This window comes from Cnephaeus nilssonii (assembly GCF_951640355.1).
Source record: "Cnephaeus nilssonii genome assembly, chromosome: 1".
In the NCBI taxonomy this organism is placed as follows: domain Eukaryota; kingdom Metazoa; phylum Chordata; class Mammalia; order Chiroptera; family Vespertilionidae; genus Cnephaeus; species Cnephaeus nilssonii.
The window spans coordinates 51593581-51737759 of record NC_137072.1 but is presented as its reverse complement, the minus strand read 5'-3'; the positions used below and the strand labels follow the sequence as shown (position 1 = coordinate 51737759).

The 144179-nt window shown below is 41.1% G+C and overlaps 1 protein-coding gene and 1 pseudogene across 2 annotated transcripts; both read right to left on the bottom strand.

Moving 5' to 3' along the window:
* Positions 1-23093: 23093 nt before the first annotated feature.
* Positions 23094-23940, bottom strand: LOC307100405 (protein YIPF5-like; annotated as a pseudogene). Its single transcript has 2 exons — positions 23448-23940; positions 23094-23209 (listed from the first exon to the last, which is right to left on the bottom strand). The product of its transcript is annotated as a protein YIPF5-like (transcript).
* Positions 23941-60151: 36211 nt separating this feature from the next.
* EIF4E (eukaryotic translation initiation factor 4E) lies at positions 60152-110369 on the bottom strand. The gene is made up of 7 exons (XM_079778576.1): positions 110320-110369; positions 80497-80603; positions 74898-74993; positions 71069-71132; positions 70119-70232; positions 67230-67369; positions 60152-64978 (listed from the first exon to the last, which is right to left on the bottom strand). Exons 1-7 carry the CDS (start codon positions 110335-110337, stop codon positions 64864-64866), a joined length of 654 nt encoding a protein of 217 aa, XP_079634702.1. The 5' UTR covers positions 110338-110369; the 3' UTR covers positions 60152-64863.
* Between the last annotated feature and the right edge of the window lie 33810 nt (positions 110370-144179).

The window sequence follows — 144179 nt, the reverse complement described above, 5'->3', positions numbered from 1 at the left end:
AAGGGCATTATCCCTCAGCAATTTCAACAAAAGCACCAGGTAGAAAATGGCTTATCTTGAAGAGATGTAATGGTGTAGCTTTTGTCTAATGGAATGAATCCCACTTACAATCCTTTTGTGACCTACAAAGTTGTGTGGTGGTTGTTTTGTTGTGGTTGTTTAATTACCACTATCGGCAGGCTAGACTGAGAGGACTGAAATCATACAAAATGAAAAAGAGACCTTTAGACTCCCAAACTTTGATATGCAGGAAGCAGGCTGAGGCTGTCTCTTAGCTGCCCAACACGGGTTACCCTTAATGGAACAGGAAGGAAGAATGAAAGGTCGGAAACGAGAACTCTGAGAGCAGAGCCCAGAGCCATGGAAAATCATTCCCAGGAAAGAGTAGGCCTGAATCCTAATTGAAGAGCTTGCAACATTTGCCTGGCCGGATTTTAGAATTGCTACGAAGCAATGACCTCTGTGAGCCTCCTGTTCTTCCTGTCTTGAATAGGAATATCTACAGTTTTCCTATGCCTGTCCCAGAAGTATATGTCAGATAGCCGGCCTTCTGATTGAGAGGAACTACACTTGAACTCTATTTGGAACTAAATACTAAATGAACTATATAGCCAGGGAGCTTCCTCGGCCCCAGGACCTGATTGAGATAGTGAGATTTTGAACTTGGAACTGATGTTGGAACAAGTTGAGACGTTGAGGGGACTTGTGAAAGAGTGAGTGTGTTTTGTATATGTGCGGCGCATACATCATTGGGGGCCAGAGCACACTGTAGTAACTAGCCTCTCTGATGACTGCCAGTAATTCTTGCCACTGGTACTCACATCCCTATTTAGCCCCTGACTACATACAATGACCAGGTCTGAACCGTGCCACGCACCGGATGTTGTGAAAATAACAGTGTGACTTCATAAAAGACATTGCAGTTTCCGCTTTGCTTTCTCTTGGATCACTCACTACGGGAGAAGCCAGCTGCCATGTCATGAGAGGACACGCCAGTCTCATGGGGAGGTCCAGGTGGTAAGGAATCCAGACCTCCTGCCAACAAGCAGCACTATCTTCCCAAGCATATGCCTGAGCTACCTTGGAAGCAGAACCTCCAGACCCAGTCAAGCCTTCAGGTGACTACGCCCCAGGCAACATCTTGACCTGAACCTCATGATGTATCCTGAGGCAGAACCATCCAGTTACGCTGCTCCTGAGTTCCTGACCACATAAACTGTGTGAGATAATAATAAGTTTAGGGGTAATTTGTTATATATTACTAGATAAATAATACAGCCTTATTTTATCATATGGATATTCAAAAATGGATTTAACCATTCTTAAGTGTTGAACACTTGAATTGCTGCTAATTTGTTTTATTTTTTTAATCCTCACCCGAGGATATATTTCCATTGATTTTTTTTTTTAGAGCAGGAGGAAGGGAGAGTGGGGGAGAAAGAGAGAAATAACAGTATGAGAGAGAAACATCCATCCTCAGTTGCCTCCTGAATGAGCCATGCCTGGGGATCTAACTCTCAATCTGGGTATGTGCCCTGATGGGGAATTGAACCCGCAACCTTCTTTGGTGTACAAAATGACTCTCCAGCCAACTGAGCCACCCAGCCAGGCGGATTCTAATTTTTTATTATTACAAATATCACTGTTATGAAGAAACTGATAAATAATAAATTATCATTTATTAATCTATTATTTATTAATCTATGTCCCTAGACTAAATTCTTAGAAGTTAAATTACTAGATATTAACAATGTATGTTGCTAGCTGCATTATAATACAAGAATACGCATTTTACTGCAGGCTCAGCCATGCTTTTTAAAATCACAAAACAGGAATACCAACTATCGCTATTCTTAACACTATACTGGAATAAACACTGGGAAATGAAATTGAAAGTATAAAAGTGTGGACAAAAAGGGGCCACACGCTCACCTGACTAGCTCAGGGAAGGCCTGGGTGGCAGACTTGCAAACTCGGAGGCCTAAAGTAACCACAAAAATGGTCTGAGATTAAAACTTTTTAAACTAAAAAGCAGTTTATGATAGGTGGTCATGTCCTATGCTGGTATCTTCCCTGACAAAGGTCAATCTTTACCTTACCTGGGCCTGTCTATTGTCATTGTTGCTGAGTTCGTTGTTGACTGTTAGCTGTCCTGCACCCACCTAAGTAAAAGAAGCATGTGTCTATCAGTATACTTGTTCCCCACTTTGCTTTCTCCCACCTCCCTAATCTATCACCAATGACTTTCATCTAACTCATTTATGCCTCCCTTTTTTATTTTATTCTTTTTATTTTTTAAATATATTTTTATTGATTTCAGAGAGGAAGGGAGAGGGAGAAAGAGATAGAAACATCAATGATAAGAGGGAATCACTGATTGGCTGCCTCCTGCATGCCCTCTACTGAGGATCTAGCCTGTAACCAGGCATGTGCCCTTGACTGGAATCGAACCCTGGACCCTTCAGTCCGCAGGCTGATGCTCTGTCCACTGACAAGGAAGGGAGGAGGATTTGGGGCTGAAGTGGAGTTTGTTTGTTTTTCAGGAGACAGTTGGGCAGATGTCCTAGGGAGGTGTCTTATCAGTATTTTTCCCAAGCCTGTAAAACATGCTTAGAGCAAAAGTTATGAAGAGTTCAAAAGAGGCTTGTTTGAAGGGGAGGTGGGTAGGGAACTTTCTTACTAGAGACTCCTTGGTTCGAATTATCCCTGAGTTCTAAAAACAGCAGGGAAGAGGGGTATGCAAGAATGTAGCCTTGAGAGTAGCTTATCTTGTCTTGCAGTTTGAACAGAGGGGCCATTTGAATCAGGAGCTAAACAATCTTGGGGTTTAGTTACTAGGTGCTTCTCATAAAGTGTGGAAGGCCACAGCAAAGAAAAAGAAAGCCTTTTTCTTGTCCTTACAATTTATAGTGGGATCTAATGAACAAAATAAACTGACAAACAAAATAGATCCAGGGACATGGACGCATGCAACATACTGACGATTCTTGGAGGGGGTGGGGGTGGGGGGGACGGGCATAATCCATGGTCACAGATAATAGTGCGGTGAAGGCCTGGAGAGGGGTGGGAGTGGGAGGGAGTGGGGAAGAGAGGGTTAATGGGGCGGGGGGGGGGGGGGGAGGTACATCTGTAATACTTTCAACAATGAAGATAAGCTAAAAACTTCAAAAAAGGTAGTAGTGACCATGGCTTTTAGAGGCTAAATAAAACCTATTTTAACTCCTGAAAAATAAATTTATTATAAATGATAAGAGAATTCAGTCAGGTGACAAGAAACCAAAGAACTATATCTCCCAAGATGCATTCAAGAAGCTTTGACTAAGAGGGAAGGTAGGGGAGGGTGGGGGTAAGGGGGAGAGATCAACCAAAGGACTTGTATGCATGCATATAAGCCTAACCAATGGACACAGACAACAGGGGGGTGAGGGCCTGAGTTGGAGGGTTGGGGGGCAATGGGGAGAGGACACATATGTAATACCTTTACCAATAAAATAAAAATAAATAAATAAATAAGTTTAAAAAAGAAGAAGAAGCAGCTTTGAGTGGAGGTCCTACCAAGTGCGTTTACAGGCAGTGGTAGGAGGAAAATAGGACTGCTTCCTGATCATATCCTCCTGAATCCATCTCATTCAACAAACAAGCTACACAAACACAGTTTAGTTGTGTAACACTTGAATAGTACATGTACCACACTCAAATGTGTGCATAGGCATTTATAATCCCTAACTATTGTGAAAGGAGTTATTGCTGATTTTGAAACTACAACTAGCAGGAGGGACGTAAAGGAGTACATGATGATTGAAGCAGTTTGCCAACCTGAACTACCTCATTTCTTCCCTCAGTCCCTGCAGCTTCTCACACTCCTTCAGATAATCTTCTCTGACACTAATAAGCCAGGTCTTCACTGTTTAGCATTTTGCTTCCTGAGCCACTGCTGAGTCATTCTCCCATCCTGGCAAGCTCTCACATGTGAGAGTTTCTGCTAAGTTAGCTGGTTCCTATCCTGAAGGATATGTTCAAGCCCAGAAGCCTAACTAGGATTCTTCTTCCTCTTTTTAAATTTATTTTTATTAATTTATCTTTAATTTATTTTATTTATTTATTATCCATCACCATTTATCCCCCTATATTCTCTTCTACTTCCATACCCCTTTCAGATGTTTTATTTTTTATTCTCACCCGAGGATATGTCTATGGATTTGAGAGAGAGAGAGAGAGAGAGAGAGAGAGAGAGAGAGAGAGAAACATCTATGGGTTGCCTCTTGTATACATCCCAACTGGGGATCAAACCCCATAACCTTGTGGGGTATGGGATGATGCTCCAACCAACTGAGCCACCAAGCCAGGGTAGGTTTCTTCTTGAAGCTTGAATCTACAGGATTGTGTGTTGGGAACTCTCAACTACCCATGGTTACAGATCTCGGGAATAGGAGCTTGATGCTGAACCACAAATGGATGCTGCCTCTGAGATTACCCTCCTTCACCAGGTCAACTAGCAAGTGAAGAACTTAACCAAGATGTGTTGCCTTTGCTCACTCTACTGCACACGCCCTAAAGAAGACATCATTGTAAAATGGATAACAATGAGGAAGGGAATAAGGAGCAGGAAAGGGCTCAATAAATGATGCCCAGTCTCTAGAGCAGTGATGGGCAACCTTTTGAGCTTGGTGTGTCAAACTTCGCCAAAAAACTGAGCATAACTCGGTAGTGTGTCACTTTGAGGAAAAAACATTATTTCGCAAATGTTTCATCCTAAGAAGCAGCAAATGTTTCATCCTCGGCATGTGGCCGCCTCAGCGGCCGCGTGTCATCAGAAATGGCTACGCGTGTCAGTGCTGACACGCGTGTCATAGGTTCGCCATCACTGATCTAGAGCAATGAGGACTGTGTAATCTCACCTGGTACTGTAGGGTCCACCTCTAGGCTCAGCGTCCTTGCAGTGATATTTTATACAGAGTTGACCCTCCCGCCATGACTGACAAATATTCCTAAGGTTAAAGTGTGCTAAACGCAGGAAAATACCGGGGTGTTCATCCCTGCAGCCTTCCCAGACCTCAGGGAGCTGAGTGTATTGGCCACTAAGAAGAACCTCCAGACCCCTCCTCCTCCCCACAGGCTGGGGGGAGGGAGGGACTTCAAATGGCTTTTCCAGCACACAGAGGAAAAGGAGGTAATTCTCCACAGACAAAGGTGACCAGGTGCCAGGAGCCAAATGCAGACTGTTGCAGAAATCTGTGTGTTTTCTCTGAAGTGAACTGCAGAGATCAGCCTCCAGTTTCAGCAAAGGCTGGGCTTGTGAGAATCTCTCATTCTGGCTTGGAGAACTCCATGCTGAAATATACACCATGTTGATGCTGAACATGGTGTATATTAGTCACACACAAAAACTGTAACCACAGCCTATAGAGAACAGAGCAACTGAGTTTTAAATGGATAGAAAGAGAGAAAATACAAGAAAGTCATCCTCAGCATGCACCCACCTATGAAGCTATTAAGTTATCACATCCTGGACTCTCCAGAGTGTGAAATTTTCATCATGGTTTCACAGCACCTTAAGATCTCTCTATTTAGTCCAAGGGGTATTAAGGAATTCACAAAACAGATTTACAATTAATTTTATTTCAAATGAATATATAGCGTATCACAGTTGGTGAGTCAGAGAGAGGACATTTGAAATAAAATAAAAAGGAAACTGAAAATAAAGTGGGAAGTCATGGCCCTGTGGATAGCTCTGACATATGAAATGGATGGAGGGCAGAAGCGTGCATCAATCGACGTCCTTTTGAAAGTCAGGGATGTTTTCATTCTTTGGGTTTTAACCTTGATTCATAGTAAGTTTCAGTCCCAGTTCAGTTAGGTTCAGCCTCTCCCAGTGCTTGGCACTGAGTTGGGTACTAGTGATACAGAGAGAAAAACACACATCTGCTCCAAGAAGAGTCTAGAACATGACATTTTTGCTCTTTTGCAAAAAGAAACAGTGCACTAAGTCAGTTCCGCAAACATTATGGAGAGCTGACTGGAGGGTCCTAGGCAAGGCCCTGATGGCCTCCAAATAGTGCTCAGCAGCAAATGGCTTTGTAAAGCCATACTATGCATTGACTTTGTAATACATAATGTGTATCTGGGCACAGCAGATTTACTTATCTAATTATGTTTCGCTTGTACTAATATTAAAATTAGCATTCCCTGATCACCCTCAGAGGAAGAAGTGGCTTTAGAAGCATACTGGGCAACAAGATATGTTTGTTTTTTTTTAAATTCACAATATCCAAGGCAAGAAAACATGTCTCCTCTGTCCCACCCTCTATTCCTTCCTCTATAAGTCTTTTTTTTATTTTTTTTTTAGAAATTATGTTTGACTCCTTAGGAATACAGAAAATGTTTGTTGTAATCTTTATAAAATCCTGGGAGGAAAAAGAAAACATATATATATTTTGATTTTTTACAGAGAGAAAGGGAGAGGGATAGAGTTAGAAACATCGATGAGAGAGAAACATCAATCAGCTACCTCCTGCACACCTCCTACTGGGGATGTGCCTGCAACCAAGGTACATACCCTTGACTGGAATCGAACCTGGGACCCTTGAGTCCACAGGCCAATGCTCTATCCACTGAGCCAAACCGGTTAGGGCAAGAAAACACTTTTTAATTTATTAAACCCCTACTAAGGCCCAAATATTGTACTAAGTGTGTTATATGTGATCCCTTTTGATCCTTCCTAGAACCCTATAACGTTGGCATTGTTATCAATTTAGAGATGAGGAAACTGAAGCACATCCTATCTAATCTAATAATCTAATGAAAGAGTAATATGCAAATTGACCGTCACTCCAACACACAAGATGGCTGCCCCCATGTGGTCCAAGATGGCTGCCCCCATGTGGACACAATATGGTCACCACAAGATGGCCGGCAGGGGAGGGCAGTTGTGGGCGATTAGGCCAGCAAAGGAGGACAGTTGGGGGGGACCCAGGCCTGCAGGGGAGGGCAGTTGGGGGGACCTGGCTGGCAGAGGAGGGCAGTTGGGGGCGAACAGGCCTGCAGGGGAGGACAGTTGGGGGGGACCCAGGCCTACAGGGCAGGGCAGTTGGGGGGGATGAGGTCTGCAGGGGAGGGCAGTTGGGGGGACCAGGCCTGCAGGGGAGGGCAGTTGGGGGGACCAGGCCTGCAGGGGAAGGCAGTTGGGGGGGACCAGGTCTGCAGGGGAGGGCAGTTGGGGGGACCAGGCCTGCAGGGGAGGGCAGTTGGGGGGACCTGGCTGGCAGAGGAGGGCAGTTGGGGGCGAACAGGCCTGCAGGGGAGGACAGTTGGGGGGGACCCAGGCCTTCAGGGGAGGGCAGTTGGGGGGGATGAGGTCTGCAGGGGAGGGCAGTTGGGGGGACCAGGCCTGCAGGGGAAAGCAGTTAGGGGTGACCAGGCCGGCAGGGAAGGGCAGTTAGGGGTGACCGGGCCTGCAGGGGAGGGCAGTTGGGACGGGGGGGACCGGGCCTGCAGGGAAGCACAGTTAGGGGCAACCACACTGGCAGTGGAGGGCAGTTAGGGGTGACCAGGCCGGCAGGGGAGGGCAGTTGGGGGCAATCGGGCTGGCATGGAAGCAGTTAGGCATCAATCAGGCTGGCAGGGGAGTGGTTAGGGGGTGATCAGGCTGGCAGGCAGAAGTGGTTAGGGGCAATTATGTAGGCAGGCAGGCGAGCGGTTGGGCGCCAGCAGTCTTGGATTGTGAGAGGGGTCCCAGATTGGAGAGGGTGCAGGCTGGGCTGAGGGACACACACCCCCGGCCCGGGGCCCCCTCCCCCCCCCCCCCCCCCCCCGTGAATGAATTTCATGCACTGGGCCTCTAGTAATCAATAAAGGATTAAGCCAGAATTTGAATAGCAGTCCACCAATTTTAGACCAAGTTATTTTCACTATCCAATATACCCTAACCTTTAACATCCCAATTTACCAACAGCCCAATAGAGACATGGACAAAGGAGATGAACCAATAATTCACAGAAAAGGCTCTAGAACATACTTTTAGGTGTATAATTATACTCACAATAAGAGTAATGCAAATGAAACTTCACCTATACAAACAGAATAGCGTAGAACATTTGGTGTCACATGCTGTTGGTGAGGGTGTGGACAATTTCCACCAAAATCACTCTTCCATGAGTTCATCCTTCAGGCATGCTCGCATTTGTGAGAAATGACATATGCACAAGGCATTGTCTGTAATAGCAAAGGAATGAAACAACCTGACTTTCATTAATTGGAAACTTTATCAATTATGGTCACCTATACAAAAAAATTATATACAACCATAAAAACGAGGATCATTATTGATATAATTTGCTAAGTGAAAACAGGAAGATGCAGAACCGCAAGTGCTATGTGTTTGAACTTGTGTGAAGGGGAAAATATATACAACTCTTTCTATTTAACTAGACTAGTAAGAAATTAGTAACACTGGCTGTCTCCAAGCTGGGATCTGGGTTCAGGGGGAGGATGGCAGGCTTATCCCTGTACACCCTGGGTGCCATTTGAATTTTGAAACATGTAAATGCAGAACCTGTTTTTTAAAAGTAAAAATTAAAAGGATACCAATTAATTGCGTTTAAAAACACCATATTTAACTACTAAATAATAGAAGGAGAGCAACGATACTTTACTGACAACATTTTACTAAAGATTGTGCAAAGCGATACAAAATCACCACCAGCCAGCTTTCCCCGGCCATCCATGTCTGTGGAACTACTTAACTTGTTGTGAAGGCTATGAGTTGAGCACTTTACTTTTGTTCCTTCTCCATAAAATTATAATATTATAATAATGATAAGAACATTTATGGAAAGGCTGCTCTTTGCAAAACTCTGAGCTTACAGCTGCGTTTATATTGTCTTCACGATAACCTTGTGCATTGAGAATATCAGCTCCACATCAAGGTGAGAAAATAGAGGTTTTAACAACTTGGGATTCTCTATTTGCATTGATTTCCAGATAGTATGAGGCAACTGTTTTCTAATGTGTACAGCTTTGAGGGGAAAGAGTTTTTTAAAAAGGGAGGGGTTTTAAAAGTCCACCATGCCACTCAAAAAAAAAAAACAAAGATGCTGACACAAAATTTGTTCCACAGCGATGATTCTAAAGGACTCTTATGACATTCCAGTTCCACACAGTAAAAATAGTCTGTGGTTTACAGAAGAGATGCTAATGTTTTAAAGGAAGAAAAATCCCGTAAAACTACAGCTGCCAGAGACTCCTCCAACGCCCCCCCCCCCCGCCCGCCTCCATTCCTGTTACAATGTGCAAAAAGCAAGTGCTGTTGTTTTAGCACAAAGAGAATCAAATTCTTTTCTCACCATGATAAAAAAAAAAAAAATGACTTAAAAAATCACATAGTACAGGTTTCCGCTGCTATCTGAAAACAGAACATTCCTATGAAAACTTTGTAAGCTGAAATGATGCAAAGAGGAAAAGCAATTACCATTCATTTATATGGAAAAATGTTTCAGGGTTCCCAGACCCAAAATTCAGCACATGCAGTGTCTTTATTTCATTCATTATGGTGGAAACAATTATGTCCAGTTTTTCACTAAGCATAGCACCCTTATGAGCAGTTTTAGGCTTTTCTGATACCTTAGGACACATCCTGCTGATGGATGCACAACATAAATGGAGATAAAGCACAGATGCTCACCGATGCCGTTCCCAGCTCTGGGGCTTGATGCTCAGATGCTGACTGTGGTTTGGGGGCAGTGGTCGGCAAACTCATTAGTCAACAGAGCCAAATATCAACAGTACAACGACTGAAATTTCTTTTGAGAGCCAATTTTTTTAAACTTAACCTTCTTCTAACGCCACTTCTTCAAAATAGACTCGCCCAGGCCGTGGTATTTTGTGGAAGAGCCACACTCAAGGGGCCAAAGAGCCACATGTGGCTTGCGAGCCGCAGTTTGCTGACCACAGTTTGGGGGGAAAGAGCCTGGTGGGGCCACTCTCGCTGCCCGGGGTGCATGCTGCCTCTATCAGGGTCCTGCAAAACAACGCGCTGAGCGTAATTTTCGGGTTTTGTTTTTTCCCATACAAGCAAAAGTCTATTGGGGGTTTCTTTCTGTTAGCAAAAACAGGTAGCCATGTAGGTCCTTTGGAAAGGCAACGTGCCATATGTAATGTGAACTTCCGAAAGCTGGGGATACCTAGATGTCCTCTTCGCCATTCCTTGCGGTAGCCCCAAGCATTTTCTTACAAGTTACAGAGTCCAGGATACAAGCCTGGCATGCTAAAAGGCATATCGGAAACTTTCACTAAAAATATACTTGGCATTTTGTTGTTGAAGTAAAGACAACGGGATCAACCACTCCACCTTAGGCTCTCCCCCTCACTGTGGAGGAGGCTTGAATCGAAGTGAAGGTGCTTACAAGAAATGCTTCAAAACCTGGCCTTCGATTCCCGTTGCCTCCCTCTCTCTCCGTCATCAAGAAGTGCGTCCACCTCACTGAGGAGCTCCAAAAAGAAGGGCGGCCGAGCTCACCTTACGCAGACAAAGAAGATTGAATACACTTTTCCCACAAAGCGGCCATTTGGGCTCTTTGTGGGGCTTAGTGCGGTGTGGATTGTGCCCCAAGTCAGCCTTCTTGATGATAAAAACTCCTCGTTGATTCTGGAGAACTGAAATGAATGAACTGCCACGCCAAGGGCAGAGACGGCACAGGGAGCACACGGACATCATAAAGCTCTGTTTATTTCTGCTTTGGGTTTTGGTAGATATGGATTTTGTTTATTGCTTCCACATAATTCAATCCAGTGGGACATATTATAATCATCACCTGTTTGTGACAAGGTGTGGTCCTAGGCCCTGAGGATGCAGACAAATACAAAACCAAGTCCTTGCCCTCACGGACCTTAATATTCTTCCAGATGACACAGAAATATACAAGGTCAGGTAAATGATATGCGACATGAAAAAAAAAAAAAACTGCCGAAACCGGTTTGGCTCAGTGGGTAGAGCGTCGGCCTGCGGACTGAAAGGTCCCAGGTTCAATTCCGGTCAAGGGCATGTACCTTGGTTGCGGGCACATCCCCAGTGGGGGGTGTGCAGGAGGCAGCTGGTCGGTTTCTCTCTCATCGATATTTCTAACTTTCTATCCCTCTCCCTTCCTCTCTGTAAAAAATCAATAAAATATATATATATTAAAAAAAAAACTAAACCAAATAAGGAATAGAAACTAACAAGGGTTACATTTTAGTTAGGGTGGCCAGGGAAGGTGTGTCTGAAGAGGGGCCACTTCCAAAGAGATATGAATGAAGCCCATCGTTATCCCAGAAAGAGTCCAGTGCAGAGGGAACTACAAGTTCAAGGCCCCAAGATGGGAGTGGGTTTGGCAGGAATAGAGGGGGCCTGTACAGGAAGCAAAGGGCAGAGTGGGAGGAAAGAAAAGGGGTCAGAAAAATAGCGGAGCTCCGTGAAGGGCCTTGTAGGTGATGATGAGGGCTTCGGCCCGTGGGAAGCCGTTGAAAGGTTTTGAACAGGTTTGTAACATGATCTGATTTATATTTTAAAATGACATCTTTGGGCCCTGGCCGGGTAGCTCCGTTGGTTAGAGCGTCATCCCAATATGCCAAGGTTGAGGGTTTGATCTCCAGTCAGGGCACATACAAGAAGCAACCAACATATGCATAAATAACTAGAACAAGAAATAGATGTCTCTTTCTCTCTCTCTCTCTCTCTCTTTCTCTCTCTCTCTCTCTCTTTTCAGTCCTCTTTCTCTAAAATCAATAAATTAAAATCACATATTTGGAATCTACAATGATCTCAAATTTAAAAGCTTTAACCTTTTGCACTAGGATGTCGAGTGTGACTCGACAAGGTTAGCATCGAGATTAAAATTACTCTTTGAATGTATCAATAATTTGAAATATAAAAAAATCCAAATAAATAAGTTTGTATGAAAAGAAACTCCAGTTTTTTATTCTACTGCCGTGCTTTGTAAAATCTGGGGTATTTAAGAAATTAAATCCCGAGTAGAATAAAGGAATCGAGAAAAAAGCAAGCGAGTGCAAAGGGTTAAAAAATTGTATCTCTGGGTGCTGAGCAGGGATGTGGTAGGCAGACTCTGAGATGGCTCCACTGACCCCCACCTTTTGCCACCCTTCTCTAATGCCCCCTCTTGAGTACAAGTTGCACCTACTGACTCACTTATAATAAAGAGAATATGACAGAAGCAATGGGATGTCACTTCTGAGATTAGGCTATACAAAGACTGTGGTTTCCTCCTGTATATTCTGTCTGGCACTCCTTCTCTCTCTCCCTTTCTCCCTCTTCCTCTCCCTCCCTCTCTCTGTCTCTCCCCGTCTCTTATTTCCTCCCCCTCTCTCAGGCCTCTCACTCTGGGGAAAGCCAGCTGCCACATTGTGAGCCACCTTATGGAGAGACCCGCAGGATGTGACAAAGAACTGAGACCCACAGTCCAAAGCCTCGAGGAGCTGCAGCCTGTGGCAGTCACGTGAGTGATCCTGGACGGAGACCTTTCTGCCCCCTTCGGATCTTGAGATAACCGAAGCCCCGACCAACAGATGAACCAAAATGTCCCTAGAGACTTTGAGCCAGAGGCACCCAAATAAGCTGCTTACAGCTTCCTGACCCACAGACACTGTGCGATAATACTATATGTTTGCCGTTATTAAGTCATTATGCTTTGGGATAAGTTGTTACATCGCAATAGGTGACTAATACAGGGAAATAAGAGTGGAAGCAGAAAGGCCACTGCAGGGGTGCAGAGACAATGACTTAGAACAGGGCAGCGATGGTGGATGTGGTGAGACGTGGGCCTAGGCAGGACAGACAAAGGAGATAAGGAAAGCAACATGCAAGCTGTGACCTGGAGAAGGAAAGCAAACACGAGGGCCCTGATGTGCACTCAGTGAAGCATAACCAGCAGTTCCCACCGTGACACGGACAGCGTGTGGGCACTGATGATAGAACAGCTCTAGAAGAATCTGGTCAGTGGCTCCTGTGGAAAGGGCTAAGCCCAGGCAGTCTGAGTGGACGGCCTGAGCCTTGTCCACATCTGCGTGGCAGAGATAAAGAGCTGACTCGGGAGCTGAGGAAGTGAAAGCCACAGGACCTGTCATCTGCCTGAATTTACGGAGCCAAGACAATGGTGACAAGAACACCTTTGTTTGATTAAAATAATCCGAGAAACTCGCCTGAAGAAATATGTCAGTTCAAGTGGCTAGGATTAAAAATTATTAAAAAGCCATACTCTCACATGCTCCTTCATCCAGTCAGGTAACTGCAAATACAGCCACTCACCTGTGCTGCATGCAGCCAGTACACAGAGTGAGGACGTTGCTGCACATGCAAACATTGGCCCTGGAGGCAGTTTAGCCTAGTGGTTAAGACATGGGTTTTGCAGCCATTGTGGAGAACAGTATGGAGTTTCCTCAAAAAATTAAAAATGGAAATCCCATTTGACCCAGTGACCCAACTCCTAGGACTATATCCTAAGAAACCCGAAACACTGATCAGAAAGAATATATGCACCCCTACATTCATAGCAGTGCAATTTATAATAGCTAAGATTTGGAAACAGCCTAAATGCCCATCAGCAGATGAGTGGACAAAAAAAATTATGGTACATCTACACAATGGAATACTACATGGCAATAAAAAAGAAAGAATTCTTACATTTGCAACAGCATGGATAAATCTGGAGAATATTATGCTGAGGAAATAAACCAGTCAGAGAAAGATAAGTACAACACAATCTTACTCGTATGTGGAATCTAATGAACCAAATAAACTGATGATAAAAATAGACCCGAAGACAGAGAAGCATGAACAGACTGCTGAGCCCCAGAGGGAAGGGTGGGTGGGAAGAGATCAACCAATGAACTTGTATGCATATAAGCATAACCCATGGACACAGACAATGGAGTGGAGAGGGCCTGGGGCATGGGGGATGGGAGCGGGCTGAAAGAGGTTAAGGGGGAAAAAGGAAGACCTAGGTAATAGTTTCAACAATAACGATTTTTTAAAAAAGAGAGACATGGTTTTGATGGGTTGGGCCCCAACTATGTGACCTCAGCAAACTTATTTAAATTTCTCCAGTTTCAGTTTCCTTGACTGCAAAATCCTATCTAATAATAGACAAATATGCAAATTGACCATACCTCCGACACACCCACAAGCCACGCCCACCATCCAATCAGAGCGAGTATGCAAATTAACCCAAACCAAGATGGCTACAGCCACAGAGAGCAAGGTTTCCTAGGTAACAGAGGAAGCCAAGCTTTCCGCCTGCCCTTGCCAGGCCTAAGCCTCCACCCAAGCTACAAAGTTTCAATTATAGAAGGTAAACAAATTCAAACAAATGGCGGCAGAATGGAGCTTGAGAGAGCAGGCCAGGGTTGCTGCTGGCAACAGGGGAAACAAAGCTTTCCGCACACCCTGGCCGGGCCCACCCGCTTAAGGCAACAAAGTTTCAATTATAACCCCAACACAAATGGCTGCCGGCCTTGGAGGGAGCCCCAGGCTTGGCTCCGCTCCAGGCTACAAAGTTTCAATTGTAGAAGGAAAATAAATCCCAGATACCAGGGCCTCGCTTGGGTTGCCAGGGGGCGTGGCCGGCCTGCAAACCACCACAGGCCCCTCGCTCAGGCCGCCCCACACCCCAAAGGAACCCCCACCTGATCCGGGACGCCCTTCAGGGCAAACCAGCTGGCCCCCACCACTGTACCAGGCCTCTATCCTATCTAATAAAAGAGTAATATGCAGATTGATCATCACTGCAACACACAATATAGCTGCCCCCATGTGGTCAAAGATCCTGCCCCCATGTGGACACAAGATGGCCACCACAAGATGGCCAGCAGGAGAGGGCAGTTGGGAGGCACCTGGCCTGCAAGGGAGGGCAGTTGAGAAGGACCAAGCCTGCAAGGGAGGGCAGTTGGAGGTGATCAACCCTGCAGGAGAGGGCAGTTAGGGGTGACCAGGCCGGCAGAGGAGGGAAGTTGGGGGCAAACAGGCTGGCAGCAGAGTGGTTAGGGGGTGATCAGGCTGGCAGGCAGAAGCGGTTAGGGGCAACCAGGAAGGCAGGCAGGCAAGCAGTTGGGAGCCAGCAGTCCTGGATTGTGAGAGGGATGTCCCATATTGGAGAGGGTACAGGCTGGGCTGAGGGACAACCCCCCTCCGTGCACGAATTTCGTGCACCGGGCCTCTAGTAAGAATAATAAAAGTATTTACTCTTAGTACCTTCAGTACATCATTGGGCAGCTGGAAGGACTTGATAAAACAGCACATGTTTTCCTTAGCACAATGCCTGGCCTATAGTGAGTTCTCAGTAAATGGGCCCGGAGCTACCATGATGTGAGCTGTCACCTGCTGCTGCTGTTCTGACGTCCTGGAGGGACACAAGCGGATGGAAGGAGGAGGCAGCGCCCTGCATCTCAAAGCAAAGCTGCGCTGCTGTGTCAGAGATTAAAGCCAGAGGTGCACACACACCTGTGCCGCTGTTCTTCCAGGAAAAGCTGTGATCAAACGCCCATCGGTGAGCACAGCTGCTGGGCTCCTCTGCCCTTCTCACCCCCGATAAGGGAGCTTTGAAAATGCCTACTAGCCCTGCCGCTGAGTTCAATGGGGGGCAGGGCGGAGTCCCTGGAGAAACAACATGCAGTGTCACTTCCTCCAGGCCACCCCACCGCCTGCTGTGTCGCCATGTCTCTTTGCCTGGCATTCGCTGCTGCTTTGTGACCACTGACAGGAGACTCCCAAAGAATAAGCAGGTCAAGATGTTCGTGAGTCGCTGAAGGACAATGTCACTGAAGGACACGGCGCCCACAGGCACAGGCTAAGTTCAGGGTCTGTGTACCTGCCACGGCTAGGAGAGACCCTGCTGCTCAGATGGCGCACCCCCACACCTTGTCAGTAAAACCTAATGCCCGACACCGAAGGGCAAGACAGACTCAGCGGCTGGTAGGTTCAGACACAAAAATCATCACAACGTAAAGCCACCAACATGACTCTGCTGGGAACAGTGGTCACCTTCATGATGATAACACACGAGCCGAGACCACTGTGAGTACAAAGAACAATGTTACCAACAAACCAAACATATGCAACTATATAGGGTCACTCATACATTATAATCAGAAACTGAATACTGGTGTTTGCAACAAGAAAGAACAAAATGTTTGTTTTGTATAGACGTCTAATCGCAAAGTCCGCTATTTAGTTAAAGATATCCACCTGAATCCGAGAAGGCGTCATCGGCGTGGCTTCCTGGTCTAAAAGGAAAGGTTTTAGAAACCTAAGTGTGCTTATAAATCTAAATGCTTTTCCGTTTGGCTCATCATTAAGCCATGACCTCCTGCTAACACCCACAAACACTTTAAATTTGGAAACAGAAGTATCAAAATTTGCATACTTTATAAATTTTCTTAATACTTTTCTCCACTGTGGGTCTTTGCCAGCATTCTGTCATTTCTAATCTATAATGTCAGTTTGACAGTTAAACCAAACAAGAGCTAATGTTTGTGGCAGGGGAAAATCATCAGCACATCATTAGCATCCTGCTCACACATTCATTGTCAATTATAAACATTTGCTTGGGCTAAATTCTGCCACCATCGTTGGAGCCATTACTGCCTGTAACGAAGTGATATATTTGAAGAGTCAAGCTTCTGGCATTTTGCAGCTGGGACTCCAGAATAATCAAATGTTCATAAACTAACACTTGGGTCCCAGCAGAGTGTCTGGCTCAAGATAACAAATGATTATCCTAGACAATGGGACTACAAGTCAGAATCTGATTCATGAGTTTCACAATTATGTGTCTGGACTACATCCATTAGTTTCTGTCGAAAGCCTTTTCACTTGCTATTAGGGGACCTTTTTAGGGGACATTTAAGCACACGGTTGGCCTCATTCATTGACAGATCCTGCAGATTCTCAGGGGAACTCCGGATTCTACTAAAGGTAACCAATGAAAGGTGGTGGTGCCTGCTCAGATTCCCTTCGGGCCGGTGCACCTGACACTCGGCTGCGGGGAGCAAAGGACGCTAATGCCTCTCAGCTGCCCCCTTCCCCAGAGAACTGCCTCCAGCCAAATAGAAGCCATCTTGACCTGGAAGCTATGTCCCCCATTGATCCCCAGACCTCAGCCAATGACTTACAGATACGAAGGGCAAGTTGCTTCTCTCAGCAGAGAGACTACGGCCCGCTCTGTGGTGCGGTTCCTGCTCAGAGCTTCCCCTGGGGCCAGGCTGAAGCTGGTCTCCGCGGAGATCACACACCTGCTTGGTTTCCCTCCTTTGGCCTGTCCTGGTTCTCTCACCCATCTCCTTCTAAGCCAGTGGTTCTCAACCTTCCTAATGCCGCGACCCTTTAATACAGTTCCTCATGTTGTAGTGACCCCCAACCATAAAATTATTTCCGTTGCTACTTCATAACTGTAATTTTGCTACTGTTATGAATCGTAATGTAAATATCTGTGTTTTCCGATGGTCTTAGGCGACCCCTGACAGTGGTTCTCAACCTGTGGGTCAACCATCGGAAAACACAGGTATTTACATTACGATTCATAACAGTAGCAAAATTACAGTTATGAAGTAACAACAAAAATAATGTTTTTGTCAGTCAAAGTTTTTGTTGCTTATGTGATCAATTTTCTCAATTTTTTCCTTTTTAATTTCTTCCAAGTAAAATTTAAAATATTTTTAGATTTCTTTGAGAATTCTTTAACTTGTGGGTTATTTAGAAATGTGTTGTGTAATTTCCAAATATTTGGGGGATTATCTAGCTACCTTTCTGCTGTTAGCCTCTAGTTTAATCTCATTGTTCTCTGGGGACATTCTTTGTGTTATTTCTATACTTTTAAACTTTTAAGGTGTGTTTTATGGCCTAGAATGTGGTCTATCTTGTTAAATGTTCCATGTAAGCTTGAGAAGAATATGAGTTCTGCTGTTATTGGATGGACTATTCTACAGGTGTCAATTAGACCCAGGTAATTGATAGTGCTGTTTAAATCATTAACTGATTATTGTTGTCTGCTTGGTCTCTTAGTTTCTAGCAGAGGCTATTGAAGTCTCTAAGTGTAATGATGGATTTATCTATAGCTCCTTTCAGTTCTATCAGGTTTTGACTCACCTATTTTGATGCATATTTAGGTGCATACATGGTATTGATTGTTATGTCTTTGTGGAGAATTAAACCCTTTATCATTATGTAATACCTCATTTTATTCCTAATAATTTTTCTTTTTCAGAAGCCAGTTTTGTCTGAAATTAACATATATATATTCCAGTTTTCTTTGATTAATGTTAGCATGGTATATCTTCCTCCATTTCTTTACTTATAATCTGTGTCTTTGCATTTAAAATGGGTTTCTTATAGTTAAGTCTTGATGTGTTTTTTTAATCCACAATGACACTCTGTCCTTAGTTGGTTTATTTAGTACACTCACATTTAGATCTTCACCATGAACACCTGCTGGGTTCCTGGAGGTAAAGACTACAAAAATATAGGGACTTACCCCAAAACTGTGGTCCCCAGGAGTTTCTCACTCATACTAGTCCACAGTCAGCCTCTGAAAATTCATTCAAAATTAGAATTGAGGAACTGCCTTTAGACCAACAATCCCACTTCTGGGAATACATCCGAAGAAACCTTAAATGCCTATTTGAAAGACTATATCCACCCCTATGCTCATTGCAGTGTTGTTACAGTAGCCAAGACCTGGAAGTAGCCCAAGTGCCCATCAGTAGATGAGTGGACAGACCGTTGTCAGAGAGGAGGGGAGTTGGGGGTCTAGATGAAAGAAGGTAAAAAAATTAAGCAAAAAACATATATACATAACACCCCAGTGTGGTGATAGCCAGAGGGAAGGGTGTTGGGAGCAGGTGGAGGTGAGCAAAGGGTGGGTTGGGAGGTGGGGACAGAAGGAGACTGCGTGGGCAGTGGATGCACCAGGCAGTGTGCAGATGCTGTGTTGAGTTGTACACTTGAAACCTGTAGGGTTTTGTGAACCAATGTCACCCCAATAAGTTCAATTTAAAAACATAAAATAAAAGTGAACACTTTTTAAAATGTTTAATCAGATTTTTTTAGGAAGAATTTATTTTGGACCCACCAATAAAACTCCCGTTGTGTTCTTGTGAGATCTTTATTTTATTCAATAATTCATGAACTTTTGTAAAATGCCTGGCTACTGATACTGAAATAAAGCTCTAGAATTCCAGCGCTGGCTGGTATGGCTCAGTTGGTGGCAGTACAGAGCTATCAGTGTGATTCCTGGTCAGGGCACATACCCAGGTTGTAGGGTCAATCCCTGGTCAGGGTATAAGAGGCAACTAATGTTCTTGTCTCTCTCCAAGCCTCTTCCTTCCTCTCTCTCTAAAACAAAGGGGAAAAAATTTTAAATCATAGAATTCCAGTTTTATAAGGGGGGAAAATGCCATTTAAGTGTACAATTTTAATTGGCCTATGTCAATAGAAATTTAGGCCAAGCAGATAATGATTCAACATATCTAAAGGATCATTTGTTTTCAGACACATAACCAAGGCATAAGCAGGAATTCTGTCTAAAAAGTGTCTGTGAGGCCTCCTTTTAAAGTGGATTCATTTCTATGGACTCCCAGAGCATGCTAGCACTTTAGACTTCACGGAAGACCTCACAGAGGCTAGTCCTGGTAGCGGAGAGCCAAGCAGAAGTGACACGGAGGGCAGAGTGGCTTTCTTACAGCCCCTTGGGCTATGCTTCTGGGGAGAGCATCTCTAAGAGCTTCCCAGAAACAGCGAACTAAGCATGCATTGTATTCCTTATTCCCAAAGCGCCCTCCCTTTTCCTTGTTGGTGGCTTTGTCTATGTTCATTTAGAGCTGCTCAGTTTAGAGGGCTGGCCAATGTCACACCCTGTCATTATGCCCCAACGGAATTTTACAGTCCCTTCTATACCTCCCACCTTCTACTGTGGCAAGTGAATAAAGATTCCAGTCCAATATGGGCCACAATAAAAATGTAGACACCCTGGGTAAGGTCACCTGGACAGCCTCTTGGCAGCTCACCAATAGGACTATTACATGTATTGTGTTTATGATATTACTAAAATATGTAAGCCACAACAAAAATGTAATCAAAACAGAAAGGTAGTGGATTGAAGACAGACATGTAGATCAGTGGAATAGGATTGAGAATCCAGAAATCATCCCTTACATTTTCGACAAAGATATCAAGACAATTCTGTGAGGAAAGAATAATCTTTCCAAAAAATGGTGCTGAGACAACTGGGTGGCCATATGCAAAAGAATAAAGTTGGACCATTACCTCACAAAATACAAAATGCAAAAATTATCACAAAATGGATCAAAGACCTAAATGTAAAAGCTAAAGCTATGACGCTCTTAGAAGAAAACAGGCATAAATCTTCATCACCTTGGATGAGGCAATTGTTTCTTAGATATGACACAAAAAGCACAAGTGACAAAAGAAAAAAAATAGGTAATCACACTTCATCAAAAAATACAACTTTTGTGCTTCAAAGGATCTTACCAAGAGAGTGAAAAGGCTATCCCAGGAGTAGTAGAAAATATTTATAAATCATATATATGATCAGAGAATTGTATATTGAATATATAAAGAAGTCTTACAATTCAGCAATAAAGTCAAAATAGCCCAAGAGCCCAGATCTTGCTTTCTAATGCCATTTCTCAGTGATATTAATAAAATGAACAGGGCTCCTGAGAAATGGTTGATTCTAAGAATGATGCAAGAAAAATACAAGATGAGCCTGAAGTATCTTATAGTGCCAGAAAGTAAGGAAGTGTTCAAACACACACACACACACACACACACAATGATAGGGATATATCAAAGGGACTCAGAAGCTAACTGAAAGAGCCCAAGTTGGAACAATTTAAGCAGCAAGACAAATAAATTAGTATTTGATTATAAATCAAAATATAAATTAAATAGCCATGAGTCCATAAGGATATCTATATATATAAAAGTCTAAGTGACCATTACAACCAAATGACCACCGGAACGACCGGTCGACCAGTCACTATGGCACAGCCGGCCAACCTCCCACACCCCTCCCCCGGGCCGGCCGGCCCCCCCATAGGCCTTGATTGCCAGCCAGGCCAAGGACCCCACCCATGCACAAATTCGTGCCCGGGCCTCTAGTGAGTAAATAAATAAGGAAGAAGAGACAAATATTGCATGCAGAGGAATTCCAAATAATCTTAATAATAATGAGCTAATATGCTAATTAGACCAAACAGCCGAATGACCTTCCAGACATCCTTCTGGAGGACCTTCCGGATGAAGCCAGGGCTGCGGGGGGCCAGCAAGGGCAGCGAGGGCCAAGCCCCTTGCATGAATTTCGTGCATCAGGCCTCTAATATATATATATATTTTTTTCTGCCTTCAAGAGGTGGTAATAACTCCTTCTCCTTAGCAGTAGCCCAGCTGGCATGGCTCAGTGATTGAGGTCAACCTATGAACCAGGAGGTCGCATATGCCCAGGTTGGGACTCGATCCCCAATGGGCAGCCGATCGATGATTCTCTCTCACCATTGATGTTTCCATCTTTCTCTCCCTCTCCTTTCCTCTCTGAAATCAATTTTAAAAAAAAATTTTTTTTAAAGAAGAAGTAGGCTGTACAAAGTGGCTTCCTTGCAGAGTACAGCATGGAAAGGGAGATGGAAGAAACTGCACAAATACTGCCTCATCCAAGTGATCAAGGTCAACATCAACAATGATAAGCCATGTCAATAGTCTGTAATGAAAATGGCACTTTACCTTTGTGGCTTTCCTCCCCAACACACATAACCCCAGTCTAATGAGAAAAAAACATCAGAAAATCCCAATAGAAAGACATTCTGCAAAATATTTGACTAGAATTCCTCAAAACTGGCAAGTCATTGAAAAAAGGAATGTCTGAGGAACTGTCAAAAGCAAGAGGAGCCTAAGGAGACATGACCAGACATGACCACTGCACAACGCTGTATCACTAATTGTAACAAATGTACCACGCTTATGCAAGGTTTTTTAATTAATTGAGACATTTTAATAAATAAGCCTCAAATATACTTTATATTGATAAAATGCAATATTGAAACTGTGACATTTTAAAACCTTTTTCAGAAAAGGTTAGTGGTTTTCTTTTTTCTGGGAAACATGGAGATCCAACTCTGAGCATTAATGTGGCTAGTCTAGGTCACTACGGTCTAGTTAATACTAATATCTAAACAGCTGTTCACATTTCACATGTACTATAAGGCAGACTGTGCATTTCTGTATCATTGAATTTTAGCAAAAATTTCATGAGATAATGTAAAGGAATGTCAAATTTTGGAAGTGCAAACTCATAAACCTCATTGGGATCACTTTTTTGCTTGGAGTGCATCTGACTTGAGAATACAGGTGATTTTCTTTTCTAATTCCTTGGAAAAATATTGCTGCAATAAGTCTTATGTCTTCTTTACTATGACTGGGTTGTTAAGAAAGATTATCAGCTCTGTAGTTAGTTTCTCATAGTTGATAAAAATCTGTCAAAAACATCATAATATAATTTGCAAGGGATAAAGTTGTTTTTCAGCCCTAGCCAGTTTGGCTCAGTGGATAGAGCATTGGCCCGCAGACTGAAGGATCTTGGGTTCAATTCCAGTCAAGGGCATGTACGATTGCAGGTTCGATCCTGGGCCCTTATCAGGGTGCATGCAGGAGGCAACCAATTGATGTGTCTCTCTCACATCGGTGTTTCTCTGACTCTCCCTCTCCCTTCCACTCTCTCTAAAAATCAATTGAAAAAAATCCTTGGGTGAGGATTAAGGAAACAAAACCAAAAAAAAAGTTGTTTTGCAAAGGCTACAGGAACAGGAAAGAAATAGCATTTCTTATTTGTATAAGCACAAACACTTAAACTAATAATACTGCAACTAAATCCAATATATTATTCAAAAGTTCTATAAAAAATTTATTTCCACTGCTCCAGTACACAAATGTTAGATCTGCATAAGAGTTGCACTGCAGCAATTTGCTGGTCCAATTTAAGAGTTGGAAGTTCTTTTAGTGTATTTGGCCCAATGATAGCCACATCCCAGATAATTTCAGTTCAAAAAATAGAAACTAAGGCAAAGACTCCATATAACAAAGCACAAGAATATGTTACTAGAAGTTGTCCTTCCATGGCTAATGCAGAAATAAAAATTTTGGAAGCAGCCCTGGCCGCTGCGGCTCAGTTGATTGGGTGCCTTCCCATGCACCAAAAGTTTGCTGGTTTGATTCCCAATCAGGGCACATGCACGGGTTTCAGGCTTGATCCCTCCCTGGTAGGAGGCACGCAGGAGGCAGCCGACCAATGCCTCCCTTTCGCACATTGATGTTTCTCTCTCTCCCTCTCCTTTCCTCTGACTCTCTAAAAATTAATAAAATTATCTTAAAAACATTTTGGAAGCAGAAAAACTACACCACCCCATAGTTCCAGCAGTGAGAATGATTCCTACCATGCCTTGCAAAGAAAATACTATTGCAAAGCTGGAAAGTAGGATCATGGGAAGAAGACAGTATCCAAGGACACTTGCCACACAACCAAATGTAACACCTGTCATAGTCATTACGTTTAACAGACAAAACATTCCTAGACATCCAATTGCATTGATCCCGCACACATAGCCAAACTGACTTTTGCCAGCCATTAATGGGGTGGCTCCAAAGACAAGGCCAGACACCACAGGCCCTGCCAGATCAGCCTCATGCAGAATGCTGCCATCTGCTACTTTTAATAGAGCTAACACAGTTAGTGGGGTTTTTTTTGCCAGATGTGGTCAAAATTGATACCTAATTCTTCTAACAAAGGTGGCTCACCCTCAAGGTTGTTTCCACAGAATAGCTGAGGTGTAGTGGAGTAAATGTCTGAGTTGGTGGAAAATCTGCCCGGTGTATGGCTGCTGTGGCTGCATTATGCCTGGAGGGACAAATCGGCCTAACTGTGAGTGGTCATAACCAGCACACTGTTTGCTCTAGGGTCCTCCTCTTCCTCCCTCATCATAGGACGGCTGTGGGTGCTCATCGACGCTGTAACTTGTCTGGCAGAAATCTGTGTTTAAGTTATCAAAGCCTGACAGTGCAAATGTCCAAACACTGGGGCGGCACCGTAGCTCCAGCAGCCCGAAGGAAACCCCAGAACTCAGCGTAAGACCCTGATCTGGCCCCTGTTGCTGTGTCACAGGCCAAAGTAATTCAGATGTTAATAATAGAGGAAGTTAGGTGCAGGGTATATAGGAACTCTGAACTATCTTGACAACTTTTTGGGAAATATAAAACTGTCCTAAAAAATTAAGTTTATTTAAAAAACACACACACAAATAACTCAATTTAAAACTGGGTAAAAGTTTGACTAGACATTTAGCCAAAGGAGATATATAAATGGCCAGTAAGCATATGAAAAGATGTTCAACATTCTTAACCTGTAGGGAAATGCAAATCAAAATCACAATGAGATGCCACTTCACACCCACTAGGATGACCATAATCAAAAGATAGACAATCACAGGTGTTGGCAAGGATTTGAAGAAAGGGGAGCCCTCATACACAGCTGGTAGAAATGAAAATTGTGCAGCACATTTGGGAAATAGTTTGGCAGTTCCTCAAAAAGTTAAACCTAGAGCTACCAAATGACCCAAGAATTCCCTCCTAGGTATATACCCAAGAGAATTAACAAATGTGTGTATACATAGAAATTTGTACACCAATGTTCATTAAAAGCATTATTCATAATAGCTCAACAATAGAAACAACCCAAATATCCATCAACTGATGAATAAACAAAACGTAGAATACTGTAGTGTGGGGCGCGGCTACAGTGTTTTGGACAGGTTCAAACCTCGGATTAATTAGGGCACAGTCCTCTCGTGGCCACGTGCAAGTCCCAGCTTGGAGGGCAGAGCCCTCCCAGCACAATTATAGCCAACAGCTATAGTTGTAAGCTTGAACCTGTGGTCCGAACACGTGGCCCCACGTGCCTGAGTGATAGAGTTCAGGTGCATGTACTGAAGGATTGAAACCCACGAGAATGTTGTAAACATCTTGACCATGCCCTTACTTTGCCTCGTGGGAATCTGGCTACAAAATAAAGACACGGCTGGTGGGCGCTGGCGCTGTCTTTCCCTGAGGAAGCAGCGTCCCACCGAGGCCCAGCTTTCATTCTCTTGTCTGTCTTTTCTAAGCCTTTCAGCCGCCCCCACTCAGGGTCACCCTTGGCCGTGCCGGCGCAGCACACTGTAGCTATACAATGCAATATTATTCAGCTATAAAAAGGAATGAAGTATTAATACTAGTAAATGCTAATACATGGGTGAACATTGAAAACATTATGCTAACTGAAAGAAACCTGACACAAAAGGTTACATATTGTGTGATTCCATTTCTATGAAATGTCCAGAATAGACAAAGCCATAGAGACAGAAAATAAATTGGGAATTTCCAGAAGCTAGGGTGAGTGGGAAATGGGTAATGGCTGCTAGTGGGTACAGAGTTTCTTTTTGGGGTGATGAAAATTTTCTGGAATTTAATAGTACCACAACTTTGTGAATATACTAAAATCTACTGACTTGTACACTTACAATTAATAAGAAAAATAAGATTCAAGACATACTATAAACTGTCCTCAACGTTTTCCTCCAAAATAAAGAAGGAAGATGTTTTAGGTTACACGCATGCTATTTATAGAGAAACTAAGGCATCCAGTGGATGGCCAAGCTGCCGTCATGTTGATCAGCAGCCACTGGGCACCTGCTTTAGGCAGGGCCAGTACAAACCATGTCCCTAGAGAAGGGAATGCAGGAAAAGGCAAAGATTCCCTCCCTTCATTGAGGGGGAGTTCCAGGGTAAACACAGGTGATACCTATCAAAATAAAACAATTAATGAAAGCTGTGTTGACTTTGACCACACATTTAGGAAACAAGCTTATTATGATTGCGTGTATCTGACTGGCTGTTAGTACAGCTGAAAACATGCCATCTACCCTCAGTGCTCACCCTTTCTGTGGCTACTTAAAATAGCCCATTTCCATGGGCTAAGGCAGTGGTCGGCAAACTCATTAGTCAAGAGAGCCAAATATCAACAGTACAACGATTGAAATTTCTTTTGAGAGCCAAATTTTTTAAACTAAAACTTCTTCTAACGCTACTTCTTCAAAATAGACTCGCCCAGGCCGTGGTATTTTGTGGAAGAGCCACACTCAAGGGGCCAAAGAGCCGCATGTGGCTCGCGAGCCGCCGTTTGCCGACCATGGGACTAATGGAACAGAATACATACCAGATGCCGGTTTGAGCAACAAAGACCTACAACAAGTGAGGCTTTCTATGTTTTTTTCTGTCAAGTTCAAGGAACTAATGCTTCAGAGTCAGGTGTTTTGTTTTTTGGTGGTGGTGGTGGTGGTGGTGGTGTTGTGTGGTTTTTTGGGGGGGTGGGGGAAGGTCACCTTATTTTCCAACCATGAGGAAAACAATACGTTTGGAAAAGAGCAGAACAGAAAAGCTATGTAGGAGAGTAAAGAAGAGGATGCACGTGGTGTCCACATGAAGACCCTCTCACAGACAGTAAGAGATGGCAATATGTTTGACCAGCATTCGCAGGTGCTGGAGGGGAGCGAGCCCCACCTGAGGCAACCTCACTCTTTGGGAGGAGGGCCTGGAATGAGGCCCAAGCCAGGGAAAGCTCTCAGGGGAAGTAAGACGGTGAAGTCTGACCAGCATTCAATTGAGGCGGAAACTCTCTGATGATGTAGCTGTAATAACAGCCCTAATGTGTATCAGAATCCTCCCTGACCTGGGAAATGAAGTAACTGCTGGGTAGAAGGCCCAGGGGGTCGCAGCCATGGAAACCATCATACTCTTGCTTTCTCAAAACAGGGATGGGAAGAGACCGGCCCAGCTGTCTGTGGGGGCTACCTCGAAAGCCCATGCTGGGTTCGTCTTCTCTTCCACTCTGGTACAATAACCCCTGGATTCCTGCTCACCTGTCCTCTGTGAAGACAGAGTGGGAAAGAGAGACTCGGGAAAAGGCCTTGCATTCCTGGTTTCATTGGCAAAATACCAGGCATTAACCAGAATGTTGTTATGCCAAGAACTCAGAACGAAACTCTTCCCACATTCCAAACAGTGAAGAGAAGCTGACAGAGTAGAAATATCGATAGCTACATGTGTAACAAGGAGGATGTGGTGAACACCTGAGGTTTAGGCCTGCTCCATAGCCATTCCTCCTTTGGTAAGAACATCCTGATTTTCCTCTGAGATATACCACTTCCTCGTTCTTGATCCATGTGGTTCAGGGGGAGCCACCTCCAGCCCACAAAATACAAGAATGGGCATATGCTCCGGTGTAGCCAATGAACGCATAGTAATTAGTCCACAATGCCCAAGCTATACCAATGGGTCCCAGGACTTTGGCTCAGCTGAAGCAGTGAGCTTGGAGCTGTCAGAAGACATGTTCCCTAACAAACAAACAGAAAGCCCATCTGCAATGGGAAAAATGAGGCCAACAACAAAGGACAGCAGATCTGAAAGAGAAAGCCCTGGCAATATCACTTGATCTTTGATCAAGCTGTATCTGAAGATGAAGTTACCTGTAGATGTCCCAGATACATGAGCCTATTGATTATCGGGTAATCGGGCATTACCTAATAGCTGCACTAGATTACTTTTATATTTCAATGATACAAACCATGAATGCTATAAGATCTCAGTGGAAACAAAAATTGCCATAGGCTGGATTGACCAGAAAACTTCAAAGAGATGAATTTTATGCAGGACCCCAAAGGAAAAGGAAGGTAGAGAGGAAGCAGATTTCAGAAAGGAGGGAATGGTACCAAGGGGCGGAAAACAGAGCAACCTAGTCATGCTGAAATAGCAGACTTGCTGGGGTAACATGGTGATGAGCGGGAATCAATAACGTAAGCCTTTAGAGTCTAGTCAGGCGTCCTCAAACTACGGCCCGCGGGCCACATGTGGGTGTTTTTGCCGTTTTGTTTTTTTACTTCAAAATAAGATATGTGCAGTGTGCATAGGAATTTGTTCATAGTGTGTTTTTTTTAAACTATAGTCTGGCCCTCCAACGGTCTGAGGGACAGTGAACTGGACCCCTGTTTAAAAAGTTTGAGGACCCCTGGTCTAGGTTAAGGAATTTAAACTTAACCTTGTATTGAAGAAGCATGAAACTGAGCTCAAGGGACCAAATCAAGGTAAATATATTAATGAGGCATCATCTTGAAGATAATTTCCACTGTAGGGAGCTGTTCAGAATTAAACCTCTTAAATATTAAGGATTAGAGTAATTAGAGAAATATGCATAACGATTAACCACAGAAGCAGCATTTCAGAACCAAGAAAACCTACACTGAAGCTAGGAGACACCCCAAACAAAGGAACAGCCCAGGGCAAGCTCTCAGTGACTCAAAACCAAATCAAGTGCTTGTCCAATTTGCTTTCCCTGTTTCTTTTTTTTCTTCTTTCCATCTCTACATTTCCTCCTCCTTTCCTAAGACTATCCCTTCCACCATGCTTTCTCCATACCCTCTTTCTTTTACTCTCTCGTTCACAATCACGCTTTCATGCTCAAAAATGTTGAGACCTCACCGTCTCTTCCCCTCTGTTCCATTTCAACCCCCTTCTTTAGGCTCTTCTTATCTCTCAAAACGTTGATGTTTTATATCCTCCATGTTGTATTTTTTTTGTGGGGTTTTTTTTGTTTGTTTGTTTGTTTGTTTGTTGTTTATATGTGTGTGTAGAAAGAAAAATAGAAGTGTTAGTCTATGTGATTCTCTGGTTGTCTGGGGACAACAGAAGATACAAATGTCCCTTAAATATTTATCAGTCCCTCCCCCTAACTAAAATCGAGCAGAGGTGCTTTGAGTGAATGAGGAGAGAAGCATTTAAGGAGTTACTGAAGCCTTTAGTATCAGAAAAAGAAAATTTCCTTTGTCTATATTATTAATTCAAGACAGAGTTACTGTCTGTGTTACTCTCTGGGGTTGTTATTCTGTATTTCCTATTCCTAACTTTATTTATTTATTTATTAAACACATTTTTATTGATTTCAGAGAAGGGAGTGGGAGAGATAGAAACATCAATAATGAAAGAGTCATTGATTGTCTGCCTCCTGCACGCCCTTCCCCCCCCCCCTCCCCAATTTGGGATCCAGCCCGCAACCTGGGCATGTGCCCTGATCAGGAATCCAACCATGGCCTCCTGGTTCATAGGTTGATGCTCAACCACTGAGCCACACCAGCCAGGCTGAAATTTCTTCTTATAACCTCAATAACTCCAGAAACAAAATGCATATAAAGTCCATTTAGTAGATTATAAATAAATTTAACAGAAAGCTAAATTCTTTAATGAATTTGGTAAGTCTTTCTGGAGAGCCCGCTGTGTCCCGGGCACTGTGCTCAGTGCTCACCCTCTTCCGCAATCTTCACAAGATCCCCAGAGGCAGGAAGCATTATTGCCACTTTATAAATGAAAAGGCTGAGATTCAAAAGAACTAAATGATTTGTCCAAGATTACCCTAGTACGTAGCTGAGATTCAAACTGATGCTAGACCCCTTATAACCACTTTTTCTGCTCTATTTCACTAAATAGGGGTTCAAAAAGCAGAATCCATCTGAACAAGGCCATGTTTGTAATCAACAGTGGGAAGAGTCCTGGACTGAGCTCCAGTTCCAGCATTGGTTCTGCCCCAGCTCAGCCCAAGGAGGACACATCCCTGCTCTTCACTCTGAATTGTCAAGGTTGGAACAATAAAATTATTTTTCAAAAAAATCCATAAAAATCAATGCAGGGGATGCCACCTCAAACCATTATTTCAGTCCATGTGCTTTTTCCCTGACTGAACTTGATGAAGTTCCTTGTACCACTCGGGATCTTGGCAATGGAGTGCTTCTGCCCAAGTGCCCATCACACGGCTGGAAACTTCACACCCCCCTCGTGCCTGTAGTGCCATCTCTTCAGAGGCTTCTCCTCATCACTCTTTCTAAAGTTGGTGCCTTCAGACACTCTGTTGTAGCTTCCTTCTTATTGATGTCCTATATCTAAACCTAACTAACAATCACTTTATATGTTTACTTGTATATTGCCTGTGTTCTCCACCAGAATATAAGGACTATGTCTGTCCTGTTCACCACCATATCCTGCCTGGGCCAGGCATAGCACATAAGCAGGTGCTTAATCAGTATTTATTGAATGTAACAATGCTGCTCACTCAATGTCCATTGAAGATCTTAGCTCCCTTGGAGGTATTTTTCTAATGGAAAAAACAAAGCACCAAATGCCCAACAGGCACAAAAATAAACCTATTAGCATGAAAAGATTAAATAAAAAAAACAATTTACAGCCCTGGCCGGGTGGCTCAGTGGTTCATCTGTGGATAGGGTTTACGCACTCATAATAAAAGTAAATCCTAAATATTGACCAAGCCAAAATTATGGAGTTATGGGTCGTCTATTTACTTCCCTCCATGGAAGATGAGAATTTAGCTTTCATTTCTCCCGCTCATCTCCTCTGATAAAAATAAAAATGTAAGAAAGCAATCGTCTCCACTTTGTCATTCTTTTCTCACTGGCATGTCTCTGTCACTGAAATTGCAAGACAAGAGGACCAATGGCCTCTATATAAGTATACATACATATATAAACAAATTAGGAGATATAATAGAGGAAACAATGGATTAATGATTGAAATTAATATCATCAAAATGAGAAACAAATGAACATAAATGAGTCTGTGACTATGACACCCTGAGAACACATTAGTGTTTATGTTGTTTTCCAATTGAAAGTTCATATCCTAAATCTACCATGATTATAAAACCCAAACTGTAAAACAACTGACAGGTTCCGTTCAAAAATATTATTGTCATGAAAGACAAAGAAAGACTGAGGGACTATTCACAAGAGGGAAGTGAGTCATGACAACCAATACAATACGTGATCCTGGACTGGAACCTATAGCAGGATGGAAAACAGTTACTACAAAGGACATTATCGGGACAAACGACAAGTTGAACTATGAACTTCAGATTAAATAAGAGTATCGTATCAATTCTAAATGTCTTGAGTTCAATTATTATATTGTTTTTATATAAGAAGATATTTTTGTAGAAAATACACATTGAAGTATTAAAGGCGCATGAAAATGCAACATACTCCCAAATGTTCAGGGGGAAAATTATATATTATATCAAGAGAATAATAAAGTAAATGTGGCAAAATGTTGAAAACTGGTGCATCTGGGTAAGGGGAATACTAGAGGTCTTCGTGCTATATTTGCAACTTTTCTTTAAGTTTGAATTTTTTCTCAATAATTTTTTCCCCAATTCCAAACCCCAGAAGTCAAGCAGTCCCATCCACCTAAGTGGGGCCCTCACAAGTCTCCCTGTACATTTCCAACGTGGAAGTGCAGAGCAAAAAGTCTTTGTTGGAGTCTTGCCTCTCAAAGTAAAGGAGAGAAGGGAAAGGACGGAGCTCCACATCCCAATTTTTCTCCCAACTTATCATGTAACTCGCTCCATTCTGAAGAGAGAAGAAAAGATAGGGTCAAAGGCCAGGAGAGTTAGAGAAATCCCTCTTCGTGTAAACCTTGTGGATGAGAAAAAAGCATCCTTCCCCACTCTCTGCCCCAGCACAAGAAACAGATAACTCAGACGGCCTCTAGGAACAGGTACTAGATGACTGGATTGAAGGAGACCATGAACTCAGTTCCCTTTTGTATTTTCAAAATTTAAACCATGAGATTATATTCCCCATTCAAATATAAATAAGAATAAAATATACACGCATCTCCAAGTGATTCTGAGCAGATAATTTAGAACTGCAAAAATGACATAAGAAACAAGACTGAATTCATGTATCATTTGCTTCACAACGGGTGAAAGACATGAAATTTTACCTAATTTGATAATTAGAAAATTAAAGTTAAAAATTTTTTCCCCAAAAGCACCTACCCAGAAAGTATGACCTCTCGAGCCATGATGTTGGTCCTTCTGTATGACATGTGTTATTTGCCCATCCAAAGAACGTAGACAGGATTCAAGAGGGCAGCTGCCTATTGGCTTGTGAAGAAGCATGGCTCTAGAAAGGGATGCAATATGCCCAGTACACACCTTCCCAGCACCTGGGCTCATACAGAGTGGGCGAAGAGCCTCATGGGTGCTCTGTGTGAAGAGCTAGTGCGGCCCAACATTTATAATGTTTAAAAGAGGTCTTTTCGGGTGAGGCCACGCACCCCTGGGTCCGGGTGAGGCCACGTGCCCCTGGATCCGGGTGAAGCTGGATCCCGGGTCTGGGTGAAGCCGTGTGTCCCTGGATCCGGGTGAGGCTGGGTCCGGGTCTGGGAGAGGCCACGCGCACCTGGGTCCGGGTGAGGCCACGCGCCCCTGGGTCTGGGAGAGGCCACGCACCCCTGGGTCCGGGTGAGGCCTCGCGCCCCTGGGTCCGGGGGAAGCTGGATCCCGGGTCCGGGTGAAGCCGTGTGCCCCTGGATCCGGGTGAGGCTGGATCCCGGGTCCGGGTGAAGCCGTGTGCCCCTGGATCCAGGTGAGGCTGGGTCCCGGGCACGGGTGAGGCCACGCGCCCCTGGGTCTAGGAGAGGCCACGCGCCCCTGGGTCCGGGTGAAGCTGGATCCCGGGTCCAGGTGAGGCCGTGCGCCCCTGGATCCAGGTGAGGCTGGGTCCCGGGTCCGGGTGAGGCCGCGCGCACCTGGGTCCGGGTGAGGCCACGCGCCCCTGGGTCTGGGAGAGGCCACGCGCCCCTGGGTCCGGGTGAGGCCACGCGCCCCTGGGTCCGGGTGAGGCCACGCGCCCCTGGGTCTGGGAGAGGCCACACGCCCCTGGGTCCGGGTGAAGCTGGATCCCAGGTCCGGGTGAGGCCGTGTGCCCCTGGATCCGGGTGAGGCTGGGTCCCGGGTCCGGGTGAGGCTGCACGCACCTGGGTCCAGGTGAGGCCACGCGCCCCCTGGGTCCGGGTGAGGCCACGTGCCCCTGAGTCCGGGTGAGGCCGTGCCCCTGGGTCCGGCCGAGACCAGGCCGGAGGGAGTCAGACCTGCATTACCACCATTTGTCCACCATCCAGAGCTGAGGGGTCAGTGCCGACATGTACACATAAGGAACTGGTGGACATTAATATTGGGTCTCAAAAGAACTGTTGGTCCAGAAAGAAACTCACTACAGACTGATTCATTTGCCTGTCAGCATAACTATTATTGCTCATCTCACATTCAGTTCATATAAGTATATCTCTAGTGACACATGATCTCGCTCATTTAGGGGAAATGATGAACAACATAGACTGATGAACAAGAACAGAACCAGAAACAAGGAGGCATCGATCGGACTATCGGGCCTCAGAGGGAGGATAGGAGAGGGTGGGGGAGGGGGGAGAGATCAACCAAAGGACTTGTGTGCATGCATATGAGCCTAACCAATGGTTAAGTTCAACAGGGGGTTGGGGCATCCGTGGGGAGGGGTGTGGGATGGGAATGGGGGGATGAGGACAAATATGTGACACCTTAATCAATAAAGAAATTTAAAAAAAATAAAAAAATAAAAAATAAAAATAAAAGAGGTCTTTTTTCCATGCTCTAAGGGGTACTTTGCCTTGCCTTACAAACTGGGGTTGGTCACATAGAAGGGTGCCTGCAGGTGCAAACACAAATGGACTTGTGCTGGTTCCCACGTTGCCCTCTTCAGATTGGCCTCTCCTTTGCCCCTTGGGCACTGAACAAATGGAGAAACAGTTTGGTGGCTATCACTTTGACTCTGCTAGTTAAGACCAGAGAGGCCTAGATTTTAAGACTACTCCTACATGCTAAATATATACATTAGGTTTATTTATTTTTGTTAGTTTTCATACTCTTTTCTACTCATGTTTTGTATTTCCGATAGACTCCGAAGTGTCAGAGCAGGCGTATTTCTTAAATGGGTACTATAAATAGGTCATGAGAGGCAGCCAAGGAAAATGTCACCAACTCACAGAGGCACTGAACATAATGTTTCAAAAAATAATTGACTCAAAGTGCTTCCTTGCTGGGCATGCAAAGGCTCAGGCGATGATGAAAATTTTTAATGCACCAAATTCAAAAAGGACATTTAGGACACCCTGCCCTCCCTCTCCTCCTCGGATTTCCTCCCATGGAGGAACCAGCCTCTCCCTGAATGTCTTTGCTATATTTGAAGGAGTATTGTGTATATTTGGTTCTGAGGTTCCCAGTTAGGATAGAGAAAGCAGAAGAATAAATGGTGTGTCAATAAAGGGGTAAAAAAAAAGAAAAGGAAAGGGGTAAGAGAGTCAGAAGGTATAAAAGAAATAACAAGGGGTATTAAAAAACAAAACAAGCCCTAATCGGTTTGGCTCAGTGGATAGAGCGTCCGCCTGCAGACTCAAGGGTCCCAGGTTCGATTCCGGTCAAGGGCATGCACTTTGGTTGTGGGCACATCCCCAGTAGGGGGTGTGCAAGAGGCGGCTGATTGATGTTTCTCTCTCATCGATGTTTCTAACTCTCTATCTCTCTCCCTTCCTCTCTGTAAAAAATCAATAAAATATATTTTTTTAAAAAACAAGCACAGCCCACCTCTTCTCAAAAACACTGTAGCACAGAAGTGGCTTTGGGTGGCAAAGCACTGTCTTGGGTGGATCCTGTACCTACCAGGACCTCACTCTCCCTGGTAAGGAAGCCCCTCACACTCCATTGTAAACAGTGGCAGGTCCCTGGACCAAAGGAGTTTTGAAATAAAGTTTTCCATTGTCCTTGTGAAACGGAAGAAAAAAGAAGCAACGCAGTTAACTTTTTATGAAGCTGAAATTGAAATCTCCTTTATTTGGATGTTTTGACAATGAGAAGGAATATACCTGTCAAAAAGGACTCCTTACGTGTGACTGGGCCCAAATTCATAATCAGAGTCTAGCAGTGGCTGTTTACAGGTCTCTCACCCAGGCTGCATTTCAGGGAAAAACTACAGACTGGACTGCCACGCCTCCTACACTGTGTTCTTGCTGTCTGAGCAGACCCTTATAAAGAAGTTCCTGGAGAATTTGCAGCCAGGAAAGGCAGAGGATGCCTGTAGAATGGTAGGATTGGAGATCTGGGATGGAGAGAGAGATGTGTGGCCACCAGGACTAGAAGGTCAGAAGGAACCTGCACTGCACCAAGTCCGAGTCCCTTGTGGGCAGGCGTAACATCCGACTGTGGAAGGGAGGTCCACAGGGCTGCTTGCAGCTGGGGAATATAGATCTAAGTTCACGGCCGCAAGAGGCTGAGCCCAGAAGGGCGGCCTGAAGAGTTGCCCAAGCTGTGCTATGCCTGGAGGAGAGAAACTCACTTGTTTTGCCTGTTTTTTATTTGCTAAACCCAGTTCATAAGAGCTTTCAAATACAAACATTCACCCATGGCTGCAGTGCAGTGGAGGTGAGGATTTGTGGAGTCTAGGGAGAGGCTGTGGAGGAGAGCAGGTCAAGGAGAGGTGATCAGGAATCTGGCACTGAGACATTTCTGACACTCTGGAACTAAGCAGTCATTTTTCTCCTGAGGAGCCAGCCCCTCCCAGCAGCCTCAAGACAGCTGGTGCAGCCACACCCAGACTACACCCTGAGCTGTACAAAGGAAACATACTCTAAAGAGCCCTAAAGAGCCCTCAGGGACTGGATTGAAAAGGGGCATTCAGTCCCAGAAAGTGATACAGCATCTAAGGCCCTGTCAGAAACAATCCCTTGAGAGACTAAGATTGACAGCAGGCAGACAGCCCAAATGGGCACATTGGTCCAGCCTGCTTGCAGGCAAGGCTGTGGAGACAGACACAGCAGAGTGGTGGATCGCTACTTCAACAGGTGCTGACTACCTAACAGGAAACTCAGAAGTGGCAGACAGAAGAGTGTGGTCTTAAACCAGCCCCCATGCAAACGACACTTCACTTTTTTATCTTTCATTTAAAAAAATGTTTTTGTGGGGGGGTTTTTTTGTGTTTTTTTCTTCATTCTATTTTTTTATTGCTACTTTATTTTTCCCCACCCTTTTCTTCCCCACTTCTCCCTTTCATCCTGTTTTCCCCTCTCCTGTCCCAGCTTTAGTTTTTTCTTTCTTTTTACCCCTTGTTAAAAATTGATCTTATGTTTTATTGATGTGTTATTATTATCATAGTCCCTGTTGACTTACTCGTATACCTAATTTCCTCTCCTCTGCTCCAAGTCCACAAACCCTTCTCCTTTCTCTTTCTTCACTAGTCAATTTTTTTATGCTTGTTTTTCCTCTCCTTTCTTGTTCTTCTTCTAGTTGTTTCGTTTCACTAAAAAACTTAAAGGTTAAATCCAATGTCAATAAAATGAGTTCAAAACATATCATTATGATTAAAATGTACTTCAAATGAATATCAAAAATAACTTCACAACAAAATGGGAGCAGCTTAACAGGTTTTAAAATAATCCTTTTAAATTGCAAATGATGTGCAAGCATACACTCAAAAATTAGACAGAAAGTGTTAATGAAAAGTCTATTTGTTATTAAAAGCCTACTTGTTATTAAAGACTGATGGTTTCATAAATGTTTTTCTTGCTTTAATAATTTTAAGTTATTCTTTAAAAAAACAAAGTAGCAATTTGCTTTTATTTCAACTATTTCAGTAAAGTCAGGGTAAAATACTCATGCAAAGTCTAAAACTTTTCATTCCTGTGGTCAGAAAAATTATATTTTATCTACAAATGGTAATTATATTACCATTATATAGTAATGGCATAAATCTCTATACTTCCCTTCTGATTTATTTTTTTTAAAATTTTTAATTGAGGTATTATATGTGCCTTCTGATATATTTTAGATTTCAAGTCTACATTAGTAAAAATTTGTGATTTTACTTACCTGCATCTCTTGCTCCCTAGATAAAATTCAAAACCAGTAGACCTAAAGTCTAAAACCAAGATATGAGTGTGATTCCTAAAGGATTAGAAAAATGACCTGTATGTAAATAGAGAATTATGGTATTTAAAGAAAATTCTGAAATTTCTTGGCTCAGCAATTCTCAACAGTGTTTCTATTAAGTGCCTTTTAATAAAAGAGCTGTAAAGTCTGGCAAATTTAGAAGATCCTGAATAATGTTTTTCCCCTTGGAAATTCACAATCCACATCGGCGCATTGAAAGTTCTGAGAAGTCCTACATCAAGGAAACCTCTTTAACTCGGTTCAAAGTTTCTCAAACTTCTTTTAGCATTTAACATTCATGAATGAAATGCACGCTTGGAAACAATTATCTAATAGAACCTATTTTATTGCTTAAAAAATTAGGATGAGCCGAAACCGGTTTGGCTCAGTGGATAGAGCGTCGGTCTGCGGACTGAGGGGTCCCAGGTTCGATTCCGGTCAGGGGCATGTGCCTTGGTTGCGGGCACATCCCCGGTGGGGGGTGTGCAGGAGGCAGCTGGTCGATGTTTCTCTCTCATCGATGTTTCTAGCTCTCTGTCCCTCTCCCTTCCTCTCTGTAAAAAAATCAATAAAATATATTTAATAAAATAAATAAATAAATAAATAAATTAGGATGAGAGAAACGTTAAGAGACAAGTAAATAGTAGCAGTCCAGTCCAGACCCCAGAACCCCATGAGTCCCAATACAGGGCACTTTCTATTATGACATGCTGCCTTTCTTTTACCTCTTAAAAACTGTGGAAATTATTATGGAAAGCCTGTTATGACAATGAAACAGAGAAAACCCAAGTGGATATAAAATATGTTATCAATTTCCATGCCTTCCCAGTTAATGTTATCAGAGCGTTAAAAAAAACTGCCTGATTATACAACTCTTTTAAAAGTACTTAATAAAAACTACATAAATAAGGAGGCATGTACACAAATAAGGAAGAAAGGCTTGTAGTTGGTGGAATGGGGAAGTTGGTGTGGGGAAGCTATTTCCTTGGACTGTTGTTATTTGGATTACATGTTGTATGTATGAAAACACGAGGCAGACGTTAGCTTCTGCGCCACACGCTGAAGCCCTCTGTATCTAAGGATCAAGTTATAATGACTAGTGTGAACTTGTCAGAGATTATTTGGGGCATGTGTCTGACAACTTATTCTTAGGATGCAAAATAATACACTATACCATGTAAACTCTCCACAAAGCATGTTCCTGCTTATTTAGTACTCTTAATACCCTAAGATGGCAGTTTCATTTAGAAATTTATTAACTTGAATTTAATAAACATCAATTTAAAAAAATACTCTTTAAAAATGTTTTTTTTAAGTAAGTGTCATGTAGTATTGTGTCTATATCAGAACAGAGTTACACGCTTCCTATTAATTTGAAATATTGCAAGATGGTTCGTTATAGTGTGCCTGCTTTCCATCGGTCCCTTGAAAAGGCTCTTTGTAGTGATGGGTTAAGAAAAAGAAAAACAAACATACTTCCAATTAGATTATTCTTTTTATTTTGTAGAAACTACAGATAGTTAAGACAGTTTTGTAAAAGCATTTAAGAAATACATCTTCAAATTATCACACATGAAAGTCTTGTAATGGTGAGAGATTTTAAGAATAGTCTTCATATTATTAATTAATGATAGAAGTGGTTAGTGACACATTGTTCAAAAACTGTGCAATTTACTATTTGTAACTTCCAGCACTCCCTTTTTGGTCTTATAACTCTTTTTTCTTTGTGAGAATACTTTTTTTTTCACTCAGACTATTTTTAAATTATAGAGAAAGAATCACATGTTCAAATTTCTTCATAGACTCATGGTATCTCCTCTGTTTACTTGTATACAGACATAATCTTGTCCTTGTTCCTTGAAACTTCTGTTGCATACAGAATTCTAATGGCCTCCATGGTCTCTGTGCCCTAATGTTTCTCCCATGATTATATTAATTACATGGCAAAATGATTTTTCAGACATAATTAAGGGTGCTAATCAGTGACCTTAAGACAGAGCTGATCTAGGTCGGCCTAACATAATCATGCAAACCATACAAAAGCATCCAGTTTTCTCCAGCTGGTAGAAGTGAGAGATTCCAAATGTGAGAAGCATTTGACATGCCATTCCTGTCTTTAAAAATGGAGCAGACCCTGTGGTGAGGAATATGAACAGACTCCAGGACCTGAGCTGACAGCAACGAAATGGGAGCCACGGTCCTGCTACCACAAGGACTGCATGCTGCCAAAAACCTGAAGGAGCTTCTTACCACAATTCTCAAAAGTAATATATGGATCTCTTATAAAGCAGTCGCTTCACCCTCATTTTGAAAACTGCTACCTTTCTACAGATGATTGGACTGGGGAAAATGAAGGGATGAGAATAGGTAAACTATGGAAATTTAAAATTCTATTGGTGAGATTTTTATCATCTGTGGCTTGTTAAAATATTTGCTTCAAGCATCATATAGAGAATTTTTTCTAACAACTGGTTGCTGGTAACCTAAAATTGGTCTTATTTACATTGGGTCCATAAATATGTACTACTTTGACTTAGGAGTATTACAAAAACACACACCCAGAATCAGAAGAGTTCAATTAAGCTTGAGTTCAAAACCTAGTGCAAATTTACAGTAGTTAAAACTGTGTGGATTGGCAGAAGGATATACAAATAGACCAGTGGAACAGAATAGTTAGAAAAAGTCAATGGCAGATATCAATACAAGTCTATAAGGGAATAAATCTTTTTCAATAATTGGTATTGGAACATACAGCTTTATGGAACAAAATAAAACTTGGTCCCTACAAATATGATTTACAAAATTAAATTCAACTCCAAGGTACATACCCATGAGTGCATGCGTCCACCAAAATGTTATAAGAATGTTCACATCAGTATTATTCATAATGGTAAAAAACTGGAAGCACAAATGTCCATCAAGAGAAGAATGAAATTAATTACAGACTAGTCTCACAATGAAATACTACACAGTAATTTAAAAAACACCTAATGATACTTGCAGCAAAATAGATAAATACTACAGACATTATATTAAGTGATGCATTTATATAAAATTTAAGATCAGGCATAATGATAGAAGACAGAATAGTAATTACTTTTAGATGGTGTCACTGACTAGAAGGGACATGAGGAAACCTGGAAAAAAAGATAACCCTATCTAGTAAAAGAGTAATATGCAAATTGACCGTCACTCCAACACACAAGATGGCTGCCCCTATGTGGTCAAAGATGGCTGCCCCCATGTGGACAAAAGATGGCCGCTACACGATGGCCAGCAGGGAAGGGCAGTTGGGGGGGGGACCAGGCCTGCAAGGGAGGGCAGTTGGGGGCAATCAAGCCTGCAGGGGAGGGCAGTTAGGGGTGACCAGGTCGGCAGAGGAGGGAAGTTGGGAGTGACCGGGCCTGCAGGGAAGGGCAGTGGAGGTAGGGGGACCCAGGCCTGCAGGGGAGGGCAGTTGGGGGTGACCAGGCCTGCAGGGGAGGGCAGTTAGGGGCAATCAGGCTGGCAGGGGAGCAGTTAGGCATTAATCAGGCTGGCAGGGAGTGGTTAGGGGGTGATCAGGCTGGCAGGAAGAAGCGGTTAGGGGCAATCAGGAAGGCAGGCAGGCGAGCAGTTGGGAGCTAGCAGTCCTGGATTGTGAGAGGGCTGTCCGACTGCCCATTTAGGCCCGATCCTACTGGGATCGGGCCTAAACAGGCAGTTGGACAGCCCTCGAGGGGTCCCAGATTGGAGAAGGTGCAGGCTGGGCTGAGGGACAACCCCCCGCCCCCATGCACAAGTTTCTTGGACCGGGCCTCTAGTGTTCTATAAATGTATATGGATGTTTTCATGGGCCCTATAGAGAACTCTTCTGAGTTTTGCTGCAAAGCAGAGAATCAGGGCAGTAGGGGGCAGAGAAAGTGGGAGTGGAAGTTTCCTAGACGATGGGGAAATAACATTTATATGCTAATAGGAATAGTTAAGTAGCAAGGGAGAACTGATGATGGAGAGAATGGAGTAATGTCCCTGATCAGGGTGGGAGGAGATGAGATGTTCTGCCTACATGGAGGAAAGGGAAGCCCTGTAGTATCAGATAAGAAGCCAGAATATATGTAACTGTATAGAATTAGGAATAAAATGGTCAGTCAGGATAGAGAAAGTAACATAGAAACGTAAAGAGAGGTGAAATAATCAAGAAAGTAGTCTAGTGAATGGACCAAGGATCTCACAACAGGAAGGTACGGTAGCAATTGTGGACCGCTCAAATTAGGGGGGTGAATTGTAGTTAGTGTGGTTGTCTTTTTCTCCAGTGCCGTCCAGCCACACAGGTGCAAGCACCAATTTAACCAGCTTTGCAGCATTGCCACAGAGTAAGTGTAAATTTTATGAGATCACATTTTTTTTTTTTTTTACCAGTTGGAATATAATTAACACTAGACTCTTTCTTTTTTTTTCCAATATATTTTTACTAGTAGCCCGTTTGCACGAAGATTCGTGCAATAGACCTTCATTCACCTGGCTGCCTGCACCAGTTTTCTGCCGGCACCAGGGACCCAGGCCTTGGCTGTGGCCACCGCCTTCTGCCTTTTTCAGGGTCGGGGCTTGGCCCCGGGCGGTGGCCTTGGGCTCAGCGGCACCCAACATCCTTGCTAAGGATCGCAGGAGCCGACCCCCAGTGGTTTCCTGCGATCCGTGCAGGCTGCCCACTGGTGCCCAAGGCTGGGAAAGCCTCCGCCCCAGGCTTTCCTGGCCTTGGGCTCGCCGCACCCAGCGTCCCTGCTACCGATCACAGGAGCCGACCCCCAGTGGTTTCCTGCCATCGGTGCAGGCTCCCCGCTGGTGCCCAAGGCCCGGAAAGCCTCGGCCCCTGGGACCCCCGGGAGGGGGGGAGGGGCCGGGCCACGCCCTCCCAGGTGGACGATCAACCCCGGGACCCCCGGGAGGGGCGGGAGGGGGCCAGACACGCCCCCCGGGTGGCCGATCGCCCCAGGCCCCCCCCCGGGAGTGGCGGCATGGCCCGGCCACTTGGCACCGCCATCTTGAACTTCTCAACGGCGGATATGCCACCCCGAGTCCCGCCCCCAGCCTCCTGCCGGCCCAGTCGTGGGCATAGCGGAGGTGCGGTCAATTTGCATGTTTCTCTATTATAAGGTAGAGAGGGAGGGAGGGACAGAAACATCAATGATGAGAATCATTGATTAGCTGCCTCCTGCACACCCACTACTGGGGATCGAGCCTGCAACCCAGGCATGTGCCCTTGACAGAAATCGAACCTGGAATCCCTTCAGTCCGCAGGTGAACGCTCTATCCACTGGGCCAAACCGGCTAGGTCAGTGGTTGGCAAACTCATTAGTCAACAGAGCCAAATATCAACAGTACGACGACTGAAATTTCTTTTGAGAGCCAAATTTTTTAAACTTAAACTTCTTCTAATGCCACTTCTTCAAAATAGACTCACCCAGGCTATGTTATTTTGTGGAAGAGCCACACTCAAGGGGCCAAAGAGCCGCATGTGGCTTGCGAGCCGCAGTTTGCCGACCACGGGGCTAGGTCAACACTAGCCTCTTTCCATAGTCAAAACTAGGAAATATTCTTAAATATTTTTAATGAGTTCATATTTTTATAATTTATATTTACTATTACAGGGATTTTTCTGAACTTTTGGTATTATATTTGTATCTATTTTTTCTGGCAGTGAAAATCTTGGATCCTGATGAATTCTAATACTAGTATTGCTATCAGCAATAAAATTACCTAGTGAAGCTTTAAGATTTCTTTGTAGTAATTTTTGTTCTTTACAATAGATCCTATTAAAGGTATACAGATGGATTATATTCAACATTCACATGTAATAATTATTTTCTCTGTATGGATACTACCAATATGAAATTAAAAATGGGCTTTTTAATTGGAGTTAACCCTTTGCACTCGCTTGCTTTTTTCTCGATTCCTTTATTCTACTCGGGATTTTAATTTTTTAAATACCCCAGATTTTACAAAGCACAGCAGTAGAATAAAAAACTGGAGTTTCTTTTCATACAAACTTATTTATTTAATGTAAGAAAAGCCCAAATAAAGGAGGAGGGATGGAGGGAGGGAAGGGATGGGCTACCAATGCTAACCGTGTCGAGTCACACTCGACATCCATGTGCAAAAGGTTAAATTTGAATGTTTACATTTTACATGCCTCCTAATTTTTTTTAATATACAAAACACATTGGTAAAAGAAACTCAAAACTATATAAGGGGTTATACTCAGAGAAGCTTGCTTCCATGCTTCCTCTCCCCACGCCCTCTTCATCCCTTCGAGGTAACCATTTCTTACTCTGTAAAGGCAAGAATTAAATATTTAACCTTACCTTTGGGGAAGAACTATAATTTATTTCCTGTTGATGAGGGAAAATGCTTCTATACAAAAGAAAAATGTTGGCTAATAAATGTAATTATTTAATTTGATATTATTTAAAAGAAATTTACTTAGAAAAATCTTTCTGCAAATCTTAGTTAAATAATTCAGACAAGGATATTAAAACCACTAGGCAAGAAGTTGTTGAAGAAGATGATATTGGCATAAAACCAAAGTATCATCCCACAGATTGCTTATTGCAAAAGGAAAACATTTTACAACTGAGAGATCTGGAAAGTGGTCAAACTTGACATTATGTGTTCACTGATGGGATGGCAATATGAAATACACAGCATTAACCATGAAGCACTCTTGCTAAAAAAGTTGATTCTAGCCAAACCTTAGTTAATGGGAATATTGGAGATAAAAGAACAAATTAAACCATCAGACAAATCCAGAGTGTAAGCCATCAGACAAGACAACTGATCTAGTTTCTTCTAATTGGCAATGTCAAGGGGGGAAAGTGGCAGAGCTCTTCTAGGTAAAAAGAAACTAAATGAGACTAGATTTTAAAAAGACATATTGACTCGTCTGGTTGAGCATCAACTTAAGAACCAGGAGGTCACCATTCGATTCCAGTCAGGGCACATGGTTGCTTTGTGAACTTGGTCTCCAGTGGGGAGTGTGCAGGAGGCAGCCAATCAATGATTCTCTCTCATCATAGATGTTTCTATCTCTCTCTTCCTCCCCCTCCCTCTCTGAAGTCAATAAAAAAAATTTTTTTTGCCGAAACCGGTTTGGCTCAGTGGATAGAGCATCAGCCTGCGGACTCAAGGGTCCCAGGTTCGATTCCAGTCAAGGGCATGTACCTTGGTTGCGGGCACATCCCCAATAGGGGGTGTGCAAGAGGCAGCTGATAGATGTTTCTCTCTCATCAATGTTTCTAACTCTCTATCCCTCTCTCTTCCTCTCTGTAAAAAATCAATAAAATATATTTAAAAAAAATTTTTTTCCCCCCAAAAGATAAAAAGACATAATGGCTCACAAATAGTAAGATATTCACACCAGGCACAAAAAGTGCAACACCTTGCGATATTAAGCAACTCATTATTATTCATACATCTGTGTATAAAAAGTAGAAATGACATATATGAAATATGTTACTAATTTTTTTTTATTTAATCCTTACCCATGGAATTGTTTTACTGATTGTAGAGAGAGAGGAAGGAAGAGCGTGAGAGAGAGTGAGAGAAACATCAATTGGTTGCCTCCCATATGTGCCCCAACCAGGCATTGAACCCACAACCTAAGTATGTGCCCTAACTGGGAATCGAACCTGCTACTTTTTGGTGTATGGGATGACGCTCCAACCACATTGGCTGGGATAACAAGTTCTTTACATTGGCAACAAGGTGAACATTGAACACTAGAACTGTAAAGAGTTTTACTTATATAAATCATTTAATAACATTGAATTAAAGTTTCAAAAAAATTAAACAATTTTTATTTAAAATTAGCATTAATTATATTTGTATTTTGCCTTTGTTTTAATAATTTTGATTATTTAAGATAACTATTTTGAAAACAAAAATAAGTTAAATTTTTAATTTTCATTTTTATTAAATATATTTAAACTAGAGGCCCAGTGCATGATTGAATCATGCACGTGTAGGGTCGCCTACACGCTTTCGCATTTCGCAGTGGAGCTGGGTGCCTGTCCGCTGGTGCACCAGGCCTTCCAGAAGCCTCCGGCTCGGCGGAGGCTTCTGAAAGGCCTGGTGCCGGAGCAGACAGGCACCCAGCTCCGCCACTTTTGATGGTCTGCGGCTGCTGAGGGGGGCTACCCTGCTGTTGAGAGGCGCAGGGGGCGGGAGTCCCGCCCCCTGCACCTCTCAACGGCCACTTAGGGGGGCGGCCGCAGACATCTGGCTACCCTGCCGTTGAGAGGCGCAGCTGGGTGTCCGCGGCAGGCCCCCTCAGCGGCCACGGATCTGGCTGTTGAGAGGCGCAGGGGGCGGGAGTCCCGCCCCCTGCGCCTCTCAACAGCAGGATAGCCCCCCTCAGTGGCAGCGGATCCGTGCCTCTCAATGGCCGGATAGGCCACCCCGAGTCCCGCCCCCCAGCCTCCCGCCGCCCAATTGTGGGCGTATCGGAGTGATGGTAATTTACATGTTACTCTATTATTAGATAGGATATACATCTGGAATATATTTTTATAATTCATATTACTGCCAGCAGAAATTATGAGAAAATTCTTATTTTAAGAATATAATGATTTTGCTAGAATGAAGGCAAGACAAATGAGAAAGTTTCCTCAAATAAGAATTTGAAAAGGCAAGAAAAGATAAACACAAAGGAAGAGCAGCTAAATATATAAAGAATATAATAAAAACAAGCAGTGTTCCTGATGGAGAGACCTGAACAAAAGAGAAGCATTAATAACAGACACAGATGTCTTTATCACTCACCCAAACTCTGCTGTTCAACACCCAGATATCCTATATAATAAAAGCCTAATATGCTAAGTGTCCAGTCATCTGTTCAACCAATCAAAGCGTAATCTATAATAATAAAAGGGTAATATGCTAATTAGACCAGACCTCCTTCCGGACAAAGCCAGGGCCAGAGGGAAGCCAGCCCGGGTCCCCAGTGCCTGCGGACAGCAGGAGGGAAACCAGCTTGGTTCCCCGGTGCCTACAGGCAGCCGGAGAAAAGCCAGCCTGGGTCCCAGTTGCCTGCAGGCGGCTGGAGGGAAGCCAGCCCAGGTCCCGGTGCCTGTGGGCAGCCGGAGGGAAGCCTGGGTCCCAGGTGCCAGAGGGAAGTCTGTGCCGGCAGCTGGGGGAAGGAAGGCCTACTCTTGCATGAATTTCGTGCACCGGGCCTCTAGTATACTAATGATATGCTAAGGCCGCTCAACTGCTCGCTATGACATGTACTGACCACCAGAGGACAGTCGACCGCCAACCAGTTGCTATGACATGCAGTGACCATCAGGGGTACACACTCTGACTGGTAGGTTAGCTTGCTGCTGGGGTCCAGCCAATTGGGACTGAGCGAGACAGGCCAGACATGCCCTGGAGCCCTCTTGCGGTCCGTCCCCGGCTGGCCAACTTCCCGTGTCCCTCCCCAGCCCTGATTATGCATCGGTGGGGGCCCTCGGCCTGGCCTGCACCCTCTCACAATCCGAGACCCCTCAGGGGATGTCAGAGAGCCGGTTTCGGCCTGATCCCACCCAATGCAGGAGCTGCCCCCTGGTGGTCAGTGTGCTCCCACAGGGGGAGTGCCACTTGGTCAGAAGCCAGGCTCACGGATGGCGAGCGCAGTGGCGGAGGCGGGAGCCTCTCCTGCCTCTGAGGCAGTGCTAAGGATGTCCGACTGCTGTGGGGAGCGGGACTAAGTCATCAGTTGGACATCCCCGAAGGGCTCCCAAACTGGGAGAGGGCGCAGGCCAGGCTGAGGGACCTTCGCCCCCCTACCCAAAGTGCACAAATTTTGTGCACCGGGCCTCTAGTCTTCAATAATTAAATCCAGTTATCTCTAATATTTTGCATTTTCATATTAAAATCATAATGGTACCCATTTTTTTTCTACTTCATTGTAAAGAAAATTTGCCAAGACCATGGAGTATATTTTAAGTTTGTTAGCTTTATTCAAACATTTCAAATATTTAGACATATTGTATGTGGGTCTCCATTTGAACTCTTGCCTTGGGCCCTATAAACATTAGGGGTGGGCCTGACTACTATTTTAAATCTCAAAAATAATTAAATACTATCTATAAAGTTTTCAAAGAGAAAACCCTATAACACTAGAATGTTAAACAATTCATATCTATTCAAGTGTCCTTTACATGTAAAAAGAAACAAAAAGAGCATTTTAGCTATGCAAAAGGTTGAGACAATTAGCCATCCAATAATCCTTCTTGTAAAAGTTACATAAAGATGTCTACCAACTGACCCACAATAAAGAGCTCAAGATTGGGAGGTTTCTGGGAAGATGGCAGTATGAATGCATTCCTATGGCTCAGCTCTCTCAATTCCACTCTAAGCACTACCGACCTCCCCCAAGTATGCAGGCAGAGTGCATGAGCTAAACTGCTGGAGACAAAGACCAACAGTAGTTAGCATAATAAATGCAAGAAGTCCGTCAAAAGGCTGATGGACTTTGATATTCAAGAGGGCTGAAAATCTGCATATTACCTGTTGCTGGCTGAACAGCTGAAGGCAATTCCCCTAACCTGATAATTAATCCTTTATTGTTTACCAAACCTTACCATTGATGTGTGTTTGCTTTGCTAAAGGGCAAAATGTGTAAACAAAAAGCCGTGGGTCTGGACATTCAGGGAAACACTCCACTAGAGAGTAGTTATTTGTCTGGCTCCCCAATGCCTTCTAAATTTATATTTCTTGTCTAGTGTATCCATTTATGTCGAAGCCCCTTCTCCAGATTCCTGAACCCCTTCTGGGAAAAGACTGCGCACTAAACCTCAATAATGCTTAGATCTCTTCAGAGAGTGTGAACTCAGGACTTGCCCTTCAAGGCCATCTGAAACCTTGGGGTCCTACGGAAAGAGCAAGTGCCCTGGGCTGAGGACTGGAGTCACTGAGATATGACTGTGCCAGATGCTAGGACTATTCCTTTTCACATCCCTGGCTCTGGGGGATGAGTGGGAACTGACAGTATGGCTCATTCCTTCCTGCCCCAGAACCTGAGGAGTCAGGGAGCAGGTTCTCAGCAGGCTCCAAGACAGAAAAAGCCAGTGCCTCAGAAATAGGGAGTTACACTGCAGGTGCAGCAGCAGGACTTGAGCCTCGCACAAGGGTGGATCCCAGTGGAGGCAAAGCAAGGAAAACAAGGCCCCTCAACTAGCAGCCAATGAGGAAGGACAAACAACAGCCAGAACGGAGATGACCTTCTGGAACTAATCAGGGACAAAGAAGCCACCTTAAACATATAAGGCAAAAGTGCTTAAGGATATCTGATTACAAATCACAACCCAAGGATTTAAATTATTTTAAATTTAAGTAGATAAATCCAAGCAAAGAACAGCCACTATGTTGACCTCCATTAATTAAAAGTCAACTCAGAGGCCTATTTCAAAACATTGGGCAAGCATGCAAAAAAATGGAACTCAAGGGAACAAATGACAACTTACCTGGGCAGATCCACAGCATCTCATAAAAAAATCACAGGACCATCTCACACCTGTCAGAATGGCTATCATCAACAAATCAACAAATGACAAGTGCTAGCAAGGATGCAGAGAAAAAGGAACCCTCCTGCACTGCTGGCGGGAATGCAGACTGGTGCAGCCACTGTGGAGAACAGTATGGAGTTTCCTCAAAAAACTAAAAATGGAACTCCCATTTGACCCAGTGATCCCACTTCTAGGAATATATCCCAAAAAACTAGAAACACCACTCAGAAAGGATATATGCACCCCTATGTTCATAGCAGCACAATTTACAATAGCTAAGATTTGGAAACAGTCTAAGTGCCCATAGCAGATGAGTGGATTAGAAAACTGTGGTACATCTACACAATGGAATACTATGCTGCTATAAAGAACGGAATTCTTACCATTTGCAACAGCATGAATGGAACCGGAGAGCATTATGCTAAGCAAAATAAGCCAGTCAGAGAAATATAAATATCACATGAGCTCATTCATTTGTGGAACATAATGAACAATATAAACTGATGAACAAAAACAGATCCAGAGACAGAGAAGCATCGATCAGACCATCAAACCTCAGAGGGGAGGTAAGGGAGGGCGGGGGTAAGGGGGAGAGATCAATCAAAGGACTTGTATGCATGCATATAAGCCTAACCAATGGACACAGACAACAGAGGGGTGAGGGCATGAGTGGAGGGCATGAGCAGGCAATGGGGGCATAAGGACACATATGCAATACCTTAATCAATAAAGAAAAACATTTTTAAAAAATCACAGGAGTGCCATGAAATATAGATGAAGGAAAAATGATAATTAAACAAATAAAATTTAGTTCTGTAGATTGAAGAGGTTGCCCCATCGGATTGAGAAAATAGCACACTTAAATTAGCTTCACAAAACTCTGTCAACAATAAAATCATATAAGCTTCTAGAATGAAAGGAAAAAAGAGGAAGAAAGAGACTAGGAATCATCGCCCCACCCCACTCTCCCAAAAGATCAGTATTGAATGTTTTGAAATTCTCTAACAATACATAATCAGTAGCTTCTTTTTTAATTACATTTGTGGCCTTTGTTGCTAAGATGGTATTCCTTTTCACATCTCAATAGTCCCCGAATATTTCCCTATCTGGGAATATATTTTTTCACTGAGCAAGTAAAGGACATCTTGGCTGGGAAATGTACACTTGTAAAGTATGTAGTGTGGCAGGCACTATTCTAGGTATTTTGGAAGTATTAACTCTTTTATTCATCTTAACAGCCCTATGAGGTAGATGCTGTTCATAATCCCTATTTTACAGGTGAGAAATGGACATACAGAGGTTTAAAAACTTGCCCAAAGTCATAAGCTGGTTAGTGGCAAAACCTTTTCTTTCTCTAATATCAGCCAATGTGCAATATAACTTTAAAAGCCATAAGCAGAAGAGACATTATATAAAAAACAATTCATGAAGATATGCCATAAAGCTGTAAGCACTAACAATATATATACATAGATTTGATTTCAAAAAAATTTGTGGATCAGAAAAAAATACCATAATTCAAATCATTAAACGATATACTCATAAAAGTATTTATAATGTAAAACAAATAGTTACTAGCTCATAGAAAACAAGAGTAAAAGGCAACTTGACAGAAAAATGGATTAGGACTATAAACATGCAGAAGAGTAAATATTAATAAGCAGCAGAGTAAATACAAATATGAAAATATTTTAAAACAATTCTATATAGAGAAATATTAAGTAACAAATGACATATCACTTTATATCCATCAGATTGTCAAGAATTAAGAGCTTCAGTTAACACCTTATCAAACTTTACCAAAGTCCTTACTATGGACTACCCCTTTTGACCTCATTTCTTCCTTTGTTTTTTCTGAATATCTTTATTTTATTGACTTTTTGAAAGAGCGAGGAGGGAGGGAGGGAGGGAAGGAGGGAGGGAAGGAGGGAGGGAGGGAGGGAGGGAGGGAGGGAGGGATAGAGAGAGAGAGAGAGAGAGAGAGAGAGAGAGAAAGAGAGAGAGAGAGAGGGAGAGAGAGAGATCCGTTACCTCCCAAATACACCCCAACCTGAAATTGAACCCGCAACCTTTTGGTGTACAGGACGACACTCCAACCAAATGAGCCACACCAGCCAGGGCCTGACCTTATTTCTTTCCCCTCATCCCTATCACTCCACTCAAGTCACACTGTCCAGCTAGTTATTTTCAAACACAAAAACAGTCCTCTGTGCCTGAAACATTCTCTCCTTGGATATTACCATGGCTGCTCTTTCACTCAAATCAGGTCTTTGCCCAAAAGTCAACTGCTCAGAAATTTGCCCTGATCACCCAGTCTATTATGGAATCCCCTCCAATCTGCTTAAACTACTCTGTTTTCCTTTACACCACCATCAGTTACCTAGTGTAATGGACTGTTTTATGTATTTGTACAATGTTTACTTTATTACATTGTATTAGTTTTATTACATCGTATTTGTTCATTGCCTGTCTCCCTTGGTAGATTCTAAACTCCAAGAGGGCAGAAACTTTTTCATTCTAGTACATGAAATAAGACACATGGCAGAGACACTCAATAAATATTTATTGACTGATTGTACAATGAGCAAAACCTACCACTAGTAACGGTACTAATAAAACAGAGATCTTCTACCCTTGTGAGATATGTAAATTTATAATAGCAGGTTTAAATTATGTATAATTATGCATGCGTATGACAACATCCTCTTTAACACAGCAATGAGTCACCAGCCCCATAGTCTACTAAATAAAGTTCCAAAAATATAAGGGCATGTTATTAAGAAGGATGTCTATCATGGCAATACTAGAAGAGGGGAAAAACTAGAAACAAGAATGAATGCTCATCAATAAGGACATATTTGAATAAAATGTGGTGCATACACATCACAAACTGTGCAGGCTTTAAAGTAACTGAAATTAGATCCGTGCCTGTTGACTTAGGAGGATGTGTACTATGTAGAAAGCAAGAAAGGCAAAATTCAGATAAATGTAAATAATGTGAGCCCATTTCCGAAAACAATACTAAACCTCCACTCTGTACATGCATGCATATATAAGCCGAGTGAATGGTGAATAACCAATTTTAATACTGTAATGGTTATGTGGGGTGTGGGTATGGTTAGGAAAAAATTCTTTTCAAAACGTCCACATCAAAACACACAGAAGATATGTCCCACTCATGTACCATTATACGTGTGACAAAGACTGTAGGTTGTCTAACAGACATTCCTTGTCAGTCTTTCTTGCTATCAAAGTCTACCTCTCAACAGACGCCACAACTGCCAGAAACACTCTTTCCCAGCTTCCCCTGCAGTTGAGACCTGACCATGTAACCTGACCAATGTAAACATTTGCTAGGGCCTCCTAGGAAAGATCTCTTTTCTCCATGAAGAGAGACACAAGGAGTACCAGCTTTTTCCTGGCTCCTGCTTTTGAACATAGTTATCTGAGGACGTTACAGCTGGAGCTATGAGAGCCATCTTATAACTCTTAATAGGAAGGTCAAGGAAACCACGAGAAACCCGACCAAAGCCCCGACTTTGCTAAGATGCTATAAACCCTGTAACTGGCAGCACCCATCCTTGTTACATGTTATATACTTAACTAATAAACCTCTACTATTGACATTACTTTTAGTCAAGCATTTGGGTCCACTGCAGCCCAACATATTGACTAGCCTATGTTTATGTGGATATTCAGAATATATGAAAAGCTGACCATCAAAGTATTAACAGTAGTCCCCATATTTTTATACATTGTTTGAAGTTTTAATAACCAAGTATCACTTTTATAGTCAGATAAAAATAATATAGCTGATATCATTATATTTAAAAATAACTTCAGGGTCAGGCAGTAAATAGACAAAAGAGATAAATTTAAATGCTCTAAATGTGATTATAAAACAGTGCAAACTGAAGATCTGGAAACAATCCAAGTGCCCATCAGTAGAAAAAAATTGTGGTAGATTTAATAGTATACCATGGAATACTATGCAGCAGTAAAAAAAGAAGAATCTCTTACCCTTTGAGACAGCATGGAGGGACCTGGAAAGTATCATGCAAAGTGAAATAAGTCAGTCAGAGACAGACAAGTATCACATGATCTCACTCATACGTGGAATCTAACAAAATAAACTGATGAACGGAGTGGATCCAGAGACATGGAAGTATGAAACAGTGCAAAATCATAGAGGGAAGGTGGGGGAGGGTAGGTGGGTGGGAGATACTCAACCAAAGACATTGTATGCATATAACAGGTATGCATGGCCCATTGACATAGACAATAGGGTGGTGAAGGCCTGGGATGGGGGGCGGGATGGGCAGGAGAAGATCAATGGAGGAAAAAGGGGGACATGTAATATGTAATACTTTCAACAATAAAGAATTATTAAAAATAAAAAAGTTTAAAAAAAACACAAATGGGGGTATTTATTTGCTCACAGAAAGCAAAAATCATTAATGAAAAGTAGGAAGGAAAATGTATGGGCTTAAGGAAACCAAAAAATTCCAGGTTTCACATTCTCGACTTTGGGGCGCGCGCGTGCACACACACACACACACACACACACACACACACACACCTACACCTTGGGAAGGGGCTATAAATGTGCCCCCCCCCCCCCACACACACACACATACATCTTGGGAAGGGGCTATAAATGTGGCAAAAGTGGAGGTTTGATATAAACAGAGCAATTTTCAATCCCTGCTGCACATTTGATTACTTGGTGACTGAGGAACTGTCAAAAATACCAGAATGAAACTTTACAATAAATGGGTATAAAAGACTTAATTTTTAAACACATGTGCATGTGCGCGCACCCGGACACATCTAGTTCTCAAAATACATTCAAAACAACACAAAATAAATTTAAAAACCACTAAAACTATATTATAAAAGAGCATTTTTCCTCTCCCATTGACAAAGTATTAACATAATCTGTTGAGGCCATAGGGAAGCAGGCACTCATACATTGTATGTGATAATGCAATTGATGCAAAACTATGTACACTTACCTTTTAACTAAAGGATCCCATTTCTAGTTGTTTAACCTGAAGATACATGAAAATTTAACTGTGAGATTATTCATGGCAGCAGTTTTGTAACTGCATATGTTGCAATGCATATGGTCATACATAGGAGAGGGGTTGAACACATCATGGGACACACAATGGAGTATACTATAGCTGTAAGATCTTAAGATCTCTCTGAATTGATATGGAACAATTTCCAGGGTACATTGTCAGGTGAAATAAAGTGCCACAGATATCTGTAGTATGTTACCCTTTGTATAAGAGGAAATAAAATATACATGTATCTACTCCTTTGAGCAAAAAGAAATAAAGGATAAACCATAAGATGCATGAGTTTGGTTACAGGAAGTGGGTAGGAATGGGGTAGAAAGGACAGAAGGAATTAGGTGGAGGGGAGAATGTTATTTTTCTTGATATAACTTTATAAACCATACTGACTTTTGGAACCATGTTAATGTTTTACAAATGCAAGGAAGAAGAAAGGGAAGTGGGAGCAGGAAAGAGAAGGAAAAGGGGGGGAAGGGGGGAGAGAAGGAAGGAAAAGAGAAGAGCCTGGGGAGGGGAGACAAGATGGGAAAGGAAAAGAGGAAAAAAGAACAAGGGGAAAGGGAGGAAACAGGAAATTATGGGGCAGGGGACCTAACTATATATATAAAAGCCTAAGTGACTGAATGACTGGTCACTATAACACACTGACCACCAGGGGGCAGATACTCAACGCAGGAGCTGCCCCCAGATGGTCAGTGCGCTTCCACAGCCAAACTCCTGCAGCCAGACAAACTCCCGTGGTCACTCCCCCTGGCCCAGCCAGCCCTGATAGATGGCCAGGCTGAGGGACTCCACCCGTGCATGAATTTGTGCACCGGGCCTCTAGTTGGAATATAAAAAGAAACGAATGAAATGGTATTTCAAGTGATAACAGCTACACTGAAGGAAGGGATGAGTGGAATGGAGAACTTAAGTTTTGAATAGAGTATCTGAATTAAATGCCCTAAATCTAAAGATAAAATGAACCCTATAAACATATCTTGAATTCTTAGGCTTCTAATTTACAAAGGCACAGGCTAGCAATTATCCAACTATTTTTGTTTATTCTAGGATTGAACAAGCAAGTAAATATGTTGGGGATATCCTGCTTTCATACTGTACACACACAAAAATTACACGTGGAAAGAGAACATAAAGACCCTTCTGATATTTGGTTGGTATTAGAGATATCAGTGTTAACTCATGGATTTAAGATGTATATGTATAAAGAATTATAGAAAAAAATAACCTATAAACCTTTAAAAATTATGAGAGGGGTAGGGGTAGGTAGGTAGGTGTGTGTGTATGTGTGTGTGTGTGTGTGTGTGTGTGTGTGTGTGTGTGTGTGTTATACATGTGCATCTGTTTCCTAGCTGTCTACTGTGAGAACGTAAAAGCATTGACACCTTGGTAGCAAGGAGTATACCAACTGTCCCGATAGTGGTTACTAAATTCCATTCTCCACTAAAGAAATCAGTGCTCCATGGAGAAATCACAAATTTCGGGGCTGAAGTAGAGCAAGATCAAGACGTCAAGACATGCCTGGGACTTTTGTGCCCAAAAGTAAATCACATCAAAGAATGTGGACCTGTTCTTGATTAAACAAAAGGACTGAGGACCTGTTCCAGATTAAGGAGACCAACGGGATATGGCAACTGAATATGACACATAAACTGGTTTCCATCTGTTATCATGGGAATTATTGGAACAGTTGATAAAATCTGAGTAAGATCTATAAATTATACTACCGTACTCAAGCTAACTTCTGGATTTTGATCATTGTATTAGTTATGTATGAGAATATCCTTGCTTTTAAGAAACATATATTTTAGGAAATACACACTGAAATATTTAAGGCAAAGGATACTTATTCTCAAAAGGTCCAGAAAAATAATTTTGACAGAATAACTATGGTACAATATTGGGTGAAGAGTATATAGAAAGTCTTTGTATTATTCTTACAACTTTTCTATAACTTTGAAATTGAGTCAAAGCAAAAAGTTAAAAAATCACTTATCCAGAGTTCACACAAAGGTAACTATTTACTGGTCTGAAGTGAAACCTACCTGTTTAAGATTCTAACCTACAATAAAGCCATATGTACTTCAGGGAAAGGAAAGCAATATTCCTGGAGGGAAGGGATTCAGGGCAGATAATATCAGTGATGTCTACTGCAAAGAAAAATGTAAGCAATTTATCTGTAGGATAAAGCATGCAACTAACTATAAAAATCGTCACCTTTTAAGCATAACTATGTGCAATCATTTAAGGCAAAAACTGTTAGAAATACAAGGGATAAGATGGATATATCCACACTGTATTAGAACAAAAGTTTCATTAGGTGAGATTTTTGTCATTAGTGTTAACCAGCCTGGCATATAGTAATCATTTAATAAACATATTTTCACATTTACATGATGTAAACTTACAGATTATAATTCTTCATGACAGTGGAACTATGTCTATATTTTCTCCAGTCTATTCAACACTTAGCAATGACTAGCACATAATAGGTGCTCAATAAATATTAGTTGGAAGACTAATTATGAATATGCTCTTTAATACTTGTGGGAGATTATTAAGAAATATTTAATACAGCAGAATTCCAGTGGGATAAAAATTTTAATATACATAATCCCTCTATCTTTTTAACTTGTAACTTAGTAAGATAACACCACACTGGGATAAGATGATTATGGGCTCATTTACTATAAAGATAAGCATTCATGTTATTACAGAGGATATACGTTTACTGTTTTGAATTGTGTGGCCTTAAATAAGCAATTAGTCTTGCAACGTAATTATTGCCCCTCCCCACAAAACATATTTCAGAGCACCTATCTAAAGCCAGCATTACTACTTTTAGCAATGTCTTAAATATTTAACTGGTTAAGAGTTAACAGTGCCATGTGGCAAGATAACTCACTCTGTTATCTAGGAATATTTATATTTATGTTAGGTTATTGAAAGTTAAAATAACTAAGAATAAACAAGCAATGGAGGCTTTAAGAAGACTTTTTTATGGCCAACTGGTATAAACTGCTTCGTAATTTTAATAGGCTCACATTACCAGGGATACTTATTTAAGGTATTTTTTCAAAACGCTGATTGTGATTAGTCACCAGAATTTTTTTTTTAAAAAAAGGACTAGCATAGGAAAATCTCAGAATGCATTCCGTTTCGTAGAGTACACCTTCATGAAACTTGTGATGTATACATACACTGAGCCACAATTTAAAAGAGTATTTCTTATTGTAGGTTGTAATCAGATTATTTTTGGAAAATGCTTTTGTGCTTTAGATCTCATTCAGTAGAACCTAGACCCATCTCTGCAGACTTGGCAATCTTGCTCTACACTCTGCTCCTAACAAATATTAGATACAAAAGTAAAACCAACCTAAAAGACTGGTTCTCAACGGGCACAACACCACTGGCATTTTTAGGGCTGAGCAACACACAGATCTACACACCTGCCAGCATCCCAAATGACATTCAAATATCCTGACATGTACATTTTTAAAAATCTGTTTATAATGTTGACATTGTAAGTCTAACTGTATTATTTAACATTACCTAACACCAAGTAATCTTTTGCAAAAATTTAGTATCCTCTGAATTTTTTCAGAAATACCACATGAAAACTGAGAAGATACTCTTTGTGCAGAACTTTACTAAGTATTGTTCAACATTTCAGAGTAACTTAATAGCTTTTTAGAGTAACATAATGGTTTCATTTTAATAGTTGTTACACTCACACTGTGATACTAGGTGTACATTCAATTATTATACTTTACTATGCAGTTATACTTGGGCTCCAGTAATTTTACTAAAAACTACTTCCTTAATTTCCCCTCACTTATCCTATTATCATCTCTATTATTCTCTAGTTAGAAAATTTATTTTTTAAGTGGATAAGTAAGTTAAATTATCAATGAATTACACTTCAGGATAAGCATGTACAATGATACATTGGGGGGGAGGGGGTGCTGTGTCTGACAGATTTAAGAACCACAGATGTAAGGATTTATGCACCACCACCCCCAGATTAGAGGCCCTTATTTTGGGAACAAAAGGACACTCAGCCCAAGGAATCCATGGAATAGCTTCAGAGCAACGGTATTCCCCAAAAGTACATACAATTTGATATACATAGCCACCTGGGGAGATAACACAACTTTATTCCACACAAAAACTGTAAGATTAAGAACCATTACATTACCTTGAGATTGTATATATTGGGCTGAATTATAAATTGGATCTGAGTGGTGGGGCACCAAACCCAATTACATTTACAGAACTGTAATTTGCATTATTTCATCAGTGTACAATGACAACTTTAATTTGACTAAGTTTACACACCCAATAGATGGCAGAATTAGCATCTGAACTCAGCTCATCTCCAAAGCATGTGTGTGCTTTTCTGAAGCAGGTGGCTATTGTTCTTTTCCTTTAATCTTACTGTAGACTATCTACTGGATTCTGTCTTCTTTTGGCCTTTAGATAACTTATACCAAAAATTATGTCCCACAAACGGCAGTTGCCCAAGCATGATTGGCAATTTGGTCACTAGAATGAGCTTTATGGAATGCATTCTGCATACTACCTTACTTTTGGCTTAATCTTTTCTCACATTTCCCCTCTTCATAATTTTACTTTCTGTAATAAAGCAAGGAACAAATACATACCACATGCGAATTGGGTACCACAGGAAATAAATTAATAAGACGGTCCTATAGAATGAGAACAAGCTTTGTTGGATAATTCAGAAATCACTTTGCAATTATTTTCATAATTCAAAACACTGTCACTTACTTTGATAACAAATACATAAGATCCAGTATATCCCAGTTTGAGAGAACCCTGGTTATCTTGGCTGCTTTCTAAAGAGCAGTAAAAGATAACTCACAGATAAACACTGACCATTTGAGAACCTGGGCAAAAACTAGGGAGGTCAGTTGGGATGTCTTTTGGCATAAGAACCCAGACAGTAACAGGGACAATCAGAAGAAACTGCAGTGGATTCAGAGACATTGCCTATGTGGATGGTGAGAGGAAGTAAGTAACAATGCAAATCACTTAGTCAACTGTAACCACCAGATGGTAATGGGGTTTGCTGGAAGTGAAAAGGAAATGGAAAAGGGATAAGATCCTTGGTTTTTGTCAATACCATCACCACAAAACATTGAGTAAGGGTCAGCAAACTTTTTCTATAAAAGACCAGGTAATAAATATCTTAAGCTTTGCAGGCAAGTCTGTTACAATTAGCCAACTCTGCTACTGCAGTATAAGAACAGCCACACACATATGTAAACAAACGGGTGAGGCTATATATATATATATATATATATATATATATATATATATATATGCAACATGACAGAGAAACATCAATTGGTTGCCTCCAATATGTGCCCCGACCTGGGATTGAACCCGCAACCTGGGTATGCGCTCTAACTGGAAATCGAACCCGGGACCTTCTGGTGCACAGGATGACGCTCCAACCGAGTCACACTTGCCAAAGCATGAGGCCATATTTTAACTAAACTTTACTTATAAAATTATCAGAATGCAGGCCAAATAAAGCCTACGGGCTAGTTTGCTGACCCCTGACATAGAGGTCCAATAGGCAAGGGAAAACATGGATCTGAAGCACAAGAGGAAGGTCAAAGCTAAGGACAGAGATTTGAAGTCACTGTCACACAACAAAGTGACAGGATAGATAACCTAAAAATAGTAAAGATGAAAGACTGAACATTTAAAGACAGACCCTTATGGGGGGGGGGGGGGGGGGGGGCAATGGTAAGATATGTACACATATAATACCTTAATAAAAAAATGAAAAAATAAAATAAAGACAGACCCTTATAAATAGCAGCACAAAAACACAAGAGGTAAATAATGAGCTGTTTCCTGAAAGGAGAAAAGGTATGTGAAATAAGAGCTTACAATTTCCTTAAATATCATTCTGGCCCAATTATAAATCCTTTATACTTGGAGACGTGCAGGACACTTCAATACTTAAAGCCCCAAATGTGTATGTAATAGGTTAACACTCTGACATAACAAGACAAGGCAAAGCAGGGTCAAGCTAGGACTAACCTTATGCCACACCTACAGAGTACCCTATACCAAAAGAAAATGGTAGACAATTCATCCAAAATTGAGCCCAAAGGCTGAAGACAAAACTAAAGCAAAATAATAATAGCTTTAAAAACAAGGTAAACTGGTTACAATATAAAGATATGCTTGGGAAGTGTACTCCTTTCAAAAATTGTGAAGTTAAATTCATTACAAGGCTTAAAAACAAACTAGCTCCAATATCATTGTACTTGATTCAAGCTTTTTCAATGTTTAAAAACCTAAAATAGAAGTAATTACTAACTTATTCTTGTCTTTAGGAAAAGCACAATTTAGCAAATAAACTATTTTACTCATATTTGTAACAATGTTGGCTCATTAAAAGGAAAAAAAGCAACTAAAACGCAATTAAAAAATATCACAAGGACCAAAACTGCAAAACTTGCAAATTAGTACTGAAGAACACAATTATAAAATGGATGATGATTCATGTATGTGAATTAAAATGATCTGGGTGTGGAAGGGGTAGAAAATAAGTGCCACTTAGTACTGCTAGAGAAAAACTGTTTACTTTATACACACCAAAAAAGTACAGTGCACAAAGATAAGACTACAACTTACACTGGGGGGCTGTAAAAGCAAAATGACAAGGAAGGAAGGGAACGTGAGAGGCAGGGAGGGAGGAAGACATTCATCCAACAAGGCATACATTCATATAATAAATCACTAGACAATTAAAAGTAATGTTCTAAGTGTGCTACAGTGTGATGTGTAAAAATATCCAAGATTATTAAATGAGAAAACAGTGCTAGCAAAATTGTGCCCAAAGAAAAAGTTACACATGTACACACATGTATCTGGGTGAACGCACAAAAAATTTACAAGAAATCTGAGTGGTACCTTGAAAATTAGTAGGATTGAAGGAGACAGGAAATTTTCACCTACTCTTCTGTAGTGAAAATAAGCATAGATTATGTTTAGTCCAACGTTAAAGAAAAAAAAACACAGTATTTTGGGAAGATGACTAGCGAAAGGATTGCTATCTATAAAACCACACCAATGCAGATAACAAACCCATTTAAAATGTTTCATCATGCTTAGAGTATGTTAAATGAAATGGTGGTATTTTTAAAAAGTGCAACCACATAACCAAAAAAGAGCCACATAACTTTACTTGGAAAACCATATGGCGTTCAGTAATGTAAAAGAGAAATTAAGTCTCACAAAAGCTATAATTTGCATGTGAGTATTTGGCTGAATCCTCCCGTAATGTGACGATCTGTTTAGACTCAATGCCAGAGCTGGGTCTTCAGAGCCAATAAACTGGTTTTATATTTACCCCTAGACTACTAATCTGCAGTAATATAAACTCTAAAATTTCTACTTTCATTACAAAACTATTTGTAGAACCTTATAAAGAGATTTATTTTGAATATATGTCTGCTTTAAAAGCTTAGAGCAGAGGCCAGTCCATTCTGTTTTCTGCTCAGCACCTAGAGCACAGTAAATAGAGGTACTCAATACAATTTTTTTTGGAGGAAAAGTAGGAACATAAATTGTATGTGAATGCACAACTATGAGGAATTGTAAGTTCTAAAGTAAAAGAGGCAAAATTAAGATGTGAAAATTGGTTCCTCTGGGTTGGAAAAAACAGTCACGTGACTGCATACCCACAATTTCATTTTTACTTCCAGCAATGGAAGGAACAGTTACGGAATTGAACGTCTAAAACTACTATGGTACTAGGAAGGCAGCCCAACATCTACTTTGCAATTCATAGTAAGCAGGATACCACAGAATATTATTGAAAAATGCTACAGATTAGGACTGAAGTTTTGACACCAAGTCGATTAGTTGTGAGAAAATGAGTAATGGAGAGATAACACAGTTGCCTTAGGAATTAATGGCCAAATGAGCTGGCTTAGACTACTGAGGAAACGAACCTAAGAGTAGCATTTCTCAAACAAATTACATTGTCAACATCATACTTTTGTAAAACAGTTTTTTAAAAAATTACTAGAAAAATTATCAATACTTCAATATCACAGCAATATCGAATTATTATATAAGTTTCTAGACACTTTCATTTTCTGTATTAGTTCAGACACTGGATAGCACTGACCTACAGTTTTATTGTTTTAATGTCAATCTGACCTAAAATCTTGCATTTGTATAGTCTGAATCTGAAAAAATTCAGTTTTGTCTCCACAAAAATGAAGACAACCCAGACAATTAGAGATAAAGTAGCAGAGACTTGTCATTAATTTGTTTTAATTTTGAAACATAAAACATAAATGTTTTAAGTAAATTAAAATTCTTTTAAAATGTAAATGTTAGCATTTAGGAATCTCAACTGCTATCAACCTGAAAATTTTGCTTTATTTTGTCACTTATCTTAGAATAGGATATAGACACAAAAACTTAATCTACAAACCCCTGTACCTGTCTCCATTTCTCAAAATTCCCCCAAGTGATTAGTTGATTGCTAACAGCGTGAGCCAGGGAGATTCTCAATCCATTGTAAATTTAATTACCAAAGGAAGATGAAATGTTCATACACCTGGCCTATAAACTGACTATAATCGGGTACAATTTACTATATAGCCTATCAGATAGGATCTACACTATTGCGAGTATAACGTAATTTATAGGGTGTCTGGAACCAAATTTCCAGACTCAAACCCACACTTTGCAATTTACAAGCTATAGAATAACTTAAATCCCATATTCATCTGAAAAATGGGGATAACAGCAGCTAATAATTATTCAGGTTAAAGTGCATGTAAAGTGCTTAGAACACTGCCTGGCAGATAGTACTATATAAGCATTATAGTTATTTAATTTTTACATACTATGCCTCAAATCCTTTGGTAGAATTTGGATTAGCAATTATATTAATATATCACATCCCTAAAATGAATTAATATTCATCTGTTAAAGATTATTTTAATTCTATTATGAAAATATATTCATTTATAATATTATGTTGGATAGGGAGAAAAAAGTTAAAAATCATGTAGTCTAATCTTATATTTAGAAAAGATGCTAATGAAGTTATGAAAAGTTGCACATTGCTGTAATATTTTAAGTGGAATTTGCAAAAGTGACTCAGATAATTTACCATTCTTCCCCAATGGGAAAAAAAATAACTAAAATAGATTGATTCTAAATAGCAAGTCAGAGCTTTTAAAAATTTGGAATTGTGTACGTTTAATGTATTATTCTTCCTCCAATCCTGAAAGCAGATGCTTCTTAAAATGGACTGCATCTTAGAAGAGCATTCATATTTAATAGATATGCTAACTCCAATCCCACCAATTGACACCACCACCACCACTTTTACGCAAGTTCTTGAAGTGATCACAACCAACTACACATGATCAACGACAATAAATCACTGTAGTCACTCAAGATTAAGCAGCAGATATTAGGAACAATAAACTGAGATTATAAACACAAGACAGTATTTCTAGAACAGTGAATAAGAGTTGTAATATTGAGAGGACTCAGATTAGGTAGCCTGTGGTTCCCTTAAAACTGTTTTAAAAGTCTTCAATGAAATCAATACTATTAATTTCATGTTTATTTTATATAGGATTTTTGTCAAGCTTTTCCATTTTCCGTTAAAAATAAATTTTCTTCTCAACTAATGATTTTCATTCTACCTAGTTTGGCTTAAGTTGTCTATTATAGCTATATTTCATTTCATGGAATATGAAATCTATTAATTATATATTATAGGCAACATGTTTTCAAATTTGCTTTCAAATGATGCCTACAAAGAGATCAAATTCTCAAGTTTACATAAAACCATACTATACCAATTTACCAATATATATCTTATTCCATTCTATCTAAACAGTAGCACTAACAAAATTCTTCATACATATGCCCCCACCACCTGTACTCTTTCCCTATGCTACTTACAAAAGAACATCTCAATTCAGCAATCAAGTTTTACAACTACTATCCTACCAAACAAATGGTGATGCACCAAGATCACAATTCTCAAGAGTTATATATAACATGTTAAGAGTACATGATTTACCTAAGATGGAGGAACTGTGCCTTTTTCATAAAACACAGAGATAGCCACATTGATTTAATTTAATATATATGATGCTACCTATTCAATTTATTAAAAATTGTAATAAACATAATCAAACTAGTGCTCCAAACTTATGCTGTTCACGTGAAAGACACTACAGAAGACACAATAGAGACTGGCTTGCAATAAGAATTACAAATTCCTTCTACAGAGATGGAGAAATAAAAGGACAAATCTAGTTGTCTAAAAGACAATTCACTGTACACATTTTATTTACAGTTTTGTACACTGTCTTAATATGAATGGGACCGCTTTTCTACTTGAGCCATTTTTTAACCAAAGCAAAATAACCTAAGTAATACAAATTGTTAAAATACAGCATAAAGATACAAAAACAGACATACTAATTCTAATTAGGAATGTAATTATGATGTTACATTTTTTATAATCCACAATTATGTTTAGGAAATCACACAAACATAGATCACTGATTTGAATGAAATGCATAAATTTGTAGCAAAGCTTTGTAGTTACAAAAAAACAAAAAATTACCAAAGAATGCCCAAAATTAATGTTTATTCCACCTTTGTGTCATATTCCTGGATCCTTCACCAATATTACAGGAGGGGGAAAAAACAAAAGCAAAACAAATGAAAAAGTGAAATCAGAATCACTAATGTCATCAAGTAGGGAAACAAATAAATTAAAATCTAGCAGCCACCAGCAAGAGTACAGCAAAGACAATGCTGTAAAAAGAAACAAAGAAAATTGCTAGAAAACTGTATGCATCATACTCTTTCAAACCAGCAAAATATGCTCCTGCATACAATGGAACATAAACAGAATTCTTTTCCTGTAAGGTGTAGAAATGCAAGTTCTTTTTTAATATTGTGGATGGGTAAAATATGTTTGTAATAATAATTCTTCTAAGCTATTACAGAGTGGGCCAGAAACACATTAATGGATTCTGGGGATGATGTGTACTGTAATTCTTTGATTGGGTAAAGTGGACATTCTAGCCAAAAGAAAAAAAAAAAAGATGAACACAGAAGTACAAGACAAAGGTGAATGAGACTTCTCTTATATCTTTGCAACATTTAGATGGAAATCAAATTTAAATGCAGTCCACTCTGCTTTTGAAGAGGCTTTGGTTCAGCTCCCAAATCTCGATTGCTTGACGCAGTCTCCTATGAGAATACTCAGAAGGTGTCTTCTTAAACAACAAACCTATTTTTAGTGGTGGAGCCGCTCTTAGTAGCTGTGTCTGCATGGGACTGATAACCAATCACTATCTTTGGAGGAAGTCCTAACCTTTCCTTGTATACCCTCCTAGGAGAAAAAGAAAAGTGGCCATTAATTTTTATTCATGCACACATCAAATTCAGTATTATTATTCTTTATTCTAAAAGAAAAATACCTAGGCTAGAGAGTGAAAAAGGAAATTGCATACCCTTTTCCTTTTAGCAAAATTTATTCATTTTCACAATAATCTTGGTTAATCTAATTAACCAATATTTGAGTCTACTATGTATCAGGTACTGTGATAATTATTAATAAATCAATAATAAGCACAGCAGGAACAGTCCCTGGGCATGGTATTTATAGTATTTGATTATTTACAAACAAATAATCACAAATAGACATGATGGAGCTAACACAGTGTAATTAAAATAAAAAATAAAATTACGTGAACATGTTTTTACATTCTCTGGTCTAAAGTGCTACAATTTTACATATAAACCCTAGTAAATACTATATATTACTGCACAATTACATTTACTATACCTACTACATGATTGCACAGACAAAAATTGAAGGCAATTTATGTTATCTTCTGGACAATCTAGAACACCCATGATTTCTGCCTTATATACTAACTCTACAACTTAACTCTCAAAAAGACGTGCCACTATTTTAAGAACAAACTGTGTTAAGTGCCAAAGAGGGTTAAGTATAGGGGCTGTGTTACTATATTAGGCGCTAATCTCACCTGTGAAATTACAGAAATTTCCCCTTTAAAAGTTATGAGGTCAAAAGTATAATGCCAAGAGAATGAAGTACATTTTGAAGGCTGAGGAACAAAAATAAGGCTGTGGCTACAACTAAAAGGATAAACTAAAAGGATAAGTATGAGAGATAAAGGTGACAAGGAAAATGGATCTTTAATCTGAGGGGGAAAAAATCAAAATTTCAAAAATAAGCACCAAAATTAAATACTCCAATATGACACTAAGACAGTTTTATTTTGTACTCCACCCTCCAGAAGATTTCAATACCTCCCCTTGATGAAGGTATCTGATAACAATTTTATGATAACTAAAATCATAACCATTATCATCAAATTTACATTATGACACAATATAACCCTTTCAATTATACTAAATCATTAAAAATGCCAGAAAACAAGAGCACTGAGCCACACAACTTGGACAGGCTAAAAAAATAAATTAAAAAAAAAAAAAAAAACAAGAAGAAAAATTCTATCCATGGAGAAGTCAAATTATAAACATTTCAAAACTCTGACACAAATACAAAATTTTCTGAGGAAAGAAAATCACATTTAATTTAACTTGTTTTCAAAGATATATAAAACTCCCACAATTAAGTTTTGATGCTGACAGGAAAATGAGAAATATGACAAATCAACAATCATCTCCTTTCTCTTACAGAAACCTATAGAACAAAACCTGGAGCATGCTCATACCTTTTAATTCAGAAGGATTCAGAGAATTAATGTTTGAAAAATCACAAAAGGCAAACCAAACATTTTATGACCTATGGCCAATACCTAAATTTTTTTAAATGATTTTATTTTAATTTGAAAGTGGACAGACTTCAATTTGATAGATATTATTTTATTTTATTGATTTTATTACAGAGAGGAAGAGAGAGGGATAGAGTTAGAAACATCGATGATAGAGAAACATCGACCAGCTGCCTCTTGCACACCCCCTACTGGGGATGTGCCCTCAACCAAGGTACATGCCCTTGACCGGAATCGAACCTGAGCCCTTTCAGTCTGCAGGCCGACGCTCTATCCACTGAGCCAAACCGATTTTGGCCCAATACTTAATTTTAACACAAAGTTTAAAATCAAATCTTACTAATTTAAATGTAGTAAGAAGAAAATCCTAGTTAACTGACTGATGTTTGAAAGAAAAAAACAAAGACAGGCAATTTTTACAAAGAATAATATTAGGTGCTTTTCACCAAAAAAAGATTAAAGCTTAGAATTGTGGGTTTTAAATATGGGCAAAACCAAAATAGTGTCACTTAAATTTCAATAAAAACTCTATGTACAATGTACACACAAGCACAAAATATACGTATAATATTCACCAATTCTCACTGCATTATTATGAGGATTATACACTTAGTAGTACAATTTTAAAGTAGAAAAACTTATATTCTCATTGATAAATTAATATGCTACATGCCAAAGTAGACAAAAGTTTTCATGAAAACAATGCAAGGAAAATAATGATCTACAAATACAAGAATTTCTAAAGCTACAAATAAAATTACCCTGCTTTTGATTATCTTAATATTTTTTAAAAAATACACAAAGAGCAAAACTTACCCTATATGTGTAACAGCATCTCTGTTTTCACATTCAGTAGTCCATATTGCTATCTTATCACCCTTAGCTCTAACATTAACAACGGCTCCACATACATCATCACTGTAGTCATCAAAAGATTCTCCAATAAGGCACAGCAGCTTAAAAACAAAAGCCAATCCCAATTACATCCAATTGATTAAAAACAGCTTATTCTACTGCAAATGTCTCATTATTTGTATATATACAAAAAAAAATAGGTTTAAATCGAGTTGACTTTTTGAATGTCTACATTACATTTATGTTTTAATGTTTTCATTTGCTCCTTTGTTTCCTTGGTTAATATCAAGAACATTTTAAATTTCTCAGCAGCACTAGCTGGTTTTGCTCAGTGGATAGAGTGTTGGTCTGCGGACTGGAGGGTCCCGGTTTCAATTCCAGTCAAGGGCACATGCCTGGGTCGCAGACTTGATCCCCAGTAGGGGGTGAGCGGGAGGCAGCCGATCAATGATTCTCTCTCATCATTGGTGTTTCTATCTCTCTCTCCCTCTTCCATCCTCTCTGAAATCAATAAAAGTATATCAAAAAAATAAAAATGAAAAAAATTTTTCTCAGCAAATTGGGCAAATGATATCAGGACCCCTATAAAAGTTGAGTTATTTTATTAATATTAATTTACTGTGCTGCTGCTTATTGTTTTTCATGAACACTTTCTAATGTTTAATTGTAGTAAATACACATAACGTAAAAAATTTACCATTTCAGCCATTTTGAAGTGTACAGTTCAGTGACATTAAGTATATTCACAACAGGTGCAACCATTACCACCATCTATTTCTAGAACTTTTGTCATCTTGCAAAACTAAAACAACTTTTCTTTTTTTTTTTTCTTTAAATATATGTTATTGATTTTTTACAGAGAGGAAGGGAGAGGGACAGAGAGCTAGAAACATCGATGAGAGAGAAACATCGACCAGCTGCCTCCTGCACACCCCCTACCGGGGATGTGCCCGCAACCAAGGTACATGCCCTTGACCGGAATTGAACCTGGGACCGACCCTTCAGTCTGCAGGCTGACGCTCTTTCCACTGAGCCAAACCAGTTTCGGCTAAAACAACTTTTCAATGTTGAAATTTAAAATGGTATTTACTGTTAATCTCTCCCAAAAGCAAAATTAAGTCCCTTCTTTAAAAAAAAAAACAACAGACAAATAAAACAAAAGAAAAAATTCCCTCACTGGTTTGGCTAACTGGTCAGAGGATGGGCCCATGAACTGAAAGGGGGTATGGAGGACCCCATACCTCAGTTGCAGGCTCCATCCCCATCCTGGCCCTGGTTGGGGCGCATGCGGAGGCAACCAATCAATGTGTCTCTTTCACATCAATGTTTCTTTATGTCTCTACCCCTCTCCTCCACTCTCTCTCTAAAAACCAATGAAAAAAGAAATCCTCAGTTGAGGATTAACAACAAAAGAAAAAAATCAGTCACTCAAATATGTATTAACTCGAGGCCCAGTGCACAAAATTTGTGCGGGGGCGGGGGGGGGGGCATTGTCCCTCAGTCCAGCCTGCACCCTCTCGCAATCCGGGACCGCTGGCTCCTAACGACTCGCCTGCCTGCCTACTTGATTGCCCCTAACCGCCTCTGCCTCGCCCCTGCCGTCCCAGCTTCATCTGGAAGGTCATCAGCTGTCCGACCTAATTAGCATATTATGCTTTTATTATTATAGATTGCTTCACTTAAGTGCTAACTATAAACCAGACAATGTGCCAAGTGCTAGAGATACAAGAAAGACTATGATTCCTTCTCCTAAAAACGTGGGGTTTAGAACCTCTCACTATAGAAAATGCCTATTATCTCATCCTATATAATAAAAGGCTAATATGCAAATCAACCAAACGGCAAAATGACCAGTGGTTATGACACGCACTGACCACCAGGGGGAAGACGCTCAATGCAGGAGCTGTCCCCTGGTGGTCAGTGCACTCCCACAGGGGAGCACCGCTTAGCCAGAAGCCTCTCTGCCGTTGGACATCCCCTGAGGGTTCCTGGACTGCAAGAGGGCACAGGCTGGGCTGAGGGACCCCTCTGAGTGCATAAATTTTTGCACCAGGCCTCTAGTATTTCATATATATACTAGAGGTCTGACCCACGAAATTCATGAAAGGGGCTCAGCCCTCGCAGCCCCAGCTGCCGCCACCCTCTGCGGGGCAATCGATCGCCGAGCCGCTCCCCCCCACCATCGATTGCCCTGCAGAGGGTGGCGGCAACTGGGGCCTCAGGCCTAAGCCATCAGTCCTTAGAGCTGCGCGGAGGTGGGGGAGGCTCCCGCCATCACCGCTGCACTTGCCAGCAGTAAGCCCAGCTTCTGGCTGAGCGGCGCTCCCCCTGTGGGAGTGCACTAACCATCAGGGGGCAGCTCCTGTGTTGGGCCCTTCAGTCAATTTGCATATTAACCTTTTATTATATAGGCCATATATGTATATATGAATATGAATGAAGCCAACAGTCACAGGTTATATCACAACAAACAAACTGAATGATGAAACTACAACCTTATTGTTTGCTTCGTTGATCTACAAAGTTTAGTATACAAAATAATACTCTGAGAGGGTTATAAAGACTTACATTATACAAAATGTGAGGTCCTATGATTTTGAAGTTGATGTAATGATCAGAATGAGTTTTTGAGGAAGGTCAGATCAATTGCCAATCACTTTGTATCTGATTTGTAATGTGGTAGAGGGTTTCACTGTACTAGTATGTAAAACATACAAACTCACATGATAGAACAAAATTAATTGCTGGCTTAGATTTTCTAGAGTGGGCATTCTTATATTCTCTTTGATTAAGTAACTAATGTAAATTAGATTTAGTATTCCAAACTGTTTTATAATTTTAAAATCTTACTGTCTCTAGCCAAAAGCGATCGAGGTCACTTCGTCTCTGCTGTTTGTTCAACGTAATTAGCCATCGTCCTCCTCGTTTGTTTTTCTCATCTTCCCACATAGGTTTAATACCATCCTACAATGTTAGAAGACAACAATATTAGACAATATTGATACTTTAAGAGATCATTTCTAGAAACAGCAAGCAATATCCTGTCAACATTTCACTTGATTCCCCATGAATGATGTAGTGGAATAAAAGCATACAGGACTTAATGCCAGAGGCATGGGATTGCAGAATTAAGAATCTTGACTTAGGGACTTATTAGCTATTAAATCTTGGGTTTCATTTAACATGGAGGGTTTTAAACATTCTGAGTATTGTACTTTCTCAAAGGTACATACACTTCTATATCTAGAAGATATGTGCAAAATTTATGCACAGCTTATGCAATATCAGAGAATTAATGAATGCCCCATCTCCTACCATCTGACAAAATCCATTTGTAAATGTATCAGGACCCACACACCCCATGTTAAGAATTCCTGACACACAGGGATTTAAAGTACACCATAGGAAATCTAGTCAATAATATTGTAATAACTATGTACAATGCCAGGTGGGTAGACCTGAAATTAATACTAAATAATATTGAATGTAAACTATAATTGAAAAAAAAAAGAATTCCTGACAAACTCTGGACCTCAATCTACTCAATATATAAAAAGATTGGATTGGATGATCAAAGGTCTCTTTGAAATCAATCACAGTATGTGCCCACAAAGTAAGAGTTTCACTTAATTTCAATTATTTATATTAAAATAGGGCACAATATATTTATGCTAAGCCTAGTAAAGCTATTTAATTTTTCTCCTAGCATTTCCTATCCCTAAGTTTGTGGCAAGATTTCTTAATGAATGGTCCAGTCTTGTAATATACATATAAATGAAATCATCAATGAAGCATCATACCTTAAAGAGTGAGTAGTCACAGCCAGGCATTAAATTACTAGATAACTGGATATGGTTGTACAGACTAGGTAAAAGAAAAGGACAGTTATAAACATAGAATAGTAATGTAGAGCGTAGATGCTTATGTAACATTTACAAAATATGATTAAAAAAAAAGTCAAAAGTTTGTGTTCACTTGTTTTTCTATAGATTCAATTTCTGAAAAGGACCAAACAGATATTAATAATTGTCAGTTCAAGACTCAATATATGATTATTTAAGAAAATATTTTTAATTTTATTCTGACAATACATTTTGATGCATACGTATGTGTATATATAGCAAACTGAGAATAGAGGAATGAGGTGCCTTTAAGTAAATGAAAAAATTTGAGGCTAATGAGCAATTTTAAATATACAAATCAAGAGAAAGCAAGATGAACTTCTTGACCATCAGCATTGTATGACTGAAATAAGCCACCATTATCATTCTTGAAGGAATCCAAGAGTAGGATGGACCAATGGCTCCCAAGCACCACAGACTGTTACTAGTCAGTCAGCACATAATCACTTGGAGAGCTTTAATTTGCACTCGGATGTCGAGTGTGATTCGACACGGTTAGCATTAGAATAAAGGAATCGAGAAAAAAGCGAGTGCAAAGGGTTAAAACACAAACAAACAAGACACCAGTTCCAGGCCCTATTCCTTGGGATTTTAACCTCTTAATGATGGGTGAGAAACCTGGGATCTATATTTCTAAACTATTCCCCAAATATCAATGAAAGAGAGTAACATTTGGGATGACTTAGATATCCACTAGTCTGAAGGTAGAAGGCTAAAGAGGAAAACTGTTATAAAATTGGAAACAGAGTAAAATGTGGAAATCATGATAGACCATGGATGATATAACCGACCCATAGTCAGATGCTCTTGTGTATTTTAACCCAGTCTAGGAGTATTTTAAACAGTTTTGAGGAAGTCTGGCATCCTTTGGATCACATTCCAAAGGATAACATGCAAACCCAATTTGGGTGAAACAATGTAAGACCAAGTAATAAGGTTTCTTGAGTTGTTGAGCCTAATGATCAATCTTCCCGATCTACATTATCACTGATAGCTTTTACTAGATAACAAAATTAACAGTTTACTATAAAATTAGCCACCACCATTTTTATAAAATTAATGGATAATGTGGAAGTGACCTTCTAATGGCACTTAAAGTAGAAAAGGTCTCTTTTCTTCTTCATGGCGCCCTAAGGTCCCATAGTAACAAACTTATGAGAATTTGTAATGGCACATTTAAAAGACTCCTAACACTACAGACCGACTAGACAAATCCAAAAGAATTCAATGGTTGTTTACCACTCAATTTGCTAGAAAAAAAAAGACAAATTAAGAAGTGATTTAGATATTTATAGAAAGCTGAAGGACTCCTTCATATCTCTAAATTATGGTTTAAAAATCTACTCTGCAGCCTTGGCCGGTATGGCTCAGTTGGTTAGAGCATCATCCCATGAAATGAAAGGTGCTGGGTTTAATTCCCAGTAAGGGAACTTACCCAGGTTGCAGGTTTGATCCTCAATTGGGATCAGGTACAGGAGGCAACCAATCAATGTTTTATTTTCCCTCTCTTTCTCCCTCCCATTTTCTCACTCTCTCACTATCCCTCTCATCAATAAAAAGCATATCCTCTGATCAGGGAGTGAGCTTTTTTTTTTTTTAAAGTCTACTATGCAATGACATCACTTACACATAACTAAAGTGTTGGGCCACTTTATATGTTCAGTTATTATACACTGGTAAAAGCCAAACAAACTAGATAAATGCAAATCTGATTCAGTGGAAAAAATGGTTCAAGACTCTTGCTCCTCTTCCTCCATAGACTGCAGTACTCTTAAATAAATAACAATTAGAGAAGGAAAACACGATGTTTTGATGAAGGGCAAAACAGAATAATCCCAGTTAAACTAAACAACTAGACATATGTCTCTCCCTCATCGATGTTTCTAACTCTCCATCCCTCTCCCTTCCTCTCGGTATAAAAATCAATAAAATATTTTTTTTAATTTTTTTTTTCAATAAAAAGTGAGCACTCAAAGTGGCTGACAATTTATAGTTTTCTCTAATTATTCAATGTTTCGTTTTCAGTGATTAAAATGCATACTAAATGCCTACGATGGGCAAAGCACTAAAATATACAAAAGAATATTGTTTCTGCCCTGGAGAAAGTATACATGATGAATTTGCTGACTACAATCTATTCTATTGTGTGGGGAGAATACTTTCAGGAGGTTACATTAAAACACAAGAGTAGCAATTATTCAGTATATATATGAACCAAAAATAAACTAGATACACAAAATTAGAATATTTTAGATACATGCTAGGTAATTTACAGCTCTTAAAAATGTTTTTAACAATCTTTAATTTTCATGTTCTCAAATATTTTCTTATACATTTTCTCAAGCATGGCATACTAAGTCAACTTAGTTCTTACAGAATCAATATTCCAAACCTTCTTGAAAACGACTACAACTTTATACAGTGGAACCTCGCTTCTCGAACTTAATTTGTTCCAGAAGGCTGTTCAAAAACCGAATCATTTTTTCCCATTACAAAGTGTACGTTGAATTAATCGTTCCAGACCCTCAAATAATTCCGTTTTAACCTTTCTTATATATAATACATGTATGTTGTAGTTTACTCTATAAACACTTTTTAAAAGGACATGAAATGTAAATGAAAATTTAACAATTATAAGCATCAACAAAAGGGGAAAAAAAGCACATAGAAATATTCACAGTACAATATTCTGAGATTTTAACAGTGGTAAACCGATTCAGATTCGTGCATTCTTTCCTTTGTTACCTGAGAGATGTGTGACTGATTATACAGGTATCAGCATAAAAGAGTTGTCAGGTTGAGAAGCAAATTGTTCAAGATGGGAGACATTCTAGAAACTAGGTTCCACTGTATTTTATTTTGAAGTCATGCACAGGTTTATGACCCCCAATCTTAACTTTTGCTAAATCTAAAACAAAATCTCATAAAAATGTTCAACTATTTTTGGAGGTGAGCACATTTATAAATAATCTTCATAGATACTGTCATTCTTTGACAAATCCTGAGTATTTAGCTCTTCAGCCTTTGAAATCTAAGAATTCTTTTTATTTATTGATTTTTAAGAGGGGAGGGGAGGGGAGATTTGTTGTTCCACTTTTTTTTTTGAAGGGGGGTGTGCCCTTGACCGGAATCCAACGCGGGACCCTTTGGCCTGCAGGCTGATGCTCTATCCACTGAGCCAAATCGGCTAGGGCTTGTTCCATTTATTTATGCACTCATTGGTTGCTTCTTGTATGTGCCCTGACTAGGAATTAAACTTGCAACCTTGGCGTATGGAGATGACATTCTAACCAACTGAGCTACCGGGCCAGTGCCTCATAATTCTTATAACAAGAAATCCCAGATGTTACACTGAAATAATTTACAGGAATAAAGATCTAATAACAAAGCTCTGGAATACCCAAGTATGGGGCAAATGTATCCAGGCATCCAAGAAAGGGGACATATTCCAACAAGCTGTCAGAAGTTCTAGGGGTAGTAAAGCAAAGGATCTCTCAAAACAAGGAATAAAGAACATGGAAGGCTAAAAGATGACAAGATTGAAGCGTTCTAAAACTGATAAGGAATAATCACCAATTCAAACAGTTGTGAGGAGATAGACAAACAAAAAGGTAGTTGTATAGATGAATATTTATTAACTTTTCACTTTAACCTTCATTTTATAAATGTGACTTAAAATTACATACTAATAAAACAACAAACATCCTAAAATGAATGGGTTACTTACGCCCAAAAGTCTTCAACAGTATCAAACTCAGAGATCAGCCGAAGGTTTGCTTGCCAAGTTTTGCTTTTATCATTTTTAAAAAACCAGAGTGCCCATCTAAAAAATAAAAAGTCAGTGTCAAAAAAATGGCAGTTTTACCTCTTTGTTCACTGCAGCATTATTCACAATAGCCAAAAAAGGGAAGCATCACAAGTGTCCACTGTTATATGAATAATAAACAAAATGTGGTAAAAGCATACAATGCAGTATTAATCAGCCCTAAAAAGAAAAGAAATTCTGACACTTGTTACAACATGGATGAATCATGAGGACATTATGTTAAATGAAATAAGATAGTAAAAAAAAATCACAAATACTATATGATTCCATTTGTATGAGGTACCTAGAGTAGTCAAACTCTAAGACCGAAAGAATGGAGGTTGCCAGGGGCTAAGGAAAGAAAAGGGGGAATTGTTGTTTAACAGTGTCAAGTTTTAGTTCTGCAAGATGAAAAAATGTTCCTGAGACTAGTTGTACAACAATGTGGATGCACTTAACACTACTGAACAGTACATTTAAAAGATGGTAAGTTTTATGTTATGTGTATTTTACAAAATTATTAATAAATAAATTTAAAGGGTAATTATTACAGTGGCAAATGAGTAGCTTTCTCTCTCTCTTTTTTTTTTTTTTTTCGTTTAAAAGGTTATGTATTTTGTGCCTAATACATACCACATTCTATACAGAGACTCACTGAGGCGCATCTGAGGTTAATTCACAGAAATTTAGTAAAGTATTACAGTATGCTAAGTGGTACGATAATCAAGCATCGTTATTTAAGAAAAACAGAGCAGAAGCATTTAACTTGAAAGGAAAGCAGGGAACAGAAAGTGGAGTTTTCAAAGAAACAAGAGTATAAACTAAGAGGAAGAAAAGGGAGTGCTAGGAAAAGGAAAAGTTATTAAATGTGATTGTTTACTCAAACACACAAATGGGAAAATAACAACATAAGGGACTTATTGAGTAATGCTAACACAGATATGTTCTGCAATAATGTCTATCAACTTCTATATATGTTTATACTTTCCTTAAAAGGATTTACTCTAATACTTTGAAGATAAACTCATGTTACAACAAAGTTAGACTTAAATGTTATCATCTTCATCTTTAGAATTATATACAACAAATTGCTATACCAAAGGTAACTCAGAGAAACTTTATTTTCTCACTGATAAAAATGTTGTCTGAAGACAGGGTTTCCAAATGGACATATTTCATCAACTCTTTGACTAATGCTTGATAATCTCAAACATAAAAGAGATACATGTTATGATCTACTTGATAGTTTGTATTTGCCAACACACTAACAAAAACACCAAAAAGCAAAGGCAGAATATATATTAAACACACATACAAGCTCAAGTACTGTACTCTGGATTTCTAAAATTAATTTAGTCTTTCCTTATAATTTAAAAACAGCCGGGCCAGCGTGGCTCAGTGGTTGAGCGTCGACCTATGAACCAAGGAGTTCAGGGTTCGATTCCAGTCAGGGCACATGCCCGGGTTGCGGGATCAATCCCCAGTGTGGGGACGTGCCAGGAGGCAGCCTATCAATGATTTTCTCTCATCATTGATGTTTCTATCTCTCTCTCCCTCTCCCTTCCTCTCTGAAATCAATAAAAATACATTAAAAAAAGAAAAGAAAAAATTAAAAATAGAACTACCATATGGTCCAGCAATTGTATTTCTGGATATTTATCCAAAAAGAAAATACTAACTCAAAAAGATATCTGCACCCCCATGTTTACTGCAGCATTATTTACAATAGAGAACATATGCAAACAACCTAATGTCCATCGATGGATAAAGAAAATGATACCCTTATACACACACACACACACACACACACACACACACACACACACCTTGCCCCGGTGACTCATGAACCAGGAGGTCATGGTTCAATTCCTGGTCAGGGCACATGCTCAAGTTATGGGCTCAATCCCCAGTAGGGGGTGTGCAGGAGGCAGGCAATCAATGATTCTCATTGATGTTACTGTCCCTCCTTCTCCCTTCCTCTCTCTGAAATATACACTGAGTGGCCAGATTATGATCTCTGAACACATAAAAATCTGGCCACTCAGTGTATATCCTATATAATAAAAGGGTAATATGCAAATTGTCCCCTCGACCAGGACCAGGAGTTCGACCAGCAGGCAGGCCGGCCAACCGCCCATGTCCCTCCCCCTGGCCAGGCTGGCCGGACCCCACCCGTGCACGAATTCATGCACCAGGCCTCTAATATATATATACTAGAGGCCCAGTGCACGAAATTTGTGCACTGGGGGGGGGGGGTGGGGTTCCTCAGCCCACCCTGCCCCCTCTCACAGTCCTACTGATGGCTTAGGCCCCACTCCCTGCGGGCCTAAGCCATCAGTAGGCCTCCCTCTGCAGGAGGCAATCTGGCTGATCAGGGGAAGGTGCCGCCCCTATCACCCCGCTGCTGCTGCCACTGCTGGTCACTGCAGCCGCCAAGGTGTTTTCATCAACATGGACTCTGGTCCCTTCACCACGAAAAAATGACCACTTTCTTTAGGCATTTTCAAGATGTCTCTTTCATAGGATATGACATTATTTTCTTTCTTTCTTTTTTATCCTCACCTGAGGATATTTTTCCATTGATTTTTAGAGAGCATGGAAGAGAGAGGGAAAGACAGAGAGAAACATCAATGTGAGAGGGACACTTTGATTGGTTGCCTCCTGCATGAGCCCTAACCTGAGCCCCAGCCAGGGAGGAGCCTGCAGCCTAAAGTAAAACTGCTAAATTAGATACAATCTGGCTAATGTCCTATAGGACAATAAAATCATCACTTTTTGAATTGGTGTGTCTTCTAGACAGAAATTAGTTACATCTTTAAAAGCCTAAAAATTCTTTTTCAACTTCTCACTTTGCTGATCATTATATGTAATTTTCCAGGGCTATAAAATGTCAAAATATATGGAACTTATTTAATTGTGAATAGTGTGTCAGAGTTATGTATTTCATAGAAAAGGAAATAATCATTCTGTGGGCCTCTAATGCCCCAATTATATTGAAAGGACTTGCTGTGAATGTTTTACTCCAGGCCTGTGCTGGGCCACAGACTGTGCTCCCAGGCTGTTTGGCGGTGCCGCCCCGGCCTCCTGGGGCCGGTGATGGTTCCAGGAGGCTGCGGGCCTGGTGCCTGTCCCAGGGACCCAGTCCGCTTGGCACTGCCCCACCCCCAGCCACTTGTCATCTGCATATGCAAATTAACCCGCCATCTTTGTTGTGTTCATTTGCATGCTCGCTCCAGATTGGCTGGTGAGCATCGCAGAGGTAGGGTCAATTTGTGTCTTTTCCTTTTTGGGGGTGGGGGGAGATATATACACTGAGTGGCCAATTATGTGTTCAGAGATTATAATAATCTGGCCACTCAGTGTATATAAACTTGTTTATATATGAACTTATAAACAAAAAATACATATAATTTTACATTTTCTCAGATATATTTTTAATATAGTAAGAAGAAATAGAACTAAACAGACTGTCCACAGTCTATTTAAAAACACAAATGATCTATACAATATGAATTTTGAAACTTCAATGAAAGAAATGCAAATTTAAAACAGTAAGACATTATTTTCTCAAATCAAATTAAGACAAATCCGACTGCCAATAATTATAAATTCATGGCTGGCAAGAATATAGAAAACAAACTCTCAAACTGTTAAAAGTCTAAGCTAGTAAAAGAGAATAATTTGACAGTATCTATAAAGGTTGTTAAAAGGTAGTCTTTAAAACCTTGGAAATCTGAAATTTTACCCTAAAAATATATTCATACAAGTACACAAAAATATATAAGAATGTGTACACTACAGCACTATTTGTAAATAGAAAAGATTTCTATATACTCATCAATGTAAACCTGATAAAATACACCATTTTATATTCACTTACAAGGCAGTAGTTTAAAATAATAATGCAAAATCTGCACAAACAAAAAAATGTATGGTTATAAAAGTATACACGTGTGCACACTGGCAAGTTTTAGAAGAATACAAACTAAACTTAACACTGACTACTCCAGGGAGTAGAAAAAAGTAAAATAGGGAAAGGTTATCTGAGAAAAGCAGAAAACTCATTTATATACTTATATACTGCTGATTTAATCATTATAGTTATTAGAGGTTATTTTTTAAGAAAGCAAAATAAATTCTGAAATATTTATAAAAAGGATGAGCCTGGCTGGCATGGCTCAGTGGTTGAGCGTTGACCTATGAACCAGGAAGTCAGGGTTCAATTCCAGGTCAGAGTACATGCCCGAGGTTTCAGGCTTGATCCCCAGTGTGGGGTGTGTAGGAGGCAGCCAATCAATGATACTCTCTCATCATTGATGTTTGTATCTCTCTCCCTCTCCCTCACATAAATATATTTTTAGAGAGACAGGCTTATGGGATCTTTAAGATAGAGTAAAAGGTGATGGGGACATCAAAGAAACTGAGATATTTAAGTATCTTCAGAAGTCAATTCCAATTTACTTTCCTCCAGATTCTTACAACATTTATATGCTGCTATTTTCTTCCCACCAACAACTCTAAGTGAATTCATGTTAATTTTCAGTATACTAGTATAAACCAGAAAGATAATTACTAGTAAGTGAAAACACAAACATACTGGGAAGAGGTGAGGCAGTGACGGGAAAACCATACAATGAACTACCACTCAACTACTCCACTGTAACTATGAAAACTTTAATTCATCTTAATCTCTCCTAACTTGTCTTAAATACAAACCAACCACCTCCAGATTCCAAATACCCTAGCTCTCATTTTTATCCTTCATAGCCAACTTCAAATTACCCATTCTTGCTCTATACATTTTATATATTCTATTCACTTTTCAAACTACTACTACCTTTACCATCATCTATGCTCTATTAAAGTTTCCCCTATGTTAGCCAGGACTACTTGTTCTCTTTTTTTATTTAAAGATTTTTGTACTGAATTTTAGAGAGAGGAAAGGAGAGGGGGGAAAGAAACATCAATCCGCTGCCTCTTGCATGCCCCCTACTGAGGATCCAGCCTACAAAACAGGAATCCAACTTTCAATCTTCTGATGCACAGGATGATGCCCAACCAACTGAGCCACACCAGCCAGGACAGCAAGGGCTTTTTTTATCATTCAATCCAATGGTCATTTTGAGACATTTTTATATCTGTATAATTTATAGTTTCTATGTCTATGCCCTTCATGACACTCTCCACACACACACAAAAAAAAATACCATGTGCTGATAAGCAAAGTCTCTGTCCCAAGACAAGTTCACTTCTTACAAAATAACTTATTTACTATTGTGGTCTCAATTACCACCATCAATTACTGATGAATTTCAAACCAATCTCTCAATGAGCTCTGCTTTCTAAATTCAAGACTCATACTAAAAATGCTTATGAGACATGGGTCATCCAAGTGAAAATGGAATCCTCAACCTGTCATATCTAAAACTAGTGTCTCATCTAACCTTTCCCTCCAAACCTATCCTATTCACCATTTACTTACCTTGCTGCCAAAGTCAGAAAACTGTGTCAGAAAGCTTACCTGTTCTGTAAAGGATGTTTAATATAGTGTTCTGGGTTAGCAACCTCCTGGTTAGATTCTGTTTTCTCTTCTTCTGTAGGCGGGGGATTAGGAGTAGGGGTGGTTTCCTAGTGGAAAATAATAAAACAGTATTTAAAATTTCTTAACACATTTAAGACAGCAGTACTCTAAATAAACTTGAACCAATAGTGCCAATATTATCTTTTAAAGAAAATATTACAGAAACACTTCATAAAACAGACCACAGACCAACCTCTAAGGAAAAAGCTCAAAACCCTCCATTCTAGCATATCTTCATTAACAGAAAACGGTTTCTCAAATTAAAAAATAACAATAATACTATATATGATTATCTTCCACTTACACTGTTTACTATCAGAAAGACTGTTAAGAGACCATACAACAAATCAACTAACTTTCTTAACATAACATTACATTACATTAAACTCCTGTAAATGAAAGTGGGGAGGAAGGAAAATACAACTAAAGTGTGGAGAATATAACTATATTACAATAGCAAAGAAAATTTTTCAAAAAATTATCAAGCAATACTACACATGTCATATTGTTATGATATGGAAACTTAAAAGTTCCACAACTTCTGTCACTTCCAATTGGCCCTATGCGAAAAAAGCTGGACATTGGCTTGTACTTACATCATTTTCTATGTTAGACATAATTAACACTGTCATCTAATATCAGAAAAGAAAGGAGCCTGGAGATAACAGGTGTTCTCCACATTGCTCCATGTAACACTTCATCCTACTATGAATTTGTGTCAACAAAACAGAGAGCCAAGGAAAGTCACTGGAAGCTGATACAAAAGGGGAGTAAGGGGGCACAGCACAACAAGCGTTTGGTATCAGATTTAAACTGAAGTAGCAAAACAATATAGGTTCAGTGACAAAAGATTATGTAAATCAGAGATGCGTCATCTAAAAGATCTGTGCAGATAGACAATAAGTACATATTTTACAAAATACATTTTTCTTAACAAAATGACCTGCCCAGGAACTAGCCTAAAGACACTTCATAGCTGGGACTATGTCTTCATTTTGCTCACAATTGTAATGCCAATGATCACAGTGCTACACCCAAGAATTTGATTAACTTAACCGAGTAAATTCTTTTTTTTAATCCTCACCTGAGGATATGCTCCTTCATTGATTCTAGAGAGAGAAAGGGAGAGAGAGAGAGGGAGGGAGAGAGAGAAACATCGATTGGTTGCCTCCCATACACGCACTGACCAGGGACCAAACCCACAACCTGGGTATGTGTCCTGACCAGAAATCAAACCCTTGACCCTTCAGTACAGGGGACATTGCTCAACCAACTGAGCCACACCAGCCAGGGCCCACCTGTTTCTTATCATCTATTCTTTCCCCCTCCCTCTCTCTGTTTGTTTGAATCTTTTCTTTTGGCTTATCTTTGACTTCACCAATTCTACATTCTGCTGAGTTCAGTCTGTTGTTACTCATTCAATGAGCTCTTAATTTCAGACATTATAGTTAGCAGTTCCATGTCTATTTTTTTGTTAAAGAGTAGACTTTTTTAAATCCCCACCTGACAATATGTTTATTTGATTTTAGAGAGGGAGAGAAACATCAATATGAGGTTGTCTCCCCTACACACCCCAACTGGGGATTGAACTTGCAACCTAAGTATGTGCCCCGATAAGGAATTGAACCTGCAACCTTTTTGGTGTACAGGACATTGCTCCAATTGAGCCACCCAGACAAGCTCCATTTAAATTTTGTTTCAAGTCCCTTTTAAAACACTTTTTTTAACCCCTTTCCACATCTTCTATTTTATCACAGTAATCATAGTTATTAAGTCTTTGTCTGCCAACTCCATTATCTGAATTATGCCTGAGTGTCTTTCTATTGACAATTTAATGTCTTGATCATTAGTTACTTTATTGTTTTGTTAAAATACATTTTTAGTGAGTTTAGAAAGGAAAGGAGAGGGAGAGATAGAAACATGGATGAGAGAGAAGAAACATCAATCAGCTGCCTCATGCTAGCCTCCTACAGGGGATCAAGCCCGTGACCTGGCATGTGCTGTCTGGGAGGGAATCAAACCTTCGACCTCTGGTGCATGGGTTGATGCTCAACCACTGAACCACACAAACTTTAAAAAAATGTTTTGCATGTCTAGTTGGGATGTGTGCTGGAGGCAGCCAATCAATGTTTCTCTCTCACATCAATGTTTCTCTCCCTCTCTACCTCTCTCCCTTCCTCTCTCTCTAAAATCAGTAAGAACATTATTTAAAAAAAGAAAAGATGAAAGAAACAGCTAGAGGATGGTTAATATGTTCAAGGACAAGGGGCAAGAGAATGGGACAGAAACAATACAGAATTTACCAAATCTCATCAGAAAGTCGTCACAGATTCAAAAAGCTAAGGGAACTCGAAGTTGTATAAATACAAACAAAACTTCACCTGGGCACACCAAACTCAAACCACTGAAAACTAAAGATGAAGAAGTAATATTAAAAGTAGTCAGGAGGGAGAAAAAAAGAACACATGCACATTACTTTCACAGGAACAATTAAGAATAATAGCTAACTTCTCAAATAGAAACTATGAAATCCTAAAGTAACTGAATGATATTTTAGTGCTTTAAGAAAAAAACTGTCAACCTAGAATTTGTTGCCTAGTAAAAAATATCCTTCAGATCAACCAAAGGACTTGTATGCATGCATATAAACCTAACCAATGACACAGAGAAGAGGGGGGTGAGGGCATGAGTGGGAGGGATTGGAAGGGGGGGGTAATGGGGGAAAAAGACACATATGTAACACCTTAACAAAGAAATTTAAGAAATAATAATAATTTAAAAAGAAAAAAAAATCCTTCAGCTCTAGCTGGTTTAGCTCAGTGGATAGAGCGTCAGCCTGCAGACTGAAGGGTCCCAGGTTCTATTCCAGTCAAGGGTACATGCCCGGGTTGCAGGCTAGATCCCCAGTAGGGTACGTGCAGGAGGGAGCCAATCAATGAGTCTCTGTCATCATTGATATTTCTATCTCTCTCTCCCTCTCCCTTCCTCTCTGAAATCATCAATGAAAATGTATTTTTTAAAATATACGCTATATAATAGATGGAATATGCAAATTGACTGCCACTCTGCCACAAAGATGGTGGCGCCCACAGCAGAGGTGGGGGTTTCCGTAACACAAGATGGCTGCACCCACAGCGGAGGCCGAGTTCCGGTAATGAGCCTTAATAAGCAATCAGCAAGGACCTGAGGCTATCTTTTAAAGCCCTGGGGCTTGACAGAGGACCTCAGGCCACGCCTCCTGCCCAGCGGGGCTTGACAGGGGACCTGAGGCTGCACCCTGCTCCCAGTGGGGCTTGACGGGGGACCTCAGGCTGCGCCCCCTGCCCTGGCGCCAGGTTGGAGGACATTTGGCTGGGCCCCCCCACCCGGCAGGGCTTGACGGGGGACCTCAGGCCACATCCCCCGCCCAACTGGGCTTGACAGGGGATCTCAGGCCACGTCCCCCATCTGGCGGGGCTTGACAGGGTACCTCAAGGCGTGCCCCTGGCCCGGGCCCAGGCTGGAGGACCTCAGGCTGCAGCCCCTGCCCCGGCGGACCTGAGTCTGCGCCCCCCCCACTCGGTGGGGCTTGACAAGGGTGGGACCAGCCAGGTCTGGATCTTGCCCAAGGAGGCGGGGGGGGGCAGCCGGGTCTGGGTCTCATGGTGCGCCCCAGACTCTGACAGGAGGAAGATTTTCATATACATTTTACTAATTTTCTTTCATCTCTGACACTTCTATTATAGAGAAAGGGCAAATAGCAATATTAAAATATTTCCTCTAATTAATGCCCTTTTAATGTGCATGAATTCACTAGTGTATCCTTCAAAAACAAAGAAATACAGGTTCACATCAACAGATCCTGACACACACCACACACAAGGAGGTCCAAAGAAAGAGAACCCCAAAGGTTTGGGGTTAGGATCATGCTAAAGGGAAAAAATTCCAGATGGGAGCATGTAAGTACAAAAGAATGAAAACACTGGAAAGGGTAAAAGTGTAAAAGACTATTAACAGTGTTTTGTGGAAAATGTAAAATACTATTAACAATGTTTTGTGGAGGTTAAAATAATGATGGTCCTGCCAAACTGTTGGACATTTACAGATTTGCAACATTAGGTGTGGGAGTAAAAGCTAAAGTTAAGAAATGTCTCTTATTAAAAGACAAATGATAAGGAAAAATTTAATCATAAATTCAAAATCCTCATTAGAAGCTGTAATGTCACAACATTCACTTAAATCTTTTTTTTTTTTTTTACATCAGAGGCACATAAAAACAATGAATTAATTACAGCATGATAAATCCAGGTTTCATGGGGCCCAAAATGTCACTCTGTTATTCAACTTTTCACCATTAGGAAAATGATGGAAGAAGACTAAGATAATATCAAAAGTCAATGGACACATAGGAACTAAAAGCAAGTAATAAACTTGGGAGGAAAATATGAGTTTCTAGAATTTTTAAAGTGGGTTTTTTAGAAAGAATATGTAATTTTGAATTTTTCCTATTGCTAAAATAAAAATAGGTACTCATCTTTAATATGTGGATGTATGCATCAATTAAGTATACCAAATTAAAATCTTTCAATTTTCACTTTTAATATATAAACACTAGTGGCCCAGTGCACAGATTCATGAACATTGCAAGGAAAATAATAAGAAGAAATATTTTAATATTGCTATTTGCCCTTTCCCTGTAATGGACGATGGTCACATCGGCAGGGCGATCGGGCCCTACTCGCACCCGCCTTGGCCTGGCACCGGCCACTCACCTGCTCCACCATCCCACCACGGTCCAGCTCTTGTCGGGGCCCATTGGGGCCGGCAGCACCTCCACTGCCTCCCTCTGCCAGTGCCATGTCAGCCCGCCTGCCATATTCTGCACGTCATAGTGAGTAGTCAAACTCCCAGTGGAGGGGACAATTTGCATATTAGGCTTTTATTATATAGGAGAATGCTACATTTTAAATTGAATGCTCTAAAGCACTCTAAAAATGTTTAACTATTGACAATTATCTTTTCATCATCTGAAACCTAAAAATGCTAGTATTGATGTTCCTCGTTAATAAGCCTTTTACATTACTATCTACACTTTCAATAGTCTCATGTTCAAACATTTAGATTTATACAAATTTCTCAAACCCTCTTAATAAAGGAAAAACGTTCTAATAGCCAATTGCTTCCAAGATAGGATGCAAAATACTAAAGTACTCTCTGAAAATACTCCTTCACATGGCACACACCAAATCTAATAAGATTTAGAAATCATGACAGAAATTGCTTATGAAAATATTAATATTAAAAACCATATAAAAGGGCATAATTTCTCAGTACAAAATTTCTTTTAGGTCATATTTTGTAATGACTAGATCTAGTTATTTCAACAACCCATTATTTTGTTTTTTAATATTTTTATTAGTTTCAGAGAGGAAGGGAGAGAAAAAGAAACATCAATGATGAGGGTGAATCATTGACTTACTGCCTCTTGCACACGTCCATCTAGCCCACAACCTGGGCATGTACCCTGAACAGGAATTGAACCATGACCTCCTGGTTCATAGGTCAACACTCAACCACTGAACCACACCGGCTGGGCCAAATACATTTTTGACTCAAAAGAGAATCTGCACTTGAAACACCATTGTATAATTTCAGATGGGTAAAGTCATGAGTTGGTGCAGTGTGTTTATCCAGATGGTAAAGCATCAGTAAGACTGAAAGAAAGGGTTCTTGAAATTAGACAAAGCTAGAATGGCAGGCTAGAGTGAGATTGTAAAAGGCCTCAAAGGTCAGGCTAAAAGTGTACCTTCCATCTTGTGAGCAACAGAAGCCAATAATTGACAAGTCAAAGTGGTTAAATACAGATGACAAAGAAAAAGACCACCAGTTTGAATGCAAAATGTTAAACCTGGTTTTGGATTGGCGAGTTTATGGGATTCAAATAAAAATTGTACAGTATTACAATTCAGTTGTCTTGGGGTTCAGTAGCTGTCATAGCAACAGAAGATAGCTAAAGAGGAAGAAAAATGTTGAGCAAGGGTAGGACAAGTTTAAAAATCAGTTGCAAAGAATCTCAGGTAGCTTTTTACATTCTGCAAAAAATCAACACTTGTACCAGGCATATTAACCTTGTGGAACAATCCTAATAGCATAAAAGCTAGACAGCTCCCAAATCTAGAATAATTTCTATAGGTCTTTTTGTGTGTTTTTTAAAACATCAGACTAAAGTTTAGATTCTTCTTCTCACCATGTTGAAATTCACACGGCTTAAATTCCAAAACTATGGTATGTTGTTTTTCTATGGTTATGAACATTCAATTTCTCTCCCACCCTCAACCCAAACACTTATCTCTTCCAGAAATAATTAAACTTCCCCTCAGGACACCCAATTTGTGTCCTCTATTACATCACTAAACAAATATATTTACTAAGAACTTTCAGAACTTTTTCCAGAGGTTAGAACATCACATAAGCCTTAATTTAAAGTATGCAAAAATAAGTTGTTCTCCTGACAATAATAAAGGTTTGAAGCAGTAGCTCAAAGTGTGGTCCACAGACTTCTGCTGGTTATATTCTACTAGAGGCCGTGCACAGGTGAGGTCCCTCAGCCTGGCCGGCGATCAAAGCCTATCTGGGGGCCAGATGGCCAGGAGGAGAGACCCTGAGAGGTTGGTCAGCCAGCCCCCCCCCAATCAGGGTCATCAGGGGGGCCAGCAGGCCAACCTCCCGTGACCCCTCCCCCTAGCCGGCCACCCCCCACCAATTGGGGCCAATGGGGGGCTCGGCTAGGGGGAGGAGTCACGGGAGGTTGGCTGTGGGAGCGCACTGGCCACCAGGGGGCAGCTCCTGCATTGAGCGTCTGCCCCCTGGTGGTCAGTGCGCATCACAGCGACTGGTCAACTGCTCGTTCAGTTGTAACAGTCACTTAGGCTTTTATTTATTTATATATATACACACATATATACATATATATATATACATACACACACACACACACACACACACACACACACACACACACACAGACTAGATGCCCGATGCACGAAATTCATGCACTGGGGGTGGGGGTGGGTGACCCTCAGCCCAGCCTGCACCCTCTCCAATCTGGGACATCCCCCTCACAATCCAGGACTGCTGGCTCCCAACTGCTCACCTGCCTGCCAGCCTGATCACCCCCTAACCACTTCCCTGCCAGCCTGATCGACGCCTAACTGCTCCCCTGCCAGCCCGATTGCCCCCAACTGCCCTCCCCTGCCGGCCCGGTCGCCCCTAACTGCTCTCCCCTGCTGACCCAGTCACCCCTAACTGCCCTCCCCTGCTGGCCCGGTCACCCCCAAATGCCCCCCCTGCAGGCCCAGTCACCCCTAACTGCCCTCCCCTGCTGGCCTGTTGGCCCACAACTACCCTCCCCTGCCAGCCATCTTATGGCAGCCATCTTTGACCACATGGTGGCGCCATCTTGTGTGAGGGAGTGAGGGTCAATTTGCATATTACCTCTTTATTATATAAGGCTAGAGGGCGCGCGGCCTCGCCCGGACCCAGGAGTCAAAAAAAAGACTAGAGGCCCGGTGCAGGGAAATTCGTGCACGGAGGGGGGTTGTCCCTCAGCCCAGCCTGTACCCTCTCCAATAGGGGACCCCTCGAGGAATGTCCGACTGCCCGTTTAGGCCCGATCCCGGTGGGCAGTCGGATCCCTAAACGGGCAGTCGGACATTCCTCTCACAATCCAGGACTGCTGGCTCCCAACTGCTTGCCTGCCTGCCTTCCTGATTGCCCCTAACCGCTTCTGCCTGCCAGCCTGATCACCCCCTAACCACTCTGCTGCCAGCCTGTTTGCCCCCAACTTCCCTCCTCTGACGGCCTGGTCACTACTAACTGCCCTCTCCTGCAGGGATGATCACCTCCAACTGCCCTCCCTTGCAGGCTTGGTCCCTCTCAACTCCTCCCTTGCAGGCCAGGTGCCTCCCAACCGCCCTCTCCTGCTGGCCATCTTGTGGTGGCCATCTTGTGTCCACATGGGGGCAGGATCTTTGACCACATGGGGGCAGCTATATTGTGTGTTGCAGTGATTATCAATATGCAGATTACTCTTTTATTAGATAGGATAGAGGCCTGGTACAGGGGTGGGGGCCAGCTGGTTTGCCCTGAAGGGTGTCCCGGGTCAGGTGGGGGTTCCCTTGGGGTGTGGGGCGGCCTGAGCGAGGGGCCTGTGGTGGTTTGCAGGCTGGCCACGCCCCCTGGCAACCCAAGCGAAGGCCCTGGTATCTGGAATTTATTTTCCTTCTACAATTGAAACTTTGTAGCCTGGAGCTGAGCCAAGCCTGGGGCTCCCTCCGAGGCCGGTAGCCATTTGTGTTAGAGTTATAATTGAAACTTTGTTGCCTTAAGCGGGTGGGCCCGGCCAGGGTGTGCAGAAAGCTTTGCTTCCCCTGTTGCCGGCGGCAACCCTGGCCTGCTCTCTCAAGCTCCATTCTGCCGCCATTTGTTTGAATTTGTTTACCTTCTATAATTGAAACTTTGTAGCTTGAGTGGAGGCTTAGGCCTGGCAAGGGCAGGTGGAAAGCTTGGCTTCCTCTGTTACCTAGGAAACCTTGCTCTCTGTGGCTGTAGCCATCTTGGTTTGGGTTAATTTGCATACACGCTGATTGGATGGTGGGCATGGCTTGTGGGCGTGGCTGGTGGGTGTGTCAGAGGTATGGTCAATTTGCATATTTGTCTATTATTACATAGGATAGCCAAGTTAAGTATAGAAGTAGGAAGTAAACATCAAGAAAGTTTTCTATGGGGGGGGGGGTAATGGTAAGATATGTACACATATAATACCTCAATAAAAATAAATAAATAAATTAAAATTAAAAAAATCAAAAACGCCAACTCACTGTCACTGAACTATAAAAGTAAAAAAAAAAAAAAAAGAAAGAAAGTTTTCTAGTCATTTGACAGTACCTTTATGTCTGTAGAAACCAATAATACCAAATTCAGCTTTATACTATACATGCATCTTTTCATCTCTATCCTATTTTACAGAAACATTAGATTGGAAATAGTTTAAAAATAAACTAGTTTACTACCAGAGTATAAGAAACACTGGTTTAGATAACATACTCAGACTGTAAGAAGCACTGGATTAGATCACATACTCTTTAGTACCCAAGTTGCAATCCCAGCTCTGTCATTCACAGTTGTATAATTTTGAGCAAGCTCACATCACAGCACCAAATAATGTATAACAATACTAATGGTACCCATTTCCAGCAGCACTTTCTTATATTCCCCCTTCCTTGCATCACTATTCTTTTGGTTGGTTGGAAAGACCACTGGGGTATTAAAAGAAATGTCCATGTTGCAAAATGACAGCTGCAGTTACAAACCCAACATTTCAGTAAACTGAAGGCACTATACATTAAAGATATAAAATAAGGAGCAGAAGGGTAAGCAAAAGTAAGAATCGAAAAAGATGATGCCTTTATGATTTTTAAAGTGGTAACACCAATTCTCACACATCAACCATACTATGAGGTTTATACGTGATAGGCAACATTTACTAAGCAGCAAACTATCAAAGAAGGTGCTACATATTTTTACTAGTATATACATTTTAACATCCTATATAATAAAGAGGTAATATGCAAATTGACCCTCACGCCCTCAGAAGATGGCTGCCTACAATCAGGCCGGCAGGGGGGTTAGTGAAGGATGACCAAATGACTGAACAGCAGGCTGCGTGGGGTGACCAGGCGGGCAGGCAGGCAGGCAGGTGAGCGATTAGGAGCCAGGATTGTGAGAGAGTGCAGGCTGGGTTGAGGGGATACCCGCTCCGTGCACGAATTTCGTGCACCGGGCCTCTAGTATTATATATTATCTTAACACTAGAGGCCCAGTGCACGAATTTGTGTACCAATGGGATCCCTCGACCTGGCCTGCGGGATTGGGCCGAAACTGCCTCTCTGACCTCCCCCGAGGGCGTCCTGGATTGCGAGAGGGTGCAGGCCAGGCCAATGGACCCCACCAGTGCACAATGGGGCTGGGGAGGGGCCTGGGAGGTTGGCCATCCAGGGAGGGAACATGTGAGGGCTCCAGGGCATGTCTAGCCCATCTTGCTCAGTCCCAACAGGCCAGACACCAGCAGCAAGCTAACCTAACGATCAGAGTGTGTGCCCCCTGGTGGTCAGTGCACGTCATAGCGACTGGTCAACCGGTCAACTGTCTGCCCCCTGGTAGTCAGTGCACATCATAGTGAGCAGTTGAACGGCCTTAGTATATTATTAGCATTATTATGCTTTGATTGGTTGAACGGACAACCGGACACTTAGCATATTAGGCTTTTATTATATAGGATATTCAGTCTTCACAATTCTATTCTCTCCCCTCTTTAAATCTAAGCCCTAGGAAGTTAACATGTCCTAGCTGTGAGCTACATTTCAATCCAGGACTGTCAGTGTTCAAGGCAAGAATCACCATATGCTCCCCTGTTTACCTGTTTGTTGCTTCAGCATTATCATTATTATTACTACTACTACTACTACTACTACTACTAGAACCCTCCTTCACGCGCAAAAGTACCGAGATGCATAGCAAATTATACAGTTACCAATATACAGCACATACTATGCTTTGCACCACAACCTGAAGCTCAACACCTTCACTATTGTGCAAGTACATGTCACTGCCAATAATCTAAAAAAGCACAAATGATATACCTCAACCTCCCGCCCAAACACATGCACAAATTCCACTGGTAGAAAAAAAGTAAGTGCCAAACATTAATTACAGTGAATTTATATTATTATGCAAGACAGCATACTAAATGTCTGTGAAATACATGTAAGCATAAAATAAAAGCCTCTGTTATAGACAGAGAAAAAAATTATTTAATACAAGATATGTAAACAAACTTCATAATAATTTACTCTTCCAATTTCCAAGCATTCAGTCTCCAGGTCTCTTTTTTTTTTTTTTACCAAAGGACGGATTTCTCCCCACAACCAGCACCTCCAATATTAAATTAGTATAATTAAATACTAAACAAGAACAAGTAGACAGTCTCACCACCTGCCTTCTAAGGAATGAAAAATTGCTGTAAACACTGAATATTACCCCAATTCATCAATTGTTTTGGTTCTTAATTTTCAAATATGTCTATAGTAAAGAAATACCAGCTAATCTAACATCACTCATCAGGAACGTGTGCCTGTGGACTTTGCAGGTCTTCTTCCTAGTCTATAACAAAGGATTAAAATGGTAACCTTTGTGCCATAAATTAAAAAGTTGAAGAAAAACAGCACATGGAGATTTAGCTAAATACAAACCTTTTGTTTTTTTAAAAATTTGATTTTAGAGAGGAAGGGAGAGGTAGAGGGAGAGAGAAACATCAATGTGAGAGAAAGATCGCTCAGTTGCCTCCAGCACATGACTCAACAGGAGATGGAACCTGCAACCTAGGTATGTGCCCTGACCAGGAAATGAACTAGAGACTCTTTGGTGCACGGGACAAGGCTCAATAAGCTGAGCCACACTGGCCAGGGCCAAGCCTTTTAAATTTAAATTGCTGCTCATATGAGGAAATTTTTTACTTGCATAGGATTGTGAGACCCTATGTATCAATTTTTATTCTAAAGACAGTACTCTTTAATATTCTTTCCAACTAATGTAAAATATCATCTGAACAAAAAATGCTAACAGCTGAGGTATCGAGGGGAGGAGATTTGACGATTTTTACAAATTGGGTTGTGTCTAAAATTATTGGAAAATTGGTGGTAGAGTATGTGGATGCTACACAGACACACTCCCATGACCAAACTGGAATTACAATTAAAATACAGAACAACATCCTGAATAATCAACTGAAGACTAGCTGAGGAGAACCCTGATAACCAAGGACAGAAAGTGGAGACTGCATAGAGACTAACACTTGCTATCCAGGCAGTTTTGCCTCGAGAGAAGACAGTTGACCTCCGTATTGGAAAACACTTTGCCCCAGTGTCGAGTTTCTGAGGACCATTAGGAGAATGAGAATAACGATTAGCCTCCAGGCAGAAGCAATGGCCCCATCCTGTTGGAAAACCTCTCACCACACCTAAGGACGATTGCCTGGGGGCAATTCAAGTTGGAATCTGATTAGAGGCAGTCTCTGAAGGCTTAAAGTCTTTGCTTCATCTAATTAGTCAGAAACAGCATTTGACACTGTCCTTCATAGAGATTGAGAGGTATAGGGGATCTACCTAATACACAGTCACAAACCCAAACAGGCGGCCAAAATGAGAAGACAAAGAAACAACCCTCAAATGAAAGAACTAGAGAATTCTCCAGAAGAAGAGATAAATGAAGCAGAGATAAGAAATTTATCTGATACAGAGTTCAGAGTAATGATGGTAAAAATGCTCAACAGTATGAAAAAAGTTATAGTGACCATAAAAAAAGAAGAGTCTGAGATAAAGAATGACATAGCACATATAAAGAACACATTGGAAGGAATACACAGCAGATTAGGAAAAGCTGAAGACTGAATCAGTGAATTAGAAGACAGAGTTGAAATTATCACTCAATTAGAGAACCAAAAGAAAAACAATTAAAAAACAGGACAGCTAAAAATGGTGCTGTGGGACTATGTGACACATAACAATATTACAATAGCAGGTGTGCCAGAAGAGGCAGAAAGGGAGAAAGGAATAGAGAAGGTGTTTGAAGAAATAATGGTAGAAAACTTCCCTAACCTGGTAAAGGAAAGTCACACAAGATCAGGAGGCACAGAGAACTCCAAACAAGAAAATCCCAAACAGAACCATGTCCAGACTTATCATAATTAAAATGCCAAAAATTAAAGACAAAGAAAGAATCTTAAAGGCAGCAAGAGAAAACTGTTACCTACAAAGGAGTTCCCATAAGGCTGACACCTGATTTCTCATCAGAAACTCTACAGGCCAAAAGGGAATGGCATGAAGTACTCAAGGTAATGGAAAGCAAGGATCTGAGACCTTGATTACTATATCAGCAAGGCTATCATTCAAAATAGACAGTCAAATAAAGAGCTTCCCAGACAAAAAAAGGCTAAAGGAGTTCATCACCCCCAAGCCAGCATTACAAGAAATGCTAATGGAGATGCTGAGAAGAAGAAACAGAGAGAGAAACTTAGCCATACAGAATTAAAATGGCTATAAGTACCTCTCAATAATAACCCTAAATGTAAATGGATTAAATGCTCCAATCAAAGGTGTAGGGTAGCTGAACGGATACAAAAACACAACCCAATTATATACTGTCTACAAGAAACCCACCTCAAAACAAAAGACACACACAGGATGAAAGTGAAGGGATGGAAAAAATTTTCCATGCAAATGGAAAAAAAAAAGCTGGAGTAGCAATACTCATATCTGACAAAATAGACTTTAAAAGCATCATGCTAAGCGAAATAACCCAGTCAGAGAAAGATAAACATCATATGGTCTCACTCATTTATGGAATATAACGAACAACATTAACTGAACAAAAATAGAGCCAGAGGGGAAAAAATATACTAGAATATAATAGAAGTAATTTGTTATTTGCAGATTTTTAATATTTCCTACAACTTTTGTGATATCATACTATGTTAGTACAGTTTTGGTAATATTATTATACTTAAAATCCTTTTATTCTTAAAATAAATGTTTACTGCATGTAATATTACTATATGTAAGATCATGTTTTCTTGAATAATTGGTGCTTATTGCATATAACATTATTATATTTAAGATCCTTTTTCTTGGTGGTGGTGGGGAACCCACAAAGTCCCAATTTAGTTATGGAAATGTTGTCCTTGAAAAGATCAGGGGTCAATCCCTGAGGAATCACTTGCTCATCTAGTTCAATAAATTGCTTTCACCCTTTTGCATTGCTGGTCTGAACCACAATGGGACAGGTTCATAAAACAAAAAGGCACTAACAAGGACTATGTCTACAGCTTTAATAGAAGAGGAGAGGCAGATGACTCAATGGCCTTGGTGGCATTATGAGCATTCACCAAACTCCTTTGTGGATTGTCTCCTAGTTTCAAGAATTGTTCTTCCAAGAGAAAGAAGTGCATTTCTTAGAAAATAAGCTCGCAGGCTTGCCTTGGTTTAAAAAAAAAACAAAAAACTGTAGTAGTAAAAAAAGAAGAATCTCTTACTCTTTGAGACAGCATGCAGGGACCTGGAGAGTATCATGCTAATAAGTGAAGTAAGTCAGTCAGAAAAAGACAAGTATCACATGATGTCACTCATATGTGAAATCTAAGTTAACAAAATAAACTGATTAATGGAGTGGATCCAGAGACATGGAAACATGGAACACAGTGTGGAATCTCAGGGGAGAGGCAGGGGAGGGTGGGTGGGAGGTAATCAACCAAAGACCATGTATGCATATACTATGCATAACCCATGGACACAGACAATAGGGTGGTAAAGGCCTGGGGGGAGGAGAGGCCAAGGCAGGCTGGAGGGGGGTTGGAGAGGGGGGTCAATGGGCAAAAAGGAGGGACATATGTAACACTTTTAACAATATTTTTTAAAATATATAATTAAAAATAAAAATCTAATATGTAGATGTTTAATCTACTAGGTAACACTAACCAACTAAGTAGTAATGACTAACACTAGACTTGTGTGAACATAGTTGCTTAAATTTGTTGCACTATAGCTAAAAATTGACATTTCTAGATAGACAGCAAGCTATACTTAACCACATTTTACTAGCATATAAAAAAATCCCTACAATCCACACTTGAGTTTCTGATTTGAAAAAAACACCAATTTTAAACTTGAGCCCTGGCCAGTCTGGCTCAGTGGTTAATTAGAGCAGTGGCCATCGGACTGAAGGATCAAGGGTTCGATTCTGGTCAAGGGCACATACCTCAGTTGCAGGCTCAATCCCCGGTGCAGATCGGGGTGCATTTGGAAGGCAACCAATCAATGTGTCTCTCTCACATCTATGTCTCTCTCTCTCCATCTCTCCCTTCCCTTCCACTCTCTAAAAAGAAAAAAGAAAAATCAATGGAAAAATATCCTTGGGCGAGGATTAACAAAACAAATCAAACTTGAATGCACATATCCTTAACTTTTAACTACTATAAAAACTTGTAAGCATCTTATTATATTTAAAATAAACTAATTGTCAAGGTAGCACTAATATCTCAAAACCAAGTTACTCTGCACAGCTATATAGCTTAGGACAAAATTACAAATTCAGAGTGTGTGTGATAATAGAGATCTAAGAAATAAATATGTGATGCTCTAGAACAATAACATGTCTAACAACAAAATGTCAATCTGCTAAACCAAAGGCTACCGGAAGACTCATCTGTAAAAGTAACCATGGAAGGAATGCTTTCGGTGTGGAAATATGACCCTGGCCATTGAGAGCTCACGTGAGTGGGGTGAGTGGGGGCTGAAAAAGTCACTAAAAAAATAAGATAAAATGGTAGCCAGAGCTGTAGCATTGGAGCTGGAAGATGAGGACAGAGATGCTACTGACATTGGAGATTCTATACAAAGGTGTGGATTGGAAAAGAGCCACTTTTCTTCTGAAAATTAAGAAAAAGAAGCTGACAATGAAGGTAAGTTGAACACTACGACAATGAAAATACTGTAGAAGCTAGTGTTGAAACTAATGTGGACTGGGCAGATAGCAAAGCTAAAATCAGCCCTGACCAGTTTGGCTCAGTGGATAGAGCATCGGCCTGCAGACTGAAGGGTCCCAGGTTCGATTCCAGTCAAGGGCATGTACCTTGGTTGTGGGCACATCCCCAGTAGGGGGTGTGCAGGAGGTGGCTGATCAATGTTTCTCTCTTACTGATGTTTCTAACTCTCTATCCCTCTCCCTTCCTCTCTGTAAAAAAAATCAATGAAATATATATTTTTAAAAGAAAAAATAAAATCATTAACCAAAACTCCTGCCCTAGCCAGTGTTGCTCAGTGGTTGGAGCATCAGTCCATGCACCAAAGGGTTGTGCGTTCAATTCCTGGCCAAGGGCATGTACCTAGGCTGCAGGTTCAATCCCTGGCCCTGGTTGGGGTACATGCAGGAGGAAACCAAATGATGTGTCTCTCTCTGTCTCTTCCTCCCCTCCTCTCTCTCCCTCCCATTCTCCCTAAAAAATCAATAGAAAAAAATATCCTGGGGTGAGGATTAACAAAAAACAAACAACAACAAAAACTCCTAAAAGTAAACCCACTTCTCTGGGTCAAAAACAAAGAGCTAGAAAAGGAAAAAGAAAAGTTAAAGCAGAAGAGACTAGAAAAAAGAAAACAGCTTAATAAGAAGCAGGAATGGGAAATGATGTGCATTGTCAAGGCAGACATCAAAAACAAAAAAACAGTGGCATCTTCAAAGGATTGCAACAAGGGATAGTGTTGTACAATTCTTTAACTATTCATAAGCATCAAAAGAACATTGATGAGGTTAAAGAAACTGGCAGCTCCATTAGAAAGCATGCTAAGTTGCTATCAACTGTTTTCAAGAAAGATTTCATCAGTGTTCGAAGAAGGATGGACACAAGTACAAACGAGAAAAGTTCAACTGGAAAGAACTCAAAAGCCAAACAGACTGACGTGAAAGAAGAGGACCTACATTCACTGCTGGTGGAAACGTAAACTGGTAGAGTCACTATGGAAAATAGTATGGAAGCTCCTCAAAAAATGAAGAATAGAGTTACCAGTGTGGGATATTTATAATGGAGAGACTGTGCATAGGGGGCGGGGGGGTCAGGAAGTATACCGTAAAACACCCTATGCACTTTCCTCTCAATTTTGTAGTGAACCTAAACCTGCTCTAAAAAAATAAAGTCTGTTTAAAAGGGAAAGAAAAAGGCAGGAAGGACACAGTAAGAAAAAAATAATCTACAAACAGGTACACCAAAGTATTACCATAGGACACCTCATTATTGAAATTACTGTTATTTATTTTCCTCATGTCTATCTAAATGTTTCAAATTTGGTATAACAAAATTATACTGAATCCCAAATATATACCCGAGTATACTTCTGGACTGCTCACTGTTCCAGTGATCTGTCAGTTCCCACATGCATCAATATAACATGTTTAAAAGTTACCTTTGTCCAGTAATGCTTTTTTTTGTTGTACAGCAAGTTCCCCACTGCCCCTTTTCCTTTTCAGAAATTTTCCACCAATTCTCATTTATTTATTCTTTCAAATAAACTTCAGAATCATTTTATAAAGCAAAGGCTTGCAAACTTTTCTATAAAGGGCCAGAGAGTAAATATTTTAGGCTGGTGATCTATCATTTATTCTTAGCTAGCAGGCTACACAAAAATAGCCCAAAGGTCAGTTTGTGGAATCCAGCATCAAGTGTAGTTCCCTACCTACCTGCAAAGATTTTGGCTTCTTGATTCAGTTTTACTGAATTTAGGTATTCAAGAAAAATTAACATCTTCCCAATAATAAATCTTTTTCAAAAGTAAATTGTGATTCTTCATTTATTGAAGTTCTCCATTGTATTCCTCAGTAGAGTTGTATAGCTTTTATTTATGAACTAGAGGCCTGGTGCATGAAAATTTGTGCACTGGGGGGGGGGGGGTGGTCTCTCAGTGCAGCCTGTGCCCTCTCGCAGTCCAGGACCCCTTGGGGGATGTCCACCTTCCAGCTGTTAGTCGAACATCCTTAGCGCTGCTGTGGAGGCAGGAGAAGCTCCCACCACCACGGCTGGGCTGGCCAGCCATGAACCAGCTTCTGGCTGAACCGTGCTCCCCCTGTGGAAGCACACTGACCACCAGGGGCAGCTCCTGCATTGAGCGCCTGCCCCCGGTAGTCAGTGGTGTCATAGCAACCGGTCATTCCACCATTAGGGTCAATTTGTATATTACCCTTTTATTATACAGGAATAGGATACTGCAAATTGTTAGATATTTAATTCCTGTCCACTTGAAGGCACTGGCAGTTGGCTACATGAATGAGGCAAATTGCTTGCTAGATTTACTATTCCTGGTACTTTTTGCCTAGTTATAGAAAAAGTATAACACTGTATTCTATAATCAGAATACAACAAGAAATTACTTCTAAAATGTCATGGTAACTGTTTTTTATTTCTTTTCTATTCAGTAATGCAGTAACTGTAAGGTCCACAGAGAGCTGGGTTAAGCACTTAAGAGTGCCTGGCATATGACAGGCACTCAAAATGTTTGAATAAATGAGTGACTCTAACTTTGTTCCCTCTCAAAATTCCACTGAAACTATAGTAAAGATATATTTAAGACCACAACTGTGGGGAGAGCAGGGTAAAAGAAAGAGCTAGAATGTAGATGGAGGGTAAGTGGTAACTGATCAATGTGCGCAGTTAGATCCTTCAAGTCGAGCAGCTGACAGCACCTTTAGAAAGGGGTAGTGAAGGGCATAATTAAAGAGAATTCTATTGGAGTTTTTTGCGAAATAACTAGATTCCTGAATTCCCCTCCCCCTATACTCCAAATCACTAGGATTGTTGCCAAAAGGGTTCAAAAATAAAAAGAAAATAAGCAACTTGGAGGAAACAGCAAAAAAAAGAAAATGCCTTTTAAAGTATGTATCTTAAAAAAATCTAAAAAATAAAGTATGTACCTGTATCCTTCAAAGGAATAAGTTAAGATTTTGTATGCATACAAAAATAAGAAACCATAACAATTCTAAGAAACCATACAAGTGAAAATTCAGAAGACCAGCGAGAGAGAGAGAGAGAGAGAGAGAGAGAGAGAGAGAGAGAGAGAACACATCTGAAAATTTAAAGTATCAGGCAGAAAAGGTTGGAAAAATAAATGAAATTTCCCAAAAAATAAAGCAAAAAGAGAAGGAATTTGAGAGCAAGATTTAATTTTTTTTTAAGTCAGGTAACTGGGGGTGGGGGAGGGAGGGTGCCAATGGGGGGATAACCACACATTTGTAATACCTTAATCAATAAAAATAAATAAATAAATAATAGTCAGGGAACCAATCCAGTAGATATACTATATGAATAACTGTTTCCAAGAGAAAAAAAAGAGAGGGAAATAATAATGTCAAAAGTGATAATAAATGTCAGGAGTGATGAATATGAGTTGCAAATATGTCATATTGAAAAAGTCTAAGTACTCAGCACAACCAATAAAAATATTCATACTAGCCCTGGTGAGTGTGACTCGGTTGGGCGTCATCCCATGCACTGAAAGGTGGCCAGTTAAGATTCCCAGTCAGGTCCCATGCCCAGGTTGTGGGTTGGTTCTGGTCCCAGATATAGGAGGCAGCCGATTAATGTTTCTCTCCCTCTTCCTTCCTCTCTCTCTAAAATCAGTAAAAACATTTAAAATACTGATACTAAAACATGTCACTGTGAAATAGGAACAAGGAAAAAGCCTACAAATTTCTGGGGAGGAAGAGAACTGGTTGCATTTAAAAACAAAAACAGCCATCAGAAATCAACAGCCACAACAGAAATTGGCCATGAAGCAATGACTTCAAATTCTGAAGAAAAGAATTCTACACCCAGCCCTAGCTGGTTTGGTTCAGTGGGTAGAGCATCGGCCTACGGACTGAAGGTTCACGGGTTGCCGTATCAATCCCCAGTGGGGGACATGCAGGAGGCAGCCAATCGATGTCTCTTTCTCATCACAGATGTTTCTATCTCTCTCTCCTCCCTTCCTCTCTTAAGTCAATAAAAATATATATTTTCTAAAAAGAATGCTACAACCCTAACCGGTTTGGCTCAGTGAATAGAGCGTCGGCCTGCGGACTGCAAAGTCCCAGGTTCGATTCTGGTCAAGGGCATGTACCTTGGTTGCGGGCACATCTCCAGTAGGAGGTGTGCAGGAGACAGCTGATGGATGTTTCTCTCTCATCGATGTTTCTAACTCTCTATCCCTCTCCCTTTCCTCTCTGTAAAAAATCAATAAAATATATTAAAAATTAAATAAATAAATAAAAATAAAAAGAATGCTACACCCAACCAAACTACAGATATATATAGACAGATAGCATTAACATGTAAGGTCTCAAAAATCTTTAACTCTCATTGGTAACTATTTTCAAAAACTACTGGAGATGTGATCCACCCAACTGAACAAGAAACCAAATAAAAGGAAGAAAAGGAACACAGAAAATGAAGAGATGCAACAAAGAAGTCAGATGAGAGAATCAGGAAAAAAATAAAAGGAGATTCAAGACAGACAGGCATGCACCAGATATAGAGAACAGTGGTACAGATTAGAGCAATGTGATTCAAGCTACCTTCATTTGATAAGGCTGCTATGACAAAGATGCCTATTATTCTACAAAGATGCCTATTATTCTACCCTTAAAAAAAAACACACCTATTTCCTGGCCAGAACTTTTATCTATACTTAACCAGTGTTCATGAAGCTTTCTTTCCTACATGCCCTGCTCCCTGGAACAGCTAAGAATTTCACATCTGAAGAGTTCAGCTTTAACCTAACTCTTAAAATATATAGAGCAGCTCACTCCCACAGACAACTCTCCTAAATGAAGTTTACTTAGCTGGCCCACACCACAGCCCCATCAGATAACTGTAGAGTCTTATGTTTCTCAGAACACGTTCATGATCTTACCCACTGGTTTCCCCAAGAGGGGTTCTAGTAGAAATTCCAGGAAGTGAAAGCCAAACAATAACCCAGAAAAGGTGTTCAGCTTATCTTCTCTTGGGAACTTCATCTAACAATAGCAGTATTAACCTTTTCTTACATACCTAAGGTTTTATCAAACTAAAACACATTGCTAAAAGGAACATATAACACTGTATTAAACTGTAATTATACCATTTAAAAATTCAAGGGAAGGATTAACATAAGTCATGATGGGGGGAAATATGAATGTGATCATGGTTCAATATACTACTCTAACACTTATGCAGATGTATTTTATATTCTTTCTACATATAAACATTTCACAATTTGAAAGGGGAGGAGCTTTAAAAAAAAAGTAGTCTGGTAGCCAACTATAGTCATAGAAGGGAGTTTGTTTTTTTGTTGTGTTTTGTTAATCCTCACCTGAGGATATTTTTCCATTGATTTGTAGAGAAAATGGAAGAGAGACAGAGAGAGAAACATTGATGTGAGAGAGACACATCGACTGGTTGCCTTCACACATGTCCTGATCAGGGCCAGGGATCAAGGCTTGACCGCAATTGAACCCAGGACCCTTCAGTCCGCAGGCTGACGCTCTTTCCACTGAGCCAAATTGGCTAAGACAAGAAGTGTTTTTACCATTTGAGTTTTTAGATTTTTAACATTGTTGCAAAAACATTTACCTTACAGATATACTACCTCAAGTATGGAAAGATATATAGAGAAAAAGGTTATTGATCAGAGCACTGAAATGAAAATGATTAGAAATAATCTAAACACTGACCAATATACTAGAAGAAATAACTATGATCAAGACCAAATCATGTACACGTGAAGATTCTCGCTGGGCATCAAGTATGTGGTACTATGTAATAATGAGGACATATGCTACGCCACATATGTGTCTGGGAACAACATTTAAATAATAATCGCAAGATGCTGAAATGGAAAAAAAAAAAGACAAAACCATGTAATACATATCATCAGAAAAGAAAGCTTTATGTGTTGATATGCAATGCTCTAAAAGACATATTAGGTGAAAATCATAATATGCCAGAACAGTGTACATAACAGTTGGCTACCATTTTTTCTTTCAAGAATATGCAGCCCTGGCCGGGTGGTTCAATTGGTTGGAACGTCATCCCATACAGCAAAAGACTGCGGGTTCAATTCCCAGTCAGGGTACATACCTAGGTTGCGGGTTCAATCCCTGGTCGGACATATACTAGTAAGGGAGGCAACCAATTGATGTTTCTCTTTCACACTGATGTCTCTCTCTTGCTTTTTCTTCCTCCCTCCCTCCCTCTCTCTAAAATCAATAAATATATCCTTGGGTTAGGATTTTAAAAAATGAATATACATATTTGCTTGTATATATACAAACCTCTACGGAAAGATAAAAAATGACAATGTTAGTTACCTCTAGACTCGGTAATTCACCTGGATGGGATCAGTTAAGGAGACTTTGCAATATACTCTTTTGCACAAAATTTGAGTTTTGAACAATGTAAAGTACTGCCTATTCACAGTTTATAAATAGCAACAAAAACAACAAAAAAAAGCCATAGGACAATTTTAATTCCATACAAGACCAAACAATTATCTTTGAAACTTTAAAATAGAAATAGAAGTTTTCCTAGGATAGAATTAAACAATAACTTACCCAACCAAATTGGTCACATTCGTTGTACAAAATTAAGGCAAATACACTACGGATGCATGTTTATATACACCAGAATATGTGTAGATTCTAGAGTTATGTTATCCAATTTGGTAGCCACTAGCTACATATGAAATTAAATTTCAAGTACTTAAAATTATATTTAAATTAGAGTTTACGACTAATTTCCTGAGTTGGACTAGTCACATTTCAAGTACTCAATAGCCATATGTGGCTAGCCTGTGCCATGTAGCATCCTTAATGTTTCATGTTAACTCAATTCTCACTGCACACATAAATATAATTGAATTCTTTTATAATTCTAACTATTTTATTTGAAATATTTAAAAACATTATTCTGAAAACAGGACCATAGGTGTCACCAATTGCTAAAAAGGTTCTATTTAAATTTTAGGCCATGCGCACATATTAGTGATTTAAAAATAAATAATTAAAACTTACATACTATAAACCAAAATCCAAGATATTTCACAATCCTAAGCATTATTTTTTAAAAATTAAGTTTATAAGTTCAATTGAAAAAAAATTATATATATATATACACTAGAAGCCCGGTGCACGAAATTCGTGCACGACGGGGGGTTGTCCCTCAGCCCAGCCTGTACCCTCTCCAATATGGGACCCCTCAAGGGCTGTCCGACTGCCCGTTTAGGCCCGATCCTGGTGGGATCGGGCCTAAACGGGCAGTTGGACATCCCTCTCACAATCCAGGACTGCTGGCTCCCAACTGCTTGCCTGCCTGCCTTCCTGATTGCCCCTAACCGCTTCTGCCTGCCAGCCTGATCACCCCCTAACCACTCCGCTGCCAGCCTGGTTGATGCTTAACTGCTCCCCTGCCAGCCTGTTTGCCCCCAACTTCCCTCCTCTGCCAGCCTGGTCACCCCTAACTGCCCTCTCCTGCAGGGTTGATCACCTCCAACTGCCCTCCCTTGCAAGCCTGGTCCCTCTCAACTGCCCTCCCTTGCAGGCCGGGTGCCTCCCAACTGCCCTCCCCTGCTGGCCATCTTGTGGTGGCCATCTTGTGTCCACATGGGGGCAGGATCTTTGACCACATGGGGGCAGCTATATTGTGTGTTGCAGTGATGATCAATCTGTATATTACTCTTATTAGATAAGATAGAGGCCTGGTGCACGGGTGGGGGCTAGCTGGTTTGCCCTGAAGAGTGTCCCAGATCATGGTGGGGTTCCCTTGGGGCATGGGGCGGCCTGAGCGAGGGGCCTGTGGTGGTTTGCAGGCCGGCCACGCCCCCTGGCAACCCAAGCAGAGGCCCTGGTATCTGGGATTTACTTTCCTTCTACAATTGAAACTTTGTAGCCTGGAGCGGAGCGAAGCCTGCTGCTCCCTCCGGGGCGGCAGCCATTTCTGTGGCAGTTAATTCACCTTCTACAATTGAAACCTTGTAGCCTTAAGGGGGTGAGCCCGGCCAGGGTGTGCGGAAAGCTTTGCTTCCCCTGTTGCCGCCGGCAATCCTGGCCTGCTCTCTCAAGCTCCATTCTGCCGCCATTTGTTTGAATTTGTTTACCTTCTATAATTGAAACTTTGTAGCTTGAGTGGAGGCTTAGGCCTGCAACAGCTATGGAAAGCTTGGCTTGCTCTGTTACCTGGGAAACCTTGCTCTCTGTGGCTGTAGCCATCTTGGTTTGGGTTAATTTGCATACTCGCCCTGATTGGCTGGTGGGCGTGGCGTGGCTGGTGGGCGTAGCTTATGTAGCGGAGTGATGGTTAATTTGCATATTACCATTTTATTAGAGACTATATATAAATTATTTATATATGTGTGTGTGTGTGTGTGTGTGATATATATATATCACTTCTCACCTCACTATACCACACTACCCATAAATCATCTGGTACATCCTTTTAGTTTTGATTTTATATTTATTTGTGTATGATGATGACCTACACACTGACTTTATTCTTAAGGTAGGAGGAGTTTTACTGAAGATAAAGAATTGCACTTTTTAGTTTGGGTTGAATTTGTTTCTTTTTTGAAAAGAATAGTAATAAAGCTTGAGGCCAGAACCCTATAAAAAGTATTTATCCTAAGATGTTAAGAGTATTAGGAAAAAACTATGTGTTAAGTTTCCAATTAAAATTCAAATTCTCTTGCCTTAGTTAATACTTAAAGATTATAACTAATTTCTGTATAGCATTTTAGAGTAACAAGTTTAAAATATACAACAAAAAACATGCTTATAGTATATTTTAGCTTTAAAATTACTGTAAAGCCATTAGTTTTAGATAAATCTTTTGGTCTCATTACTACCTTCCCCAAACAATTTTGCTTTTAAGACTAGAAACATATTATAGCTGAAAACTTTTTCAAAACAACTATTTAACTCTTTGCCAAATCTCTCACCAAAATTACTAAAATAACAAAGGTAGTGGAGAATAAATTTCATAATCTCAAAATTTTTTAAATGTACTACTGTTTTCACTAGCAAAATATTTTAACTGGCAAATCATTTTAATTGACAAGGTCAGAAATTAAATGAGAAAATGGAGACAGGAACTGACAATTACTTTGAGAAATCTACTCATAAAGTTCTAGACCAATTACTAAAATATGACCAGTATCTACTCGTTTAGTCCTCAGATGCAGATACCAAGTTGCTATTTATTTTCACATGATTCTGTATTTCAGTTACCAAACATTGTGGTAGCCTAAAAACAAATATCCACACATTTTCTCTTATAGCTGTAGCAAAATATCTAGTGAAGTGTTTATCAAATTAATCTTCCCAAGCTGCATAAGGAAAGCACATTGCATGCCTATTGGAAAGAGTGTCATACTTAAGAACACATATCTGGAACTTGGCTGCTTTAGTTTGAACTCCACCCCACCACTTACTTACTAGCTGTGTGATCTTGGACAAGTTAGTCACACAAAGTTACTTAATCTCTTTGTGCCTTGATTTCCTCATCTGTGAAATAAGAATATTACCTACCTCACAGGGCTGCTTGTAAGGATTAATATATATAAAGCATTTAGCGTGGTGCCTGACAGTATATACTGCAAGTGCTTTATTTTAGCTATTACTAAGAAATAAAGATCTGCCTATATTAAAAATAGATGTAACAGACTGTGTTTAGTAAAAGGCCATTTTTATTAAGTCATTTGCTGGAAATCCAATGCTGGTTTGATTTGTCATAATTCCACAGAAACTTACTGAACGAAGTGTGACTAAAGTAAAGCTTCCCACTATTTCTGTGGAATAATATATCAAAAGTTCCAACTGGCGGGTTGTGGGCTCGATCCCCAGTGGGTGGCGTGCAGAAGGCAGCAGATCAATGATTCTCTCTCATCATTAATGTTTCTCTCTCTCCCTCTTCCCTTCCTCTCTGAAATCAATAAAAAAAATTTTTTTTTTTAAGTTTCAACTGGGCAAAAAAAATCTTACTTTTCTGATTACATTCTCGGGTCCTGGAAGTGACCTATTCAGCACGTAAGAGACAAATGTGATTCTTTTTTTCTGACACAATTAGGAACTTTTGAAGACACTAGTGATTTTTATGGCAGAGATAGGAGTGGGAAAAGTATCTGAGGACTGTGGATCATAAGTAAGCTTTGCATTTCTTGCTAATGGCCAAGGACTGAAAATCAAAAGGCAGCTATGTGAATTTCCTAGCAGAGAGAAGAAAAGGTGCATACACTATGTATACATGGATACACCGGCATGCAATGTATTCATGGAGTACTATAAACGTCATTTAGTTCTTCATAAATGACAAACTGCCATCTCAGAACACTGCATTAAAACATAAAATCACTATAAGTAAAAGGGGATATATGTACTACTATATGTAATACTTTAAACAATAAAATAAAAAAAAATAACAAAATCACTGTATCTTATTTACATTTTTTAGCTAGATTTAGAATGTTCAGTCTTCAAGGTCATACAGATATTTAAATTAGACTATAACCCATATTTATTTCCACTCCTCAAAAGAGTCTCTATGACAAAGAACAAGTCACAGGTACCAGAAGAACCAGAAAATTTCCAGTAGTAGCAAGGAAGGAAAAGTAGAAATTACCATTGCTAGAACTATTTCACAGGTTCCTTGTTATATCCAAGACTGTTGGCATTTCTATATTCTTAACCATATATAAATTAAACAGAATATTTTATTTAAATGTTTTGCTTAAAATTTTCTGTCCAAATTGGGTAAGTTTACATAATTGATTTTACATCTTTAGTGTGTGAACTATGTATCTCTAAATTGAATTTCTCCATGTCAAACAATTATACATACTAGTAATTCAAAGTATAAAATGAAGTGAAATTTGGAATATAAATACTAGATTCATTTAGTTGCTTTATGAATGAATTTTTATATACTGAGTTCTTTCATTAAAGCAAGAACATGCATATTAATTTGCAAGATCTGCTTGTCAATCAGTCTTTGGTTAATAAAAAAGCACTGAATTATATGACATATTTGTCAATATGTACTTAAACCTTATTTACTTTTAATAAATAAACTCTGCAATACAAAGCATGTTTCTAAAGGATAAAAAAAGAAACAGATCAGCTGACCATCCAAGTTGATTCCACTTTTTAAATTAATATACAACTTTACATACTGAAAAGACACAGTGTAAAAACAAGTAAAATTATATACCTCAGTTTAACTAAAAAATAAAATTTATTCTCTTACCTTAAAAAGAACTACAAGTACGGGGTGGAGGGGGTCAATGGGAAAAAGAAAAAACAACAAAGGGGGCATCTATAATATTTTCAACAATAAAGATAAATTTAAAAGAAAAAAAAAGAACAAGTTTAAAAAAAAAAAGCTCAATAATAAAGAATACAGAATGAAGATAAAGCTAAAGAAACATGTCCTGCTGGAGACAAGATGGCCTGGGGAAACGGCCTTGCCATCCTCACCAATTAACCAATTAATAGTAAGTCTAATTTGATCCAGCCACATTTCAAATGCCAAAAGAACAACAGAAGAGTATTGTTTACCCCAATGTTCAAAATATTGCCATATTCGCTGTAAAGAGGAAAATGCTTCCTTTAATTTACCCTACCAAGTTTCTCAACAAATTTATAACTGAACTTATACACACACACAAGAAAAACCACACAATATCAAATAGAAATGGGTGATATTTCATGTACAATAGATAAAAAGTCCCCTATGAAAGGTGGGACAAGCAGCGGGGGGGGGGGGGGGGGGGGGGGCGGGGGGGAGGTTCTTTAAGTGCCCAGCAAAAAAGCAGTAAGAAAAGTTAGAAGCTAGCTGAAATAGCAATGAACAAACACATTTTGTAGGCTTCAGCAGGGATACCTCAATTGCAACCAATACTAATCAGCTGCTTAAAAAAAAAAATAAAAACCACTATTTAAAGTTGTCCAAAAAATTATAATTTATGGACAAGGATGCGTTAAAAGTACACTAGTGCAGAAATGTTCATTTTTGGTGAAAATGCAGATTTTCAGTACTACTATAGTTTCAATCTGGCTTTCCACTTTCCTACACTTTAGGTTTTTAGGTTCACTGCTCCCCAAATTTAAATGTAGAATCCAAATCATCCTGGGACAGCACTACAACAGTCACTATACTGTATCACTGATTGAGAATTAAGCTCACTAAGCATTTACATTAAACAAGGTATAGATTCACATCTTGTATAACTTCGTTGGTACAATGTTCTAAAATCAGGGTCTAAAATATTTACTGACTCAAAATAGTCCTTCAACACTGTAGTTCTGTGCTGTTGAAACAAAACTGCATCATTTTGCAAACTCTAAAGGACCTAAATGTTACTGGAATTTCACAGAATACGTTACTGTTTAGAAGTTTTAGCCTTGCCACCATTACCAGCTGTAATTGTTTTTTAATGACACTGGTAAAGTGTGTAGGACAAGCAGATATGGTCAAAAGGGACTATCAGAACCCATTAAAAGGAATTTAAGCTAAAATTTTACAGATTTCTCCTGTCTTTACCTATGTAACATTAATATCCCATAGTCAGCTAATTGTATCAGAAACCTAAGAGACAGTTTTGCAGTCAATCTAATTTCTAGGAACATAAATGAAAACTGATACCAATAAAAGAACAAGTAATCAAGCAGACAAACTCCCTTAAATTCTGGCAACAAGGTAAGAATACTTTACATCAATGTAATGGGGGGGGGGGGGGGAAGCCTCACAAATTGGTAGACCATTACCAAAATCACAAACTAGCATTAGATATAGAAAAATAGCTGGCAACCCCCTGGTCTAGAACTGGTTCCAGAGTGTCAAAGGATTTCTGGTTGCTAATAAACTCCATTATACCTCTAACACAATGTCACTTAGACGTGACATTCCTAAAACAGCCACACAGGCAGGCCTAGAAGTTTCAGGGAGCCAGTGCTGACAAACCCAAACTATGACCAAGATACCCGCTCCTTTGGGGGGGTAACACCCAACTTTCTGTTCTGGGATCTGCTTGCTTCAACTAAGTTTAAAATGGTGCCTAACTGGAGAGGAAAACGGATAAAGAAAAAAACAAATGGAAAATTAATTTTCAAAGTTAAGTTCCTATTTCCAGTAAAGTGTTAAAAAAAAATGTTTTGGGCCGTCAACACTCTTAAGAACGGGATCCAGACTCATTGGCATTCTCCGCGGCGTGCGCCCTGCGCGGAGAGGATGAATGAATGGGAGACGGGCGTGTGTGATAGGCGGGAGGTCCGGCCGGCAACCAGACCCGCGGCGGCGAGCGGCGGGCCTCGCTCCTCCCCCTTCCCTCCTCCATGACAGCCCAGGCTCCAGCGGGAAGGGGCGAGAACAAAGTGATCCCCCTCCTCCCCACCACCACCCTTCACCCCACTCGGAGAGCTTTTCCCGCGAGACACGGGGTTCTCCTCCCCACCCCAAACCTTTCTCGCCTCCCCTGCCGCCAAACCCGCCAACTCTCGGGCGCGCTGGAGGAACATGCGCTCGCCTCGCTCGACTCCCCTTCGGCGAGGTCGGAGCTTGCCCGCGCGTGCCGCGGCTCCCCTCCCGCCCAAGCCGCCCTCCCGCAACGCGCGCCCACCGGCTCTCGGCCCACCGGTCTAGCGACCACCCGCGCGCGCCCCGCGCCCGCGCCCTGAGCGGGAGGGAGGGAGGGAAAAGCAGCCCGGGCTCCCTCCTCCATCTCATTCCAGGCCGGCACGCCGCCCACCCTCTCCGCGGCTCCCGGCGGCCGCTCGGAGCCAGCCCCGCGCCCTTCTGTCCCGAAGACGATCCCCACACACTTATCGCAGGGTCCGGACCACCTCCATCCGTGGGGGGCCACCTCGAGGCTCCGCAGGAGGCGCCACGCCGCCCCTCCCCCACCCTGCCCCCCAGCCCTCGGCCCCCGCCAGAACGTGTGCGCTCCACGCCGCCGCGGCCAGCCTCCGGGGCGCCCCCAGTTGCCCGAGGGGAGGTCGGGCCCACGAAGAGGGGGAGGGGGCGGCAAGGGACGGTGTGCGCGCCGGGAACGCCGTCCCGCGGAGTCCCGCAGTCGGAAGGGAGACGGAGCGCGGGGCCCGGTGGGGGTGGGGGCCAAAGGCAACACTCACCGGTTCCACAGTCGCCATCTTAGATCGATCTGATCGCACAACCGCTCCTGAAGGGGGGGGCGAGAGGAAAAAAATGAGATTCAAACCGGGTTGGCTGATTAATATCCACGTGACGGACGTGTCCGTTTGGCGTTGGCGGCGCCTGCGCAAGACTGCGGCAGCGTGGGGAACGAGAGGCTTCTGGGAAGTGTAGTCTCTCGCTCTCTTTCGCGCTGTCTCTTTTTTTAAGGGCAAAGAGATTTTTTTTTTTTTTTTAACAAAAAGGGCTGGTCACGTGGCCGATGGGTAAGGTGCGCGGTTCTCCGCGCGGCGCGCAGCCGCGTGCCGGTGGGTGGTTTCAGTCCTCTGGCCTGGCGCCCGGGTCGCTGCCGTCGCACTCACTGCCAGGCATGCCTGCTGAGCCCTTTGTTGCCCTGTCCGCCCATCTTCCCCGGAAGGCTGGGAACTGCAGGCTCAGCACGCACCAGGAAGCTTCATTTGTTTAGCTGAGGTCCTAGTACAAGTTGCCTGTGTGCTTATTTAATTTTCTTTTGACTTCCCACCATTTTCTCTTAGTTTCAGAAAGAGGCGGCGGCGATCGGGCGGCGGCGATCGGGCGTCGTCGTTGTTTCGGCAATCGACCCTCCCAGGTCCCCGGGCTCCGCTAACGCGGGTGGTCACTCGCCATCACTGCGAGAGGGGCTGGCGGAACCGCCCACAGGACCCACTTGCCACAGGTTGGGGGCGGGGGAGTGCACCCGACAGCTTTTCCTGTCCCAGATCCTGAGACTAAGACCTCAGGGCTAAGTCTTGGCGCGGAAGTAAAAATAATTTGCAGGTCCTGCCCGCTCGGTTCCACTATTCTGGTTTACAATGTGAACGGAAATAGCCTAAGTCCAGGTGCCAGCCCGGGAAGCCACGCCGGGCCCCGCTGACTCAGCCCTGGACTGGTCGCGGGGAGTCGCTAGGCCGGGTCAACTGTGACTGCGCGTTGACTCATTCTCCTCCGGCGAGTGACTTAGTCATGCAGTGCCGCGGCTTTTTCATTTATGAACCACAGCTGATAATGCACTTACCTCACAAGGGTGTGCGGTGGTAATGACTGTAAACCGGCTTTGAACATGCATCAGACTCTGTAAATGCTTCATAATTAGCAACCTCGTGCCTTCCTAAGGATCAGCTACTTCCTGCTGTGTTTTTTTTAAACAATGCTTTAAAGTTTTCTTTTGTTTACTTTGTTTCCTGATCATTTAAGCCAGTGCAATTTTCATGTTTCAAGGCCATTTTTTTTCTTGGGCAAGGGGAGGGGTGGAAGTGGAAGAGGGTATAGGGTGGATAAATGGTGACAGAAAAAAATAAAATAAATTTTAAAAGACAATTTTTTTTTCTTTATAACTGTAGCTACCCTCAGTAGAAGCTTTAATCTCCAGGAAAATATGGTTATATTCACAACAATCACTGGCAATTAGGAATTTATCCCCAAGCTGGCATCCTATATTTCCTTCAAGACAGTGTTCTTCTGCACAGTCTGAAAAAGGGAAATCTCGTAGCGCACCACTATAATGTTCTAATGAGAAAGACATATTATTAATATTCTCCATGCTTCTTAGGAAAGTTAACACCAAAACTCAGTATAAGCAGGCTGCCTGTGCCTGCCTGGCTGTAGTGTTACTGATGTCCAGAGCTGTGTCATACCTATTATTGAGTACATAATGGTTGCTTGAGTTGACTAACTCATAATTGAGGCTGTATAAGAACTCAAAACCATTGCCTGTTCATGTTTTGATTTACCTGGATTGTCAGATGTGATTGCTGAAAGCTTTTACCTAGTCTGCTTAGCTCTAGTAGGTGTGAAGTAGATGGAATTCTAAAAAATTAACCAATAAATGGACTTCAACTTACCGAGACTATCTGTAACTAATAACTTCTCACTATTATAGTTACTTAAACTATCCAAAGTAATTATAATTGATCTCAGTGGTATTTTCTGTTAGTTAAAAGTAGTATCTGGTTATCTTCTTGGAGGAGATACCATAGATGTACCATCTTCACCATGCTGCTAGGTAACAGAGCAAAGAATTAAGGAGATTTCAGTACCTATATATGACTGAAAACCAGTGATTTTCTTAACTGTTTTTTTTTAATGATATCCTCCATTTTATTAACTTTCCTCTTGATAAAAAAAACTTCCCACTTTTGTCAACCGTCCTCGTACTTTTACAATAGTTACATATGCTCCTAGTCTTAATAACTTAATTTCTCTCTTTTTTGTATTCAATTTGTTACATGTGTTTTATGGCATATTCATGTGTCTGCCTAATATCACCGTTAGATTCTACCATGTCAAAGTTTTGTGATTAGGGCCCTGGCCGGTGTTGCTGAGTTGGTTGGGTATTGTCCCATACAACAAAAGGTGGTGGGTTTGATTCGTAGGATTCAGTCCTGGGAGGCAACTGATTGATGTTTCTCTCTCCCTCTCTCACCCTTCCTCTCTCTCAAACCAATAAAATAAATCCACCCTATACCTTCTTCCACTTCCACCCCTTCCCTTCCTCTCTCTAAAACCAATAAAATAAAACAAAATAATTTTTTTAAAGATTTGTGATTCGATTTTTATCTATGTGTATATGCAGTTGTTTTGGTTTTGCCAATCTGAAATATACACAGCAGAAATTTTATACTTTTTTCTCTATTATTCCACAAAAAATTACATTTCTTACCTTACTGCCATCTTTGTGTTTAAAGAAGAGAGTAATAGAAAGATATATGAAATAGGATAGGGTATTAAAATACTATTCTACTTGATCACATTATCTAGTTTAATACACAACTAGTTATAGCTCAGCACAATATCATGGGAACTATTATTTATAAGCCTGGAATAATTGGTTATCATTTAGCATCTGTAAATAGTCATGACTTTTTCTCTACATAATATAATCAAGCTGATATATTATTAGTCTTTATAGATTTTACTTATGGTAAAAGACTAAATCATTTGGCATAACACAAGTTGTTCTTAATCATGTATTTACCTCTTTGTCATTGGGATTTTATTTATGTTTTCTAGATAATCAAAGTCATTACTTTCTGGGCACAGTTCAACTATGTCATGTTGATTATATTTGTTGTGATCAATCAATCCCTCAAGAAAATTTTACTGCTGTGCTGTCTACAGTTTGAAAAAAACAGTCCTCAAAATTTTAAACATTCTGTTTAGATGCCTTTCTTTGTCTCTAATCAATAATAAGCAGTCATTTTCCTTTAAGTGAATAGTTTTTTGAGACAGAAGATATGAAAATAATAAATGATCCTTAATATTGGAAATGTTGGGTATTAACTTTAGATAATGTAAAGCAACCTCTAATTAACATTAATATTGGTGTGATTTTTTTAAACCTTGTTCACTCTTTTCAAACTTGGTTATACTTATACTTTATGCTCTGTTTTTGTTGTTATTGTCACTTTCTATAGTGATATTTCTCTAGGAAAGACCTAAGATGATGACTTCTAACAGGATAATTTTAAATTATAATTGTGTGATTTGATACATGGGCTCTGATGTCAAATTATCTTGGTTATGATCCCAACTGTACCACTTATTATTTGACCATGGGCAGTCTCTTTACACCCCATTTTTGTTATGAATTAGTTGGGATATTAACAATACTTATCTTGTAGGTAAGTGTGAGAAAGAAATGTGCTAATCCATGTAGCATGCTTACAATAATTCTTGTAACATAGTAAGAACTCAGTGTTAACTATAATTCTCATTATGTAGTATGATAACATAAATTTCTTATTTAGTATATACACATAGATAACCAACCCCCACCCGTTATCTTTAAGGATATTCCAAGCTTTCAAAGTAAACTAACGTTTATTGATTTTCTATAACATATCAAGTATTACTCTTTTTAAAATTTTTTTATTTATTATTTTCTAAAATATGATTTTATTGATTTTAGAGAGAGAGGGTGAGAGAAGCATCAATGCATTGCCTACTGCACATGCCCTAACCAAGGATCAAACCTGCAACCTGGCATATGCCCTGACTAGGAATCAAACCGGTGACCTTTTGATGCACTGGACAAAGTTCAACCAACTGAGCCATACCGACCAGGGCTCCAAGTATTTTTCATATCGATTACTTCATTTGACCTTGATGACAATTATGTGAATTAAACATTATCATCCCCATTTTATTTTATTTTATTATTGATTTCAGAGAGGAAGGGAGAGAGATAGAGGCATAATGATGAGAGAGAACCATTGATTGGTTGCCTCCTGCACGTCCCCTACTGAGGGGGATCGAGCCCGCAACCTGGGCATGTGCCCTTGGCCAGAATGGAACCTGGGACCCTTTAGTCCACAGGCCAACGCTCTATCCACTGAGCCAAACCAGCTAGGGTTATCATCCCCATTTTATAAAGAAACAGACTCAGTAAAGTTAGGGGACGCATGCAAGTCCACACAGCCAGTGGTAAGCTGGAATCCAAACCCAATTCTCTTGACTCCAAGATTCAAGCATACCATAGCTGCTTTCCTCTGATAGGTTCTTCCAAACGCCTTTCTCTTCGAAGGACTTCTAATACCAAGTTCATTTACGGAACTGACAAACCATTCAAGAAGTACTAAGTTAGTAATGGGAAATGTGTAATTGCTGAAGGCTATTTAAAGGACATGGGAAGCCCAGGCACTTCCTTCCTGGACTCTAAGATCTGCTTGGCATCCTAAGTCATAGAAATATAAATAGTTCAGTACCCATACAAAGGCATGTGACTAAGAACATAAAGGATGCAGCTAACAAGCACTCATTCACCTAATGAATGAGCCAGTCACATGGTTCTCCCCTCCTTTCATTTTGCTCTCTGTTCCAATGCCATCTCCTGAGGGAAACCTTCCTTGACCACCCTATCTAAATTAGCATGCCCACTACGCTTCATCCCATTATTTTTCTTCAGGCCACTTCATAACCCTAGCTCTAAACCCAACATTATTTAATTAATTGTCTGCGTCTCCGATAGTAAAATAGTACCTTCTTGATGATTTGTAGGTAGATTGCTAAGAAATATTTGGGGGAAATCAAAATCTAATTTTTAAAAGCTGCACAAAAGTCTGGCCTCAAGACTAATAATGTAAGTAATAGGAGAATTACTACATGCAAGGCACCATGTTAATCAGTTCATATGGACTGATAATACCTCATTTTTTTCTTCAACATTTTGAGATAGCCCTAACCAGTTTGGCTCAGTGTGTCAGCCTGCAGACCCAAGAGTCCTGGGTTTGATTCTGGTCAAGAGCACGTACCTTGGTTGCAGACTCCTCCCCAGCCCAGGCCCTGGTCAGGGCTCGTGCAGGAGGCAACCAACGATGTTTCTCTCACATCGATGTTTCTCTCTGTCTTTCCCTTTCTCTTCCATTCTCTCTAAAAATCAATGGAAAAATATCCTTGGGTGAGGATTTAAAAAATATATATATTCTGAGATAGGTAAGGAAACTGAGGTTAAAACACTTTCCCACGAAAACAGTTCTGTCTTCAGGGCTCTTTTTTGTTTCTTTTTGTTTGTTTGTTTTTCTTGCTTTGTTTTGTTTTGTTTTTTGTTTGTTTTTGTCTTCAAGGCTCTTAACATTATATCATATTGACTAGATTGTAATTGGACTGCCTAATCAGAAAGATTATTGTCTGAAATAATGAGAAAGAATTACTCTACAAAGAGTATGTGAAAAATTCATGTAAGTAGTATACTGGGTCAACAATAATGTACTTTTCCCAAATGAATTTAATTTACCTTTTAAAATTGAAATTTGGAAAAAATTAAAATGTGTGGGAAAGGTAAGTAGTCTTTAGAAATAACCCACAAGATTGTAACACCCAAAATTCAGAGGTTTGGGTGGAACTCCAGAGACACACACTGGATTTTCATTGCTACACACTTAAGTAAGGACTTGCATTAAACTTGTCTAAAGAAAGAAATGTATTCATGGATAGGAGTTGGCCTGCTTGCCATTTATAAAAGAGAAATGTAGAATGACAGTATTTGATGATCTATCTCTAGCATTGTTCCAGGGACAAGGTACCCTGGCACAAAAATGTGGCTCTCTGGTCTATTGGCCCTTATTGGGAACTAGAGGACTGTGGGGTCCCTTGGCCTGGCCTGCGGGAATCAGGCCAAAACTGGCTCTCTGACATCCCCCCGAGGGGTCCTGGATTGCGAGAAGGCACAGGCCAGGCCAAAGGACCTCACCAGTGCATGAATCCGTGCACCGGGCCTCTAATATACATATAAGATCTTTCGTTAATCTCTTCCCACCCTCCCCCCCTCCCCTACCCTCTGAGATTCATCAGTCTGTTCCATGTTTCCATGCCTGTGCATTGAGCATCTGCCCCCTAGTGTTCAGTGCGCATCATAGCTACCGGTCAAACATTCATTTAGTCTTTTATATACAGTATATAGACTAGAAGACCGGTGCACAAAATTTGTGCACGGGAGGGGAGTTCCCCTCAGCCCAGCCTGCACCCTTTCCAATCCGGGACTCCTTGGGGGATATCTGACTGCTGGTTTAGGCCCAATCCTGGGGATCGGGCCTAAACCGGCATTGGAAATCCCTCTCACAATCCGGGACCATTGGCTCCTAACTGTTCACCTGCCTGCCTGCCTGATCGCCCCTAACTGCCCCCCCACACTGGCCTGGTCGCCCCTAACTGCCTCCCCACTGGCCTGGTCGCCCCTTACTGCACCCCCTGCCAGCCTGGTCTCCCCCAACTGCCCCCCCCCCCCCCCCGCCAGCCTGGTCGCCCCATGCAGCCTGCTACTCGGTCATTTGGTCACCCCTCACTAACCCCCTTGCCGGTCTTGTTGCCCCACGCAACCTGTTCAGTCGTCCATTCTGTTGCGATGGTTGCTTAGGCTTTTATATATATATATATATATAGATGGCTAATTCACCTTGTTTTGATTCCAATTTCACCAAGCAACCATATGATAAACGTACCTTCTTGTATTGATTTGTATGTAGGGCTGATATGGAAACATGAATATCCAGGCCATAATAGTTATATTGCTCAGATTCTATGTTTTTTAATGGCACTAATTTTTTAGTTGTTATAATTGTGCTCTATGAGCTTGACTAAATGACAGCTACCCCTGTAGACTGGATTTTCTGTGTTCTAGGATTGTGATGATGCTCTGGGGAAATGTCAATCTATAGGAATTGTTTGGGTGGCTAATCAGCCTTTCCCATGACTTGCCATGTGCTTTTCTATCACTCCAGCTGCATCTTTGGAGACCTGTGAATTGGGAATTTCTTGTTTACCTGCCTCTAAATTCTTATTTCAATTTTAGAGTTTGAGAGACACCAATCCTTATTCAAGACATTGCTTAAAAACATTGGATGCACTAAAAATTCTCAGATAGGGTTCTATGTGTTTCAAGTAGCTAATAGAAAAACCATAATTATTGTCTTATAATAGTAAATGATAAAATAATAGTAATAATACTTCAAGAGAGCCATTTTATCTTTTGAAAAAGGAGAACTCTGCCGAAACCGGTTTGGCTCAGTGGATAGAGCGTCGGCATGCGGACTGAGAGGTCCCAGGTTCGATTCCGGTCAAGGGCATGTACCTTGGTTGCGGGCACATCTTCAGTGGGGGGTGTGCAGGAGGCAGCTGATTGATGTTTCTCTCTCATCGATGTTTCTGACTCTCTATCTCTCTCCCTTCCTCTCTGTAAAAAATCAATAAAATATAAAAAAATACAATAAAATAAATAAAATGAAAAAGGAGAAATCTTACCTTAGCCGGATTTGCTCAGTGGGTAGAGCATCAGCCTGCATACCAAAGGGTCCCAGGTTCAATTCAAGGGCACATACCTTGGTTCAGGCTCCTCCCCAGCCCGGGCCCTGGTCAGGGCATGTTCAGGAGGCAACCAATCAATGTTTCATTCACATTTATATTTCTTTCTCTCTTTCCCTCTCTCTTCCATTCTCTCTAAAAATCAAAGGAAAAATATCCTCAGGTGAGGATTTAAAAAAAAAAAGAGAAATCTCTATTAAAGACTTGGAGAATTTTTGACAGCTCTATGGATACATTTAGTAAAAACTGATCAATAGCATTCAAAGCTAAGAAATGAAAAATTAGGAAGCAACGGTTTAAACTTTATCATATCAGTAGCTGAGATTAGAGATAATCAACTTTTAAGAAGGGGTACATCAACTATCCTATCTAATAAAATAGTAATATGCAAATTAACCATCACTCCGCTACACCCATAAGCCATGCCCACAAGCCACGCCCACCAGCCAATCAGGAGCAAATATGCAAATAAACCCAACCAAGATGGCTACAGCCACAGAGAGCAGGAGGGAGGCTTGGTTTTCCCAGGCAATGGAGGAAGCCAAGCTTTCCGCCTGCCCTTGCCAGCCTAGGCCTCCACTCAAGGCTACAAAGTTTCAATTATAGAAGGTAAACAAATCCAAACAGAAATGGCGGCAGCCACGGAGCAAACAGAAGGCTTGGCTCCGCTCCAGGCTACAAAGTTTCAATTGTAGAAGATAAATAAACCCCAGATACCAGGGCCTCTGCTTGGGTCGCCAGGGGGCGTGCCCGGCCTGCAAACCCCCCACCGGCCCCTCGCCCAGCCTGCCCCACACCCCAAGGGAACCCCCACCCTGATCTGGGACATCCTTCAGGGCAAACCAGCCGGCCCCCACCCATGCACCAGGCCTCTATCCTATCTAATAAAAGAGTAATATGCAGATTGACCATCACTCGAACACACAAGATTGCTGCCCACATGTGGTCAAAGATCCTGCCCCCATGTGGACACAAGATGGCTGTCACAAGATGGCCAGCAGGGGAGGGCAGTTGGGAGGGACCAAGCCGGCAGAGGAGGAAAGTTGGGGGTGACCAGGCATGCAGGGAAGGGCAGTTGGGGGGGACCAGGCTTGCAGTGGAGAGCAGTTGGGGGGGGACCAGGCCTGCAGGGGAGGGCAGTTAGGGGTCACTAGGCCAGCAGAGAAGGGAAGTTGGGGGTGACCGGGCTTGCAGGGAAGGGCAGTTGGGGGGGGGGCGGGGGGCCCAGGCCTGCAGGGGACAGCAGTTAGGGGTGACCAGGCCTGCAGGGGAGGGCAGTTAGGGGCAAACAGGCTGGCAGGGGAGCAGTTAGGCATCAATCAGGCTGGCAGGGGAGTGGTTAGGGGGTGATCAGGCTGGTAGGCAGAAGCAGTTAGGGGCAATCAGGAAGGCAGGCAGGCGAGCCGTTGGGAGCCAGCAGTCCTGGATTGTGAGAGGAATGTCTGACTGCCCGTTTAGGCCCGATCCCAATCAGGCCTAAACGGGCAGTCGGACATCCCTCGAGGGGTCCCAGATTGGAGAGGGTGCAGGCTGGGCTGAGGGACAACCCCCCCCCCCGTGCACAAATTTTGTGCACCGGGCCTCTAGTACCACAATAAAGCTGTGTGTGTGTGTGTGTGTGTGTGTGTGTGTGTGTGTGTGTGTTTCTGTTTATAATAAAGCTGTGTGTGTGTGTTTTTTTTTTTAAAAAAGATGGCAAAGGGAATGTTAAATACCAGAGATTAATGCTATTTTTCTGAAATTTCCTAGGATATAAAGGTATTTAAATTACCTGAAAGGTCCCAGGTTCGATTCCGGTCAAGGGCATGTACCTTGTTTGCAGGCACATCCCCAGTAGGGGGTGTGCAGGAGGCAGCTGATCTATGTTTCTCTCTCATCGATGTTTCTAACTCTCTATCCCTCTCCCTTCCTCTCTGTAAAAAAAAAAAAATCAATAAAGATATATTTTAAACTACTCACAAAGAAACTTGGATATATGTTGTTGTTTTAGGAGATTACATCAGATATCTGATAGAAGACAAGAATACTTAAAAGCCTGATGCTGCTCTAATAAAAAAAAAAAAATACACCCATACCCAGAGATGAATTTGTTTTATAATTACTTTACTTTTAAACTTGGAACTGGGTGTTAGTATAAGATTTCATTTTGGGGATAGGACAACAGATTAAATAAATTTGAATTTGAATTAAACTTTTATTTTTCAAAATGGCTAAGGAAACAGATCACAATTGAAATTTTAAAAATTATTTCATTATTCTTATCATCAATTTACTTTCTTCCCGTTGGTGATTTTTTTAATGTATTTAATCTTATGTAATGGTTTCATTTTAAACACAACATAACAAACATTAAAGAAAATGTGGAGGTTTTTTTTAAAAGATAAATCTCTCCTACTACTCTAATATATCCACATGCCAACAATTTTGCTTTTATAATTATAGGGCACATTAAATTTTGAACTCTGCATATTTTCATATATCTTATTGCAAATATTTTGGACATTGGCTATAGACTGGATGACAATTTTTAAACATTTAGTTTTGAAAAGTTTATCAATCTTACAGAATAATTGCTATAGTAACTCCCACAAAACCTCCTAAAATGAAACAACCATGTTGCCTTGTCTCTCTCAATCTCTCATTATGTCTGAGCCATTTTAGAGCAAGTTGCAGACATAATGAACTATAAATACTTCAGCATGCTCCTCTTAAGTATAAAGGCATTTTCTTAGACCTATAATATAGTTAATGAAATCAGGAAATGTAATACTGATTCAAAATATAATCACATAATCAATATTCACATTTTCCCAATTGTTCCAATAATTACTTTTATATAATTTTCTAATTCAAGATTGTGCATTTTATTAAATGTCATGTCTCTTTAATTTCCTTTAATTTGGAACAATTCTTCAAGTTTTCTTTGTTTTTTGAGACATTGACATTCTAAGGAGTAAAGAATAGCTGTTTTGAAGAATATCCTTTAATTTGGTTTATCAGATTCCTTTCTTGTGTCAGTTTAAAATTCAGTGCTGATAAGGTTATTGTGACTTTGTTATGTTGATACAACAGGTTTGGATTTGTGAGTTGGGGCAGAAATTACTACATAAGTAATATTGTGACCTTCCTAGTGCATCACATCAACATTGATAGCATTAATGGCTTCAGAATATTCCAGACCAATGGGGCCCGTCTCTCAGAATTATGGAAAAATAGTTAAAGGACATGGAGTTTCCAGGTGCAAAATAGACGGGCAGTCAAGAAGGGTACTACTCTTAGATTGGTACCATCAATGGTGAATAACGAGGGTGAAGGCAGTTGTACCAATAAAACATAACCATCTTTTGCCCAATTTCTAGACCCGAGCCAGTTTTCAGACCCCAGGGTGCCCAGGAGAAAGGACCTATGGACAGGAATGGAGAAATAGTTTCCTCAGGCCTTCCCCGAATGGATAAATGGCCACTTATTTGGGTAATTGTCACTTTGGAAAAAGGAATAACCAAACATTTGAAATGTTTGGACTCAGATATGACTTTACATTGATACCGAAAGCCCTGAAGCATCATCCTGGTTCCCCTTTTAGAATGAGGACATATGGTGTTCAGGTAAAGGTGATCAGGGTCTAGTTCACAGTGAATCCACTGCGCCCACAAACCCACACAATGGTTCCTTTACCATTCACCAAATGTGTAACCAGAACAGATATATTTACTAATAGTTGGGACCTTGACTTTTGGGAGAAGAGTTACCATAGTGGGGAAGGTCAAGTAAAAACCTCTGAAACTTCCCTAACTGGGTTGGCTCAGTGGCTAGAGCGTCAGCCTGTGGACTGAAGGGTTCCGGGTTCAATTCCAGTCAAGGGCACATGCCCAGGTTGTGGGCTTGATGCCCAGTGGGCGGCATGCAAGAGGCAGCCAATCAATGATTCTCTCTCATCATTGATGTTTCTATCTCTCCCTTTCCCTTCCTCTCTGAAATCAATTAAAAAATCTATATTTAAAAAGCAAAACAAAAAACTCTAAAATGGCCCCCAGTTAAGGCAATAAGGTAAAAGCAATGTATTTCTGGGAAAGATAGTAATAAATAGTACCAATTCTAAAACTCAAAAGGATGCAGGGTTGGTGGTCTCCATCATATTTTTATTTAATTTACAAGGTTGGCCCATGCAGAAACTGAATAAATTCCTCAAAATGACATTAGACTCAACCACGTGGAAGCCCCAGTTGCTGTTGCTATACCAGACATACTATCTTTGCTATAGCAAATTAACATGGCCTCGGTAGATGGTACATATTCATTAATTTGGTGAAATTTCTTTTCTATCCCTATCCAAAATGGGGATTAAAATATTTTACATTTATATGGACAAGGTACTATACATTTATAATTTTGCCCTTGGGCCATATAGTATATTATATACTTCTGTCATAATCCAATGAGGTTTTGAATGTCTGGACATCCTGCAGAATATCACACCACTATATCAATGACACCATTCTAATCAAACTGGATAAACAAAAATGGGCTAGCACATTGGAGACTTTGGTAGGACATAATGCACCAGAGGGTGGAAGATAAGCCTTACTCAGATTCGGGAGCCTGCCATGTCAATAGAATTTTTAGGGGTCCAATGGTCAGGGGCATGCCTGATTATGCCACCCAAACTAAAAAAAACACAATTATTGTATCTCACACCTCTCACATTGAAAAAGGAAACACAACATCAAATGTTCTTGGAGGCAGCATGTGCTACATCTGGGATCAAATGATAAGAAAGACTGCTATCTTTGAGCACAGCCCAGAGGATAAAGGGCTTTGAAGCAGGACCAGGTTGTGGTGCGGCCCTGCGCCTTGGACCGTGTGACCCAGAAGACCTATGACGTTAGCAGTATCAATGGTGGAAAAAGATGCCATGTGAAATTTCTGGCAAGCCCCAGTGGCACAGTCACAATGCAAACCTTTTTGCGTCTAGAGCAGCAGAGAATTTTACTCTTCTTGAAAAACAATTTGTGGCATGCTGTTTCCCTGGTCGAAGGAAAATACTTGACCATGGGATAACACGTTGACTATATGGTTGCAACTATTCATGATGAGTTGTGTTCTATCAAACTTATTCCACCAAGTCACAACATTCGACGGCCTAGCAGTAATTCACGATGAGATGAAAGCAGTACGTCTGGGATCCAGCGTAAGCAGGACCAGAGGGCACAAGCAGGTTGCATCAGCACCTCGCCTTCAACTTGCACTATGGCTAAATGGGAAATTCCTCATGATTAGCTGATGGAGGAGGAAAAACTCAAGTTGAATCATGGCTAACTCAATTCAATATGTGGTTGAAAGTAGAAGCATCATTACAGTCCCATAGGACTATGGCCTTAGAAAACACTAGTGCATGAAATTCTTCCCAACGGGTACATTGTGCACTGGGTTTTCCACTTTGTATAGAAAGGTACGTGCCCCGGGGTTAGAACATATATAAACTAATGGCAGTGGTGAATTGCATGGCCAGCTGGATAGAGGTTTGAAAGAATAAATATTAGAAGATTAGAGTCAAGTTCATCTGGGGTGGAGCATGTGGATGAACAAATGAGAATGAACATAAAGTATGATGATCTTTATGTCACATGTTAACCTTTTGCACTCGGATGTCGAGTGTGACTCGACACAGCATAGGTAGCAGCTCGAGAAAAAAGCAAGCGAGTGCAAAGGGTTAATGTCCACTAGAGAGCATCCACCACAGAAGAAACTAAATAACCAAGAAAAAAAATGACTTGGCCACTTGATATAAGCCACCTCTGTCATTAGTTACCTCAGTGCTTGCACAATGGGTTCATGAACAGAATAGCCCTGGTGGCAGGGAATGGGAGACTGTGCATGAACTTTACTTACCAAGGCTGATCCAGCTACTGCCATTGGCAAACTCCAAGTTAGCAGACAAAACGAGGAGTCATCATCCTGTTGGAAATAATTGACCCTGACGATCAGGAAGAGATAGAACTACTGTTGAGTTAAGGGGACAGAGAAGATAAGCTTGGTGCCAGGAGGTCCATTTGGGTGCCTCTTGGTACTTCATTGCCCAATTTTGATAGCAAATGAACAAATACAGAAACTCTGGGATGTGAGGGCGATCTGGCTGTGACATCTGTCTCCCCATTGATCACCAGGGTTGATTCGGCTGATCTGGCTGGCTATGTGGGTGTCTCTCTCCTCCCTCACAGATCCAGGTGCATCCCTCCCTAAGCTGTGTGCTAGGTACAAGAGGAAGACCTTCCCCCAGAGGAGAGGACCTGCCATACTAGCAGCTGAGGTCCCCTGCTAAAACCTCCAAACAAGCTCTCAGAAACTCTGGCCGAAGAAGGACTCGAAATCCTGACAATCAGACCCCTACCAAAAGGACCTGGGCCAAACTATGGGCAAACTACCAACACCAGCAAAGGTACTGTCTGAGGGGGAGGAGAATCTTGAGTGGACAGTGGAGGAGGGCGATGATGAAGCTCAGCAGCAATCCTGACATCAGCTGCTGTGGCGGTGATGGTAATTGCTCCTACTTACCTTCCACTTGTAAATTTCCCTGAGAAAACAGGTCTCCTGAGATCAGGAGGAGGAGTTCCAGAATGTCCGTGAGGTGGATCTCAGCAGCACAAGAGTTAAGCTGTCAACTCTATGGTGAGCCACTGAGATTCCCCTTTAATGAACAGCTTATTGCCCCAAGCTCTGAGTTAGAATCTACTTCCCATGAAACCCAACCAACAACAATCGGTATATATGGATAGCAGTTTAAAATTTTGAATAGTTGTAATTTGAGATATAGGGTGGAAAAACTGAATTTAGTACATCTTAAAGAAATACTTTTTTCCAATTTATTGACTTGAGAGAGAGAGAAGAAGGGAGAAAGAGACAGAAACATCAATTTGTTGTTCTACCTATTTATGCATTCGTTGGTTGATTCTTGTATGTCCTCTGACTGGGGATAAAACCTGCAACCTTGGTGTATCAGGACAGTATTCTAACCATCTGAACTACCCGGCCAGGGCCTTAAAGAAATATTTTTAAAATATGTACCAGTGATTAAATTATAATTGTGATTAAATTGGAAAAGGTATAATGCTATAATTTTTTTTTATAAAACCCTGAGTACATATATTAAGGTGAATATGTAAATCAAAGAGTGGAAAATATTAAGTTGTGATGTGACACATCTGGCAACTTAAGCTGTGATTTCCATATTTTTTTTTCTGAGTTGTTACATGAAGAATTCATATGTCCTAATCTAAAGGATTAGTATTGCTATTTGGGATGATACAGTTTGAGAATGTGGCTGAATATGATATTTATTTTTTATTTTTATTTTATTTTTTAATGTATTTTTATTGATTTCAGAGAGGAAGGGAGAGGGAGAGAGAGACAGAAACAGCAGAATGCGCTAAATACAAGAAACATCAATGATGACAGAGAATCATCTACCAGCTGCCTCCTGCATGCCTCCCACTGGGTATTGAGCCAGCAATCTGGGCAAGTGTCCTGATCCAGAATTGAATGGTGATCTCTTTGTTCCTAGGTCGACGCTCAACTGCTGAGCCACACCCGTCTGGGCTGAATGTTATATTTAGATGGAAAGCTTACTCATTTCCATATTTGGAAATCCTAAAATTATACTTTATATGTTATAAAGTTCCTGCTATTTTTGCTTGGGTTGAGAACAGGTAAAAATCCAGCATTCAGACAAACTGGACCTACAATCTCCAATCCCCACCCACCACTAAGTTCTAGCCCTGGGCTGCTAGGGCAAGACTTTCCCCACTAAGTGACATGTATTAGTCAGGGTTCTCCAGAGAAACAGAAACAATAAGATATATATTGAGATATAGATATAGATATAGATATAGATATAGATATAGATATAGATATAGATATAGATATGACTCACAGGAATTGGCTCACACAATTATAAAGGCCAAGAAGACCCACAATCTGTCGTTTGTAAGCCGGAGAACCAGGAAAGCCAGTGGTATAATTCAGTATGAGTTCAAAGTTTTGAGAATCAGGGGGCCAATGGTGCAAGTCAAAGGGGCCAGTTCTAAGACTCAAGAATCATGAGGCTGATGGAATAAATCCAGGACCTAGTACAAAGGCCAAAACTGGGAACACTGATGTCCTAGGGCAGAAAAAAAATGGATGTTCCAGTTCAAGTAAAGAGCAAATTCACCCTTTCTCCATCTTTGTTTTATTCAGACCCTCAACTGATTGAGTGATGCCCACCCACTTTAGTGAGGGTGATCTTATTCCATCTACCATTCAAATGCTAGTCTCTTCCAGAAATACCCTCACAGACACACCCAGAAATACAAGTTTTGAGGATTGTACTAGTGGAAGAAAAAGTTCAGAACAGCCTGTGTTATCAGAATGACATACCTCAAAATGCTATGTTATCACCCAAACAAAGTAATGTTTCATAGATGAGAGGCATGAAATGGGAGTTTCCTTAAACTAAACAGGAGGCCCACACCTTTCTTCCCTCTCAGGCATGCATCTCCTAAACTCTAAGGGGTCCCAGGAGACTTGCAACCAGGGGTGCAATGGGCAATGGCAGCTCGTTCTGGGCTAAACCCCTGAACCTGTCTCCAAGGCCCCTTTTCTCTGACTTCCCAATGAGCCAAAGCAGCCACACCTCAGCTTATTTCTTTCCTATAACATTTCTAGAGAGCCAAAGCAGCTCTTCCTTGTTTCCGCTTTAATAAACATACTCTCAAAATAAAGTAAAATAAAATTTTTAGACAGCTAAAGAGGATATGTTATTTAGGAACCTAGCATAAGCAAAAAGAGGGGAGTTATCTGTAAGTCTGTTTTAATTGAAGGAACTTGGAAAAGACAAGAATGTAACCTAGGTCTCAGGAGCAGGGAACTTGAATGACTTCAAAACTTCCTCTGTCTCTTATTGTGCTCTCCATGTCTGCTTCGTTCTCTCATGCACACTGGCTTTGTCCAAATTGTAGGAAACATGACTGCCAAAGACTCTAAGTCTCACCAGCATCTACAGTGCTTCCCACCATAAAGGTACTGACTCCCAGGGTCCTATGCTAAAGTAATCCCAAGGAAGGAAGGAAGAGTTCTAAGTCAGTGGTCAATGCCTGGACCCATCAAGGAAGTCTAGCAGGGGTGGGATGTTATGATTAGCCTAACTTGGGTTATACGCTTAGTCTTGGACCAGCCAACTGTGCCTGGGGGAGGGGTAGCATGTGTAACAATGTAGTTGCTTCTGTGTGAGTCCGAAAGTTGGAGGAAAGGAAAGAAGAGCTGGTTCCAGAAAGGGGGTAGGAGTGATGTACTGCCAAGAAAGGAGTGTTTAACCTGGCTGGTGTGGCTCAATGGTTGAGCATCGACCCATGAACCAAGAGGTCACTGGTTCGGCCGAAACCGGTTTGGCTCAGTGGATAGAGCATCGGCCTGCGGACTCAAGGGTCCCAGGTTCGATTCCAGTCAAGGGCATGTACCTTGGTTGCGGGCACATCCTCAGTAGGGGGTGTGCAAGAGGCAGCTGATCGATGTTTCTCTCTCATCGATGTTTCTAACTCTCTATCCCTCTCTCTTCCTCTCTGTAAAACATCAATAAATAAATAAATAAATAAATAATAAAGTTTAAAAAAAAAAAAAGAGGTCACTGGTTCGATTCCTGGTCGTGAGGCACATGCCTGGGTTGCAGGCTTAATCTCCAGTAAGGAGCATGCAGGAGGCAGCTGATCAATGATGTTTCTTTCTCATCAGTGTTTCTATCTCTCTATCCCTCTCCCTTCCTCTCTCTCTAAAAAAATCAATAAAAGCATGTTAAAAAGAAAAGGAAAAAGAAAGGAGTGTTTCATATAGAAGAAAACCCAGGACAAGAGCTTAAGATCATATACAGTGAGTAATTAATCAGATTAACCAGCCTACACATCCTATACAATAAAAGGCTAATATGCAAATCGACTGAACAGTAAAACGACCAGTCGCTATGACACGCACTGACCACCAGGGGCCAGACGCTCAATGCAGGAGCTGCCCCCTGGTGGTCAGTGCCCTCCCACAGGGGGAACGGCGTTCAGCCAGAAGCCCTGAGACAGGCTCACTGCTGGCAAGTGCAGCGGTGGTGGCAGGAGCCTCTCCCGTGGGGAGCAGGCCTAAGCCATCAGTCGGACATCCACCGAGGGCTCCTGGACTGTGAGAGGGCACAGGCCGGGCTGAGGGACCCTCCCCTGAGTGCACGAATTTTGTGCACCGGGCCTCTAGTAAGATGAATAAGTTCTAACAACAATAGACTAAAAGCTAAAGCATATTTTGAAAGAACAGTAATATGAAAGTATCCAGAAGGATGCATATCAATGTGTTAGCAATGGCAATCTCTGGAGAGTGTGCAGGAGGAAGGGGCCATGGGAAGACTTGCACTCTTTACACTACAATAATATTTGAAATTATTATGAATAGATGTACATTTGTAGTATGTCAAAGCTTGTGAAGAAGTAGCAAAGGCAGATAGAAGATCTAAGCCTCCTTTAAAGTCTTTTAAACAACAGAAGTAGGGGAATATTATATATTGGGAAACTAACAGAGGTGCCCTGTGTGATGAAACACACACCAGAATCTGTAGAATGTAACAGTCTTCAATTCTGTAGATTTGAAGAGAAAATAGCTCTGGCAGAAGGGCACAACAAGTCCTCACGTATCATCATCATAGGTTCTTGGAAACTGCGACTTTAAGCAAAATGATGTATAACAAAACCAATTTAAACATAGGCTGATTTATAAATAAGAGTTAAGTTCCTTTCACATATTTCTGGTCATAAAAACATCACTAAACTTCTAAATAAAGGATCAAAACACTTCTAATATTAAATATTGAAGTAAATGTGAGCTACACATACATTTAAGAAAGATGAATAAAAACAAACAAAATAATATTTTTCAACCCACTTTAGGATTGAGGGTGGCCAGACTCTCTCCAGGCAGTTCAGGGCACAAGGTAGGACCCACCCTGGACAGGAGGCCCTTCTATCCAGGATCACTCACATGTTTAACCAGCCTCGACATAAGATGTCACACCTGCACTCATCAGACTGGTACAATTGAGACACACCAATTCACCTCATGTGCACATCTTTGGGATGGGGGAGGAAATCGGAGTCCCTGGAGAAAACCATGTAGACATAGGGAGAACATGTCAACTCCACACGGACAGTGGCCCCTACCAGGAATCGATTTTTCACCCTCATCAAAGTTATAACAAAACTACATTGACTGAACCAACATTACTCAAGTACCTGCTATATCTGCAAGAGAAAACCCAAGCTGATGAAATTAGTAAGGCACTGATATAAGGTTACAAAGAGCATTGGTTAGATAAGAGAGAAAAATAAGTGATTAGAGAAATCTGAGGCAAGAAAAAGTTGGCTAGGGATAGTTCAAATATCTTTAAGGCCTATATTGTTGAGATAGGCCTGTAACCAATAATCTATCTATATATATAAAACCCTAATATGCAAATAGACCCAACGGCAGGACAACCGAACAACCGGTTGCTATGACATGCGCTGACCACAAGGGGGCGCGCGCAGAACATGGCAGACTTTGGCAGAGACAGCAGAGTGAGGAACATGGAGGGCGTCGGCTGGGCGGGATGGTGGAGCAGGTGAGCGGAGGTGCCAGACCAATGCGGGGAACTGGTCGCTGTCATTAGGGCAAGCCTCTAGTGGTTACTGAAAATTCTTTCCTCCCATGCACTGCGGTCCTGCCCGGTGCTCGCACTTGCTGCAGGCGCCGGCCCCACTCGCCCCCACTGCTGGTACCCAGTGTTGGTCCAGAACACTTGGTGCCATCAGTGGGTGCGAGTGGTGGCTGCCAGCTTTGATCGCCCCTGATGGCTTTTTCACCTCCCCTTGCTCCTGAGGGGCAATCAGGGCAGCAGCTGCCGCTCCAGCCCGCTGACAGAGCCAGCCCTGCTCGCACCCGCTGACGGCGCGAAGTGATTGGGGCCGCGCTGTCAGCAGTTGTGAGCAGGGCCGGCACCGTCAGCACATGGGAGCAGCAGGAGCAGGAACAGGGCTGCTGGCAGAGAGGGGACAGGTGGCCGTGGTGGGAGAGGCCAGGTGGGGGTGCCGGAGGATGGGCCGAGACCTGCCCCTATGCCCACCGCAGCCTCACAGCCACAGTTCCTTTCAAGGTGCACGAATTCGTGCACTGGGCCCCTAGTCCTATATAATAAAAGGCTAATATGCAAATCGACTGAACAGCAGAACAACCAGTCGCTATGACACGCACTGACCACCAGGGGGCAGATACTCAATGCAGGAGCTGTCCCCTGGTGGTCAATGCACTCCCACAGGGGGAGCGCCACTCAGCCAGAAGCCGGGCTCACAGCTGGTGAGCACAGCGGCAGTGGTGGGAACCTCTCCTGCCTCTGTGGCAGCACTAAGGAGGGCCTTAACACTTAGGCCCTAAGCCGGCAGTCGGACATCCCCTGAGGGCTCCTGGACTGTGAGAGGGAGTACCCCGTTTCCCTCCATCCCTTGTGCACCGGGCCTCTAGTTTAAAAAATAATAAAAATGGGATGAGGGTAAACTTATGTGATTCAAGGAAATAAAAGCAAAGCATGAGTGACAAGCTTGCTTCCTCAGTGAGAACAGAATGAGGATGTATAATGTTTCCCGATTAGGCAGAGTTTGACATTTGTTTTCTTTTTTTATTTTCTTTCTTTTTATTGTTGATTTTATTACAGATATCCCTGTTCCCCTCTCCCCCTCTGCCTACTTCCAACCAGTCCCTCTCCCCCTTCCCTCTGGCACTGTTGTCTGTGCCTATGGGTTATACATATATATTTTTGGCTAATTCTTCACCTTCTTTCATCCAGTCCCCATCCCCTCCCTCCCCTCTGACAGCTGTCAGTTGCTTGTATATATATTTCTATATAATTTTGTTTTGTTTTTAAATTATTGTTGACAGTTTATAGATATCCCCCATTTTCCCCTCCTTTGCCTCCCTCCACCCAGCTCCTGCCCCACCCCAGGCCTTCCCCATACTATTGTCTGTGTTCATGGGCTATGCCTATATACATATATGTTCTTTGGTTAATCTTTTCTCATCCCCTCTATCCTTCTCCCCTCTGAGATCTGCCATTTTGTTCCATGCATCAATGTCTCTGGACCTATTTTGTTCATCAGTTTATTTTGTTCATTAGATTCCACATATAAGTAAGATCATGTGATATTTGTCTTTCTCTAACTGGCTTATTTATCTTACTATAATAATCTCCAGGTCCATCCATGCTGTCTCAAAGGGTAAGAGATCCTTCTTTTTTACAGCCACATAGTATTCCATGATGTAAATGTACCACAGCTTTTTTATCCACTCATCTACTGATGGGCACTTGGGCTGTGTACAGATCTTATCTATTCTAAATAATGCTGCTATGAACATAGGGGTGCATATATTCTTTCTGATTGGTATTTCAGTATTCTTAGGATATATTCCCAGAAGTGGGGTCGCTGGGGCAAACAGCAGTTCCCTTTTTACTTTTTTGAGGAAATTCCATACTGTCTCCACAGTGGCTGCACCAGTCTGCATTCCCAGCAACAGTGCACTGGTGTTCCCTTTTCTCCACATTCTTGCCAGCACTTGTCATTTGTTGATTGATGGTAGCCATTCTGGCAGGTACGAGGTGATACCTCATTGTAGGTGTTTTTTTTAATTTTTATGTTTTTATTTATTTTAGAGAGAGAGGAAGGGAGAAGGGGAGATAAAAACATCAATGATGAGAGAGAATAATTGGTCGACTTCCTCCTGCATGCCCCCTACTGGGGATCCAGCCTGCAACCTGGGCATGTGCCCTGACTGGGAATCAAACTGGCGACCTCTTAGTGCATGAGACTACTAGGGCACTCAACCAACTGACTAGGCCTCATTGTGGTTTTAATTTGCACCTCTCTGATGGTTAGTGACATTGAGCATTTTTTCATATGTTTCTTGGCCATCTGTGTGTCCTCTTTGGAGAGGTGTCTATGTAGGTCCTTTGCCCATTTTTAAATTGGATTGTTTGTCTTCCTGGTGTTGTTATATGAGTTCTTTGTATTTTTTAGAAATCAACCGCTTATCAGATGTATCATTGGCAAATATGTTCTCCCATACAGTGGCCTCTTCATTTTTGTTGGTGGTTTTTTTTGCTATGCAGAAGCTTTTTAGTTTGATTTAGTCCCAGTTGTTTATATTTTCCTTTGTTTCTCTTGCACTTGGAGCTTTATCAGCAAAAATCCTACTAAGTGAAATGTCTGAAATTTTACTGCCTATGTTTTCTTCTAGGATTTTTATGGTTTCAAGACTTACATTTAAATCTTTTATCCATTTTGAGTTTATTCTTATGTATGGTGTAAGTTTGTGGTCTAGTTATATTTTTTTTGCATGTACTGCTCCAATTTTCCCAACACCATTTATTGAAGAGATCATCTTTATTGTATGCTTGATATTTGTTTTAGCAAATTTAAAAAATTGTCAGCTGCTACTCTAAACAAAGACAGAATTTGACTTTAGAGCAGACCTTTCTTTTCTGTGGAGACTCACTGGAGTGGTTGCTTTTACTTATTTATCTATATAAAACCCTAATATGCAAATCGACCAAACGGCAGAATGACCAGTCGCTATGACGCACACTGACCACCAGGGGGCGGATGCTCGATGCAGGAGCTGCCCCAGTCCCCAGGCCCTGACCAGCGGGGAAGGCAGGGGACGGGGCCAATGAGCAGGGAGCGCCAGGCCAGCCAACGTGGATGCGAGTGGAAGCCCCCTGATCGCCTCGCTTTTTGCCCCCACAGAGTGAGACAACCGGCAGCGGCGGCAGGTGAGGCCAGCGAGCAGGCGGCACCAGGCCAGCCAAGTCGGGTGCGAGCGGGGGCCCCGATCACCCCACTGGTCGCCTCACAGATAGGCCCTGATCACCAACCAGGCCTAGGGACCCTAACCGTGCATGAATTTCATGCACTGGGCCTCTAGTCCTATATAATGAAAGACTAATATGAAAATTGACCGAACGGCCGAACAACCAGTCACTATGATGCACACTGACCACCAGGGGGCAGACACTCAATGCAGGAGCTGCCCCCTGGTGGTCAGTATGCTCCCACAGGGGGAGTGCCACTCAGCCAGAAGCCAGGCTCATGGCTGGCGAGCGCAGTAGCTGTGGCGGGAGCCTCTCCCACCTCTGCGGCAGTCGGACATCCCCCAAGGGCTCCTGGACTGCGAGAGGGTGCAGGCCAGGCTGAGGGACACCCCCTGCCGAGTGCATGAATTTCGTGCATTGGGCTTCTAGTCCTATATAATAAAAGCCTAATATGCTAAGTGTCTGACCATTCATTCGACTAGTCGCTATGACGTGCACTGACCACCAGGGGGCAGATGCTCCGACCAGTAGGTTAGCTTGCTGCTGGGGTCTGGCCGATCGGGACTGGGCGAGACAGGCTGGACACATCCTGGAGCCCTCCCATGGTCCCTCCCCGGCCCCGATTGTGCACCGGTGGGGTCCCTCCGACTGGCCTGCACTCTTACAATCCAGGACCCCTCAGGAGATGTTGGAGAACCAGTTTTGGCCCCATCCCCGCAGGCCAAGCCAAGGGACCCCACCAGTGCACTAATCCGTGCACCGGGCCTCTAGTCCTACCTAATAACAGAGTAATATGCAAATATTGACCGTACCTTCGCTACACCCACCAGCCACGCCCACCAACTACGCCCACCAGGAAACCGTTGCAGGGACGTTGGGGTGTGGTGGAGCCCAAGGCCAGGAAAGCCTCGGGCGGAGGCTTTCCCGGCCTTGGGCACCAGCGGGCAGCCTGCACGGATCGCAGGCAACGACGGGGGTCGGCTCCTACGATCCATAGCAGGGAGGCTGGGGTGCAGCAGAGTCAAGGCCGCCACCCGGGGCCAAGCCCCGACCCTGAAAGAAGGCAGAAGGCCATGGCCATAGCCAAGGCCTGGGTGCCCGGTGCCGGCAGAAAACTGGTGCAGGCAGCCAGGTGAATGAAGGTCTATTGCACGAATCTTCGTGCAAACGGGCTGCTAGTGTAAGTATAAGAACATACATTACCCTTTATTTCGTGGTTTGAGAAAGGCTGCCCTGCCTAATGCCTCTTGATATGCAAATTTTTATAGAAAACAAGGAGCCTCCTGGGTGGAAAGGAACCAAGACCTTGACCTTTTGTCTTTTGATATTCCAATTTATTAGAATCTATTTAATAGATTGAGATGGCCCCAACTACTGTCTTCTGGCTGTCATGAACACCAAGGCACCAGAAGTTCACCATGGAAAAGGGGGCCTCTGGGATGAGGATCAAGCCCTTATATGGCACAGTGTGCGGCTCACAAGGGAAGTTTCCCCCTCTCCACCTCACATCTTGTCTCAGAGAGTGTGTTCCTAATTACAAGTTAAAATGCTATCTCTTTGGTGGGCCCAAACCTAGAGTGACCTGTAGGAACAGCAAGGCTGTCAATGTGGGAGGCAACCCATTGATGTGTGTCTCTCACATGGATGTTTCTCTTTCTCTCTGTCTCTCCCCCTCTTTCCATTCTCCATTCTCTCAAAAAAAAAAAAAAATCAATGGGAAAAATATCTTTGGGTGAAGATTAACAATAAAATAAAATAAATAAATAAAAATCATAATCCCAGCTAGGGCTGTTAGTGAACTGGTCCACTTTCTTAATTCTCTCATCCACAGCTAAGCAGTGTGGTATTAGAGACCTCTAGACTTTTTTTTTTTTTTTTTTTTCCTTAGAGGAAGGAAGAGTGAGAAAGAAACATCAATCTGCTGCCTCCTGCATGCCCCCTACTGGGAATACAGCCTGCAACCCAGGCACGTGCCCTGACTCGGAATAGAACTGGGGCCCTCCTGGTGCACAGGATGATGCTCAACCAACTGACCCATACTGGCTGGGCATAGACTTTTTTATAATTCTGGATAAAATGCCCAAACAAAGAATACTCCTCCAATAATAAGTAGAAATTACAAAATGCAATAAAGATGACTTATATGTAAATTTAGGCAAGTCCAATTGGCTTGTAATTTTAACCAGGCAACATAAAACTAAGCGGTTGCAGTATACTCTGCCTGATCCACAATTATCTCTTAAGAAGGGAGGTGGGGTGGTCTCCGTGTCATATTTAAAAGGAAAGTTCAGAAAGATAAATTTGGCTGTGTGCAAATTCAGGGCCCTGGCACACAAATATGGTAGCTGAACTGTGGGCCAAGGATCTCCCTTCCCCAGACTAACAAAGTTGGTGACACTTATTATTTAGTATGCTATATAACTCAAAGACAACCTAATAAAATTAATCCCCAAGATGGTTTCCAGAAAAATGCTGATGACGGTAATCAAAGACCCAACAGCACTAATCTCCCTGCTGCCTCACCAAACATGATTCTTTTCCTGAATTATTGATCCTGGCTAATGATAAAAGTCACCTTCCAATGATTCTTTTTCTACAGATCTTGCCATCATCCTTCCAATGACTTTTCCCCCATTCTAGCCATGTGGTCCTACTGGAGTCTCTCTCATAGATCTCCTTATTCCAGCTGCAAGTGGAGGCACATGACCCAGGGTAAGGAATTAGAGGGGAGGCATTAGGATGTGTTCAGAAATTAGCCTTCTTCAAGTCAAGGTTATTATAGCGATCATGGGAGATGACTCTCCAGCATTGGTCCCTGCCCCAATGATTAGTCTAAGTCAATAAGTCTTTTTTTTTTTAATATATTTTATTGATTTTTTACAGAGAGGAAGGGAGAGGGATAGAGAGTTAGAAACATCGATGAGAGAGAAACATCGATTAGCTGCCTTCTGCACACCCCCTACTGGGGATGTGCCCGCAACCAAGGTACATGCCCTTGACCGGAATCGAACCTGGGACCCTTCAGTCCGCAGGCCGACGCTCTATCCACTGAGCCAAACCGGTTTCGGCCAATAAGTCTTCATACCATTGACACTTGGGGTCAGATTTCTTTTTTATTGATAAAATTGACATACAGTTCTGTATAAATTTAAGGTGTACAGCATATAATGACATACGTATATTGTGAAATGATTACCAGATACATTTAGTTAACATCCATCACCTCATAAAGTTACAAAAAAAATTCTATTTTCCTTGTGATGAGAACTTTTAGGATGTACTCTCTTATCCACTTTCAAATACACCACACAGCAGTGTTAACTATAGTCATCCTGTTGTATGCTACATCCCTGATACTTATGTATCTTATAACTGGAAGTTTGTACCTTTGAACCATCTTCATCCAAATCCCCTCCTCCCTCCTCCACCCTCCACAATCCCCTGCCTCTGGTAACCACAAATCTCGTCTCTTATATGAATTTGAATTTAGGGTGGTTTTCTTGTTCAGATTCCTCTTATAAGTGAGATCATATAGTATCTCTGTCTTTGACTTCACTTAGTGTAATGCCCTCAGAGTCCATCCCTGTTTTCACAAATGGCAGGGTTTCCTTCTTTTTTGGTGACTAAATTTTATTTATATTCAATATAAAATTATATATACTACATACAGCACATTTTCTTTATCCATTCATCTGTTGATGAACATGTATCTGGGCTGATGTAAATAATGCAGTGTACAGGGGGGTATAGTGATTTTGTTTCCCTTTGTCCCTTTTGGACAGATACCCAGAAGTGAAATTGCTGGATCGTGTGATATTTCTTTTTTTAATTTTTTAAGGAAGCTCCCTACTGTTTTGCATAGTGACTGTATCCATTTATATTCCCATCAACAGTGTGTAAGGCCTGGGGTTAGTTAATTCTTGATTGTGGGGGGCTGTTCAGTGCATTCTAAGACGTTTAGCGGTCCCTGGTTTCTGCCTGTTAGATACCGGTAATACCCTTCCTCCAGGTTGTGACCAGAATGTCTCCAGACATTGCCAAATGGCCCCTGGATGACAAAATGACTCTAGGTTGGGAACCACCAAGCTATACATTTTTCAGGGTTAAGCTAAGGACTGGGCAGTCCTCCCTGTCCTTCCACACTCCCAGACCTGGGTAATGTGGCATTAAGGAGTTGTCCACTAGAGGGCCTAAAAAGATTTCCTCATTCTTGAACTCCAAAAGAGAGTCTTTTTCTTGCTAGAAGTGTGTCTGCATGTAAGTAGTGACACTGCTGCAGCCATCTCGTGACCATAGGGAACAACTTTTAGGATGAAGCCCACATGGAGGGAGAAATATAGAAATGTAGGAATGTAGAGAAATGCAACAAATTTGCATTGTTAAGTACTGAGTTGATGCTCTCCCTATGTGTACCTACTGCAATCTTATCTCTGGACTACTATATATATTTATTTATACTTATTTGAGTATGTATATTTAAAATATATATGTATATTATAAACAGCAATATATAGAATATGCTAATATACTCTCAATTGGACATATGTAAATGTTAATATTTTTTAAAGTTTTTTACATAATAATTTTTTTCACATAATATTTTAAGAGATGCCTCCATCTAAGTTTATATTGAATTGCTTCATTCTTTTCATTTACTGCAAATTATTCCATTTTATAAATGAAACATAATTTATTTAACGAGTATTCTGAAGGCTTTTATGGTTTTTATGTTTTATATATTTTTAATTTTTGTTTGTTTGTTTGTTTCTGTGAGAGGAAGGGAGAGGAAAGACATAGAAACATTGATGAGTTGATCGGCTGCCTACTGGGGATGGAGCCTGCAACTCTATGTTTGTGCTTAATTGGCTCAAGTAGTGACAGGCAGCCCGAACACTTGTTGTCTGGGTTCACATATAAGAAGAATGAAATAAGCACATGCTAAACTTGAAAATGGGTAATTGTTTTAAGGGAATGATGGTGACATAACTTCCCAGAAATTAGATATAAGGGAAATAAGATTTTCCTCCAATACTTAACTTTGAAAATAAATACAAATGATGGAACATTTATTTACTGTAACAATACTTACCTATTAAAATGATTACATACATTCATAGTTATTGACATAGAAACATGTCTATAGAATATTGTTGAGTAAAATGTAGGTTATAAAAAAGGCATGCAGCCCTGGCCAGGTGGCTCAGTTAGTTGTAGCATCATCCCATACACCAAAAAGTTGTGGGTTCAATTCCAGGTCAGGGCTTGTATGGAAGGCAACAATAAACGTTTCTCTCTCACATTGATGTTTCTCTCTCTCTTTTTCTCCCTACCTCTCTCTCTCAAAAATCAATAAAAATATATCCTCGGGCCGAAACCAGTTTGGCTCAGTGGATAGAGCATCGGCCTTCGGACTCAAGGGTCCCAGGTTCGATTCCGGTCAAGGGCATGTACCTTGGTTGCGGGCACATCCCCAGTAGGGGTTGTGCAAGAGGCAGCTGATCGATGTTTCTCTCTCATCGATGTTTCTAACTCTCTATCCCTATCTCTTCCTCTCTGTAAAAAAAAAAAAAAAATTAAGGGTGATCTGGAAGGATGTTTAGCAACTTCTTAACTGGTTTAAACTGGGTAGTGGGTCTCTGGTCCATTTTACATGCTTAATTCTTTTTGGAATATTTAAATGTTTCATAGCGGCTTGTACTGATTTTAAAATCAGATGATAAATGTATTTGCATGTGAAAAGCAAGAATCAATAATGGGGTAAGTCATCTTAAATAGAATGCCTTCTTGACCTACCAGACTGGACTGTAAGAAGGAAGCATTAACAAATCTGAAGAAAGAATGTGTGACTCTGCCAGAGAACAAGGGACTGGTCTACTATTGAAGTTCTGAATGAGAAGGGCCGGAGAAACAAATTTAGGCAGTACCCATCCAAGCACTGTCCAAGAAAGAAGACTCAGACCAGTGGAGAAGTTTTATTGACAAGACCATTCCTATTGTGCAGGTGGGTTATCTCAGGCCCTCTCAGCCTGATGACATTAAATTATAACAAGAGAGAGAAAAAAGGCAAATATACCATGTTAGAAATGAAAAGGGAGTGTAGCCAAACAATTGAAAGAGTTTTTGAAAAATTACACAAACACGTTATATACAAGTTTATTGCAACAAACAAGCAAGCAAGCCCTGTCTAGTGTGGCTCAGTTGGTTGAACAAAAGGTCGCTGGTTCGATTCTGGGTCAGGGCACATACCCAGGTTGTAGGTTTGATCCTGGGTCAGAGTGAGTATGGGAGGTAATCTTGATGTTTCTCTTTCTTTCTCTCCCTCTCCCTCTCTCTCTAAAAATCAATAAAAACACATTTAAAAATAAATTTAAAGAATGTAGCCAAGAAGAGTGATGATTAAATATACTAGTAACAATACAAAAGGTTAAATTGGTTTGGTAAATTATATCAGATTTCAGGGAACAGATACTATATATTCTATTTATTTAATTTAATTTAATTTATTTTTTCCAACATCATTTATCCCCTCAATGCCCTCTTCTACTTCCACCCACTGACCTCCTCACCTCAGTCACCTTTTAGATATTTGGGAACAAATATAAAAATACTAAAATCTTCTTAATTCATTTTAAGAGACTAACATGATTCTGGCATCAAAAACAAACAGAGAACAAAATTAAAATTAAATACACAAAAACAATCACTTAAAAATAGAGTATAAAAGGGGGAGGGAGGGGGTGAAATGTGTGAAGGGGGTCAAAAAGTACAACCATCCTAAGTCATAAGGGCATAATGCATATACAGCATGGTGACTAGAGCTTGTAATACTGTAATTGCATATTTGAAAGTTACTTAAGAGAACAGCAACTCTGTATGGTGACAGATGTTAACTAGACTTATGATGATGATCATAAACACAAATATCAAATCATTATATTATGCACCTGAAACTAAGCTAATGTTACATGTCAATTTTACCTCAATAAAAAATAGAGGAAAAATAATTTCAAATAAAATATTGGAAAAATATACCACTTCTCTGTTAAAATGAGTCCTGGCAAAGCAAGATTCATTTCCACAATGTAAAAAAGGCATTTATTAAAAGACTATCATCTGTATGTATGTGTTATGTATAAAATTGATGACATTAAGCGGTTTTAGGAAAAAGTTCAAAAAATTTTATCTAGATAAACACTGCAAATATGTTTAATAAAAATTCAGCGCCCAACTCAGATTTAAACTAGAATTGCAGTGTACTCCTTTATTATCATAATAATTACTTATCTGAAGCAAATAGCCAATGTCATTCTTAACAATGAAATACTACAGGCATTCATCTGAAGTCAGTCATTCTTTTAAAAATTCTTACTAAGATAATAGTTGTTATGACTTTATGTATTGGTTCAATTTAAGCAAAGTTTCAGAACATAGCCCAGAACCAATACCTACATGAAAGGCAGGTTGCATAAATGTGTGAGGCAGCCAGGGTATAATAAAATATTCTTTGCCACACACAAAGAGAGTGCTATCTTCTTTTTTCAAGAAACATGTAACTCATGGGCATAAGAAAGGTTTTATTTTCCTTTGAACTTTACTACAAGAACCGCAGCAACACAAGTATAATGATGAATGTCTATTGACAATAGCATTAATGTGGGGGAACTAGAGTGATAGCAAATGAGTGTGCTTGCTGATAGGGCAAGCATCTTCAGGCCCAGCACTGATGCAGAAGCAGAAAAACTCACACCAAGTGAGCTTGAGGTCGGACTCTATTAGTCTGAGTCTTAACTTGCATGTAATTGCGAACTACATCAATAGTACAAATCAGAGGTGGCCTCAGAGATGTGACTCGGGCACCATAATAATGGTCTACACTCTCCATTTATGAAATGCAAGAAATCATTTCATGGAGAAAAAGTTCCTCCAAATGCATTGGAATCTTTTAAGATCAAGTTTATATGGTGACCAGACCTGCGGTGTGTCCATTGGGAATATTTGTTTTGTTTTTTTCAGTCCCTTTGTGATTTGAGATTTCACCTCTGCCTTTTGCCTTACCCGTCAGTACTATCTCCTGCCCCAGGATTTTCCCCAAACCTCAGAATTCTCTTACCTCATGGTCATATCTCCGGGATATCTTTTCTCTTCAGCAAGCATGCCATTTTCTATCCTGAAATGTCTTCAAGTTTAGTCTTCAGCTTATATAAAACACATTGATTATAGATAATTATGAAAGTTCAAAATGCTCTAAAGTTTTTTTTTTCTGAAAATTGAATATTCATACATAAGTAAAAGGAATAATAGAAATCACTTTTGCCTTACCATGTGTCAGGCAATGTTCTAAGGACTTTACCTGTGAAACCTCATCTAATCCTCACCACAACCCTATGAGATAGGCACTTTTATTATCCCCATGTTCAGAGGAGGAAACAGCCACAGAGATAGTAACTGCATTGGGTAGGCTCAGACTACTAAGAGATGCAGAGCTGAATGTGAACCCAGACTTTTTGGCTCCAGTCGGCTCTCCTAGCCACTTTGCCATGCTGCCGCAAGAACGTAGGTCAAAATATTGAAGGGAAACATTCCTTCTTTTGCACATGCCAATCATTCATTTGCTCCTTCATTATCATACTTTTCGGAATGCTTGCTATGAAAAAAATGTTCTCCTGGTGTAGGAAATAGACCTCTGTGATCCATCTCCAGCATAGTCAACTTTTAATGGAAAGAGTTACTGAATTTCCCCAGGGCAAACAGAATGTAAGGAGGAGGGAAGAGGATAAGAACAAAGAACTGTGGACATGAGCCAGCATGATGGTGGAAACCCTGAAGGCGCCCGCATCAACTAGACAGGGGGAGGGGGAGGCAACTAGAAAAGGCCTTAGCCTATTTTTAAAAAAATATATTTTGTTGATTTTTTAACAGAGAGGAAGGGAGAGGGGAGAGGGATAGAAAGCCAGAAACATCGATGAGAGAGAAACATCGACCAGCTGCTTCCTGCACACCCCCTACTGGGGATGTGCCCGCAACCAGGGTACATGCCCTTGACTGGAATAAAAACCGGGACCCTTCAGTCCATAGGCTGACGCTGTATCCACTGAGCCAAACCGGTCAGGACCCATTTTTTTTTTTAATGGCCCAATGGGAGACAATAAGACCTAGGCGATGTATGAGGAAACAGGTGACCAAATAGTACTCAGCTAATGAGGAACCAGAGGAGGGATGGATAAATAGGCTGTGGTTGCTACTCCATGTGTGCCTGTACAACCAGATGGACACCTACTCTCGAGAACGTATTAAAAGTCTCATTTTCTCCATATTTCTCTCTCCAAGTCCGTTCTTTGAATTCAGACAGGTGAGCATTTCTCACACCTGGGAGTGGTACAGACAAAAAGCAAACAAAGAAATAACCAACAAGTGCTACAGTAACTGAAGAAATATGTAAAACTAGTATGGGATAAAACAATTTAATTAATTAGTAATCTATCTATATAAAACCCTAATATGCAAATAGACCAAATAGCGGAACGACTGGTTACTATGACATGCCAGTAACCACCAGGGGGCAGACGCTCAACGCAGGAGCTGCCCCCAGCCCGCAGGCCCCTACTGGCAGCAGAGGTGTGGGGGGAGGGGGCGGAGCTGGTGAACAGGCAGCACCAGGCCAGCCAAGGCTGGTGTGAGTGGGGGCCCCGATCACCCTGACAGCCGCCCCACAGATGGGCCCTGATCGCTGGCCAGGCCTAGGGACCCTACCCGTGCACAGATTTCATGCACCAGGCCTCTAGTTTATGATAATTAGATTTACAGTTAACTTTTATTTTTTAGAAATCTTTATTGTTGAAAGTAATACATATGATGAACAAGAATAGATACAGAGACAAATGGTAGGGGAAGTGGGGGTGGTTAGAGAGCAACCAAAGGACTTGTATGCATGCATATTAGCATAACCAATGGACACAGACACTGGGGTGGTGGGAGCTTGCCCAGGTTGGGAATGGCTGGGGATTGTGGGTCAATTGGGAGAAAAGGAGACATATGTAAAACTTTAGACAATAAATAAAAAGAGAGAGAAAAACTAAAGAAATTCAAATAAAGTCTGGAGTTCAGTTAATACTGGTAAAAAAAAAAAAAAAGGAAGGAAGGAAGGAAGGAAGGAAGGAAGGAAGGAAGGAAGGAAGGAAGGAAGGAAGGAAGGAAGGAAGGGAGAGAGAGAGAGAGAGAGAAAGAAAGAAAGGAAGGAAGGAAGGAAGGAAGGAAGGAAGGAAGGAAGGAAGGAAGGAAGGAAGAAAGATATCCTCTTTTTCCCCCTCATTAACCTCTGGATTTACAGTTAACTTTTATATAGTTCATGGCAACTTGTTCTTGAATCCCTAGTGAATGCTTTGGCATTTCTCAACAAAACTAGCTCAAAAATTCATTTTATTTTCTCTATTTAATTCTATTTAATCTGGATAAAAAATTGCTTTAAGCTAGTCTGATTTAGTCACCTTCTATGAGTTATCATGAAAGATTTGGCCTTTATTTTCTTTGTTCTTTGAATTACCGGCAGCTTTCTAAATTATTCTAAGATTCAGGATTTCAAGACTTATTATTTGTGTAATAATTTCTGCAAAGTTGCTGAAACCTGACAAGTCTATAATTAATTAGTCTAAGCAGTTGGCTCTGACATGAAGTAGGTTTTGTTTTTCTCATCTCTACGATACTCTCTATCATTATGTTACCACTTGTCACTGTATATAAGGATGCCCTGGTTCTACTTTAGTGATGGAAACAGCATATGTATTTGTGCAACACCTACTTGAAAACCTCCTTTTATTCAGGCAGACAGCACTGGGATATTGGACTTAGCTAGTCTTTGTTGCTGGTATTCCTATTATTCCATTCTTTCCATTGTCTTTCTTAGCTCTTGCCATTCATAGTTTATGACTGCTCTCGACTTTTATTGTCTCAGGGCTTCTGATTGTTGCTTTCTCTCTAGGCATTTGGTTGGTTTTGTTCTTTTCATTTTTGAATTCTACCCCAACAATAAACTGCTGACTTACTCCATGTTTTACACATTCAGACATTGCAAAAGAGACTATTGGTCCATTCATTCAGTTATGGCCACCTCTGTTGGGCAGAGTTCTCATACCT

What these genes read in the sequence shown, in the direction of transcription:
- EIF4E (XM_079778576.1), bottom strand. An exon ending in AAACATCCTTTACAGAACAG is followed by an intron (nt 74,994 to 80,496) that starts GTAAGCTTTCTG and finishes TTTATTTTTTAG; the next exon opens with ATGGGCACTCTGGTTTTTTA. An exon ending in ACTGTTGAAGACTTTTGGGC is followed by an intron (nt 71,133 to 74,897) that starts GTAAGTAACCCA and finishes TCTTTTACCTAG; the next exon opens with TCTGTACAACCATATCCAGT.